Below are 144179 nucleotides of genomic sequence, written 5' to 3'. Positions count from 1 at the left end.
CTTTTCATAGATAGAACATCTGACAAACGATGTATTTATTTCAATTACTTGATAAACCTATTGTGTAATCATATCATATATAATAATAGTATGAAATATTAAAGACACATCATACCTCTAAAATCAATATATATTTTTTTTTAATTCTTTAGAAAATACAAACATGTGTTTAATAATGTTTTTATTGTTGATTTAGAGCATGTTAGATGTTTCACAACGGAAGAAAGCAAAAATATTTCTAAAAGGTAGCAAAATGTAAGTAAAGTATTAAAATTTTGACTTCCATACAAAAGACTAATTTACTATAATTATTAACAATTGCCAACGGACAAAAAGAAGCAAAAGGAAGTTTATCTATATGGCAAACGTTTTTTTATTTTAAACTTGTAACAAGATGCGAAAAAAATTAAAAGATTTTGAGAAATGAGAATGATAGCATTTCTGAGACATTATGGGCCTTTAAGAATTGAACTTAAATTATTGTATGTTATGTAAAAAACATATAAAAAAGAAGTATAACAATTCTTTCGTACAAAAATCATGGAAAGGGCTGTTGCTAATATTGTAATACCCTGTAGCCCAACCCATTTGCACAAGCTGGCGCGATAGCTCAGTTTGTAAGACCACTGACTGTCACTCCTGAGGTTTCGGGTTCGATCCTGGGTAACATCCTTGGGGTTTTTCAGAAACACTTTCAGTGTTTCCCACCTAATAGAGGTTTACTGATACGAGACCCAGGTATTCCTCACTTGTATCAGTGCTATACACTGGGCATGTAAAAGAACCAAGGAGACTATTTAATAAGAGTTATGGCCTGGTTCCCGCATTCCCTTGTATTTAATAGCTGTATCTACAGTCTGCTGAGGTAAGGACCCTACTGGAAATAAGTGCTTGCACTTTCGTAAGTTACCGTCTAAAGAAAATCAATCAATCAATCAATCAATCAACGATACTTATATATGTACATTTGTTTTTTGTGTGTGTGTTATTCATATCTGACATGAATTATATACTATTAGTTGAAATACAATATTATTAAACTAATGAAATCATAATGAAACAAATTCTATAAGTGTTAAATGTATATATAAAAAATGCAGCAATAATATCTAATACATCATTTTATTATTGTCAATATTTTAGAGTGAGAAAGAAAAATGTAAATTTGCAGAAAATGAATGAGCTTTTGACAAAGTTTTGCATCTTTGGTATCATATTTTTAAACGTTCAAACAGCCACATTTTATAAATTTTTCTATGTTTAAGTAATATAAAAATTGTTAAAAGTAGCATCGCAAAATAAAATATCATTATTTGAAATCTAATGAATTTGAATTTAAAATATCTGTAAGAACTATTTTAAAATTGTGTAATTTTAAACGGATGATACTGATTTGTAAGTTTTCATATTTATGAACATTATTACCTTGCCAAAATTATTTGCACAATAATTATTTCGGTGTAGTTTTAAAATCGTTTTTGACCTATTTAAAAAGAATGGCATTATGAGTTACAAAACTTCAACATTATTAGGATGTTTACATAAAATAAAATAAGAATTTATAAAATTTAACAACAGACTTTGTAGCTTTTTAAAATTATTCGTATCCTAAAGTAGAAACCTTTATGGGTAAATCAGAAGTTTTTTTATTTGCTTTCTTTCGGTCTGTTTGCTATGGTATTTTTAATTCACTTGAACTCTTGATATCAGCGACGGATCAACAAAGTTGTCAAACTGACATGTAACTTGCTTTCTTCTGGATTTATAAGCGGGCAGTAAATTAAGTTCAAATATAAAAATGTAAATAGTTTTTTAAGTATTCAGTTGAGTTCACACTTAAGGCTACACAAGGTGCAAATGGTGTACACTACATGTGTACCTCTAGTGCAATTCACTGTGCATATCAAGTGCGCTTCAAAAGTGCACTATGCTTTTTCTTGCAACATCCCTCACGCCCCTTGCATCAGCTTGAGCGGTAATCAATTTTCAACACATAATAGTGCTAACATCAATGATCCCGAAGGACCAGAAAAATGTAACACACGGCACTTGACACCTGCTGTTGTGAAGTATAGATATCTGAAAATAAAGTGATCCCTCGGAAGCGTAAATCACAATAAAATTAAATGAAAATTGCAAGTTGGCGACATACAAGCACCTAATCAGTTAATTTATTATATATACATTGACCAGCCAATAAACAACTTGACAATGATAAAATTCTTCCACGGCATTAGCACATAATTTTGAAACATAAGAAACAGCATTTAAGCGCATGCGAAAGATTTGATATATAAATTTCAGAGTATTTCTCATAAGCAATGAAAAACGAAATTACATTTTCTTGTAAATAATACAAATTTTAAAGCTGTTTAAAAGGGACATACATTTATCTTTAAAAACAAATGATATTCTAATTGAAGTTTTTTGACTCTGTGCCATGAAAGAACGTATTACATGTATCACATGTAAGGTATTATAATAGACGGTGAGGAATATAAAATTTCACAATTTGCAGATGATACATCTCTTTTATTAGATGGTTCATAAAAATCACTAAATGCTTCTTTAAACTTGATTAAAAATGAATTTTGACAAAACCTAAATTATCTGGATAAGTTCCTTAAAATATAGTACGCATATCAAAAAAAGTAATATAAGCAGTTTTGAAAAAAAAATCATTTTCAACATCTATAATAATACACAAGATAAAATGTTCTCCAGAATTATCCGCTCCCCTTCCCTCAAAATTACCATATATTTTGTTCAAATTCCAATATTTTCACATATTTTTTTTGTCCATCGACAAAGAAGATATTATTCTGTACGATGATGGTCAACTTTTATCTTCAACAACAAAAGACTCAATGCAACAGGCGAAATAAACATCAAAGTCATAACCGTATTACTCCATTTACAAAATCTTTCGACAAATTCAAAATTGGCTCCCATCTTTACGTATTCAAATGCGCCGCACTTTGAAAATAAGAACCAGTCTGGCTATAGCGGAGCCATTAGTTAATATAATGGTTACACTTTGCTCTAAAAACTAAAAGTTGGTTCTTTATTTTTTAAATTACATTATTTAACAATCTTTAATTCACCATCTGAGATTAACTATGACATATTAGATATAAGAAAATGGTAGGAAAATGATAATTTTTGTTTTGTTTCATGAAATCATTAAATAATTTTGATAAGCCGTATGCATAATAGAATATTTGGCTAGTATTTTCTGTGATTTATGACTTTCAAAGAACTCCATGTTGTAAGTTGCCAGTCAATAAACAACTTAAAAAACCCGTAAAAGTCAACATTTAAGTCACATTTTATACAAATGTATAATAAATTTCAGAGTTCTCCTTAACAGAAATAAATAATAATAATAAAAAACCTTTCCTTGTGAATTGAATGCAAATTTTAAAGTGGTTTGCCTCCAGTTAGAAAATTATTTAAAAAACACATGAAGAAACAACAAAAAGAAAACATATATACTTATCTTAAAGCTACATGCAAAATATTTCAATAAAAACAAACTTAATGCTAATGTACTAAGATGTAAGGAAAAGTAAAAAGTTTCATATTATGTGCGATTAATGACTGATTTTTCAGTATTAACAACTATATTTTTACTGCGTTAATAACGCAGTATAGGTTAATTATGCATAATTTAACCACTGTTTTGTAATTTGTCTGGTTCGTAAGTGCCATTGCTAATGTGTAAATTGTTTCCTTTTGGTTACTTCACAATATTACATATTCACATACATTTTCAAAATTTTCATGAAAATTGGTGTGAATCTGGAGTCGTGCTGCTTCAAAAATAAATGTTTTTTTTTGTACTTCCAGTAATTTTCTATTTTATTGACTTCTTGTCTTACTGCCATCACAGCACATGTCATTAGATACTGTGAAGCAGTTTATGAAAATACGGGCAAACATCTTTTTTGGTCTGTTAAGTATTCAAGTAAAATGATAGATAAGTTTAAAGTAAAGAAATCTCAAGATTCATCTGCTAGTACTTACGATTTCTCTACCCTATATAAAACACTGCTACATAACCTTATAAATGATAAATATTTTATCATTAATTAAAAAAAAATATTTGCAAGAGAAAAGGTTACTTTTCTTGCTTGTAGTTCAAAGAAGACTTTCTTTACCAATGGTATTATTAACTAATGTACACTGCGGACCTGTGTCGAAGTTTGTAGAGCACTCTCGATTTTATAAGATGACATTTATGTCAGGTTTGATAATACAGTTTTCGAATAAAGAAAAGGCATTCCAATGAGAACAAATTGCGCTCCCCTGATAGATTATTTATTTGTTTACTTCTGTAAAGTCTTTCCTCTTCTTCACGTCAGGAAATTAAACATGCATTTTATAACACTTCCCGCTACCCAGATGATATCCTAGTTTCGATCGAATGATTACTAAAATGGCTCCCAGTGAACTTAAATTGAGTAAGACTAACTCGTCAGACATTATTACATCTTTTTAAGGTTTAAACAGTTTTATCAAAACTATAGTAAATAAAACCTATGATAAAAGAGATGATTTTGATTTTAATATTGTTAACTATCCATATTCAGATTGAGAAGTACCTCATGCTACATCATATGAGGTACGAGGATTGATCAAAAAGTTCTTGGCCCGATGTACTTCCGGTGGTCAGAGAACCCAACTAATGGTCTTACCTTTCAATATAATCGCCCTCTACATCAATGCACTTTGTCAACCCGTGCTCCAACTTGTTTAACCCTTCAAAATAGAACAATTTTTGTCCTCAAATAACTGATTGACTGCATCCATGACACCTTCATTGCTTCCAAATCGTCTACCAAGAAGTTTGGTTTTCAGTTTCGGAAACAGGTAGAAGCAAGAGTCCGGGGAATATGGAAGATGGGGAAGCATTTCAAAGCCGCAGTCAGTTGCAGCAGCCATCGTAAATTAAGATGTGTGAGCTAGGGAGCATTGTCATGCAGGAGCAGAACGCCCTGAGTCAGTGTGTCCCTCCTTTTACGCGCGATTTCTTGACGCAGACGTCTAAATTCGTCTGAATAGTGCGTATTGGATATGGTACCGTGCTCAAGAAAGTCTATCATGGTTATCCCCTGACTATCCGAAGAAATTGATGCCATCATCTTCCCTGCTAATGGCACGCCAGGGTGTTTCCACTGCATCCTCTGTATTTTGGATTCAGGATCGAAGTGATTGACCTATGTTTCATCGTGGGTTACGATCCGATTGATAAAATCAGGTTCATCCTTGAAGCGGGACAAAAAATATCTTGTGATGTCAAGCCTTGTCCATTTCTGGTCGTAAGTCAGTGTCTCGGAAACCTTTGACATGCCATAAATATCAGTCAGAAATGCCTGAACCAAAGTTTATACCCACTTCCCTAGTTTTGTTTTGCAGGGCTCGCCTTCTGTCGCACATTACCAGATCGTGCACAGTTTCGGCAGTTTTTTCGTTGATGGCCTCTTTTGGCCGCCCAGGCCGCTCATCATCTTAAATGCTCTTCCTGCCCCTCTTAAATTTAGCAGCATTTGTAACAGTGCTATAGGAAGGGAATTCCTTCCCAAGTGTATACACAAAGTCTTCATGGCTTTCCATGGCAGAAATCCCTTTCTTACAGAGGTACTGAATAACGGCTCTAATTCAACTTTCTCCATTTAGTCTAAATGGCACACCCCTATACTTATCAAAGTGTGTTTTATGTTACTTAATCTGTTGGTCAGTAATCTTCAATAAGATATCGGTATCGACGTATTGTGTATAAATGTCAGTGTAGTGGCTAGAAGTATATCGGGACGGGAACCTTTATTATCATACCTCCTATATATTTCTCAATTAATGAGATTTTTTTGCTTGGGCGTGTAGTCGTGTTTATGATTTAAATGAACGCAATTTATTACTGGCAAACTTCTTAAACAAGGTCATCGCTATTATTAATTGCGTAAATATTTGACAAAGTTTTACCATCTTAATTCAAATTCAGTTTTAAAATTTAATTTCAATATAAAAACTTTTTTACGACTAGGTATTTGCAAGCCTGACTTTTATGGAGATGTGGTTTACAAATCTTGCAGGATCGTGGGTCATAATTTTTTTTCTTCTGTCTTCAATAGGTGGATTGAAATACTCACATTGACTTAGATTTGATACCTGTTTTTTATTTAAACTAAACATGAACATTTGCGTAGTAATTATAATTTATTAATTTAACTGGTATAAAGCTCTGCAAGAGAAGTCTGAAATGAATTATCTTCCACGTTCTAACATTTTACATATGATAATATTAGTTTTGAAATAAACGTCATTGAGTAGTTTGTGTTAAAATTACTTTACAAATTGTTATTTACCCTGGGGTTCCTACCACATCAGGATAAAGATACTTTGAAAACAGCGTTTCTAAGAAAACAGCAATTCACACCATGCATTTTGACAATTTAATCTTATATTAAAGTATTTCCCTGCAAAACATAATATATTCTTTAGTTAAAAAGATCTTTATGTAAACATGAACTTATAAACACAAGCAATTAAAATTACAAAAGAAAATCTGATTAAAATCTGATTAACACTTTAAAATTTAATAAAAAAATAATATCTTATTTCGTTTATATAAGTTAAAAGCATTAAAACAAAAATTATAGTGGATTTTTTTTATTCTTTTTTTTATGAATGACATGTTCTAAAATTTGACTTTTTATTACTTTTATAAAGGTTATCAAAAATACTGTTAAAACAGATAATTACAGAATCCCTAAAGAAAGCCCAACACTGTTAAGAAGAAATTATTCATATTGGTCATTTTATAATTATTTCACGATTGAGAACTGACTAAATCAAAGAAAGGTGGTTGACAGGCTTTAGAATGAATTCAATTGTATATGTGTTGAGAGTCATATTCGCCATGTACTGGGGGTATTCCGGATTATGCTTCTGGATATGAATGGGTTTAATTTGACTGCGCAGTTATAGGTTTAGATTCCCTGTCTAAGCTGGCTAATAATTTTGTGATTATATGTCTAACATTAGGACAGCTTAACTAATCAAATAAAACTTGGAAACTTGGAAACCTAATGATTTGTTTTCAAAATATATGTTTTTCCCTGAACTTTGTGACATATGGCAGGTAAAGACATATCTTACTTTGAGGTTGAAATAGTGTCCATTACCAGTACGTGATGACAGGGTTCATGGTGGAGTTGCACCGGGCGACTGCTCGTCAACTAAAAGACACACTCTGCCATCAGATATTATTATTGGTCTTAATACAATTATTTCACTATTGAGGAGTTTTTCTGTCATTTTTTATATAAAGGTGGTTGACAGGTTTTTTTATATGTAATGCAAATGAAATTCGCCTGCTTTATAAATAATAACGTACAATTGTAAAAAAAGCAACACTTTTTTCAAAGTTTATATTGCAAACATTAAATGGAAAAATTAATAAAGAGATTATCCATGAGAAAAATGTTTATATACAGCAAAAGGTACAGGAGGAGTTATTCTATTAAAGTATGAAAAATATAGTATGAGATATTTACATTCTTATAATAAACAGATTTCAAAAATTAATTTTTTAGAAATATCCAAACTGATGATTCAAAAACTGTTCTAATTATAATGAATGTTTGTATCTCAAAATTAAAAATGTTCTTACAATAGTTAAACAATATATGTCTGCATGCAAACCATTGTCATAACTCTTAAATAAATTGTCTATTTCATAATTTACTTTGACAATATTCTTAACACAATAAGATGTCATTCGGTAAAGAAGAGCCTCAAAGGGTGTTTCGTGATCGGTTATAAACTTTCAAAGATATTTCGAAAGTCTTTCTGTATCGAACATTAAAAGTCCTATCCAGTCGGAATGTTGTTTTACGTCCACTTTGTATCTAGTATTATGCGCAGATAAATGATGTTTTACCACCCATGTGTTTAATTTAGTTGACCGATTCGGTTGGTACACACGTGTTATCCAATCATCTGACCACCAATTATCAAAGTATGGAGGGTAGTAAAAATCAAAGATCTCCAAATGTGTTCGATGTACCATATCATGTGTTAGAATGGCGGTGTTACCCTGTCTACAAGTTGGTCCTACAACGCCTATGTTCGGTGGAGAAAAGTTCTGTAATACTTTTATTCCTTGGGAAGTCCAATTGTTTGTTTCAAACGTTGTATCATCATTTATACGAACTAAATAATCTATACCATCTGTATAAGCTTCTCTTGCTATTGCATTGACTGTTTTTGTAAATGACCCGCCACTTGTTACTACAACTTTTATTTTATCAAACATTGTCTCAAGTTTATGCTTAACTGTTTCCAGATAATCCCCTTTATCAATTCCTATGTATATAAGAACATCATATTTCTTTTCAATGAATTTAAAAATGGATGGTATACATTCATTGGTAAGACTCAATTTATTCAAAGACGGATTTGTAATATATCTTGTCGTGGAGGGGATTAGTATTCCAATTTTGTAAACCGACACATACATGTGTTTTACATTGGAATCGTTTCTGAAGTTTATTGCACTACCATTTAAATGCGTAGGCAACGTTTTTACCATTGGAAAGTTCAGTTGCAGTCGAATAAAACCAACTATAACAACACTAGAGCAAGTGATTAAAATCAGCATTGCTTTGACTTGATTTCGTGTCTTGCAGAAATTAATCATTTTGTTTCTTACCAAAACTATTTTTTATATTCCTTTTGAAATTACATCTAATAGGAAATACAATTTTTTTATTCTCGGCTTTGTTCTATACCGTTTATTTCATTTTGTAACTACTTGGCATCATAAAAAGAGAGACAATGATGAAACTTTATCTTTTAAAGAATTCCTCTCATGGACAGAAATGAAAATGGCACATTTTATACGCATCTTTTGCAAGGCATTCTGCATTTTGTTGATCATCAACTTATAGTCAGTTGTATCCTGAAATATTGAAATACAAATGGAATGGTACCATTCAAATTAAATTACAAGAAAACAAGAATATTATCAAGAAGATCAGATAAAATTCCCTTATTTACAGATCAGTGACTTTGAGTGTTTTGTTTGGTTCCTCGCTAAAAAATGTTAAACTGCATATCGAAATTGTTTTTATTTTGTCCGAATATATGTATCGCCAACGACAGTGCAATGACTAGATCTTATATATTTGCTTCTCAAATGTTTGGCCTCAAACTTTTCCATTTTATTGAAAGAAGAGAATGTAAGCAAAACAACTTTAATTAAAGGGGCTCCACTGAAGTTGTTTTGACATGACAGGGCTGGAAATATTTTTTTAAGAATATTATTCCCTTAGAAGAAGGTTTAGATCAATACTTTTTTGGTGTAAAATTCCAGATCACTCGCTCAATACCTTTTCCATTATAATTATTCAAAGTGAATAATGACGTAAAATTGGAAATCGTTGCAACGCTTTATATTTCATTCAAATCTAGCTAAGAATGCCATAAAATACGATTTTAAGATTATTTTTCTTTGTATAGTTTTTAATTATCTTTAGATATATTTCGGTTTAAAGTGAATCAGATTATCTATGTAAGATATTCAGATTTTTTATTTAGATTTTTATTCAGAGTGGAGTTCCTTTAAATTAAGAAAAAATTTAGAAAAAATTTAGAAATGAGTTGCAAGAGAAATGCAAACTTAAAGAAGAGGAATGGTTAAATGTGATTATCCGTTCTACATGTTATCTGGTAAATTATTATAGACCAGATGATTTACTTATTTAACTTTTAACCTGTATGAACCGAAAATGTTTTCCCAAGGCTCTAAACTTCTGATAACCACAATTTTAGCACTTGGTAAACATTAGATTGGGACCAGTTTGTTTTATTCAAGGACTTTAATAAATTTAGTATTGAGCATACACTTATTCAGTATCCTCTTATTATAAACACTTGTGAACGTCTAGTACGAAGGATGTTCAAAGATAACGTACGCTTTAAGTTTTTTATTATAAGGTCCAATCTGCCATTTTGTGTTAAAGTTCGTATGTTACCAGATCACGTGAGTTTTGTATTGATTCCGTTGGTAATGTGGGTAAAGGTTTATTTAACATAGCAACGGACACTCCAGCTGTATCATGTTATGGCAAGATTTGTCGTCATTTTCGTAGTCAATTCTGTTTATATCCGTATATTAAATATAATAGTTATTTGTATCTGTTTATTTTCAACGTTTTCTTTGCATTTCCCTTAAAGCTAGAAGCCTACAAAATTTAACAAGTTTTAAATATATTACAGAATTTACTGTTTTCTTTATATAACTCTTATAATTATATAATTGTGACCACAAGATAAACATTAATGCAAATGTCACCTCTATGCCACCGTCCAAACGTGTACATTTTATTTGTTTTTAACGTCACATCGACACAGTATAGGTCATATCTCGACGTTCCAGCTTTACTGGTGGAGGAAGACCCCAGGTGCCCTTCCGTGCATTATTTCAGGCACGAACGGGTACCTGAGTATAACCACCGACCAAACGTGTACATAAACATCTTTGAACGTTATAAAGAAAGTACATGTAAATTTTTCTTTTGAAGTATTCATCATCTTAACTTTTTAAACTTATTTTATTTTGTATACAACAAAATTATCTATAAATATAGATTACACGATGTATCTAAATATGTATGTGCCCTTGTTTTTACATTTTCATACTTACTATCAAAAGTGACTTTTTTTATACAAATTACATATGTAAACACCTCATGCGTACTACATATGTAATCTCCAGATACATATTATACATGTTATCTTTTCATATTCTGCATATCTATGTAGACTCTTCAATTATTATGATTTTACACATTAAAGCTTTTCATACTTATTACCGATATAAACTCCTGATAAAAACTATCATACAAACTCCAGATGTAAATTCCTTATACTTGTTAGATATATTAACTCCACATAGAAACTGCATTAACTAATCATACAAACTACATATTTAAATTTATCATACAAACAACATATGTAAACTCCTCGTACAAACTACATATGTTAACTCAACATAAACAAGTTATAATTCAACTAATTATACAAACTACATATAGATTGCGAATGTTAACTCTTCATACGAATCACATTTTTCAACTAATCAAACTCCAGATGTTAATTCCTAATACTTGTTATATATATAACTTCACATACAAACTGCATAAACTAATCATACGAATAACATTTTCAAACCAATCATAAAAACTACATACTATATGGAGACTCTTCATACAAAATTTATATTTCAACCAATCATATCAACTACATATAATTTGCGAATATAAACTCTTAATACGAATTACATTTTTGACTAATAAAACAAACTTAAGCTGTAAATTCCTTATACGTGTTAAATATAAAAAATTCAACACATAAACTGCATAAACTAATCATACGAACTACATATTTAAACCTATCATACAAACTACATATGTAAACTCCTCATTATTACCACATATGTAATCTCCTCATATTTTCTACATAAAAAACTCCTCGTATTAACTATACATTAAAACTTATCGTTTAAGCTACACAGTAAAGTCGATCGCCACAATAACTTCATTTGTAAAGTCCACATTTATGCATTGAGAATCAAATGAAGAAAATAATGAGGAGTTAATGATAACAAATTCTCTTTTAATTATCATGTTCGTGCGTGTTAGAATATAGGCCTTTGAAGAGTTTGTTTTTCACTCTTGACAGAATGTTATGTAGAAAATAGTTAAGGAAATAGAACCAGAAATTGTTATTTACGACACGTCGATTTCGAAAGAAAAAGCAAATAACGCATAGGCATAAAAAATATTCTTACCGGAAACGTCTGGCCCGTAAATACTGAAAAAATAGCGTGAAAGGAAACTCCGACGTTGTACTTGCGAAACAGTAACTTATAATTACCTTTACTCCACGATTTTAATTAGACGTATACATGTATATTTTGTATGTAAATTGAATGGCGTTTGTAATGTAAAATCGTAGTTATGCAATTAATTAAGTAAGATAAATATCAATAAACGTGAATTAATAAGTTGATTTTGAGTTATATATTTAGGTACAATACCCTTTCCTTGCATCTGTTTCTTACAAAACGCATCAAATTAATGAGACGTTGGATTATCCTTATAATTATGATGAATGTCCCTCTTCTTTCTGTAATTTCTTAAACATTGGCTTTCAGGGACTGAGAGATATTGGCCAATAGTACACAGCTAGCTTGCAGATCAAAGAAGTCTGACGACGATCTGAATTGCCCCCGCCTGCGGAAGCCTTGGAGTAACATTTATTAATTAAAACTTAGTATTTATTGATTATAATTTTTAAGTCATAACTTATTCATAAATATTTATAACATAGCATTTAGAATTGATGACAATAAACGTGGGAAGAAGAGGGACATAATAGAAGCAGACAACCTAGGTTTTTAGTATATTTATCGAGGACAAGGTAAATAAATTTTTTAAGTTATGTGATATTCTCATAGGTTTTGAGCAACGGATATAAACAACCCAACGAGCGAAACTTGAAATATTGTACTACTACGTCATGTATAATGGTGCTTTGAGACTTCCGTTTGTCATATTTATAATTGCATGTAACCTGAAAATATACAAAGTTGCTGCCCTTTATCCGGCATTTACTTGCAAATCTTATAAACCTTTTTACCATACATTCTGGACAGATTAAATTTGATTAGAAGACTATAGCGTGTGACCATGGCAACCAAAAGAACAATCTTTAAAAATCTTCCTCTCTGAAATCACAAGTTCAAGAGCCTAGATATAATGCATTTAGAATCGTCTTATTGTCCTTTATAAAGATTGTTCAAATTATGCCCCTAGTGTCAGAATAGGCCCAACGCCAGGATTGTCTAATTCTAAGTATAAAGATTGTATATAAAAAACTTAAAAATCTTCTAATCTAAAATCTAAAAGCCAAGGACTTTGATATTTTGTATAAAGGATCATGTAATGGTTGTCTACGATTTTTTTGTCAAATTATGTGCCTGGGGTAAACATTGGCCCCACCCAAGGGTTCTCATATTTTATATAGACATGTAAAGAAATGTTAATAAAAGTTCTTCACTGAAACCAAAAGGGCTAGAGCTTTGATAGTTTGCATGAAGAATAATCTTATGATGATGTATGGAAATTGTTTAAATTATACTACCATGTCTATTAAGGTGAGTGTATCAGGGCAATTATCGCCCTCTTGTTATAGTGATTAATAATTTCTATTTCTATTTTTTTTATAAATCTTGCTTTGTTACAGTTAAAGCTTAAATAATAATCTAGTAAGAAGCCTTTTTGTCACATATTATTGTAACATAAACAAAACTCCAACTCTAAAGCAGTGTGAAAAGTTTAGACCATATTAATGCTGAAATCATTGAAATATATATCATTATTTCATGATTTGTAAAAATATGGACGTTACAAAATAGTAACAGAAAGCATTTGTGTGAAAAGGGTTTATTAAGGATCTTTATTTTTCATGATTTCAGACAAGGCCTGTGGGTACAAAATAAATCGATTTGACCCATGCCATACAGTAAATAACCAAAGTTGAAATATCCATTAATAAAATCAACATATATTTTTATGGACGATAATGCTGGTGAAAAACAAATCTTAAAGGATTCAACTTCGTTGGAATATATATGAAATAGTTGTTGATGTACTTCCCCTGATTCGAAACCTTCCATTCTGAATAACATGTTCAGACCAAGAAAATTAGTGCTTTCACACTTGTACATAGTCGGTGAGAATTTTATTTGAATTAATCAAAAATGATTAACACATTTTAAGCATTAAGTAATAAAATAGAAATGTTGAAATAATGAATAATAAACTATAAAAATAAATTATAAATAATAAGCTAAAAATTATAAGTACATGTTATAAAAATAAGTTATAAATAACGGTTTATGTCAATAAACATATGTCTGATTATTATGTCTAAAATGTCTTGAAGATTATATGTGTATCAATTTTTCATGAGAAACATAGTTGACCTTTCTTTTCTTTTGAACTTGTCTCATCTTTAATACATCCAACTTCTGATTTCAGAAATGGTCGCAGGAGAGGTCGACAACCAGATTTCAAAGTTAAGTTGAGATTGCAGTATTGCAGACACAATGAATAAAAATTATCTAACCTTTACATTAATTTGTTTGCTTTTTATTAATATATATACCAAAAGATTTTAAATATTTGTATAGATCTACATTTTTTCTTTGATCTTGTTAAATCAGAAGGCCATACTGAAAATAAGTATACTTGTTACTGTGAATTTTGTATGTTACCTTCTATAAATAAAGATTTTATTTTTATTATTATTTTGCATATTGAGTATTTACAAATGAAATTGGTGGTGGAACTTGAACAATATTATGCAAACCTGACCAATACATAACTGTCAATGATATTGTTAAGAAAGAGATGTTTTCAAGGAAGATAACAGTTGCTTCGGCCACATAGCTAATATGTCAATTTGTTTGATAGATCCAAGTGGGGAAATAATCAATGAATTCACTGATTTGAATTGAGCCAAATGTTCTTATACAGAATATGTAAAAGAACAAGTGAGGTTACAATCCAAGTGTCATTTATATGTGAACAAAGTCATTCGAGCCCAACTTTGTACAGTCTGTATTGTGGTCGTCTGTTTTTTCCAATGTTTTGTAGTGTAAAAGAATGCTAATTTCTAAAGATTTACTAAGTCCAATATATCTAGTGAATGCTGTGATGTTAATCATATTTCGTAAAGTTATTTTAAATGGTACGGAACACGCTGTTATTTAAAAGGATACGGCACACAAAAAATTCTGTCGTTTTGAATAAAATCTGAAAAAAAAATGATATGAAATTTACTTTGATAATGTGCGTGTTTGTTTTTCTTCAAATTTTTATATATTTTAGTCATTTATACGAGAACCCTTGGGCCCACTTTTTCTCACGGTTTTATAGATAAATACATGTATATGCTTTTTTAAATGATTTACTCTTGCTGATGTTTATATTATTGCAGTGCTGTTTAAGCATTAGTTAATCAAGTTGAAATGCTACGGAACACAGTGCTTTTAAAAGGGATACGGAACACATACACTTTGGAGAGGAATACGGAGCACATTCTAACTAGTAAAACTGAAAAGACCCTTTTTGGCCATGACAGTTTTGGTAAGACGTAAAGTAAAAAATATTGATGTTTTAAAAGCATGTCGTTAAACAGTATTTCAATACCACGGTCATCTTAAATTAGAAATATAGTTTTTCAATAATATTTAATAAATCATTCTCCCAGGCATCCGTATTTCTGCCTCATTTTTTTAAATTTTGATATTGATTTTATTAAAAATGAACAATTCTAAGTTCTAAGCAAGGCAAAATAGCTACATAAATTATGCAGGTAAAGAGTTATTGTGATGAAGAAAATTTATTAGCGACTTGAATAGTCGTTGATTAATGTCCTCTGTGATTTAAGATAACAAAAAATCTAAGAAGAAGGAACACAGAATCTGTGACGTCGATGGCTGTAATTTTACAAGACCTTATGGCAGTTCACAGTCCTCATTGAAGATATATACTTCTACGAAACAGTTTTTAGTGTTTGAAATTCACAATACATCGAATATATAAAATTATAGATAAATTATAAAATAAATTAAATAATATAAATAAAAAGTTATTAAAAACAATACGTTAAGTTGTTTTATAGATGGTTTATCCTTTTATTTAATTTGTAAGTATCATTAGTACTTTTGCGAAAAGGAGTTTGACTAAATAGAAGAATTTTATGAGGGAAATATACTAGTTTTTTAAATAATTCATTTATTATATTATTTATTTATTATTAATTTATTTAATTTTCCCTGCTATATATCGTAAATGAGTTCGCCCTTCTTTCAATCTGGACAAAACAATTCATCACTTTTAGGGACATTTTCAAATTATGTAGTGATTGAATAGTGAACGAAGCCGACCATGATCAGCTAGCAAAGATGTGCTGAGTAGAATCTGTTACCGCCAGCTTGCAAAATGTTTAAATAATAAAGAAATACTATTTAGGTTCTCAATTATTTTCAGGTAATATAAAAGAACATCCGTTCTTTCTATTCATTTTTCGTCAGTTTCAAAGTCAGTCATCCTCTTTGTGTATTCAATCAAATATTTATAATACAAAAATACTTTTTAAAAACAAATTGATCATGAAATCGTTTGTATAATCTTAAAAGATGTGCCTTCATCGAGTTTTTAAAACTATAATAATTAGATTAATTGATAAATTAATTAATTAGCTATATCACTTACCAGATTTTCTGTCTTCTATGGTGCGTAGATCTCGATATTAAGCACAATCCTTTGTTTTCTACTTTCTACTGCATAGTCAGCGTAACCAGATATCTTTTTACACATAAAACATTCGTGAGTCAACAAATCGTTACATGTTTTAGGCCGAAACATTAAAACGAATGTTGTAAACTTTTTTGTCTCAATATCCTTTTTACGAGGGTTGTTCAAAAAGTAATAGGACTGCAGCTCTATCGTTCACTTTTTTTTAATTTACGTACACAATTTTACAAGAAACAGCTATCGGAACATGTTCTCTATATACAGTGTAATAATCAATACAAAATATTGTTTACAAAAAACAATTCTGTAAAATTCTATACGAAACCCTGGGCACGCTGACAATACAACCAATGACGTTCATGACGGCGTAAACTAAATAAAAAATGTAACAAACGTCATTTATCCTGAAAGTATTCACCCTAGTACTCTTCGTGTCTGAATCATGTAACCATGACCAGGCCTTATATAATTATATACTGTAAAATAACAATATTTATCAATCGAAAGAATCATTTATTAAAGCAAAATTGAGGAAAATACTACTTTTGATTACTGTTTATCATTTTTATATAAATTTATTGACAACACGGGTGAGTGTTACCATAGAAATTTAATATCACAGCACGTTCAGCAAATAAATTAATTAACTTATACTTATATTGTAGAAAAATATTTTTACGATCCATGTTCAAAGATATTTTAAATTGAATAAAATATGAATATGCAAGACCCTCAGTCCTATTACCCTCGTATATCTAATAATACTTTTTGTGTTAGTGTATCGTTCTGGTCGGGTGAATTTAGATAAATGTTTCGAAATGCACATCTAATGTCATCTATCCTATTTGTGTGCCCTGAATTATCTACATTCTTATGAAATAAATCTATTAATATTCAAACGGTTTTGCAATAAATGCACGGAGGGGCACATGAGGTCTTCCTCCATCACTACACACCACGATAGCTGTAAAGTCGCAATATGACCTCTGCTGTGTTGGTACGATAAGAGCCCAAAACCCTTAAAAATATAGCTTAATGCACATGCAGACCGACACAAGACTGACTTTGCACCAACCCAATGTACAGTCCATCGTTAAAATAACTTTAAAAATAATTTCAAACTGTCAACTGCAATTTTTTTCAGTATATTTCCATATGAACTTCACATTTTTACTTACAGTAAATGATCTTTTTTGTCAGCTGTCTGTCATAACTTGATTTACAGTGAAACCATACTGGTTTGTAAGCATCCTGTTCTATTGCCGGTTTACCCATTGGTTATAATATCGGGTGTTACTGTCATATCAAACTCTGATATTTCAAAGATTATAAAGAGCTGTCCTACTCATTAAGAAATCAGACTTCATGCCAAGATTTCTGATGAATGTTTCTACAGTAAAATATTTTCAGCATAACTTCTTTATTTATTGAGGGATTAATCTCAAATATATTTTCCTTAACATCAACACCATTTTAAATTGATAAGGTAATAACTATAGCAATGATTATTTCAAGAATAATCTTTCAAGGACTTTTAGAATTATCTATAGATGTGGAAGAGCTCATCAATGACAATAGTTGTGGAGGAGGAAAGAGATGTTGTATGGAAAACCAAATATTTAAATGTAAAATTAGCAAAACTTGTAAAGGAATGAAAGCTACGCGCTTTGTTTCTGTGTTCGGCGAAAAGAGTGAGTGAGTGCGCATGTGCGACTCTATCCAAATATAGACATGTGTTATACTGCTAGCTTACTGTAAATATTCTAATCCGTACATACTCTAACACAAAGAGTAAGGCGGCACTGTAAATACCCGAAACCGTCATTACTATAACATAAAAAGCAATGTGGCATCCGCCAAAATTTATATAACCCCTTCAGCCTTTAATCATTTTACGATATATTTATGGCTGGCAAGTGTTTTGGGTACATAGATTAAGGACTTTTCGTAGCTTGTAAAACAATAAACAACCCAAGATAAATTTGTGTTGTAAAACAGCTATTTTAAAGCCGTAAACAAAATATACTACGATACATTTTAACATGACTAGAATAACAGTAGAACTAATTGTTTTTATCTGGGGAAACTAATTCCGCCAATAGCCTAAAGGCCTGAATTCCCAGAATCAGGTTTTAATGCCCGCTAATACAAGCAAACTCTTGAAACTATTTAAGTAATTTTTTTTTCTTAAAAATATTTGAATGTCCCGATTTATAAATTGATAGATCAATAACGTAGATGAGGAAATCAATTATAACCATTGACTATTGGAAACAATTAAAGAATTGTCATAAATATCTAAATACCAAATTATTAAAATTGTTACATGCATGTTGCAAGTTTAAACTTCACCGAACAGCAATTTAAAATTTAGGCACCATTTTACATGCTTGATAACATACGTGTTTTCAGAATTTATAAAAAAACTGACCTTACGATATTTGTCTAAAACATGTACCCATGTAAAATATATTAAGGTAAAATAAACAGATGAAAATATCTATAACATCTCAGACTTGACATCATCAAATAAAAAACACTGATTAAAAACACAGAATGTATTGTAAGAATGATAATGATTCAAATAACTTTTGCCGCCTCATACAATTCATACACTTAAACTATTACAATATAAAATGAAATAAGAAGGTCGATACTTCTTCAGTCAAACAGTGTAACATATATCAATATCAATACATAAACTAGGACCTGAATGATGATTATTATAACTGTTTAAACATAAACAATGTAGCTGTAAACATATATGAAAGAAAGATAAACACTTTCTCAGGGGTTCGATGAACCGAACCAAAACTATTTATAGTACTTGTATCACAGTTTGGAGACCTTTCCGTTGAAAATGTGTCAGGGTTAAATCGTTTACAATACCAAATATTATTCGTCGCTTATGTGATGAATATGACAAATGAGTTGTATTGTTTTTTGATTTATCTACATTATTTACTTGTGAAGATATTATTATGTATTTAACATATATGTATATATCACCAGAAAGTTCAAGTTATTATGATGATAAAGAACAGAAAAATGGTATTTTCTCTATGCTGTCGGACATAGAATGTATATTTACAGATCACACAAATACGTCTTTATTTATTGCTGGAGATTTAAATAGTAGATGCAAGGACTTGATTGAACACCTACGGAGCCCCTAGGGTGACATTCTCGACACTTTCCCCCCGGCATTTAATTCGCTTATTACGAAAGATTAATTCGTTTTTACGAAATATTAATTCGTAATTACGAAATATTTATTCGTATTTACGAAATATTAATTCGTAAAAACGAAATGTTATTTCGTAAAAACGAAATATTATTTCGTAATTACGAAATATTATTTTGTAATTACAAATTATTAATTCGTAAAAACGAAATGTTATTTTGTAATTCCGAAATAATAATTCCTTTTTACGATATATTAATTCGTTTTTACGCCCCTTTGGTGACATTTTCCACACTTTTTTCCGGAATTTAATTCGTAATTACGAAATATTTATTCGTTTTTACGAAATACTAATTCGTTTTTAACAAATACTAATTCGTAATAACGAAATATTAGTTCGTACAAACGAAATATTATTACTTTCTTTATCATATACATAGTAAGATAATAATTCGTAAATACGATATAATATTTCGTAAAAACGAATTAATTTTTTTCTAGGGTTTCGAAGAGTTTTGGTAATATTTATAAAGAAGGATTTGAAACTAAGTTCCTGACTTAATATAAGGCATGTAAATGCAATATAAATAGTGATTTTTTTCTCCCAAAGTTTTACATGTATAACTTAACACTTTGTATATAAATTAAAATAATCCCTGTCAATAGCGTTGCCGCCGCAGCCATAATAGTACACTCGCTAGGAAAATTTTGTTAAAGGTACTCCACTGAGGTACGGCCGAATGTCACAAAAAAAAGTAAAATTTCACGAACCGATAATTTTTTGTTACCTGCGTGTTAGGGACATTCAAACAGAATCAGTGATACATTGATATGTGTTCTTTGGATTGGCAAATCGTTTGAAATGCATATTTTCTCCAATTTTGTGGGAAAAGCGTTTAAACACCTTTCAGTTTGCAAATCTGAATAAAAACAACGGTCACGTGATGATTCTCGGAATGACTAAAAAGCGAAACGGAGAATTTTTTGTGTATCGGCAGCAACGAAAGTGCGAAAGTGGAATATACCAACAATCCATTAATTTAAAAGCAAGTTATGGGTTTGTTTGTTAAATTTCTTGTTGTTCTTCTTGTGCGTAAATTCTTTCAAAAGCAATTTCAATATATTTAAAGCATTACATTGTTGTAATCATGTTTTTTTCTCCATTACAATGAAGAATTTAGCTAAACGTACGGAGTTGGAAACTGACATACACAAATTTTACAAATATTCTATGTTAATTTGAGAGCTTGCGTGTAATTATTAAATATTATGTATTAACTTTGTAATGGTTAAAATATCATTATATCTCGGCTAAGAAAATTTACTTTGTCAATCAGTGTAATGGGTCCTTTTTCAAAGGTCATTTTGGTTTATCTGACACCCGTTCAGGAAAAAAAACCTTCGTAATACCTTTTATACAACGAACATGAACTTGAGTATAGTAAGCATAAAAAATCACACGCACACACAAAATGTTATTCCAGAGATTTCTCTTAAACTCTGATCAAAGCACTGAAAGCACTGGCTAAATAGAGAATGAATCAGGCCTCATTATAGGAAATTTAGGCTTCAACTTTATTAGTTGATATTTCTTATGTATGTCTAAATCATATAATTAAAATTCTATAAGAAGAAATCGATCTCCTTTGCTAGATAGATCTTAAATTTAATATTTATCATTTTACATACATACTTGCATATTTATCCGCATTGGATGTAAACTTTGTTGATGAGAAGATTACTACGTTTTGATCTAGACATTCAAAACTATAGGTAATTGATACCTGTTCCATGCACATGGTAAACATTATCAAAAAGGTCGGAAAAGAGTAACAATCTGGCTCTATTAATATTATAATTATCATTATTGATTTAGCAGATATCCTGATAAATTTCTTTCTTGTTGGAAGGCCTCCGTACTAGTGATGGGTCAATTGAGCTGTCCTTTAATGTTACCAACATATTGAAGCTTCCGGTGGAAAAGAAATTGAAAGCGTTATAAGAGTAAAAAAGGAAAACTGAAATAAAGACAAACAAGGCGACGGCAACGTTCACAGGACGCAGCCCCCGACACAGTCAAGCTTCCACAGCAAGGTTATTGCCGTGACTAGTAAAATAAACTTAAAACTGATTATATAGTTGTTGTTTTTTAAACCCTATCTTTCTTTCAAATTAAACGAAACAAACAAAATCATGATACTTGCAAGACAAATGTGAAGGGCAGGTAAGTAAAAGTAACTTTAAGAATTCAGTAAGATATTATTAACCTCACCTCATACAACAACCATTGCTAAAACTATGTTTTATAATACTTCCAACTCTTAGACGGTATACAAACTTTGGAAAGGGCAATGCATATCTTAACCATTGTTTTTACTGCTTGTAGCCTGTTCATTATGGCATACTCATTGTTAATAGTTTTGTAAATATTTTGATAAAAAAGGTTAGGTTCATTTCCCGACTATTTTGAAAACACGAGTGACTGGTTTCAAAAACTGCAATGGCTAAATATTGATCGGGTGCCTTTCATTGCATAAATAAGTTAGGAAGAGAACCCTGCTTTTCTTGCTTTATAGCACTAAAACCTTTACTTTTCTCTACTTTTGTCTCTTCTTTCTTCCTGTTTTTCATATTTTTTGTTTAGTCTTTTTATTTACCACTTGAATGCCTGAAATTAAATTTTTCATTGATAATTTAGCTGTGGTCCTGTGTTGCTTGGTCGTGTGGGTGTTGCATTCATTGAATGTTACCATTCCTTTTTGTATTTCTGATCGATCGAAGATCAGGAAATACAAAGCTAACATTCAATCTCTGACACAGAGGTTTCACGACAAACCTAACAACAAGCAGTTCTTAAAACAGCTGAAAACTAGCGATTTTAAAGAAAGAAATATGTTCATTTTGTTATAAGTATCCAACAAATTACAACGCATTCAAAGTTTAAAAGTAGCTTTGGGTTATAGAAGTGTCAATGAATGCACATTCACAAATTACGCGGATGAATATCATTTTAATCAATGAAAATGCTATTTTAAGCGATGTCGAGCGCGTATTTCACAAATAAATCTTGACTGTCGAGTAGTGGAATATACATGTCGGACTGTTTTGGCGAGAAGATTTTTGTTAAATAATTTACATCAATGATAAACTACAGGTTTATCTTGAACAAAAAACCTCGAAATTAATAAGGATTACAAACCCGAAATGCAATGGAAAATCTAAATTTAGTATTACTTGATTTTATTCAGGCATTGTTCGTATATCTTCTCCGTGGTGCAAGGGTAACGCGCTCAATTAGTATAAGATTAGTGTGTCTGGGGTTCAAATCCAATTCAAGGCAATTATTTTTTTTATAAAGTTTCGTTGTTAAGGAAATAGCGACGATATGCAAGGATAAAGTGTGGCTGTCATAAAAATGAACATAAAGATTTTTTTGATGTAACTCTAGTCATGCAAAATTCAATATGTATCAAACTCTGGTACCAAGCAAGAAGAATTATAGTACATAAAATAAACTAATACAGGAAAATAATACAGTTATACAGTGCGATTTAGATTGCAAAGATCAGAAAATACCACAGAGCTTGCAGCCTTTTGATTTATCTTGTTTTTCGTATGTATGTTCTGGAGATTAGGTGGGTGGTTCTCGTAATACTTTAAAATTTATAAGATTGTGTATTAAAAGCCTTTGTAAATTGTTTCGGAAATACAGGATATCGTTTTGAAAATTTATAGAGCTACTTAAGTATTGTAAACACATGAACGAAAAATTTCACAGTAACAGGAATTAAAATTAATTCCTAAGTATTTCGGTTATAGTGATTATACCGTAATCAAACGTTAAAGGTCTCCTCAGAAATGTTCTTTGGAATTAAATACTAAGTGTAAGCACTAGAACATAAACCACCAGATTGCTTGCAAAATCTTTATCGGCAGGATAAATTGGTTCACAAAACATGATTTTTCACAGTCATGATCAAATGAACAGACTGTCATTTTCTTCCTGTTACCGAAAGATACGAACAGACTGTCATTTTCTTCCTGTTACCGAAAAATACACACCAGGAAGATTTCAAGTAGAAGACACGTCACTGACAGAATGTTCTTAATATTTGAATAGAAAAGAATTTGCTTAAGCCAATTTATGAAACAGAAATCGGGGATGCTTCTTATTAAATTATTTGCCCATAAAAGAATTTTCATTTAACTCGTTTAGATTATTTTCAAAATCAAAAGTCTCAAAAAGCAAAGTTTAGCTGATATTAAGTGCCCGTCTACACCTATCCAAGTCTTGAATGCAAGTATCATATTCTCTTGTATTGGATAGTGTAGACACCCTACTTGAATGAGTTTTAAAGAGAAATTATGTGACATCCAAAAAGATAATTCCTTGCAAGAAAGTTAGAACATGTTCTATTTTTCTACAAGTTTTTGGCTGTCAAGACACTGATAACACCGGTTTGACACAAAACATGTGCCCGAAGGTTTGATAGTGCTGTTATTTTTATTATTTTCTGTCTTTTTGTTGTGATTCAGTGTAAATGTCCTTTGAATTTCAGTTAATGATTACAATGTCTTGGTCAAAGGAACAAATCAATACGCTGATACACAGAAGAGCAAAAATAAATAAATAAATAAATAAATAAAAATAAATACGTTGTAAAAAAATAAACAAGAGCTATTTTTCAAGTAGAGTCAAAATGGATTTAAAATGATCTTGTTCATTTAGTGAATATAAAGTTTCATCAAATAAAATAAATTTTTGTCACATTTTTTCAATTTTAAAAAAGAATGAACGCATTTACTCCATTCTGTTTTAGCTAATTGCATCATTTTCCCGCTTCTTTTCACATATTTTACAGAAACATGATAGTCTTGGAAAGACAAAGGTATAAATCCTGGGCTATCTTAATGAATCATTTCAGTAAAAATTGTGCCTGAAAAAATGTTGAAAGGGCCATTTATTTAGCTTATCTAAATGTGACATTTAAGAAACTTGAATAGGTGAAGACACGGCCTAAGATGTAAACCGCAGCATATAAAATTAATTTACCTGTGAAACTGGAGTGAAAATGTGTTAGTTTATCCGGTTTTTTCTTCAGTGCCTTCAGCGCTTTGATCTTATCTGTAGTGCAGGTAAACTATATCGTTTTCACCGAAAAATCATTAAATTCTAAACAAGTTTCTAATAGAATCATAAACATTTATTGTATCATAGTTTGAAGACCTTTCTGTTGAAAACGTGTCAGAGTTAAATCGAATTCATATACATGCACAGTGCGTAACTGGAGTGCAGGTAATAGTTCCCAACACTCCAGAGCATGCCCATTGATGTACTCATTCTTTTTTTTTTCTTCTTCTTTTTTTTGGGGTGGGGGGGTGCTGTTTGTGGAATAACGATAGAAATGTCACATTCAGAAGCTAGTTCATTGGTTTTTTTCTGGGGTTTCATATTGTTACAACAGGGAACGTGCATTTAATTTTGCCTATGGTATGAATATGATGTAATTGTGTGTGGAACGTGTATGTACGATCCTATCAAGATAGTCTACGAAACGTCACTCATTACATACACAGATGCCCGTTTGTGCCAGAAACAATTTTGCAAAGGGGGCACCTGAGTTCTTACTCCACCAGTAAAACTGAAGAGTCGCCAAAATGACCTACACAGTTTTGTGTTACGTAACCCCCACTCCATCCCAAAAACAAACAATCAAATCAAATGAGACATGTCATTAACTGTATTTGATTTAAATACGTTATAGATAGCGTTGAATACATTTATTAGTGTGATTACATCTGTGCTCGTTTTAGTATAAATATCACCGATGCATTATGTTTGCCTTAGAATATTGAAATTGAAACTCAAATGTCAATGAAAATAATTGTACATGTATATAATATCTTTCCGTTTTGTCTAGAAAATGTCCGCTTCGCTGGCGTTTGATTTTTCAAGGCAACGAAATTGCTACCTTGTTTATCTTTTATACAGTTTTTCTTCGTTATACTCAAGTTATATAAACATGAAAGGTTAGAGTGTTGAGAAAAAATCAATAGACTTTTTTACCCCCGTTTACTCTGTTGTTCCAAAAATGTCGGTTGCGTATTTTAGTCATACCCGATGAATTGTGGGTAACTTCTGTACATGTCTGGGAAAACCAACTTTCATTTTTGCATCAAAAGCTAATGTGAAAATGCATTTTCTAGCATAATTGTTATTAGAGGGTTGGTTAAAGTGTAAGATATTGTTATTTTAGTTATAATATTGTGATTTGTGAGGAAATTTGTTTACATTTTTTTTGGACACCAAATTACCTGTCAGACCTCAGTGTAGCCCCTTTAAAATGGAAGTCCTGTGCTTCAAATCCAAACAAAGACATTTTTTCTGTTTCGTTTTGTCGATATTATTGAGTTTTGAAATAAAATATTATGTTTTTAAGATCGCACGTTGCCCATACATAAATTGTAAGGAAAAATACTTTTTTTAAATTGGTTAAATTAGATCTTTTTACAAGCAATGGCTCAAAAGTATTTATCTAAAAAAGTTTGGTCGTTTATTGTATCTACGTCATTTGACACAAAGCATTTGATAAAATTAATCATAATAGACTATTAATTTATTTAGAGAAGAAAGAAATCCACGGACAATTTATGCATACTCTCAAGTCCCTTTATACGGATTTAAAATCATGTGTAAAACTCAATAACAATGTCACTGTTTCATTCTCATGCAATATCGGCACACGCCAAGGGGACAAAACTAGTTCATCAATTTTTGATCTCTTTATAGATGAGTTGTCTGTCCTTTTACGTGAAAGTTGTAATCGTTGTATTTTGATCACTAATGATATTCCATATATTTTCTGTTTGAAGTTTGCAGATGATGTAGCAGGATGAGCCGAGGCTTCAATTAAGCTTCAACAGCAAATAACTATTATTGACAACTTTTGTTGTGATACTGGGATGGAAATAAATATTGATAACACTGAAATAACTGTTTTTTCGAAATGGCTGTCCTCTTTGTTGACATGAGCACTGGTTGTATCATGAAACGCAAATCAATATTACATCTGAGGATAAGTATATGGGTATCTTACTTACATCAAGTTTGTCATGGTCATCCGCTCATTCTAAGTTAGTATCTAAGGCGCAAAGAGTTCTCTTTACCTAAAAGTCTTAAAAGGCCTTTTGGTTATTTTTCTATTGTCGATTTATTTAAGAATTTTGATTCCATGGTCAAACCGATACTTTGTTATGCATCTCAAATTTGGGGCTATCATTATGTAGATACGATAGAATCTATTCATCATAAATTTTGTAAAGTATTCTTTATGTACGTAGAACTACTAATATATGTATGATTCCTGGTGAATGTGGTATATTGCTATGTTGTTCTACATATCATATACATTGTATTCGATAATGGTGTAATTTGGTAATCATGCCATCATATAGACACACACAGCAATGTTATAACATCTTAAAATCCCTAGATGATGCTTGTCAACCAAGATTAGAACATATGTAAAAATATGGATTCAGTTTATATATGGACAAGTCAAGATGTTGGCGATGTCAATGCTTTTATTAGAATGTTTAAACATTGTGTTGATAACTATTGCACAATAGACTGGCAGGTATAGCTCTTGAAACCTCTAGTAGATGTGATCATTATAATAATTATAAAAGCCTACTTACTGTTGAAGCATATTTGACTATGAATATTAAGTTAAAATATAGAATTGCTATGTCAAAGTTTCGGGCTGAATATTGAATTTAGTAGATATAATAATATTATAAGAGAAAATCGTATATGTAACGTTTGCCAACAGTTAAATAATGCAAATACAATTGAATACCATGCCTTTTTTGATTGTGCTGAAAATGATACTGTAAGACGAAATTGTATTTATTTAAGTGATATATACGTGGAACATAACTTCAATATTTCTATGCCCCTATGTCTTTCAAAACCCTGATATTTTTGAAAATGTTTTTATGTCAACATTTCAATTTGTTGTATCTTTGCCTGAAGAAGTTTTCTCTGTTTGATAATTTTCAAGAATAACAACTACACTTTGAAATTGAAATGGCCATTTAATAATAAATGACGGAAAAACATATAATACAATGTTGATATGAAAGTTATCAAACTAACGTAAAATTGTGAAATGGCCATTTAATAATAAATGACATTTCAGAAGAAGTACAATGCATAATTATATAATGATAAGATATTTCTTATTAATCATTTACCTTAACAACATGCAAAGCAAAGTTAAAACGTTATATATATTTTTGTAAAGTGGGACGAGTTGACCCGTGCCAATTTGACCCGTGCCGAGTTGGTATAGGGCCGAGTTGACTCTTTTCCCAACCTCCGCAATGTTGTATCGAACTTGAAATGTTGCGAAGATGTTGACTATTCGCAAAACAAGAAGTTGTAGTGATGCACTAGTGAATCAATATCGTTTCCACCTAATTGTATGATAAAGTTTTTTGGATGCAGTTCTGATACACTCAGTTCTCAACAGTTAACGTGGTGTTTATTGTAAATCTTTCCTGCACTTATACGTCGAAAATGTACATATGGGCTAGCATCGCCACCAACGTTAAAGACATTGTTATTGTTAACCTTTTGCCGAACAAATCGTTCCAACCAGTGTATATGAGATGTTCCTAATATTAGTATAGACATTTTACTAACATAGAATTGAAGCGTTAATCATCCACCGTGGTTTTTATACACATTATGCAGCAATCCAATCACAAAACGTAGTCCAATACACAGATTCCTTTGTTTACAAAAACGTGAAAACAAAGACAATCAAAAAACCAAACTGTGGCAAACATTCCTACAGTGTTAGCTATTGCCGGATAAGTTGTAACCTTCCTGGACGTGTATAAAAGCAATTTATTGAAAATTGGATTTTTTCTTCTTCTAAAATGGCTGACTGAATCAGCATAAATTATCACATTGTACTTACTCATAACGATAACCTTAGTGTACTTACTAGTACGGCTTTTCCGAACCAATTATATATCGACCTATGACTAAAGACCTAATGAAACCCACCATCAAGCTTGTAAGTGACCATAAAACATTTATTTTGCAATAAATTAAGTTTATTTATATGTATGACTATAATTCATGGCACTTAAACTTTTACAATATACAACTACTAGGTCCATTATACCTCAGACATGCTATCATCTTATTTCTCAAAAACTTAATTTTTTTATCTTCTTTCAGTTTTCAAAAAGTAACTCATTTGCCATATAGTTGAAAAATATTTGCCCCCTTTGCTATCTTTGAAATTGGCATAACTAAAGAAAATTACAATTTTGTTTGGAAGACAAAGTACTAGTTTGTTTTCATTTTGCTGCCTTTACAACACATAACTGCACATACGGCGCTACTTTCCTCAGCTGTTAAACATCTAACATTTTGAAACACATGCCTGAGATTTTAAAGAATTTGATCAATATGGATTTTGGAGGCATTATGTGCGTTTTACAATGGCATACAATACAGGTCTTACAGCGTCTTTGTAATATAATTACAAGTTGGCAATAATATTAAATGCTCTGCTCAGTAGTAGTCATAAGGTTTGAAGCTGAAAGCTACGTCTGTTCAAAAAATTGGGATGGACACCACAAAATTTCAGGTTGTTTTCTATTGCTTCCTGTGGTAAAATCTTAACGGAACACAAGCTCACAATGAAAGATCTCAAATGTATTAATCGTACACACCTTTCGCAATTTCATGATTTTGAAAGTAAATTATAACCAATATCATCCAAAGTTTACAAGGTCTTTCCTTCGTCCGTCCGTAATATATATTCAGAGGTTCTGGAATTCAAAAGAAATAAATACATAGAACATAAAAGGATAGATCTAGAAACCTCACCTGACTGGATTTCAGAAGTTTTAGAAGTTTAGGAATTCAAAAGTTAAGTTTATTTGTTGAATGTCTGAAACTCAACAATTTTACTCATATGTTTTAATCAATTGTATGTGAATCGTTTCAATATTGTTTTGTTTTACTTGACTCGGTTTATGTCAGAAGTATGTATATATATTTGCATTGTTAATATAAGAAATGAGGCCAAAAATTCAAAGGTATTCATTCACAATCAATATAAATGGTTTTGAATTAGGTAAAAAGTAGGGGTGTTAGCAAAAATGTTAAACGGCGACTTAATATCAATTGGAATACTACATTGAATAATAAATACATTTATTATTTGCACACTGGGTAGTATGTACGCATTTTAGATTTGTTGTAGAAATTATTAGCCAACGGTGTAATGATTTCAATTTGTTCCGTTGGATTTAAAATTACCATATTCAATCTTTTTTTAATATACGAAGATGCTTTATTTTTCTAGAGAAAAAAAAAACTTACTGCTAAAGTGTATCTTGTTAAATTGTTGCCTACGAGAACTTCTGTCTCCACTAATATTATTAATATTACTTTCATATAGCTTGAGTCTTTCTGTTTAATTAGATATTGTTTGAAAATATAATTGAAACGACCACAATAAGAACAAACTTTTTGATAATGTTGTTGCATTTATGTGACCTGATTGTAAATAAAAGTTGTTGTTGTTAACAAAATAACTAAGTTAAATGTTCAACCGGCCGTACTAAAAGAATTCTTCGATTTTAAAATTATTTTAGTGATAAAAACACAGTGTGTGTATTTCGTTGTACTCAACAACAATAACAAAACATTCTATTATGGATTGACTGTTATTCGAAAGGACCGTACCGTACAAGATAAGATAGCATGCAATCGAAAAAATAGATCATATCTTGACATAAAGAATAAAATATAATATTTATAATCAATCTGAAATTTCTAAGGTTTTCAACTAACTTCAGTTACCGGTTATTGTAATCTCTAATCGGTTTTAGGCAAACATATCGACCCAACACGTTTAAAATAAACGGATAAATGTAGACACAACTTCTGAAAAGGAACTTGGATACAAAAATTGATAAATAGGATCGAAGTTCTCATGCATTCAAGGGATGTATATATCGAGTATTCAAATGTAAAATATATCCTCAACGATAAGCCAATTTTACGTTAATCACAATCCTTTAGATATTGTGTTTGTGTGTGTAATTATTTTCCATTACATGTGTTTAGATTAAACAAAAGGAAGGGGAAAACGCAGTTCAAACATAATACCTTTTGTCGTTGATTCTTCGCTCAGTCTCAGCATGAATAGTGAGTGTCAATACTGTTACTTTTTTAGTTTTGTTTCAATTAAGAACTTTCAACATTCACAGTTACTTTTCTGTACGCGCCAGCTTTGGTAACATTTCATTTATTGGCAAATAAAATGATTATTATTGACAAAATGTCATGTTTCCGTGCTATTCATGGCAAAACATATAATTCTATCTCATCATGAATGATATTTATTGACACTAAAACATAGGTCCACATTTTGCATTGAAGAACTAACGGCAAGTTCCTCCCATATTCATAACCACATAAATAATAAATATGACACAGCAGGGAGTATTATATTATTGTCTACTGTTAATATTTGTTAAATATTTAGTTATGTTTATTCGTGTCTTGAAAGCATGTATGCTTAATAAAAAGGACAATTATATTTTATTTTTCAAAATATGACTTCTTTAAACCTTCTTAAACCTTTTAAGAGAAAGTCAATTGTTTAAAAAAAATTAAAAAAATAAAAGAAAGAAAGAAATCTTATTGGAAGTCTTTTGGGATACAATTTAAGTCTCCTAGATAAATTAGTTATTAACTTGCGACAAAACACTTAACGTCCACACTAAAATCGGAGAACTGTCTTTTATAAAAATATCATCTTTATCAAATTGGCGTCCTATAAGACTCTTGAATTTGATTTGAAACTGCAACAAAAGGCAAAGTGTAAAGCAAACGAGCTCAAGCAAGCTATAAAGCGCTTTTATGTGAAAAGCCCTTTTATGTGATGCTCTAACAAATTATTTTTCAATAACGAAAATTGAAGCAAATAATAATAAGGGGCGTCTCGTTTATCTGTTTAAACTTGTTCGGTCGGTTTTTAGCGTAAAACCGATTAGAAATTTCAATAACCCTTAACCGAGGCTGAATACCTTTTTAGATTGATTTTAAACATAACTTTTGCTTCTTTGTGTCAAGATACGACATTTCATTTTGTCTATAAATCTATTTTCTTCCCGATTGCATGCTACCTTATCGTGTTCGTTCCTGTCCTTACGGTCATAAAAGAATCTGTTTTATAATTGTTGTTGAGTACAACAAAAGACACACACAACCTTTATATCGATAAAAATAGTAAATGTTAAAATTCAAGGAATTATTTTAGTACGGTCGGTAAACACGGTTACTAAGTCACCGTTTTAACGGTTAACACTTTTGCTTACCTTCACATCCGTAGCAAAATCAAATCAGTTGTTATTCACGGGGGAGGAAGTGTTACACGAAGGATGGAGTTCTTATGATAACTTGTTCAGGAGTTCCTGTGATAACTGTCACGGAGTTCGTCGGAAAACATCTGTATATGCTACAAAAACACTCGTTTAAAATGGTTATTTTCATCTTTCCAAAATGAGTTTCTGGTGTTAAATTAAACTTTAATGATTAAGCTTGTCTTACATCTTGTTTTATGTGTCAAAAACTAATAAACAGGCTGTTTTTCATCGCCTCTTGCTTCAAATCTGGTAGTTTTGAGTAAAAATTCCAAATAACTTGCTAATTCACAAGTTTTGACTTGTTTATTTCTGGTCTTCATCCTTGCCATACATAATTACCTCATTATAATGAAAAAATGCAAGAAACACACTGGCAATAATAAAAGTTATCATAAGAACTCTGTGACATCTTCAGAGTTATCACAAGAACTCCGGGACATTTGAAAAAATCAAGTATAAATCTGTTAGCCGGTGCTTTATGTTTGCAATTTTGCATTATAATTAGGTAATTATGTATGGCAAGGATGAAGACCAGAAATAAACAGGTCAATACTTGTGAATTGGCAAATAATTTTGAAATTTTACTCAAAACTACCAGATTTGAAGCAAGAGGCGATGAAAAACAGCCGGTGAATTAGTTTTTGACATATAATACAAGATGTAAGGCACGCTTAATCATTAAAGTTTAATTTAACATCTAAAACTAATTTTGGAATGATGAAAATAACATTTTCTAACGAGTGTTTTTGTAGTATATACAGATGTTTTCCGACGAACTCATTGACAGTTATCACAAGAACTCCTGAACAAGTTATCATAAGAACACCATCCTTCGTGTAACACTTCCTCCCCCGTGTTATTTGAACCATCGCAAAAGGAAACAAAGATCAACAGGGAAGGGCGGCGTTCATTGAATGCATCATCTACAAAAATCGGCTACACAGAGCCCTAGGCAAATGGTCCGGTAGAGCACAAAACAGAATATATGATATAATCATTCATAAAATTTTCAAAAATCTTTATTTCAAAAATTATAAAATATTGTTTGGCCTTATATAGTTAGTATGTTAGACAGAAATCGGGAAATGAAAAAAACACATACTCCAGTTCTTTTATTAATTTCATTGGAAATAATTCTTTAATTTGTTAAATGATCAGATTTTTTTTCTGTAATAAAATGCGTTCTAACCTTTTTTAATTCCATTATTTCTTACTACGAACAGTATATTATCATATAATAAAAATTATAAACTTGAAGAACAAATTTGTCGAATATCATATAATTATGCGTTTAATCAATATAATTCATCTTCTTTTAAACCTCTCAGATATAAGTTTGTTTTGTTTATGTTTGTTCAATTTTAATTTGTAGAATTCTTCTTTTCAGAAATGAATTTAAGAATTTAACTTAAATGAAATGTTTGTTTGTCATGCATGAAAGAAACATAAAAAATAAATTAAAGAAGTTCGACAATTCTTTGGTACAGAAATCATGATGAACAAAAAAACTAATGTGGTAAATTGTTAAGAGCAATCGCTGCAAATAATATCAAAATATATAATTATCTTATTGTCAATATTTGTGAGGGAGAGAGAGAAATGGCAAATTAAGTGCTGAAAATAAATGATCTTTGGACAAGGTTTGAAAACCTTTGATATCATATTTTTTAACGTTATGACTGCTACATTATATGAAAATCTAGGTTATAGTATTATGGTTGCAGATGACATCGCAAAATAAACAGTCATTATTTGATATCTAATGAATTTGAATCTAAAATATTTTTGAAGAATAATGTATAAATTGTGCAAGTTTTAAATGTCAGATAATGATTTGTACTTATTTCAGATTTATGAACATACGAGTTTTTTACTTGACAAAGTAATTTGTACAAGAATTATTTTGACATAGTTGTATTTAAATCATTTGTTGGCCTTCGAATTGTAAGCTACGGATGATACTTCAGCATTATTGGGACATTTACCACAGATTAAATATAAATTTATAAAATCTATCAACAAGCTTTGCAGTTTTCAAAATATTCGTCTTCTAGAGTATGAATGTATTTAGGTCAATCTTGAGTTTCTTTATTTGTTTTCTTTCGCTCTGTTTGCTATGATACACTTTTTTACCCTCTTGATATCAGTGAATGATCAACAATTTAGTCAAATTCACGTCTCACTTGCTTTTGATCTCGAGTCATAAGCGGGCAGTAAATTAGGTTAAATAATAAAAATACAAATATGTTTTTATAAAGTATATCAAACCACTGTCATTGCCCTTAAATGCATTATCTATTTCATAATTGGCTTTTACAATATTCTTTATCTAAGAATTCGATGCCATTTAGTAAGAAGAACCCTCAAAGGGTGTGTCGTGATCGGTTATGACTTTCCAGATATTTCGAAAGTCTTTCTAGATCAAACATTAAAGTCTTATCAAGTCGGGAATGTTGTTTTAAGTCCACTTTGTATCTAGTGTTATGTGCAGATAAATGATGTTTTACCACCCATGTGTTTAATTTAGTTGAGCGATTCGGTTGGTACACCCTTGTTATCCAATCATCTGACCACCAATTATCAAAGTATGGAGGGTAGTAAAAATCAAAAATCTCCAAATGTGTCCGATGTACCATATCATGTGTTAAAATGGCGGTATTGCCCTGTCTACAAGTTGGCCCTACAACGCCTATATTCGGCGGAGAAAAGTTCTGTAATACTTTTATCCCTTGAGAAGTCCAGTTGTTTGTTTCAAACGTTGTATCATCATTTATACGAACTAAATAATCCATACCATCTGTATAAGCTTCTCTAGCTATTGCATTGGCAGTTTTTGTAAATGATCCGCCAATTGTCACCACAACTTTTATTTTATCAAACATTGTCTCAAGTTCATGCTTAACTGTTTCAAGGTAATCCCCTTTATCAACTCCAATGTAGATTAGAAAATTATATTTCTTTTCAATGAATTTAAATATGGATGGTATACATTTATTGATAAGACTCAATTTATTCAAAGACGGATTTTTTATATTTCTTGTCGTGGACGGAATTAGTATTCCAATTTTGTAAACCGACACATACATGTGTTTGACATTGGAATTGTTTCTGAAATTTATTGCACTATGATTTAAAAGCGATTCCTTTAACACGTCATTATTTGTTATTTTATCGCTTTTCAGTGCAAAAACAGTTGATGTGTTTTTGTTGCTCGTGTTAGACCTGTTTATAAATGACATACGGTTTACATTGTTTTCTGTAAGCAACGTTTTTACTAATGGAAAGTTCAGTCTTGTGAAGCCAACTATAACAACACTAGAGCAAGCAATCAAAACCAGCATTGTTTTGATTTGATTTGATCTGTTGTGGAAATTAAACATTTTGTTTCTTTCCAAAACCAAATTTTTGATATACAACTGTACTTCTTCTCAAATTACATATAATAGAACATACATTCGTGTGTGTATTACATAGAAATTTTTATTCTAGGCTGTGTTATAAATAGTGTTATTTCATTTTGTAATTTGCACTCGGCTTCATGAAAAGATTGCACAATGATGACACTGTATCTTTTGAAGAATCCCTTTCTCATAGACGGAAAGGAAAAGAACTTTTTATCCGCATCTTTTGCGAGGAATTTTACCTTTTGCTATCATCAACTCATAGTCATTTGAATTCTGAAATATTGAAATACAAATGTAATGGTACCATTCAATTAAAATTAGTATGAAAAGAATGAATGTAAAGGCCCTGTCACACTAGACTGCGCTTATACTGCGTTTGCACGGCGTTGTTAAATTTAACAAAGCGCAGCGAGATCGAAAGAAAAAACCTAATATTTTTGATGACATTGAAACTTCACGGCGTCCTCACGGTGATCATGGTGTTGCTACGGAGCTTCCACGGCGTTATAACGCGTTACGGTGTTTTAATTGGCGATTATCTGCGTTTAAACTGCGCTTCTACTGAGTTCTTTGCGCTTCCACTGCGCTTTCACGGCGCTTACACGGCGCTCTCGCGACGTTCACACTGCGCTTATATCGTGCTACATATACCAGCTATTACTGATTCTGAATAGTCGTGTACCTGCTGCAACTGCATGCGAGCAAGCAACATTCCAGCTTGCTGCCGTTCATGATCCATGGTTAAAAGGACATTTACTTTCAAACACATTTTATATATGTACAGTAGAAACCCTCTATTAAGGCCACCAAAAGGACTGGATTAAAGTCACAGTGATCGTAATTGCGGATGGTCTTAATTTTAGCTATTATTATCAAGACATATATGTTTCATGACCACTTTATTTGATTTTTTATGTGTAATCATGTTCAAACAATTATATTATAACCTTCACATATTACTATAAACTGATGTTATAATTTTTCAATCCTAACAAGAACTTAAGACTGAAGGTATTTAATATGAAAGATTGATTTTCATAGGTCTTATTTCATGTACATAATTCACTTATTAATTAGGAAATTAATTCCTTACAATATAAAGTTGCAGTAAATAACATAATACCACTCTGAAGTTCATTTTCTCACCTTTATACAATTTTTCAATCATAACAGTTGCATCACCTTGTTTCATCAAGTACCATGCTTTGAGAATTCAAGCAGATGAATAACAATAAACTCGTGATCTAAATATGTATTGACTGGAATATCATTGGTCTCAATAGTGGGGTTAAATAAATAAAACAATGAATTGGAACTGAAACTGGTGGTCTTAACAGTGGATAAGTGGTGTGGTCTTAACTGTAGACCATGCTACCATTCACATATATAACCGAAAATCTCGTTCTTTTAAGAATTGGTCTTAATACAGGGGTGATCTAAATTCCGGAGTGGTCTTAAGTAGGGATTCTACTGTTCTGCATTCTGCAATATCAGATGCACGCAGTAGAATCGCATTGAGAGCGCAAAGGTCACCGTGACAGTGCCATAAAGTCGCAGTGAGAGCGTTTGAGAAAAGTAAACACCGTACAAGCGCCGTACACACGCAGTATAGTCGCCGTAGAGACGACGCACACTCTCCGTACAAGCGCCGTGGCTAACCATGGCGTTCATTCGCCGGTCCTTATGCGCTTTCACGGCGCTCCTGTCGCGTTGTAGGAGATGCTACTGAGTTGCTACCGCGTCCTTACTGCGATCCCACTGCGCTCTTATCAGAACGCCGAGTGGTGCGTTTGTTTTGAGCAATGCTGGGGTGATGCTACGGCGATGTTTGCGGTCTTACTGCGCTCACCGTGGCGTTCTGAATTTTCTTTGGACGCCGTGACAACGCCGCTCTAGTGCAACAAGAGTTAAAGCTTGAAAAACTACCACAAGTAAACTTCTCATACAAATTACATATTTAAACCAGTCATACAAACTACATATGCAAACTCCTCATACATACTACCTTATTATGTAAACTTTTCATACTAACTACATATGTAAACTTTTCATACATAATGATTATACATATTTAAACTTTTCATGCTTACTACCGATGTAAACTCCTCATAAAAACTACATATGTATACACATCATACATAATAACCATGCTAACTTCTCATACTTGTTGCAGATATAAACTCCTAATAGGAAGAACATAGGAACACACCTTGTAATTATTACACATGTGAATTCCTTACAAGTAAAATGGCTTCCTGCGGTGAACATTTTAATGATATACAGATATTTCATTTCACTATTTTCAACATTATTTGGAGGGAATAAATAAACATTTGTATCAGGAATATAGTTGACAATTGAATAAACGATCAATATAGAAGAAGGTCTTTGGAAACTAGTGACCGTTGAAGACCGGAGAACGTCGAACATAAAACAATTAATTCTTTTTAAGAAAATGATTAAATAGGCCTACCATTTTATCAATAATTTCGAGCAAAAAATAAAGTAAACACACAAGTTTACGCGGAAAATATCTCTATTTATTATGGCAGATACCACTACGAATATTTTAATTTTGTAGATTTTCAGTGTAAACAATTTATTGTTTGTAAAATTAAAATAGATAATAAAGAAATATTGATAATAATCAAACACATCATTCAAGTTTTTCCACCTTAAACGGTCAAATAATTATAGAAAATTAGAAATATCCCGTAATAGTTTTTTGTTCTTAATGAGGTGTAATTCGAACTAATTCAATACATGTAAATCCGTAACGTACCGGCAAACGGTATTTAGCTAGGATTTCGAAAAGGTCTTTTAACCAATCATGTACGGTTAACAGATCACATGCTCCTCCATGTACCGAAAACAGGTCACGTGCCCCTCCATGCCTCAAAAGTTAAACGCGTACCAATACCCTGCGGTTTCCAGACCGCAGGGAATAAAATAGTCTTATGTAAAAAAATATAATACAAACTATATATGCTAACTTTAACACACTGCATATGATAACTCCTTATTTTTACTCCATGTGTAAACCACTTATACAAAGATCATAACTATGTAATCGCCTCATACTTACAACATGTAAACTTATTATGATAACCACACCATACAAACTGCATACACATGTATAAACTCCACATACAAACTTCATAAACATGTGAAAACTCAACATACAAAATGCATACACTAATCATATGAACTACAAATTGAAACCTATCATACAAAGTACATATGTAAACTCCTAATAAAATCTATATATATTTACTTGCATAATTGCATGTAAACTCGTAATACAAACTATATTTCATCTAGTAACACAAACTACATAATATATAAACTTTTAAATACGAAATTACATTTTTTCAATAAATAAAAAAGACAACAGCAAAAACATCCTCAAGAACAACAACAAACAACAAAAACAGAACTACATGAATTTACGTTAACTCCTAAAACGAACTGAATATTTCAACTATATTTCAAGTATATAACAACTACATACGTAAAGTCCTAATACTTGCTACATATATAACTCACTACAAATGTTCAAACTACATAGTTAGGAAATAAGGATGAGGTAATGATAAAAAGATGTCTGTAGTTTTATTCTTTTGGTGCTTGTTTTGATACCAAAGGCCTTTGAAACTTTTGTATGTAAGATCATAGAGTATTTTTTGAAGAAAATAGTAGAGGAAAGGAATATCAATTAGAAAGTTTGGTAAAGAAAAGCTAACAACACATTCGCTGTTTTGTGTGTGTGTTTTTACCCGATGCGTCTGGTCCATAATCATTATGTTATCCGCAGACTATTCTAGCGGCCGTAAATAAACTTCTGTCTTATTTTATGAATTAAAGCATTCATTTTAAAATGTTAGAAATTGGCATTCGTAATATTAACAATGTCGAACCCTATGAAATTGTCAATGTAAATATTGAAAACAGCGTTAACAGCTTTTTTTTTTGTTGCAAGGAAAACATCAATAAATTCAAAATAAAAGAATAAAAAACAATATTTAACTACATTTACAAACACAAAGGAAACGACGGTGTTGAACTGACAGAACAGATAATGTTACATTTAAAGTGGTCTTCAGCTTTTCTAAAGGTTAAATATGTTATTTCTTTGATAAATCTTTTCATATAATTGTCAAATTAAAATAATTAAGGCAGAAAATGAAATTTGCCTACGACAAAATACGTAAACAATTCGGAAACACCCCGATACCTCTTAAATACCTTTCCGCTCTATATACATTTTGTTTTTAAAGCTGCATGCCTCCAGATGAGCCAAAATATTTCAAGAAAGTTAAACTTGAGAAAAGTATAAAGCTTCTAGATTCATGAAATAATTTACATGCAATGACTGATTTTGCAGTATTTACCATCATATTTCTACTGCGTTACTAACGCAGTAAGGGCTATTTTGCTTATATTGACCTCTTTTGTGGTAATTCACGTGGACTGCAAGTGCTGTTTGCATTGTGTAAATTATTTGTTTTGTTAACTTCGCAATATTTTACTTTTAAATACAGTTTCAAAAATTTCATGAAAATTAGCAAGAATCTTGAGACATGCTGCTTTAAAAGCGGTTGATTTGTTTCCCGATCTGATCTTCTTTTGTTAGAAACGAGCACTTACTCGTAATAAATTGGTCTCCGGACGTTGTTTTAAAGAAGGCTTAACAATGATATGAGCTGCGCCACGACAAAACCAACATAATGGGTTTGCGACCAGTATGGATCCAGACCAGCCTGCGCATCCGCACAGTCTGATCAGGATCCATTTAGTTGGCTATCAGTTTCTCTACTTGTTAAAGGGTTTGTAAGTGAACAGCATGGATCCTTATCAGACTGCAAGGATGTGCAGGCTGGCCTGGATCCATGCTGGTCGCAAACGCATTATGTTGGTTTTGTCGTGACGCGGCTCATATCATGTACTTTTCCAAGTTAATATTACTGAAAGTCTTAGTTTGAAACAACATATTTTTCCTCCAACAGAAAATAAAAACTGGAGCTCGCTTTAATGTAAAAAAAAAGAAATGAATAGAAAGACAACAGTACAGGCATACACATTTAATACTGTAGTTGATTTTTGCTGTTTTTTTATAAGCTGGATATTCTAATAGGAAATTGAGCCCGGCATTATTATCAATATGTTTTTAAATTAGGCTGTAATACCAATGTGGAAAGAGATAGCAGAAGGTCATTAATTATTCGGGTAAAGTGATTTCTAATTTAAAATTAAAAAAGGCTGATTGTTTTTTATTTTGTTTTTTTTCTGACATAAGTTACCATTTCATAATAACTAACCTTTAATCCACGATTTTAACAACATGCATACATGTTTATTCTGTATGCTAATTGAATGGTAATATGTAAGATCGTGGTTATGCATCTTAATAAGTAGAATAAATATCAACAATCATGAATTTGAATTAGATACTTAAGTACAATACCCTTTTCTTGCATAAATTTCTTACAAAACGCATAAAAATGAGACGTTTATTATAATGAATGTTCCTCCTGCCATTCCTTAAACCTTGGCCTTCTGGGACCGAAAGAATTTGGCCTTTGTCAAAAGTAAAGAGACAGGCTAGCCTGTAGATCCATTAAGTCCGACCGCGATCTGAACTGTTTCTACCTCATTTTATTTAAATTTTGATTTTGATTTTTTTCTTAAAACTTAACTTAGTGCAAATATTAAGCAGGGCAACACAACCAAATTTTAAGCAGGGCAACACAACTACAAAAGTCCAGCAGGCATGTACGATAATGAAGGAGAAATAACACAACTACTGTAACGCCGACGATTATATCTTTTCAATACCTTATGGCCATTCCCAGTCCTCATTGTTGAAGATAAATATATACCTCTACGAAACAATTTATATTGCTTTAAAATCACAAAGTCATTAAACATAATATAAAATTAACACAATTACAATGTAAATAAAATTTGTCTAGTGTTTAAAATCCCTTTATTAACTTTATAAGTAACACTTTTGCGAAAAGGAGATTGACGAAAAAGAGTAATTTTTTAGGGAAAGTTTTTTAGTTTTTTATTCACGTATTTATCTATTTATCTGATTTAACCCTTTCCCGGCTATATATATTATATGAACTTGTCCCTCTTTCAATCAGGCCAAAACAATGCATCACTTTTAGGGAAATTTTCACTGTAGTGATTGAATAGGGAACAAAGCAGAACATGATCAGATCGTAAGGATGTGCTGGGTAGAATCTGATACCGCAAGCTTGCTTAGATTAAATGATAAAAAATACACTATTTAGGTTCTTACCCATTTTCAGGTAGAATAATTCCTGTGCTTTATCGACTGAAAATTTAAAAGAAATTCTTCGTAATATTCAATGTCAGCCAATGTCAATTTGTATTTAATCAAATATTTTAATGCAAGAAACTTTAATAATAATAATAATAATAATAAAACAAAATACCTGAAATCGTTTACATAATTTTATTGAGTTGTGCCTTTATCGTGTTATTTAAACTATGATAATTAAATTAATTAATTAATGAGCTATATTACATACCAGAATTTGTATTTCAATTTCTGCATTCTATGGTGCGCTCTGATATTAAGCATAATCCGTACGCGTTTTCGACTTCCTATTTCACGATTTGTTTTAACTTTTTATTTTCTATTTCACTTTATGTCTCTACATCATCAGCGTTATCAGATATTTTTTACCGTTTATGCTCGGACATAAAATATACGAGTATGATCAAGATGTAAACAAATCGTTAAAATATTCAATACATGCTTCAGGCCGAAACGTGAAAACTGATGTTTTAAACTTGTTTTTGTCTTCATATCATTTTATATCTATTAGTACTATTCGAGGGAGTGAATCGTTTTAGTCGGGTGAATTTAGTTAAACGTTTTCAAATGTACATCGAGTGTCATCTATTTAATTTGCCTGTCCTGAATGATCGGCATTCCCCGGAAATAAATCTATAAATTCTAATTGATGGATATTCTAACGTAAATTATTTACAATTGAAGGGCACATGAGGTCTTCCTCCACCATAACACATCAGTAAAGCTTGAAAGTCGCCATCAATGACCTTTACTGTGTTGGTGCGACCTGAACACTCACCCTTAAAAACGCCCCAAAACAGAACAAAAACCCCCAAAAATTCAAAACAAACAACAAAAACAACAACACAAAACAACAACAAATAACAATTAGTATAGTAAAAAACCCTAACAAGAAACAAAAACCACAACAAGCAAACAACAAACAAAACACAAAACAAACAAAAAACAAAACAAAACAAGAAAAAAAATTGACCTAGACCGTAAATATAACATAAATATTTTGTCAATTTTTCATTATATTTAAATTGAAAAATGCAAACGTGTTCCTTTTGCTTTTGTGCAGACAGTAAAATTGTTAATATCAGGTCATGCTCATTTACTATTGTTATTCGTTGAATAGTTTTAATACCTTAGCACGCTTCGCTTTATATTTTTTGTCCATTTTTTTAATAAGAACAAAACCATTCATCATACATAGGGAAAATTGACTAAATTACGAAGAATGCAGACCATGGTCAGGCGGCACGGTGGCATGGTATGAATCAAATGCCAGCTGGCTAAGGGTTAAATAGCAAATGCTTATATGGAAAATAGTTGTAAATCGGTTAATTGGCGGCCTCATATTACTTTAAAATTATCTTGATTTTACTTTATAGATATTAAAATAGTTATTTTGATTTATGACAAAGGACTCTGAACGAACGTGTCGCTTTCGTTTCAACAAAGTTGATGGGGTTTAATCTGATAATATTTTAGAACATATCGTCATCATTGAAGGTAACCCGAAAGTGAAAAAACAAAAGCACCGCAAAGGCGGTACAATATTTGGCCTGCTACAAATTTGCGTAACCAATCAAAAGTTATCGTCAAATAAGGGAGGAGACCTATTAATGAATCATGTCCGAATATTTAAATCTTTTCCCTATAAGTATACATTGAATTAGTGGCCCCGAGGCGGTGCTCATTTTAATCCCACGGTTATGATTAATAAATATTTTTCTAGAAGACAACAAGGGTGTCCTACTAAAATATCTATGCTTTGGAAATTACAGTTTTGCAGAAAAAAGGTTCTTAAGAAAGACATGTTTACTTTATTATCTTCAATGTTGTTATATTTTTCGGGTACTTCGGGATCATTGATACCAGCAACTATTAAGTGTTGAGAATTGAGTTATGCTCAAGCTGGTGCTAGGGGGTGTGACGAATGTTGCATTTATTCATTATCCCTGATGTACAGACTTAATCAAACCGAGTCTGCAATTTTCATATTATTATGTTGTGATAAATGCTTCCGAGGGATCACTTTGTTTCCAGATTTTTAGTAAACAAATTGTCCCATAGGGTCAAGTTTAAAAAAAGAGTCTTTAAAAGATACAGAGCGGACATTATACGAAAGGGGTATCAGTGGTCGAGTTGTTAAGGTCGTTGACTTCAAACCACTTGCCCCTCACTGCTGTGGATTCGAATCCTGACAATGACTTTGGATTCTTTTGTGTGATGAAGCTATCCAGCTAGCTTACGGAACGTCAGTGGTTCTACTCAGGTGCATGTTTGTGCACGGAAAGGCACCTGAGGTCTTTCTCAGCCAATAAAGCTGGAACCTCGTCATATGACATATGCTGTGTCGATGAGACGTAAAAACCAATAAAAACAAACTGACATTTATCCTGCTTTGGGAAAGCCAACTCCTGAACTGTCCACATCCTTTGTTAATGATAAACATTTCTGCCAAGTAGTAAACATTCCCTTCCCTCGATTCAAAAGATACAGAGCCGACACGCAATTGCTAACGGACTGTCGGCCGAAATAGTTTCGGACGTATTAAAACACACTTCAAATGTTTGTCGTGGTGAATTTGTTACCAATATGTTGGACAAGGTATCTCAGATTATGTTGTGTTTTCTAGTGTTATAATCTTATACGTTCGCCAGTAGTTTAAGCGGTAAAATGAAATTTACACAATTTCTAGTTCGGTAATACCGTTTATTCACGCGCCTGAACTGACCTCAGTTTAGGTTTTTTGTTTTCAGCACAATCACCAACCTGCGGGAAGATAATGAAAAAATATTCACGTACTCTTAACTAATACGATTATTTCATCGTTGTGACTACTTTCTTTTGTGTGCTGATATAAAACATACTTATGACCACCAGGATATCTAGAATTAAAACGTTTCATTTTTTTCTGTGCTTAGTATCTGATATCACGTGTGCACGCAAAAAATGTACATGCGCAGGTGATAATGTTACTTGGCTACGCGACCTATTTTACGTGCGCATGTATACCTAATACATCGCATGCCCGTGTTATTTATATCGCAATGCCACGTAACAGCGTACTATTGCATTTGAAATATTATCCTTTTTTCCCGATGCGTGTCCTATAATTGGATATAATTAACTTACAAAATATATCACAAACAGTTAATCGGCTAATGTACACATCAATTTATTTAATATAATAATAATTATGTTTCATAAAATGTTTAGAAATATGGAATAAGAAAGTTAAAGTAACATAATTATTTGTATTTGTGCTCCTGACGTAGTAGCTGTAACTATAGAAACACAAATTATAATTTTACAAAGATAACAATAAGGAATATTCACAGTTCATAAAATAGTTTTTTCAAATTGGTTCTGGTTAAGTGAACAACTGGGTCCTGGACAATAATGACAAAATTAATTCATAAAGAAAACTAGAATTTAAAACTTTCATAAAATAATCTTGCTTTTAAATGGTGTTTGACAGGTCGATACTTTGGCCAACATCATTCCTTATGATGATTAATAACGGAAACAACCGCACATAAGTGTTAAACAAGCATTTACCATGAATGTTGATGATATATATGCATAAGAATGAAACTAACAGAACAAAATAAAGATAATAAAGAAGATAGAGATAAAACTAGAAACGATGTGAATATAATAAATGATACATAGATGGACTTTTAATATACTCTGATTATATAAATTGATCAAAGGCAAAAAGTGTAAAATACATATATATGCATAAGAATGAAACTAACAGAACTAGATAAAGATAATAAAGAAGATAGAGATAAAACTAGAAACGATGTGAATATAATAAGTGATACATAGATGGACTTATAATGTACTCTGATTATATAAATTGATCAAAGGCAAAAAGTGTAAAATACATAAATATAATGTTTTCATTTCTTTTGAAAAAGGCAAGTGCACTATGCATGCCAAAAATTGTTGCGTGCGTAAATTTGAATTTTTCGCGGCATGTAGCAGGTCAGTATTCTGATCCGTTTTATAAAGATAAACATGAAAGAAACACCAGTAACACTAAATATACTTCAGCGTGAACCTTAGAAGAGGACGATACGGTTGTCCCTTGATTATTTTCTTCCGTAGATGTACTGGGTATTTCTGTAGTTGATGTGTTTTTTGGAAACTGAGAGTTTGTAGTGGATATATTTGACGCAGTTGATAAGGAGGTTTTTGTCACAAGATTTGACACAGAAGACAATGTTGTATTTGTCATTGGATTTGACGCAGTTGAAAAGGAAGTATTTGTTACGGAATTTGACGTAGCTGTCAAGGTTGTAGCTGTCACGGGATTCGACACAGTTGACAAGGTTGTGTTAGACATGGGAATATACGACGAAGATCGGCTTGAAAAGGTAGTAGAGTAAATGGTACTTGATCTTGACTCAATCGTTGACTGTGTGGTAGAAAAGCTTGATCGTCCTTTTGTTGCTTCAGTGACAGGTGTAGCTGACGTTGTGTCCGTGGTGTTCGAGTCTGTAACAGTTATAGTGACATTCACATAGGCATGTTTTGGTGGGATTCCGCTGTCCTTTGCAATTAATTCTAATACCGTCTTCCCAAGCTCAAATGGACTATATTTAACAGCTATAACTGCAGATGTTTTCGATTTCTTGATGGTGCTGAAATATTCTATATTATTGTTTCTGAAACTGAATTCAATTTCGTCTTTATCAATATCATATGCATGACAGAACCAACTGCTTGTGACTTTGATACCTTCACATTATACGTTGTCGAGTTAAACCGTGGCGGATACATATTACGAGGTCCATAAATAAACACATAATCTATCTCAACTTCTGAAACGATGTGAATATAATAAATGATACATAGATGGACTTATAATATACTCTGATTATATAAATTGATCAAAGGCAAACAGTGTAAAATACATCAATATAATGTTTTCATTTCTTTTGAAAAAGGCTAGTGCTCTATGCATGCCGGAAAAAATGTTGCGTGCGTAAATTTGAATTTTTCGCGGCATATAGCAGGTCAGTATGCTGATCCGTTTTATAAAGATAAACATGAAAGAAACACCAGAAACACTAAATATACTTCAGCGTGAACTTTAGAAGAGGACGATACGGTTGTCCCTTGATTATTTTCTTCCGTAGATGTACTGGGTATTTCTGTAGTTGATGTGTTTTTAGGAAATTGAGAGTTTGTAGTGGATATATTTGACGCAGTTGAGAAGGAGGTTTTTGTCACAGGATTTGACACAGAAGACAATGTTGTATTTGTCATTAGATTTGACGCAGTTGAAAAGGAAGTATTTGTTACGGAACTTGACGTAGCTGTCAAGGTTGTAGCTGTCACGGGATTCGACACAGTTGACAAGGTTGTGTTAGACACGGGAATATACGACGAAGATCGGCTTGAAAAGGTAGTAGAGTAAATGGTACTTGATCTTGACTCAATCGTTGACTCTGTGGTAGAAAAGCTTGATCGTCCTTTTGTGGCTTCAGGGACAGGTGTAGCTGACGTTGTGTCCGTGGTGTTCGAGTCTGTAACAGTTATAGTGACATTCACATAGGCATGTTTTGGTGGGATTCCGCTGTCCTTTGCAATTACTTCTAATACCGTCTTCCCAAGCTCCAATGGACTATATTTAACAGCTATAACTGCAGATGTTTTCGATTTCTGGATGATGCTGAAATATTCTATATTATTTCTTCTGAAACTGAGTTCAATTTCGTCTTTATCAATATCATATGCATGAATTGTAATAATTTCAGAACCAACTGCTTGTGACTTTGATACCTTCACATTATACGTTGTCGAGTTAAACCGTGGCGGATACATATTGCGAGGTCCATAAATTAACACATAATCTATCTCAACTTCAGAATCGTCTGTAGGAGTTTTGTCTGAAGAAATATCTTCAACATAATCTAAAAGGTGAAGGTAGAAAGTGTTACCGATATGTGTTGTCTGCCAAACATTTTTGTCAACAAGCAATTCTTTTCCGTTGCTATAAAGATGCGCATGTAGCAAAAACTCTTTCATTGCTGGGTCAGGACTGGTGAAAGTATTTTCAAGTCTGGTGTAGAACCAAACAGACAAATTTGTTTTTACAGTAAGTGTGACGATCTTATAGTTCTTACTTGAATTGAAAACAGACACATTTACATTAGTAACGTTTGCTGTATCAACTTTGAGAACATCGCTGCCATTTGCACTGTTGTATAACTTATCAGGCAAACCCTCGTTATCAACTTTGTCATTGACAAGGAAGTCATCAATTCCATCATCTTCTGTAGATATGCCAATTCTTACAAGGTGAACTAATTCATGATAACCAAGATCATCTAACAAGGAAAGCTGGGGGTCGCCTAAAGGATTAATATTTTCAAACGAGGCGCTGTAGTTGTAAAATGTTCCCATTAACGTTGATGTCATTAACCATCTTGCTGTTTTAGTTTCAAAAGATGATATATCCCCAAAATTAACTGCCAGTGATGGGGAGATCGGATGGTTGCCAATCTGTGCTCCAATTATTTTGAATGTTATAAGAAGACCTTTTTCGTTTTCTATTATTTCTGGTTGTCCTGATGTTATTTTTAAAGCTCTCGCTACGCCATACCCATTGTTCATCACCATTACAGCAAGACTAAATGGCAATATAGGTTCTTTTTCTGGCGTAAGTGGGTTGTCACCTTGCACGTATTTTTCGTGAAAGTAATGCACAACAAGACTTGGATTCGGTTTCACATTAATTGTATCAGGTAAGAGAGGTACAGAAAACTCTGAGCCTCCTACACTGTAAGATAACCGTCCACCTATATCATACTGAGTATCGTCTTCGGGGGCTGCATTACTGTATGGAATGATCAACCATTCTGCGGAGCCAGACATATCTTTTCCCAATGTGCCTGTACCATCTACTCCACTTATACCAATCAATGTTGGTTTACCTAGATTAATCAAGAGATTTGAAATTAATACAGTAATAGAAATTTCCATATATAAATTGGAACAGGGTTGTGTTTGTTTTTGTTTTATTCACTAGCGTGACAGTCAGCTGTCTGACGTTAGGCATTGTCATAAAATGAGAACACTTATAAGAGTTCCTCTTTTGTTTTACATTTGAAACCGGGTACTGAGGTCATCAAGCCATTTCAGAAGAACAGCTATTTTATCATTAACCTTTAATCTACGTGTTTTATATATAAATGACAGTACACATATCACATTTACTTTCGTTCTGTTCTGGTCGTTATTCTCGTGTTAAGTGAATACAAAACACTTTCTCTATACTGATTAAATAAATGATCTACAACAGACAGCCCCAACAAATAAAACCCCCACAAAAACCGTCCAAATGCAGAGGCTGGTTTTCCTAAGTATAGTGGCGACCAAAATAAATCATCTATAAATTATAATATAGGCGCAAATGTTTCTTGCACTCCCAATTAAATTTGGTATTGATATATCTATGACTGATTGAAATAGAACAACTGACTTATCGTTAGCTATATTGTATGTTATCATTTATTTATTAGTTTAAGTTATTGAATAACACAATAGTATCAGTTACAGTTTAGTGTATGACATTTTAACCTCTATAACACATATTATTTTGAATAATTTAAATAACATTTTTATTTTCAGTTTTACCTATTGAGAACTTGTCATTTAAAAGTTCCCCTGATCCGAAAGTCTCCTTGATTTGAATTTCAACATTTATAGATTCTAAGTCGGAATTTTCGCCATTTTCAATCTCTAATTTGGCATTGAACGCGTCTCTGGTAAGGACAAGTTCCTGTACTATTCGTACCCTGACACGTGCGCAAACACCGTCATCTTTCTGTGAGCCTCCGCCAGACGATATCTAATCATTAACAAATTTGACTTCATTTATTTCAGTTCCTGATATTATATGAAACATTTTATTTTGTATCATTTAAAAATTATTAAATGTAATTTCATGAATGCCAAAACAATGGATGTAAGCATGACTATTCTACTTATCTTAGCAGCTTGAATGTTTGAAGATTCTAGTTTTTAACGAGGACATGCATCAGTAAACTTAAATAAAGTTGAAAAGTATGAAGTGATACCTCATTCTGTTTTGCTGCTTTGTATGTGTTTGTTGCGTGGCTAAATTCATCGAAAATGGTGTCAAAGCCTTTAGCACTTGCACTCTCAATATCGTCAAGATATTGTTCGATTCTAGGTGTTAATCGGGTAAGGCTTATAACGCGACTTGTATCACTAAGCTCCTTCAATGTACCATTCTCCCATGCTGCCGCTGCAATTATATAATTTCATTTAGTTTAACCTTTTCATTCGTAATAAATTTACAACTTTCTTTGCCGAAATCCTATTTATTTATGCATGATTAGGTTTTATTTGTTTGTTTTAGATTACATGAATTATAATGATTAATTGAAACATGTAGGTATATATGCAACTGTAGTCTATGCAAGGATTGGATATGTTAATATGTTTCATTTTATCAATATATCATTTTTTTAAATACTGTCTTTGATGGCTAATTTGATTAATATATGTACCCGTATTATTCCAACGTTCAAGAAATAAGCTTATGTTTTTCTTGGCTGCCTCATCTGCTAGAGTGTTCAGCACATGCGTTGCCTCATCGATTGACAATAATGCCCCAATTTCACTGTCTTCACCAACAGATTTCTTGAATGTTTGATACCAGGTTGTGCTCTCGAAGTTGTACCTTTTTTAAACAGCAAAATAAGTCATTTCAGAAAAATATGAATGTTTGTCGGTTTTTTTTTGATACACTTCTATTTTAATTTTTCCTTAATTAATAGAAAAATTTCTAAGAAGAAAAGAAGCCATTTGTGCTTTTTCAAGAATCTTTTGCAAAAAAGGAAAATATTTGTATCTGGGTTTCATTTGTCTATAATTCTTAATGATACCGTAGTGATCGAACAACATTTAAGAATTGTAAGGGAATATGTTTTTAAAACATGGTGCTATAATCAACAAAATACATGTATTGTTAATGAAGTATCTGCTATGTTATGTTGTTAAATAAACCGACATAGTATAGAACCATAACAGTATGATCAACCCAATACCTTAATAGCCATTCACTTAAGTCAAATAATGTCTTTCTTCTTTAATGAACAATCCACCTAAATGATTTGATTGATATTTACCCCTAATTATTTTGTAATGTACCAGGAACTGCATTATGTTATTGTTTGTTATCAGATTACGTCAGATACAGCGCTAGTACAATAACTTAGAAAAAATATATTTTTCATCTTATGAATTATACATACATGTCTCTATCTCCCAGAATTTCAGTCAGCATTATCAAGAAGTTGTCAATTGGTTGAGCTGAGGAAATCATATTATCCACAACATCGGAGCTAATTTCTCGTCGTTTTCTATCATCTTTACAATTGAAGTATGCATCTACGAAGCATCTAAAGTGAAATGATTTTATCGTTGAAAGTAATTTTAGAAAAAATTGACGCTTTCTATATTTCTTCAAGAAAGAACATTAAAAACAGTTACAATGTATATCACCGCTTGAATTAACCTACAATTAACACAATGGCATGGGAAATCACAGATCCAATTAACCTACGTACGCTTAAAACAATAGCAAGAAATATACTGAGCGAATTAACCTACGCTTAACACAATAGCAAGAGATATTACCGAACGAATAAATCTACGCTTAATAAAATAGCAAGGAATATCACCCATCGAATTAACGTTTACTATTCAGTATAAATTAATCAAAAAGTACAAGGAATTGCTCAGAATTATGATAACTAATACAGTAAACTCCGCTTATAACGAACTCATTGGGACATTCAAAATCTGTTCCTTATATCCGGAGTTCCTTGTAAGCATATAGCGAATTAGTTCTTTGTATCAGGAGTTTTTATAGCGAACAGATTTACATATAACGAACTGATTGATAAACATCGTCCGCCATTTTGAAGAGCATTTGATTAAGAGTAATTAGTCATTTATTTCTTTTTAGACACAATACCCGACAGCGTACATTTTGGAATTTGAAAATCATTTGCTATTTCAGTTTTAGTTTTACTCCCTTTCTCAATTTCTTATAAAATATCATATTTTGTTTCTTAACTCATTGCTTTTCGATTTCTTTCTATGAATACGAATAAACAAGATTTTCCATTTTTCTTGAATATCTTCTTTTATATTTTAAGGATGTACTAATGGTTACTTAGTTTTAAGCGAACTCACCGTAAAACTTTATTCAATTATTACGGTATCTTATTTGATTAACACTATCAGTGAGGTGTATCAAATACAACTTTTATATAAACACCAAAAATGGAAAGTCTTTACTAGGAGTTCAAACATCACATTCACTCTAACGGAAATTTAATATAAAAGTGTAAAATATAAAACTTTGTCTTAACGACCATAGAGCTTGATAAACGGTTTATATCTCTGACAAAGTAAAAGGTAAAAACATATATCACTCACTGTTACTTACCATTTTGACATTGACAAATTATCTGTGAAATTAGATCTGGGAATTGACTAATGTCACATGTGTAACATGCATTTCAAGTCCTTCAAAGAGTGACAGATTTTAGACCTGACAAAACGGAGTCTCATCGTGTTGGTCTTTAATATCTATGTATAACCTTAACCTTTGACATGCCAATCATTTTTTGCTGTAAACATTTGTATGCAAGATCCATCCAGGTAAAATTAAGTAATGAAACTGGATACAAAGACGATAAAATTATTTTGAAAAGACGTAAATACAGTTAGCATTTAACATAAACTTTTGGAGATTACAGTCTTACCTTGCAGATGTATACATTAGCCCCCAAAACGTGTACTTTAAGCCAAAAACACAAGCAAACGCCGTATCTGCTATCCCTAAGATAAAATTCAGCGTCCCAAGAATAAGATCGCCATCACTTCTCTTAAAAAATGTAATAATCATTTAATACAAATAAAAATGAGGAAATAAAACTTCAACATAATTATTTTGCAGAGTGCCAGAAGAGCTTTTTTAAAAGAAAAAGAAAAAAGGTGAAAACGTTTTTATAGGGTCGGTCGTATATTACGAGTATATTCTATCAGCGGTTATGTAGTATTATGCATTTCAAATACCTTCATAATTGATCATTTTCTTTATCTTGTAAGGATCAAACACCGATTTTGTTTTTATCTCATTTTATAACTATACTTATGACAGACAATGAGCATATTTAATAAAATAAAGTAGTTACATTTAATAAAATAAAGTAGTTACAAACATTTGATAATACAATGTAGTATTCAATGCTTTACGAAACTAAAATCATTTGCTGCCAGACAACGGCAATTATTTATGATATTATACATACAATGTATATACAGTTAAGGTACAAAAGAAAAACATTTACGCTATAAGCTGTCCCTAAGTCAGTCACAGCATATGCACAGCCCGTTACAGGATGAAATGCTAATGCACAGCTTTTGATTAACGTTTTTGCACAGTCACATGACAATGGTGTAGTAGGGTTATATGTTATAGAAGATCCACGTCCAGTTCCGGTGCCACTTCCTCCATCTGTAAGTAGTAAGTAACAACGTTATTGCGATAAAAGATCAAAGCTTCAGTATATACAGCGACAAAAACTATTGTTGGAACAATTATAAGTAAATAATTATGAACATTAAAAAATTTCCAATAAAGGCGACCATTTAAGAAAAAAAGAAAGTTCCTTCTGGCTAAGCATTTTAAAACGCCATACCAAAAGATAGTCGACCAATATTCCTATAGAATACAATGAATTGTACAGTTATTAAAACTAAACTAACAATAAACTCCTCCACCGCCACCACCGCCGCCGCCTCCACCACCACCGCCGCCGCCTAAACCACAAGGCAGTGGTGGTCTTCCTGGATACTCTCGTGTTAATGTCACGTCAAGGTTACGCGTCTGTGTGCCACCACAGTCATAGTCATACAGTAAAGCGAGGCCACATATAGCAAGAGCGATTACATTACGTTTTACTCTGCTTTTCAGTGTTGCTTTGACTTGAACAATGATCGATGTATTTGCTTCTACACTTCCGATGAAATCTACAGTCTGCAAAATATATATATCATAATTATCATAAAAAAGAAATATGAATATTTGTAATTATTGAATTGATATAATCATTCAAATCTAGCATACTTTTTAATGTAATAAATCAGTGTTTAATTTATAGCCGTCTATTTATTCCATTTCCAGCCATATATTATAGCGATTGCAATTGTTTACAGTATTCCAAACTAGTACGGATTGATTCTAAAGTAATAGTATATTTGTATGTTAAGCCAGAACAATTTAAAGCTGTAGGGCATAGGACATAAGCAGAGAAGCAGCTGTAAAATGGGTGGACCATTTGAGTATTTTGATACGCCACATAGAATATGTTAATTTCTACTCCTCAAACATGAAAAACAGCTGCCGATGTTCTGGCTAATGTCGAAGGAAGTCGCCTAACAAGGTGGCAGTGACGACGAGAAAGGATATGTGTGCCCCTTGTACGAAGAGAAGTCTTGAATGACATAACATATGTTGTCATTACGGTCTTTATCAGTGCTTCCTAACCTTTTATTATTGTCACAAGCTACTTTACGGTCTAGGTCCCATTTGCCACTGCAAAGTTGCTAACTTGTTTGCTTCAAAATAAATTCATTAGGCTAATACTCTGTGAGAATTGAAGAAAGTTAAATAATCATAACATTATTGTTGACAATTTACTCTTAAAAAGCTTGGTGGTGACATTTCTGGGGTTCATACCCTTTGTGCCATATTATGTGCGGATGTACACTATTTAAGCTTAGAATACATATGTACATGATCACATGATCCAAAAGAACCCGTATTTTGTTTTTAATTCTGATAAATTTCTTGTTGTCTTCATGAAATTCATACCTACGTTAAGTTTGACGTTTCATATAATTAATTTCAAAATATTATTGATTTAATGACATCCAGGTCCTTCACAGGCACCCTTAAATAACCATAGAAATGCCACAGTGGCGCAGCTGAATAACAACATAACATTTGTTGAGGAAAAGACCCTGACACAATATAGGATCTCGTCCAAAATTTGTCGAAGCTTGTTGTTAAACGCGGAAAATGTCATGATAAAATTTCTTGTAATTTGAACATAGGAATCTTGTGAAATCACGTGTCAACGGTTTGTAGTTGCCACGCTTTTTTTATTCGAAAAAAACCTCTATTAAGCCGTCCGAAAACGGCATTTTCAAAAACATTGTCAACGGTTCCGAATGTCTCCATCATAAACATCTAATGTGACTAAAGAAACCCGACACAATTATCTCGTAAGTCAAACAAAAGATTTTGATAGATATGATATAGACGCTTTTTCAGAAAATTGAACTGATCTTAAACATAATACATTCGTGCCGTTGGTGGGGTAGAAAAATGCGCATGACGTTAACGTTCTCCGTCGTTATGACGCTTCGAAATACATATGTGCTGTCGCGTTCGTTGCCTTGCAGAAATTTTAACGCGTTTTATTTTCTTTTACAAAATTATAATTCATAAATTGCATACATTTAAGTCTTGTTTTAAGGATTTATTTTCTTTATCGAAAACTTTTTCTTATAATCACTGAAATTTGGTAAATCCAAGCGGATGAATTCATTTGCGGTCTTTTGAACGATTAAGTACGATATAACGGAAATTGTAACATTTATTTGCGTACTTTGTTTCTTTCTTTAGCATATTGTATTATCTTGCACATTTTCAATTCAATGCATACATACATACATACATACATACATACATACATACATACATAATCTGTTCAGATACTTCACTTTACTAAATAGTCATGAAAAGTCTACATACCATTTCAAATTTTAGGTAAGGATGACCGGTCGGTAGACTAAATCGGACATTATCTGCTCTGATCAGTCCGTGGTTGGTAATATTAAAGTCTATCGTGTCTTCTTCCTCTAATTCGTAAGGTATGGTGTTGACTTTAGCAGGCTCTATTGTAACGACAGGCATTGGGACCTGAAATTAAAATATTGAATGAATTCCCTATAATTTTGTTTGATGAATTGAAACATAAACATAATTATTTCATTTATCTCGCTGGTATGATAGATAAGTGAATAAGTGACTTGCAGATTCACATAACCACCTAGCATCATTTCTGTTTCTATGTTTCTATGAATATGATATTTTTACATAATTATTCAATATAGAAACATAGTTATGATTGATGCTTAATTATATTTATTCTAACAGCATGACTGTAAACATGACTTTTTCTGTTATAACTATCTAACACTTACGTGACTGTGCCAAGAAAAATACAAGAAATAAACTTTATGCAATTATAGTATTAACCCCCCACCCGAATAGCATTTCACCTTGGTTTAAACATATTTATTTAATCTCGATTACAAAACAAGTTCTTTTTTGCAACTTATATTAATCACTTACGAATCCGCTTCCTGGAGCCAACTAGTATTGGTGTCATATGGAGAAACATGATCGTGACTCGATAAGGGCTAAATCCATGTTCCATGGATTGAGAGGCAGACACGATAACCGCTATGCCACCACTCCCCTCAATTCCTCTTATAAGACCTTCTGGTCATTAAATTTCAATATTAACAATATGGACCCGCGTTAACGTGCGCACTCACGAGCGTTCGCATTCACTCTCGCATATGTGAGGCAAATCTTACTTGAGTTTCAAACGTAGATTCAAGCTGTATGACGTAAACGTCTTTGACTGTTGTAGGCTCAACACTCCATGTATATTTAACAGCCACTCGCTGTAAAAATATGTCCTGTTCAGTAGTATCAGAGCCCACCAAGACAACTCCGGCGTATGTTGAATGACCTTCAGCTTCAGCATATAAAGAGTACTGGTCCTCGTAAACATTCTCAAATGTTACGTAACCTTATCAAAAATAAACGCACAATGAATTTATATATGTTATTTACAATACGATTTTACAACTAAAATTTTATAATAAATTTTATGCATTATAGAAATATACATTTTGTTTTTAATTGCATTATGAACATCAACTAAACATTTATAAAACTCAATTGTACATAATGTAAGAAATTTGTCTTGATACTCATGAAAACTATGTTTAAATCAAAGAATTCGGGCAAACTATACTGCAAATGATGTCATATTATATCATATAATCTTTAAATCATAATGGATATGTACCTGTGCTATTGGTTGTATATCTTGTTTCAGAGTAGTCACGTCTTGGATTCACAAGCCTTACCATGGCATTACTAACCAATGGTGCGTCAGCAGCAAAATATGTATATTCATCTTTCACAGTGAATGTAACATTGTATGTTTGGAGAGATGTTATAAAAAATTTGTACGAAAACGGAGTTGAACTTAATGCCGAATTTATGTAAATTGTCCCACTCATTTCACCTAGCGCTTCCGTTTTCACTGTTGTTACCGCAATAGAAATTAGAGCGGCCCCTGAAGGTGACACTGTGGCGTTGGAAGTGAAGGTGGTATCATTTACAGATGAAGTGAACGACACTAGCGATAACCTCGGATCATTTGGCAAACTTATTACAACATCTTTAGCAGCAACTTCACCAGTATTGTTTAATCTTATGTCAAAAATACGAATACTCCCGCGTACAATATTTTCGCGGAGAAATGGCGGATCAAATATAAGTAATGGCTTCCGTATAGAAAGTTTTATATAAATGCTTAACCGAGTTGTTGTTCCTTCTTCTGTACCAAATATAATGTATATTTTTCCCGACAAAGGTTTAGCATTTCTGATAACTAAGTCAAAGTCAATTTTCTCATTTTCTCCGAGGGATGAAAGTTTAAATTCTGAACTTCCAGTGTGCCCAGATATCCTTGCATATGCTTCAGGTAAACCGTCGATCTAAATAAAGAAGTTATGCTATCTATTTAACTGGTAAAATCTAATTTATTTTTACAAATGGTCAAATCCGTTTTTGTGATATAAGCAATAAATATTAAAATATAAAATGCAGAAGACTAATTAAACAGTGAGGCAAAAACATTATTAACCATCTTAAAGGGTATGTTCTAACTTATGTCTATTCCTATATTCCTATAGTAACAGAGATATAAACAGTGTTTAATTATAATTAAAGAGATTATACATTTTTACAAATACGAATGTATCAAAACCTGTAATGGATGGACATAGACTTCTTACCTTGGCAGAAATTCCTTTAATGACACATTTGCCAATGTTATATAGCGATGAAATATTATAAACTGTCACTATCCTGTCATCAGAAATGATTTTTTCGTTTACATAAACTGTTAGCGGCGCACAGACCATGCCTCGAACCGACCATGTGACATTTGACTGTACATATGACCTCAATCCGGGATGGCGTGCTCCCTAAGAAGAAAATTAGTTTACCTTAAAGTATGCTTAAATAATGGCATATAAATTAAGATGTATGAATTATAGCCCTTACCATGGTTACTATCTGAATGGACTTTTCGATTTTAGGTCTGAGCGAAACCGTTTATCAATTTAAAGGAAATTGTCAAAATACGTACTGACTGAATAGCAGTCAGTGCAGACCAGCGCGTTTTGTGTGTCTTATTTTCAGAATTATGATTTCTTATTTGCAGAAAGATACTTAGATAATATTTAGCAGGGAAAATATCTATTAGTGATACAGGACTTAATTCAAATAAATAGAACAATTTTATATAGCAAAGACGATAAAAAACTGTTTGAGTACATACAACAGTAAATACACCAGCATCGCCCGGCCTTGGATAGTATGTCGTTTTGAAAGTAGTTGGAGCCAATGGATTTGACAATTCTTGAATATACGTTTCACGACCTGTTCTTTCACTGACTACGCTGGAAACAAAAAATAGAATTTGTCGAAAGTTCTCTTACATGCAATTTTAATCATTTAACATTGTAACAATAATAAATATCTGTGAAAATACCTTCTCTTTATGTCTCTTATTATTAAAAAAGTTCAAATTTATGTAATTTCTTTCTGATCCGAGAGAAACGGCATTCGATACTTTTATGTTGTGTTTTACAATGTGTTATTTCATCTGCATCACCCAAATATTGTTTCGTTGTTCGTAAATGTAACGAAAAATGCATTTTGTTGGCAAGACGTTCTAAATGCCAAAATAATATTTAAAGTTACAATAAAATGTTTTGAATCAGTCAAGCCAAATGATGAACAATAAGTTATACGGCGTTGTAAATAAATATTTAAACAAGTGAATCATGAGAGCAACAGTGACGTTGTTAGCTCCCTTCACACTCAAATATATTGCTACTATGACTCCATAGCATCACTATGGTGACACAAGATCTTTGAGTGTTTCGATCTCTACCTATTTTAAATGTTCAGATAGTCGAATAGAAAAGATCTGTTTTAATCATCGATAATAAATATTGCATGGAATTGTCGTTGTATGGACAGACATTTTAACCAAGTTTATTCCTTACAAACCATGTCAAACTAAAATTTATCACAGAAAAAATAAACCATCGAGAAAGAGAGTTTCAAGTTATAACTATTATAACTATAGACAGCTAAGAACTTAAATCAACAAGACATTCCCTATTACTAATGTTTATTTATGTAACGTATATTTCTTTCTACTTGATGGCTACCTTATGGTTTAGACAAAAGAAGAAAGAAACAGCAACAAAAAAACAACATACCATTATATTTCATTGACTGAATATAAATTGTTAACAAAAAACGATATTGCTTACGAAACATCAATTGGAACAACACGTGCCACATCTTCGTTCACGAAAGCTACTGTTCCATATATGGTAACTGGTTTAGGAACTGGAAGACTACCCTCAAGTTGATCAAGTTTATCAATAAAAACTGTATATGAAAGTGGAACGCTAATATTCCATGTGACACTATCTTTTCCTACCAGGTTTGCTGCCTTCGCTTCTACCGTATATACGCTAGATTTTGCACTCGCATGCTTCCATGTTATTAATCCCAAATTTTCATCTAAAACCATACCCGATGGACCTCTTATAAGAGACCATAAAATTGGTGGACTCCCCTAAACAGAAATGATTATATCTTATTTTCTATATAAATATGAACCAATAGACAAAAATAAGAATCCCTATGCCCATCATTTGAAAAAAAAATCCGGTTTCTACGTGTACTCACTTCTTTCCAGCTTTTGCTTGTATTATTTTGTCTAAGCTGTAGCTAACAATGTTCAGTTTCCTTTACATTTGAAGAAAAAAGTTCCACTGCTTGTTTTTTCTTGGTTCCGGCACCAAATACAAGGTAGTATAGAACTCTTAAATAAACATCCTGTAAGGCTACGACTGGGATAACGATATTTAAGATATATGATTTTGAATAAACTATTCAATTCAATGATGGTCCGAATTTCCTTTAATATTTCAAGCATATCCATCACGTAATCATGTATCTAAATTTCACAAAGCAGCCAAATTGCATATCAAAAGTATACGAAACTAACTCTGTTAGAAGTAACTGGGAGTAAACGTCTTCTGAAATACTTGCCCGACAAATACACCGTGATTTATAATGATTACATGAAAACAATGAAAAGTCGAAGTCAGTAAAGATGACGCATTTTGCTATGGATAACAATAAATTACAATGAAACGAAGAAATTAAATAAATTAACAAAATTGAAACTGAATATCCAGCAAATCATAATTAGACATCCGGTGTTTTTAAAACGGAGATACTTTTTCTGATCTTCGCTATTAATACCAGTCTATCAAATGAACAAAAATGAAATTATAATCATAAACACAGTCTGGATAGATGATAAGATAAGGACCAGACATCACTAGAGACATTTAGCTTGCTAAAAAAACGGGTTAAATGTTTAGAGAAGTAAGAAAAACTGAGATAAATGATATAAAAAATAACATGAAAAAGTCGGTTTTTAGCGCTAAATGACACGTCGAAGCATTCCCTGTGTTAATTACATGTCATTACATTTATATTCAATATGTGACATACCTGTGTAAGATTTAGTTGTAAAGAATAAGTATCTCCTTCAGCAAGTGTTTGGTTCAGTTTTGGTTTCTGTACTGCAGGAACAAGAAGCTCTTTATCACAATTATCTCCTGTCCAGGGAAGAAAACAGGAACAACCTCCATATAAACATTGACCATGTGGTGGATTGTTTCCGCGCCCGCAAGATCCAGGAGGACATGATGCATAAAAATAAAACATCAGCTGAGAAAAAAAGAATATATTAAAAGATTTTTTTTATCTTTTGATCTTTTTCATATAAACCACACGAGTAAATTGTATAAAGGCATTAAGTAAAAAACAAGACACCGCTTGTGTAATAACTATGGGAATGAGGCGACTGATCACTTTAATTAAGTATTCATACTGACCATGCTGACCGACCCTATTGTTTGTTTATTATGACGACACATTTATTTACGTAAGTATTTGATATCTTCTGGCTCATTTTTGTCCTTTACTTTTTACATGAAAAGATAGATAATACTCGTATCTTGAAGTTAGTGTCGAATAAATCAGAGCAAAGCATATACAAATGAAATCGGATAACTAACATTCAATTAGAATTATTCAAAGGGGTTGGTATGAATGTAAAGTAAATGTGGCATATTTTAAAGGCTTGTTCAGTTCACGTGTTCGTGTCTTCACATATTTAATTTATCAATCATGTTGAATAAATGTATTCCAAATTCTTGCATAAACATTCGTATTTATTTATTCGTATTTATTTCTTTAATCAAACCATTTTAATGAATTCAACATTAACATGTAAGATCACCTATTAAAAGTATTGAAAGAAATGAAGAATTCTGTTACATTAATAGCTATCAATGTATGATACTGTAAAGCAAATGTATAAGTGTATATTAATTAAAGCAAACTAAATTATACATAAAGTATTTTACAAATTGAAATTCATGATGAAGATCCATCACTATCTGTTAACAACAGAAACACAAATACCGTACAACACGCCTAAAACGGCAGAACAGGCTCGGGTTGATTGAACATGTTAATGGATGAACTTTTATAATTTTTCAAACATAGGTCCCCGACGTTTTAATTCACTAAGTATTTAAGCCATATATAACCTACACATTTAAATCATTTACAAATTAGGTGTACCTTGTCATTAGTGAATTCAATTCCATCAGTAGAAATTTCAAGAGAAACAACTCCCTCTGGCATTTTTGGTGCTTGACATTCAACATGATTCCATGCCAGCCATGTTCCGTTAGTCTCTGTTGTTCCAAATTTACAGGTATAAAATCCTCGAGAGGATTTGGGAAAGTTGTGGCCCCAAACATGTACAAGATAACCACCTTTATCTAAACCCAGATTTGGTACAATATCAAGTACTTTGATTAGAGGCAAGCATTGCGGACCATAAAAAGCTTCACTACATTTATCACATAAGTATCCAGACCAGTTTTCATTTTCACATTCACAAATACCTGCACAAATATAAAAAAATGCTAAAAAACATTTGCTTGTGTAAGTAATGATACAAGTTGAATACCAGGCCATAGAGACTAAACATTTGCTTGCTTTAATACAGTTTCATTATACGCAATTAAACACTTTATTTTCTCAACTACTAGACCTATATTTACTGAATGCATTTTCATTTCAATTTTATTTTTATATTATTTTAAATTTATATGATACATTTTTTTTTACTTGAGGCAGATTTTTTATGTATATATGTACAAGACAAATTGAATTTGAATATCCTACAAACCTTAAGTTAGCTTGTAAATTAAGATTTGACGTACTCATTCCACTTTCAGAAACGTTGGCAAATACAAAAACATCAAATAACATGCCCCTATCAATTCGTTAGTAAGATTTTAAAATGACATTATTCTTTCATTTGCTGTAAGGCTTCAAAAATAATAAAAACTAAAATGTTTGTCTTTGAAATTATGTTTTCCATTTCAAAGCATATTTATCCTATGGGTCTGAGACAAAATTTGTACATATGAAATAGCGTACCATTAGTAAGGTTACATATTCCGTGTTGGCAATCCGGACATGGTTCACATTGTCGTCCCCAGTGTTTTGGCACGCACGAACTACAATCATTTCCTGTAAATTGTGATGCGCATGTGCAAACGTTTGGTCGGAAACATATGCCATTTTCGCTACAGTTATTTACACGACTGTAAAATGAATGGTCAATTAACAAAATTAATTTTTATCAATTATGTGTTTCAAAAGTCAGTGTTACCTAGAATTGTTCACCAACAAAAATACGTGTAAATTGCAAGCTCAATTTGTGTCTGTTCATTGGGAGATAAGTGCAACATCCCTCACCTAATACCGGCTTTAGAGGGCTTTATTCAATCTTCAAAGGTTTAATTCAATTATTCATTTCTTAAAAGTCAGAAACGAAAGAAGCTAATCTTTCATTTCAATTAACCTCTTAACTTTTCAACACAAAATAATACGAATTTAAGAGACTATTATATGCACACATCTAAATTATTCAAACTACGAGTACAAAGATAAATCATAAAAACATGTGTGTGTTTTAAACGAGGAAACAATGAATTGTAGAAACTAAACAAAGTAGATTTTTTATGTAGATCAGATGTCATAACAATTCTGCATATCACCGACAGACGAGACGTCAAAAGTGACTTAAAGCAAGGGTGATTATACAGTGCTCAATAAGGAATACTGAAAAAAAAAGCAAATTTGGAAAACAAGAAAAAAGGAGTCTTTAAAGAAAGTCAAAATTAAAAAGACTACCGGCTCGAATTAACAAAAGTGTTCATATACGGCAGTGGAGGATGCAAGCTTCGTCCACACCCCAATAATCGGTTTAAGCAGAATTCATCAAATAAAACTGGTGCAGCTTTGAATTTAAAGAAACATCCGAAAATTTGTTAATTTTGTATCAAATAGACCCCCTTTTTGATTGCACTCGTTTTTTTGTTGTTTAAACAATAACTCACTGCAAACATTGAGCATCGCAATATATTTGTTATTTGGTCGTGTCTTGCCTCAAAGGACTACAAGCCAAGACACGATAATTGGCCAATTTATCGAGTCTTCGTGTCCTCGCCCTGAAAGTCGGAGACACGATAAATTGGCTTATTATAGTCTCTTCGTCTTTCGCAATTTTAGGTATAGACACGACGACATGACAAATGTAGCGCGCATACACGAAGATTTATAACTGCCGACAAGATAACTCTATAGAAGAAAATTCCTTGTCTCCACCTGTTTAAATTATTATTATAATTATTTCACATATACTGTACCGTGTCTTCGTGTCAGTGCCCTTAACAGACAAGGAGATGACACGAAACACGAAATTGCAGAAATCAGCCACTACATATTTCAAACATAGGATTTAGGTCACAGCATCCTGCTTTCCAATCTTTTCGGACAATTGTAGAGTGTTCAAGATACTTGTTTGAGTTGCAGACCCTGTGTGCACAAGCATAATTATGTATTAGAAGTGTCATCTGCATCGCCTGCATATGGTCGTACGATCAAAAAAAGATCAAATGTGGAATTAATTACCTTTCAGATATCTACAAACGTAAATTTTATGTGCTTACCCACATGACGCTACTATACAGAGTGCACCACTCCAACCCTCATTGCATTTGCACGTGTTCGGTGCAGTGCATTCGCCGTTTCCATAACAGTAATTAACCCCTCCACAGTCATAGTCCATGCAGGTTTCTCCGGACCAACCTGTTTTCATTCACATTATACATGTATTCAAAGATTACCAAAATGCAAAGGAAATGAAAAATATTCCATTACGAAATAAAAGTAAGATTGTATTTCAAATTTTTAATGAACATAAAAGTCCAACAGAAAAAATACCACTATATCCGTGTTTAATAATAAGTGATGTTTCAGTTTGCAATAATTCAAAAAGTAAGCATTTGCTACCTTTTGAAAAAAAGATAAACGATAGTAAAATCTTGTTCAAGGATCTCTCGATAAACGGAGCTCTAATCCAAAATTGTGTATATTACTTACACAAACTGCTTAATTTGATATTCTTCAAACCGTTGTTTTCTCAGAGAGCATTTCAGCAGAACTACATTTCAAAGATTTAAAGAAACTATGAATTAGGGCGTATTGGTCGTTAAAGGGTTTACCTGAGTTACATCGGCATCGATTCGGACTAACACATTCCCCGTGATTGCTGCAGTTGGAAACTTTAGTACAATCTATGACACGCTCTGTCATTACTGGTATAACGGAAAACAATACTAGAAATGTATCACGTCGTCTGTCATATATTCTGTTATATACCTGATTAGCATCAGAACTTCCCCACCAATTGTTTGTTGCATTAACGGATTCTTCTCCTACAAATATTATGCCGAGCAAAAATGTATACATCAAGGAAACTAGGCAAATATAAATACTTACTATAATCATTAGGCAACATATGTTGCCAGAATTAAAAGAAAATATCCCTCACCGACGTTTAGGCAAATAAAATTAAGAAAAGAATTAATAAAAACCTATTTTATTAATACCAGAGACCATATTATCAAATCATCAAATATTCCTTGCAAGGATAACCATGTAAACAGAAAACAAATGACTCGTGTTGATAAATAATCTTACAAGTATAATTTATTTAGATTTGTCACGACATTTATGCATCTTGTCAACATGACAATCGGTTATCGATAAAGCAGAAAGTGAAAGGAAAATACAACTTACCTCGCTTGTGTGCATATAAATCAAATGTTGAATATGGATTGTCAAAAATATTCCAAGACATATTAATGTTCAATGCATTACTGACAACAACTGTTTCTTTGGCAGTTATATCCAGTAGTTGATTATAAACAAATTCCCCTGTTGCATCGGCCTGATTCCCATCATTAAGCGTAACTAAGCATTTACATGTGATATTTTGAAACAAATTTCCGGAAATTTTAAATTGCCTTGTACGTTTATTAATGTTATTCCCTTGTGTTAAAACGTGCAAAAAACATGACTCGTCATTTGAACATAGAGAATCATGGAAAACATTATCCTTCATAGTCGTGTTAAAATTATTCCATGTCTCGAGTGAAACTCCGCATGAGTTTGTAAATGAATTTAAATTGATATTAATTGTTTTATTTGCATCATTATTCGAATAATAATAATGATCATAGGGTGAAATAAAAAGTGACTTTGCTTCAATGTTACTGAATTTGTTCCGCGAAATGTCGATATTAATTAAGTCAGTTCTATAATCATATGTTAGTACTTTTACCCCTTTAGCACAACTGGTAAACAAACAATTACTCAGAGACACGTTTTTTGACATATATCTATCTGAAAATGAAATTGTAAGAGCTTCTTCAATCGATTCTGAAATATTAGCTCCGTTAACTTCCACTGAACCATGTCCTGCATCTACTCCTATACCAACTCGTACCTTATGAATACCAATATTTTTCAGCGATATGTTTCCATTCCCGATTATATTAATACCATTTTTTGAACAGTTGTCCAGGGTTGACATTTCAAAGTCGTATGTACTCAACTGCATAAATTGATTGATGGTTAAACAGTGTGAAGAACAATTAAGGATTTGACTTTTCTTCATTTCTACATTTGGTGAACGTAGCATAACTCCATGGGTTGTATTTAGAAGTCGTGTGTTGTAGAGGATTGTTTTGCTTTGGACTATAAGAAATATAAAAAAGAAACTTGAAATTGGAAATGCAGAATACAAAATGGTCACTAAAACGAATAAAAGTATTTACTTCATTACAATTTGTTCGTTCCATGATAACAAAACTGTCTTATGATCACTTTTCAGTTGATTATCACAATAGCTAATTTCAAGTATATAATATTATCTTTTAATTGACGAGTCTCATACAATTGATATTTACATGCAAAAAGTAGGTTCGACAATTTTTATGCCCCAACGGGGGATTTAGATTTACCCTTGTCCGTCCTTCAATCCGTTTGTCCGTTCTCATTTTGTGTCGCACGTAGCTCAAAAAGTATTTAACCTAGAGCAGGAACGCTAACCAGCATTATGTAGTTGTGCACCTGGGTATTTTCGTGTGGAATTTATTAAGTACTTGCAGAGTTATTGCACTTGACTTAGAAAATATTTGTAATTTTCAACTTGTGTCGCACATAGCTCAAAAAGTATTTAACCTAGGAAAATGAAATTTTACAGGAAAGTTGATCAGCATGTAAGTTGTGCACTGGGGTTTCGTTTGTGAATTAATTTTGTTTTGTCAACTAACTAAAAATTTGCAATTTTCAACTTGTGTCACACATAGCTCAAAATGTATTTGACCTAGGGTAATGAAACAGGAATGTTGATCAGCATGTCAAGTTGTGCACCTGGCGTTTCGCTTTCGATTTTTTTCTGTTTTGTCAGAGCCAATGCCCCTGACTTAGTGATAATTTGCAATTTTCAATTTGTGTCTTGCGTAGCTCAAAAAGTATTAAACCTGGAGTCATGAAACTTAACAGGAATGTTGTCAGCATGTTCGTTGTGCCTCTGGGTTTCGCTTGTATTAGTTTTATCCAAGTAATTTCATAGAGTTAAATACCCGTATTTCCAGTAAAAAACTGTATCCATAATTCACCTGCGTTGTTTATTTTGTGTTCTTGAGTGTCTGAGTTAGAGTCAACCAACTTTACAGGAATAATGATCAACATCACTGTAAAGCTAGGCACCTGGTATTTTGCATGTGAATATTTTCAGTCTTTTAAGAGTTTTTGCCGTTGGCTTTGCAATTTTCAACTTGTTCATGCAAAGCTTAAAAAAGTATTTGACACGCAGACCTGAATCTTTACAAAAATGTTGGTCAGCACGTGCACTTATGCACCTTGGGGTTTGCTTGTGGATTAATTCAGTATTTGTAAAATTATTGCCCTTTACTTAGTTTTTAGTTTTCAACTTGTGGAACTGTGCCACATGTAGCACAAACAATTTTTGACCTAGAGTCATTTGACCTAGATATTGACAAAGTAGTGGACTATGTGGGCACCCGTGTCTTATGGACACATATCTTATTTATACTTACATTCATCAGAATCTATAACAAGACCATGCCAGGAAGCTGAATTTCGTACATTTTCTAAAATGATAGGTGAATCCCCGGCGAGAAGCTTTAAAGATCCTTAAATATAAAAAAATTATAACGAGTTGCTTGAATAATTTTAAATAAAACAAAGAATACAAATAACACATGTGTCTTTTCTTATCGGTTTAAAATAATATAAAGGTACGTATTTATTCAACGTTTAACAAAGTCTTGATATACTTTTATGGCATTTTGAAATTGCAATACAATTGATGCTTAGGAAAGAAACATGCATTAAACAGATTAACTTGATCAATGTCTGCAATTTCCAGTAATTCTTTGTGCTGCATTGAACACCACAGTAATTAAAATATATTACCTTGTACATAAATCCCTCTGTTCTTTTCAAACTGAAGAACAAGTCCTGATTCAATATAAAGCGATGCCCCTTTCCTGAAAGAAAAACCCATATAATTCAGGTAGAAAATAACAACACATCCATAAATTCTTTCCGTAAGATGTTTTACAGTAAATGATATTTTTGGTTTTGCAGGTTGACAAAAATACATTTTTTTCGAAAATAGGTTTTTCTTTGAATCGGCCACATTGATAAAGAATACTGAATCCAGATTATAAATTTCATTGCTTTTAAGTTTCTATGGAGTCAAAGAATCACAGCAAAGAATATTGTTAAAGTTTAGAAATAAACATGATTTAGATCATTCCACCTTAAAATGAATATACAGATAACAGCTCGCGGCTACTTCGATCATTATCTTACATCAGAATACAGAAATTTAAATGACGTAAAATATCAAGAAAACATGTAACAATTAACTTTATTTAATTGCATAAAGTAAATAATAGTAAACAGAGCATCAGAGTAAACCATAAAACCATACCTGATTAGTATTGAACGATCAACTCGAATAGAGGTGGGGGAATCTTTCTTGGAAATAGTGACATCACCGGTTATTTCTCCACCAAATGTTCCGGACATATTCAAGTCATTCTGCCCTGCAGATATTGTTTTAGCACGGTCTACATCTACAAAGAACGGAATATAGCGTACAAAGCTTCTATCCATATCTTTTTCAAAACCACATACACTTTTGACTACTTGTATGGCTGAATCGCTTCCCCAGTAGTTAAACGTTGCATTGATAAAGTAGGATATGTTGAGGGGTGGCACTTCAAGAATGCAGTCATATCCGTCCAATGGTACAAATATATTTCTGTACAGATGTACGTTCAATTGACTCTGTACATTTATTGTTGATATTGAAAAATTATTGTTGATAAAACTATTTTCAACAATATCAACATCGCCATTGGCCATCGTTCTTGATGCAGACAATTCTAACCCTGTGTTTGCATAATTATTTCTAAAGATATTACCATTGAAATTAATTTGATAGTAGTGTAATAAGATTTTTATAAGATTTCTATCAACAGGGTGGTTTTGGGAAAGCATGGTGTCCTCAATCACATTGTTAACAAAAGATATATTCATATGTGTCGTATAACCCCAATAAACAGCGTTATCGCTAAAAACTATGGTACGGTTTCCACCCGAAAATGTACAGTTTTCTATGTCAATATTCATATCACTGCGTCCATATCTGTTTCTTGAAATATATACACCATCAGCCACGTTATCTATAAAGTTGGTGTTACTGAATTTAATATACACGTTTTGAACAGTATTTGAGGTGTCAGTCAAATCGATATAGCTTTTAGTTGTCCAGTATCCCCACCAGTTTAATTTACCGTTGTTATGTCGGGTAATATTACTTGAGTTGATACTTATCCCACCTGAAATTATACCGGTTATTGCATTTTCTTTATTTCCCATAACGACCGAGTCATTGATGAGCACAAATCCATCACCGCTTTGCTGAAGACGTACACCACTCTTAATATTGTTCTCAATGATGCATTTTATAAAATTCACGGTGGTGTTTGTTTCAATATTGATCCCGTATCGTGAATTGTTTGCACTGGCACATTTTTCAATTGTAAGTTCTGTTACGTTTGCCGCAAACCCAGCTATGCTAATGCCGTCAATACCGTTGTTTTCAACAGCAACCTCGCTTATTTTGAAATACTTTTGCTTGTGCATCATGTTTACGTCAATTAAGACACCTGACTGACGAGAAAATGTTGAGGTAACATTATGTATGATAACGTTGGAGCTTTGTATACGTATCCCATCTTCTGTGTCATTTACATAGAGGTAAAATAGTGTCGAATCTTAAATATAAAAAATATGTTTAAAATAGCCAAGCATCTTGTTTTTAAATTTGCTACAACAATGTGCATTTAATATAGCACTCCGTTATAACTAAAGAAATTAAATTGTGTGTATTTTCATTTCTTCTCTCAAACATAAGAGTTATGTATTTATCAAGGAGTATAGCAACACTTGCATTTAAATCTACGCTACAGAGTTTCTGTCATAAAGTGCTTAAGGCAACTGGCATTATTTATGTACTTGCTCATACCTCTTCTTGATTCAATTTATGCTAATGGCATAGCAATGTTTCGTGTAAGAGTACTTATCAGCTAGTTTATACATGTACCATGGCTCTAAGTATTTACATGTGAGTCAATTTTGCATAAATACCAATTAAGTATTTACATGTGAGTCAATTTTGCATAAATACTAATTGACAATTAGAATCGTCTTCCATCAGTATAAATTTGATAATTGCTATGTAGCAATACCTATATAACAGGAGTTATTCTCTGACACTTGCCTTTTTGTAATTTTTGTAATAAAAGATAGCAAACAATAAATAATGTTGCAGATAAGACATACTTCTAGTGGTGTTCCGTATGTCAACCCCTCGCCAAGGTTTGCCTGCAATTTCTGATTTCATCAGTACAGAATTTTCTTTTGTCCCACGAATATTTATTTCACCTGAAAGTATAAACATAGTGATATCGCATAATACACCGCATTCACACTCATGAAATCATATCACATCATTATAAAGTTGAGTTAATTCTTTCGTGTTAGCTACAGTAACTTACAAATATATAAAAAATGGTGTTGAAAACTAAGTTATAAATAACTTTATAAAAAACGAAAGATTGCAAATGAGGTATTCAAAGGCATATTAAAGGACAAAATGTCACGAAATACTTAACAAAGGTAAAATAAACTTTGCAATAAAGAACATTTTCAACAAACCATGAACTTTTAATCCAACACCCGCTTTCATAATTAACACAACGCCTGGATCAATGTTGAGAACATCTGTTCTTTCAACATCCACGTTAGAGACAACAACATAGGGGCTTTTGTCAAGTTTTAAGGTGACTTCTCCACTGACGCTCCCTCCTATTTCCCCGTTTAAGGAAACAAATGTGATATTTTCGTTTTGAACATCCGTCTTGTTTTTTGAACCCAGGTAAGGTCTAAATTCCACATCAAATAAAGTTTCTACGTAATCTTTATCGTAAATCATTTTGGCTATTTCCTTGACATCATGTGTACCCCAATAATTTAACGAAGCATTCACAATCATGTCGGGGTAATCATCTTCTAGAACTTTCACGTTGTAAACATCTTTCATATTTTCAAAGAAATTGTATTTTACTGTTGTATTTGGAGAGGTGATTGCAATAGCGACATTTGAATTGTTGATAAAGGTGTTATCAATAATGTTGGTGTAATTGTTTAAGGACAGGTCCAGATAAATGACTCCTTGCTCATATGTATTATTAAGAAAAGTGTTCTTTATGATATTAACTACATTCAACGCCTTATCAATTTTCACATATACACACTGTGAGTTGTTTACAAACGTGTTGTTACTTATAATCAAACTATCGTGCATATTATTAACGTTTATAGCGACATCTGTTGAATTTGCAAACATATTTGAATCAACAACAAACGAATGCCTGTTGCTAGATGAGTAATAGGATCCATAAATATACATTCTTTTTCTCTGTACAAAATTGCTATATCCGAAAACGTTTTTCGTGACATAAATATTGTGTGTTTTTTCATTCGTATAATAATTCTTGCTGATCTGTAAATCTGTACCACTTCTAGAGCTATTGAAAATGTTGCTTGAAATATTAATAACCTTTGGATATGGGTTTGACAGTTCCTTAAGCTGACGACAAAATTGAAATCGTAAAATCATGTTGGCATCTCCAAATGTGTTTCCAGCTATTTCAATGTTCATGGATGGAAATTCAAAGTATGCAGTGTTTAAGTAATAATAGGGAGCTAATTCCGATCCTGTAATCGTTCCATTAAAGTGACTTGAGCGGCTTGATAAGTAAAATACATTGTTTCCACTTACAAACATATAACAATTCATGATATTGACAGTAAACAAACGCATATCTTCACGAGTTGTGACTTCTGATAATTGTATCACGTGTGATTTACTGGTAAAATTACTGTCAATCATTTCAATTAAAGTTGTCCTTGTGTCGTTTGCTCTTATATAAATCATTGAAGACCTGGATTTTACTGCTGTCTTATGTAAAGATACAGAAAGATTTCCATTGGCCATGTCAGCGTAAATAAGGTTTTGCAACACGCTATCATCACTGATGTTGCAATTTTTAAAGACAATGTACGAATGGTTTCCTCGAACATCTACAAGCCGTTGCGTTCCAGACAGTTCCGTATTGTAAATATGTAACTCTAAAAGTATTGAGATAATATTAACTTAAGTACCATATTTTTTAAATAACAAAACTCATGCGAACAAGAAGATTGTTATAAAATGTGCGTTTTTAATAAAATCTCGTAAAAAGACACCATGATGTGGGATACTTTACAGAAAGCTAAATACTTAAGAACATACTATAAGCTCAATCAATAATGACATTTATCAAGATTGTCCTGCTGCGGAAGGCACACTTTTACAATTTTAGATTATACCAACAGTCAAGTTTCTCTCAGAGATACCTAAAATTTCAATATACTACAATATTTCCCCATATTTTGAATTGTATTCATGTTACATTTCTTTTTCTAGTCATACATACCTTTTGCAAACAATTTAATTCCATTCCATGCTTTTGTAGAAAATGCGATGACAATTGCAGAACCTGAGTTATTTTCCTTGTCCCCTATTGTCAAATTACCTACAAGATAAATATTGTTATTTTTGTCATTGATTAAATGATAACTTACACTTTTTAAGCGTTTATTTGGAATCCATGAGAAGCCAGTATCAAATTAGGAAAGATTATTGCAGAAAGTACGGAAAGAATTTAGATATGGATAAAACTGAAAAGGGTTTCATACCTTTAAACATTATGCGAATAAAAATGATACTTAATACTGGTATTTTGATAGCATTTCGACATAATAATATCTATTTACGAAACGTTCAGTAGTTTTAATTGCAAGAGAAATGAATACGACATACCATATTGAGCTATCCCCCGGTGGCTTTCAAAATAGACTGTTACATTTTTGAAAGACACGGCTGCAGAATCTGTTATCAGAAGGCTTCTATTAACAATGAATCTGCCATCACCAAGCGTTGACAAGTCTAACTGTGCTTGAACAATTCCTCCAATAATTGTTGCATTTAAATCATCATCTCGTGTAAACCTAAAGTCATCAATGTCTTCAGTTGAAACCTTCATATCATATGCTTCAGTTGAAAAAATGTTAGTAATTTTTGCAACGGCTTTATCTGAATCGTGAAAAAAGTCGCATACTTTCGTTTTGATTTTAATAATTTCACCTGTTCCCCAATAGTTATTGTCCATTACAAAGGTATAGTTTGGATCATATTTCTGATCAACACTAACAAAGCACTCTGTTAGAGACGTGTTTACAAAGCGGTTAAATTCAAACGTATGACCGAAACCATCTTTAAACCGTACCAAGGTACGTATTGAGCTATTTGCAAAAGTTGTGTTTGATATTGTTGCCGTTACGCCTTCAACCTCTAAGACAGACTCATCATAAGTGGACGAATGCTCATTGAACACGTTCCCAAACATATAACAAACCTCTGTATCAGTCAAAATGTTTCCAGTCACCTTCATGGAAGTACGCGACTTAGCAAAGTAGTTGTTAAGGATGTAAGCAATGACATAATTTCCTAGATAGGCAACTATATCTCTATTACCATTGCGTTCAAACCTATTGTTACTTATTGATAAGCCACTGATACCGCCTGTCGACTGCACCCTAAGATTAAGTTCTATAGCATTGTCTACATTCTCACTGAAAACATTGTTATGAAAACTAAGTGCGCTAGGTTTGCATTGATAACAGGTAACATGAATACCATCATTCCTATTTTTCACAAAATACGAATCTGTTACAATCAATGTTTCTTTGGCAATCCTAGAATTGTATCTACTAATATAAACACCGGAATATTGGTTATTACTAAGTGTCGAATTCTTAATGTAAATGTTGCTAACAATCCTCTGAGTGCTTTGAATGCCATAATCGAAGTTGTTGCTGATACTGCAGTTAATGATATACAAATTTGTCCAAATAAGTGATTGATCGGAGATGTCCCAATTGCTAACAAGAATTCCATTGTCGTCATTGTAATCAAAATTGCAATATAAAAAGATTAGGACAGGTTTAGAAATATCTCCATGAGCAAGAACGCCATCTTTATTGTGGTGAACATTGACATTCAATAAGGACAGGTCATGTTCTTGTATAGTGTCACTATCGGAAACATTTTCTGCTATACCACCAGCAAGCCGTATACCAACTGTACATGAGTGAATTTCACTGTTAGCTATTTTCACGCTGCTACCGTTTCCTTGAAGACCAGTTACTGCTTGTCTAATCAGTGCATGTTTCATTTGTATGTGACCTTGCAATTTAAGAATAAATAGATATTCAAATATACATCATCTCAGGTAAAGGTATATGTACTATAAACTAGACCTATATGCTTTCTTCACATAAATTAGATACTCCACTCTTTATGAATATTGATATACACGTAACATTAAAAACCTGAAATGCACATAATTTCATAAGCTATTAAATTGATACAAAATATGTACATATGTACATATTAAACACAATTTACTATAATATAAGAATATATATGATAAATTAACATTAGTTATTTAAATTGATAGTATGCAAGATAAAGTTTATATAATATATCTAACTATATAAGATATATTGGATATCATATCTATAAGTATGTCTATAAGTATGTGAGATTACGTTGATTTGATATCTATAAGAATGTAAGATAATTTTTTATGATATCTAAAAGTTTGTTTACTAAGAAAAAAGGGGATATAATATCTATTAATATGTAAGATAAAGTAGATATGATATCTAAAAGTATGTGAGATAAAATGGATATGATATCTTCAAGTATGTAGATAAAGTGGATATGATATCTATAAGTATGTAAAATAAAGTTGATATGATATATATAAGTATGTAAAATAAAGTTGACACGATATCTATTATGGTTTTAAAGTTGACATGGTATTCAGATTAGCATTTCTTTTCACAGTTGATATGTTATATGCAAAATAAAACGAAATACTGTAAAAATAGTGCACCTTTACTTGAATATCATATTGTTTTTTAATAATTTAGTTTGCTAATGGAAATATCATCTAGATTTTAAAGACAAATCAACAGCAACAGTTACCTCCAGCGCCTTGTCTGATGCCCATCCATTTTGCCTTATTACTCAACAACGGATGATTGGAACTAAACAAAGTAGGTAAACCTTGAATACCTTCAACAGATAATGTACCTGAATAAATAAAAAATAAATTGTCAAATATTTTGGATACTTTAAAGCATAATTATCTCGTGCGCACGACTAAATAACTCGTCCACACCGCACGACATAGTGTCTCGCGCGCAAGAGATAAATTTAAACGCACACATGTCACCTCTGTACCATCGTATTTGTGTCTAACAAGACACTAAAAATATCGGCATCTAGGGCCCGTCTTATCAACGGTTCTATGTCCGTTTAAATAGTGCAATTGTTGAAAGGACGGGTACATGAGCCGTTCCTCGACTTGCACTAAGCTATTGCAAATGCCTCGGTGGTTGCTCACAACAAATAAAAGGTTAATGCACGCTTTCTTACGTTTAATATAATTATGAATAAACTATTGAGAAATTTTGATGAAATAAAATGAATATTTCCATTTTCCGTATATTCACTGTAGTGAAACATATTTTCGAAAAAATAGTTAAAAACTCGTATATTCTATATGTAATTAATAATACAAGCCACTGACCATAAACGTCAATAGCAGCCGTTTCAGATATGAATATGACCTTGACACCTGCTTGTATGTTGAGGACGGCAGAAGATCTCACTGCAATGCTACCAGAAATAAGGATCGGGCTCTGATTTGGAATCCATGTAGTATTGACCTGTATATGAAGGTTGAAGATACAAAATCCTGATAATACTCATACATCTTTTACATTTGACAAAACGAAAAATAAAAAAAAGAAAGAAAGAAGAAGATATTAATCTGGGTCTGGAATTTGTTCCAGGATTTGAATCGAATGGCTTTTACTATTCTTTGATCTTACGATGCCCCGAGGCGCCGAGTATGATTCATTCTAGTAAAGTCTATGAGAGCCATAGACATTAGACAGATCACGATACTCTTATTATAATACTTATTTCGAGGGCTGATTGCAAAATTGTTGTTAATCCTTTTATTTTTCATAAAAGGTACTACGGTTTTGCGGTCAACCCTCGATGTCTATCTTACGGAGCGTCGGTGTTTCTACTCAGGTGCCCGTTTGTCCCTGAAATAATGCATGAAAGGGCACCTCTAGTAAAGCTGGAACGTCGCAATATGACCAGTTTGACGTAAAACCCAATCAATCAATCAATCAAACAAACAAACAACAATACTTGTGTAATGTAAACTATATGTTCGATCGTAACACAATGCCAAATAAAGACCGAATGCAGAAAAGATTTTCTATATTCTTTGCGGGTGGTATTTATACATGTGGTGCATGCAGTAAATACGGCAGAATAATATGTACAATTAAAAAAACAACAACACTTATATGGTTACGTAAGATCAGAGGAATCTGTGTGTGTTTAACGTTAAAACAATACAGATGAGAAAATTAAATAATAACGAATCAGATTAAAAAGTGTTATACATCGTCGTTTTGTGTTATTCTGTTTGCTATATATTTTATCGATCTACAATTTGCATGCAACTTCTACATTTAATGGTATAGTTTCATGTATTCCCTGTTAAAATGGATTATTAACGTGTATTGTTGCGTCTAGCTTGCTTTGTTAGCGTAAATGCAACGATGCGAAAATGTAACAATGTGAAAATAGCAAAAATGCAGACAGACGACAAAGTTATATTTGTCATCTCTTTGTGTTTTTGCATTTTTTTTGTATTTTGAACGCGAAAGCGAAATACGACAGATGTTATGCGAATATACGACAGATTTACCGAGAACGGATATTCCAATCCGAAACGCATACATATTTCGGAAATTTATGTCATCACAACCGTAACTATTTCTTACAACAGCGTATTAAATTACAACTTCATTCATAACTGTAAAATTACGTCATCCTTACCGTGCCATTGTATAGCACGCCACTCATCTGGCACCCCCATGCCAGATGAAAATTCCGGCATGGAAACTAACGGAAACGCCAGTCTTATATGCAAGAATACACCCTCTGTTTTTGTGTACGGTTAAACTAAACTACTTAGTTGAACAAATTTCAATTTGATTTTATCATACTTTCTTTACGGTTGATGCACACAAAATATTAATCTTCGATAGATTTTTGGTAAGTTTTGTGAGATGTACGCAGTAAGTTGTGACTGAATTTCATTTGTGTCTCAAACAGTAATATTAAGCGTTATAGCGCAATTTCTAAATGGCCTATGTGCTTTAAGCTCGAGACCGCGTAGATCCATTTTTTTCTTTCTTATATTTTTCAACAATATTGAAGATTTGTTTTTAATACATTTTGCATTCATTTTGATAAAATCTATTCTCTTTTTATAATAAGGTTTATGAATTCATATGTAAAATTCATCCGGACTAAAATCAATAAATGTCATTTCAATGCCGTAAGACAAAACGGTGTTTCTATGTTGCTTCATATTATCGACAACTTTGCAAGCACTTGGTATATTCCATACGCACAGAACTGAAGTGGTATGAGTGCTATAACGTATTCATAATTGACAACTCAATAAAATCAGACTATAAGTACGATATTATTTTGAATAATAACCGAGACGTTCCGATTGAGTAATACAATGTACATGTCATACAAGCTAAGCACGAGTGAGAATGACTAACTTGTTGGTTAGATTTAATTTGTTCAACAGTGCGGATCTTGTAAGAGAAATATTGTTTACAAAACCACAAGCGTGTACATTTTCTTTGAAAGAAAGATTGCTTAAAAGATACGTTCATATTTTTTAACGAAACATAAAATGAGTCGCACCATGACAGAACCAACATAATGCGTTTGCGACCAGCATGGATCCAGACCAGTCTGCGCATTCGCACAGTCTGAATAGGATTCATGTTGTTCGCTTACAAGCCCTATAACAGTAGAGAAACTGATAGCGAGCAACATGGATCATGATAAGACAGTGCGGATGCGCAGGCTGGTCTGGATCCATGCTGGTCCAAAACGCATTATGTTGGTTTGTCATGGTGCGACTCAAATGTTTTGAAGCTTTTGTAAATTATTACCTCTATCCCACTTTGAATGTTTGTGAATACATTTGGCAGTGGATCCATACTTTGACAACCGTATAGTTCTATACGTAAGGCAGCATAGCCGTAATTTGTCACCGGATTTATTACAATGTACCGTGCCTGAAACAGAAGTTTAAAGTTCAAACAAAATATAAATATAAAACACTGAATATATAATCAACTTTACACGCTCAAAACAATTTTATCAAGATTCAACGAATCAAATTTTAAGTCAGGTCTTGTAAGTCGAACACATTTGGGGATGAAATGATATAGTTAAAATAGAATAATAATTGAAAATAATTAAACTATTACTAGAAGCAACATCTTTTGACCCTGTCGACATGTGACGTAAAAAAACAAAAGAAGCAAACAAACATCAATAACAACAAATATGTATTTGGATATAAAACCAGGGGGGGGGGGCATAAAACAAAGCGCTTAAAATATATGGTAAGGGAAAAGGTATGACAGAAACAGACACACGTATCGAATCACATTCAAAGAAAAAGAAAAGTAACAATACAGGAAAAAAAAACAGGAAAGGAACATCGGACATCTCCCCCCACACAAAAAAGTCCAGGTTACGCTACGAGACAAATAGGAAAGGACTAGAATGGGACTATGAGAAATGACTAGGAAGAGAAAATGGGAGATGACTAGGGCGGAACAATGGGAAAGACTAGGGTGGGACAATGGGAAAGGACTAGAACGGGAAATTGTAAAAAGACTAGAGCGAGACAATGCAAAAGGACAAGGACAGGACAATGGATAAAGACTAGGGCGGGACAACGGGAAAGGACTAGGACGGGACAATGGAAAAGATGTAGAGCGGCAGCAGGAGGGAGACACTGGGTGATTCAAGACGGTAGGAAAATAAAAGGACCAATCGGGTAACAATTTAATATATAAAAATATGTTCATGAAAACTATGACGAAAATCGTGCTTTGAAATGTTTTTGTGATAATCGTAATGTCATGCGGGCGGAGCAAAGGCTCTGCTTTCCATTAACGTCGATCTCCCTCGCTTATAATATATGCCCGATTTATATTTGCATAAGTATGGAAAAACTCGAGGGCCTCCATTTAGATCGATCATAATGTGCAAGTCAACTGTATTAAAGTCGTTTTGACTTTTTAACACAAAACGTTTTAACACCAATAATTTTATCATATTTTGTTTTAATTTTATTTATAATATTTATATTATTATATTTTTGTCCAGTCGAAAAGATATCTTTTCGTCTTTTGAAAACCATTTGTCTTTTTGACAAAATTCGCCTTGAAAAAATCTTCAAGCATTTTGAGAAAAGTGTCTAAAAATGACAAAAATGGTCTAGTCTTTATGTCAGTGAGTAAATAAATTGATTTGTGTTAACACATCTGATCAAATCGAACAAAATCAGTCGTCTTACACCTCATGATCGCACTAAATGGGGGCCTTATGCGGTTTCCGTATAAATAATAAAATCTTGCTTTAAAATGTGGAGGCTTGGTAGTATTGAAAATCAACTTTAATTACAGTTTAAACATTTATAAACCTAAAATAGATTTATAGAACGATCATACCTCATTTAACGATAATATGAAAAGAAAATTTCGTGAGGTGTATCGTATTTTTTTTTATTTATGTTTTCTCTTCTCTTTTTTCATTTCATCGAAATGCTGTTTAAAACTTCCCGAATCAGGCGCCAAATTAGGTATTTATTCATCCTCATCTCTGAATCATGCAAATTATCATAAAATGATGCAATTAAAATTATACTATGCCCATCCTTGCGTAAAATATTTTAATTACATAAATATATTGAAATCTATGAAATTATTACCGAATATGTTTAAATTGAATGAAACAATATATAAACTATGTATCTATTAGAAGTTACGTTCCCTATTACAGGTCAAATAAAGTTGGTTTTTTTCTTGAAAAAACTGCCAGTTCTTTTTTAAATAACACTTTATATTTATATTGTGAGTTTTGTGACCACCTATAGTGTGTTGCATTTTAAACATAACAAAAATATCTACTTTGTGTGAAGTCAAAACCCGCATATTCTAAATTTACAAAGAGACAGTGTAGAAATTATCAATATCTTCTAATATCAAATTTGAGAAGAGAACAGAACAGATACTTTATTAAGATTTGTACATAGTACATCATCTATAATACAATAATGTTTACAAGCATAACGTCAATATAATGGTAATTGCAATCATGACATTTTTTCAAAATTCTTAATCTTAATTTATCTAGTAACAAGAAAATTAAATGATAAATATGTTTACTACGAACTAAAAAAGTAAAGACATACGAAAAGGAGAATGAGCTATTTTGATGTTTAACGCTCAACATTTAACAGTGTATTTCTCAAAGCAAGTGCTTTTTTAACAAATTTGGAAAACTGAATTCATATTTATTATTTGAGTTCAGTAATTGTAAAAATTTATAAATTGACGGGTTTCTGATATATTTAATTTTCAAATATTTTTTTCTTAACTCTGAATAACAACGACATATACAAACAAAATGAAATTCATCTTCAATGTCTGAGGCATTACAGCATAAACAATACCTTTCTTCCTTAACAATTCAATTTCTAGAATATCTGCCAGTTTGTAATTTCTCAAAGACAAAGTACTCATTCTTAATCTACAGAAATAAAATCTAAAACAACTTGGCAAGATATCCAAATAAAGTTCCTACTCAAAACTACATTTAACATTTTTGTACATATACAATACAGAACTATTATCTAAAGTAGCATACCATTCCTGTTTAAAAGAATCAATAACACGACTTCTAAATTCAAATAAAAATATTTTTTGTCAATACTATTAACATTATCAAATACATATGATAATCCATAATCATTCAAAAGCTTTTTTACATTTGAAACCCAATTTTTATGACCATTGTTGCTATCATCTAGAGCTTGGTTATATACTGTCTTAAGGACTATGCAATCAGTTTCTACAATTTTTAACCAGTATTTTATTATCCTTACAAACCTATGAATATATAAGAGATATCTTCTCAGTTCGCCATATACACTAGGATTACAAGTGTTAGGTTGAACTCTTAATAACCTTTTACAAAATTTTAAATGTATTCTTTCTAGCCCTTTAGACTTAGTATATCCCCAGATTTAACATGAATGATTTAATATCGATGAAACAAATGAGTCAAAAAACTGACATAATGTTCTGGGAGAAAGGTAAAATTCTTTCAATTTACAAAGAAAGTACAATCATTGCCTTTAAAGATTTACCACTCAAATATTCCTGATTTAATGTAAAATTGCCCGTATAATTAATCAAAGCACTGAATGTACTGATGGGGAGGCTATGACAGAATGTTTCAGACTTATAGTTTCTTTTCTTTTTGCTTAAAATGTGCTGTTATTTCAATTATTACCAAAATAAGAAGATATGCACATTGTGTCATTTATCCTTACTGTTGTGTTCAACCATTCATATATATGGTTAATATGGTTGACTATTCATTTTGTTAATATTCCAGAACATTTCATTCGGACTGCTAATCCTGCAAATTTTGAAAAACCTAAACTGTCAATAATAAATGACATACCAGAAAGTATGACGACTGTTCATTATAAGATAACAATAACATTTTACAACTGACTGTTCCTTATCAAAATATTCTAGGACTGTTCATCATAAATACTTTATGTCATTTTATTATCATTGAATGATAATAACAACTGCAAGTTATGCAACATTTTTATTGAACATAAAAATTATACATATTTACATGTACCATAATTGAGATCAATAAGATACTGTCTTGTGATGAGTATTAATATTCATGCTCTACGGACAGAAAGTTGTCTTCTCCCGAAGCAAATCTCGAATAAAATCACGTTTCAGAAAATTATTCCCATTTCATTACTCGTCGCTGACTTTGACGGCTTCGGATATTTATTAAAACTAAATATTTCTTGAAAAAATACATATCTGCAAAGCTTATTCAAAATTGAATCAACCTAAGTGAAAATTGATCAGGAAGTTATATCTTCTTTTTTTACCGCCAACACTCAACCAACTTATGGTAGTTAATAGATAGATTCTACATGTATTTTTAAACCTCACTAGCTTGAAATATAACTGCGGAAAATCTATTGTTAACAGGGTGTGCGGTTATTACGTAGGGTTTTCCCTGTCGACCATTTCCCGCAAATAGATGAGAACATCGAAGCGTCAGTGCTATGAATGGTGTTATAAATAGCGTGTTTTGGAAGTTTTTGTTGAAACTTCTCCAAATCCCTCCAGAGGCGTGCACGTCGCGGAGAAGGCACACGGCAGGTCAAGGTCAGGTCATCTCAAGTACCAGAGGTGATTGGTTGACCTGTCGTGACTTACTCTGAAGGTTTGGCGCTAACGAATGCCGTTTTTGTTGTCGTCAGTCAGGAAGTTGATGCCTTGACAGTATTGTCGTCTCCTTTACCACCAACGAACGGAGAATGGGCTACCAGGAAGATTCGGCTTGAAAAAGACGTCCCCGATGCTATAATCTCGGACATATGGTTATTCCGGCCCCGAGTATAAATAAACTTAAAACACACACACACACTTTTGTTGAAAACAAAACAAAAAAAACAACAACACATTTTCTGTAGTATTTTTTCAAGTGTTGTAAAATGAATACGAAATTCCTATTATGCCGCCGATTATTTTTAGAACACAAACGTATAAGTTTTTTTATTTGATTTATTCAAATAAACATTAATCACTTCAGCGCGCGCATATATCGTTTTCAAATTAAAGTTTCGTAAGATATGTTGATGAATTCCCGATGCTCGACTGTAAGTCATTCGTATATATATGCGTTTTTTGTTGTTTTTTGTTGTTGTTTTTTAAGCTTCTTATTTTTTAATATTTTTTATGTATCTCATAATCTTTATTGAAAATTTGAATTTTATTACACATGTACTATCAAATTATGATGCGTTGCCCTAGAATTGAATAAACTTTCTAATTACACAATACGGGGTCATTCATTTGATTGAAGACTGATCTTTGCGTCTTTCTCTGAAAAAATTATTTCCTTGTTAAAACATATTTGACCACATATTTCTGTCATTTAACTGTTCACTTTACAGCTATATGATATAGCGGTTTATGAGCGTTTTCCGCGTACAGCCTCCTAGGGTGTACTAATAAGTTAGTTTTCCTTAGTTATCACGCAAGCACGATCCATGTCTCTGATGTAAGCGACAATTTACCATTATTTGTCTTTAAAAAATATTAAGGACTATTAAAATGGTTTATATCAACAAAAGAACATGCATGATGTTGAGACTACGGTGTTGCAACGTTCTAGTTAATGACCCGTCATAAACAGTTGGTCGCTGCGTAGTAATTGGAAAATTGTTATCAAAAATAATAAAGAATATTTGCCACCTAATTAAAGTATTTACTTATAAATTTTCATTTATGCTTTTTGTTAAAAAATTATTGATAAAGTTATTATGTAGAAGGGTTTTCATACCAGAACTATTTATTACAGACGTACGTATGCCTAAACCTGATTACCGCGGCAGTATGACGTCACGGAGTAGTGATTTTGAAAAAATAACAAACAAAAATCAAGAATTTTTCAGAGAATTATTATCTTTACAAATTGCAAATATGAAATAAAAGAATGAAAATATTTTCATATTGTAAATGTCTGTGATGAGTGATGAGTCAGCTTAGAAAAAATCAAGGTACTATTTTTTGACCTGATTACCGCGGCAGTAAGATTTGACGGACGGTTATTAACATTGGGGAGGCATAGCCTCCCCCAAAACTGTCCCAAGATAATTAAAATCATTAACTACTTCAATATTTTAGCCTTTATAGTTCCATTGCTCAGTTGGTAAAATACGACCTCTTTTTGTAAATACCATTATTTTAGCTTTTGTTGTATTTACTTTAAGGCCAAAGTTGTTACAATATGAATACAAAAGATCTAAAAGTTCCTGTATTTCCTCAGGGCTTTTGCCTATAATTGCCATATCATCTGCAAAAAGTAGAAGTATTAAAACAATATCATCTAATATTAAACCTGAGTCGGATTGTTTTGAAGATACAATTCAATGTCTTCTACAAAAATTGAAAATAGTAGAGGTGACATTACCTCCCCTTGACGGAGACCAACAGCATATTGGAAATATTCAGAATAAGTTGAACAAAGTTTAACACAAGACTTAATTTTCTGGTACATATCACGAACAATTCTTAATAATTTACCCTGTATTCCAAATTATACATTTTTAACCATAAACCATTTCCATCAATAGAATCAAAACACTTCATCATATCAACAAATATAATATAATTATAATCTTTCATTTTCATTCAAATATTTTTCAACTAATGACATAAGTACAAATATCGCATCTACAGTAGACCTTCCTATCAAATTGAGCATCCGAAATAGTGTTATGTTCGTTACAAAATTTCTCAATTTGATTATTTATAACAGTAGTAAACAATTTTGACATACAACTAACAAGAGTAATACCTCTGTAATTATTTACGTCATCGTGACAAATTTTTTTGTTTTAAGGGATTATAAGTTAAATGTACGTCTTTTATACGAAACAATACTAGCCAGCTCTAAACAACTTATGGTCAAACAAAACAATAAAATCACCACAAAATTGAACAACACAAAATGAATATTTCTACAACTCTAAGATACAGTATAAACCACAAACATTCATCCAACAATATTAATTTCACAAAATCTAATCAGCATCAGGAAACAACTTAAACTAAAGCTTCCAATATTAACAGAAATCCACAAAAACAAAGCGTCAACTAATATAATCTTGACAAGACAAAATCACTCCAAACATTCAACCAATATCAACCAAGTATATCTTACCAAACAGATATAACTCAACAACCAAATAAAAATACAACAACCAAAACAACTAATTACAACCAATGAACCCTGATCAATTAAGATCACCACAATTGATTGCAAACAACTTCAACAAATCAACAAACAAATTCTCCTCTCAACAAAACAATTAACGCTTCACACAATAAGTGTGCCTTCTTAACTGATCTAAAATCTCTCCCAAAACTCGCATATATGATACTTGACATTTACATGTAGATCAATTTTATACGCTTTATACTACATATGTAGAGAAAAATTAACTCGTTGTAAAGTGAAATTGTACGAGTATTCTGACAATCGCTGTAGGAAAACATTAACTCGTTGTAAAATAATATCTACGGTGAAACTATACGATTATTCTGACAATTTGTTTATTTAACAGCCAGTAAAAGTCACTTACTAACTTTAGAAAAAGAAAATTTTATTGAGTCATTCTATGTATATGTTAGTGTTCATCACACAGGCACGAGTATCGGACCTGGGAAGAAAAAATATGACCAGATTGATAAAAAAAAACCTGTGTTCATCTTAAAAGTGTCAAAAAATAAAAAAATGTTAATAATGACCCCCTTTAAAAATATACTATAAGTTAAGAGAAGGCCGGAAACTCCAGATTTGAGCCTACGAGCAAGGGATTCATTTCCCGGGCCGATGTGAAAACAATTGGTCAGACAATTAAAACAAACTTTAATCACTATTTCACGTTTGTATTAAGCTTCAAAATGAGACCGACCCCAAGTCTCTAGCCCTTCCCGTTCATGAAATATCTATCAGGAAACGAGCGAATTCGTGCTTAAAATCCTTGATAGACAGAATTGCGGCACAACAATTTAGTACGTAAACATAGACTAATGCATGTTTGTCAGTCAAATCACTTGAATTTACTAAATAATATTACTAAATACATTAAGTTGGACCACTCACAACTGTCAGTAGCATCTGATACACACAAGATTCGAGTTTCAACATTTACACGGTCTTTCAATCGCTTTCTACGCCATTAGGCATCCTTGTGTGAAACGTTGCGGTTTTCGTTGCTATTGGCCAATCAGAAGACTCGTTACAAAATATCGAACAGCTGTTTGACAATGGCGTAGAAAGGAATCTAAAGACCGTGGAATGGTTTGAAACTCGAATCTCGTGTGTATCAGATGCTACTGACAGTTGTGAGTGGTCCAACTTAATGTATTTAGTAATATTATTTGGTAAATTCAAGTGATTTTGACCCGTACTCAGCTGACATACATGTATTAGTCTATGTTTACGTACCGAATTGTTGTGCCGCAATTCTGTCTACCAAGGATTTTAAGCACGAATTCGCTCGTTTCCTGATAGATATTTCATGAACGGGAAGGGCTAGAGACTTGGGGTCGGTCTCATTTTGAAGCTTAATACAAACGTGAAATAGTGATTAAAGTTTGTTTTAATTGTCTGACCAATTGTTTTCACATCGGCCCGGGAAATGAATCCCTTGCTCGTAGGCTCAAATCTGGAGTTTCCGGCCTTCTCTTAACTTATAGTATATTTTTAAAGGGGGTCATTATTAACATTTTTTTTAAATTTTTTGACACTTTTAAGATGAACACAGGTTTTTTATCAATCTGGTCATATTTTTTCTTCCCAGGTCCGATACTCGTGCCTGTGGTTCATCAGTGCTGTTCTACAGAAATTAGAAACTTCGACGGGAGCGATAGCGACAGGGAATGTTTCTAATTTCTGTAGAACAGCTGCGGATGAATACTAACATACTTAGTGTCAAACTTTATTTGGCCTCATTATTATCCACTTAATTACGTCACTACGCGGTTCTATGAAGTACTACGAAAAATAGAAGTCGACTATGAACGAAATTCGATATAGTATCGACTTTTGTCAAAAAGTGTTTGACGGCATAGTTTAAGTTTCCAATACTATGGTAAGGTACTTATATTATGTTCCTTGTCCTATTTTCGCTCCGCGTGGCGCAAAGACGAAAACACGATAATATACACGATAAAGTCACCACTTTTTCGTGCTTTTGCTACGAGGGGTGCAATGCAAAAATCCGATAATACGACAAAGTGGTGTCGAAAATACGACATGGCACAAATCAGCCGCCATATACATGTAGTTTGACAGGTATAATGACAGGAAAATTATGTTGTAATTGGGGATAGCAGTAAATGATCAAAGTCGACACAAGTAGCAGACATTGTAATTGACCTAATTTTACTGCTGCTGCTGCTTCTACAGCTACTTCTAGTGCTAGTGCTTCTACCACCACCACCACCACTACTACTACTGATAAAATTGTGTTAAATTGATATTATTTTCGAATCTGAACCTCTGATTCAATTGTATCACACACAAATGACTAAAACATTCTCGTATTTTATTGCTCGTTTTATTGGGAAAATCAAAAAGTGCAAAATCTCTCACGCCCCCAGCAACCGGCTTGAGCGGTACTCATTTTATTCAACACTTAAAAGTGCTGGAATCAATGATCACGACAGGAAGTACGGGGCAAGAACTTTTTGCAAAAAACTAACAAAAAAAAACAACAAAAAAACCGGAACGAGACGAGAGTCGAGCAGTGAGAAAATATAAATAGAAGTAAATGTACAAGGAAGATGAAAGGAAAGGTAAAGTACAGTTTGTAGATCAAATGTAGATCAAATGAATGTGGAGAGAGGGCACACATAAACTTTTAGCTTTCAGCTCAATCTCAAAATGTATTTTGTAAATTTTGTTCTCATGTTAAATGTTATGTTGAATAAATATGTATCACCAAATGAATGTGGAAAATAGTACTAACATATAGATCGAAATCTCTTAAAACGTGATATACATTAAACATTACTTGTTTATAACATACCTTTATAATTGGATCAAATTGTATTGTTGTGACCGAATCCTTCCGAAAGAAGATCTCTCCCATGACGTCATTAGACAGGCGCGTGTTGTAGCCGGTCCAAACATATCCATCATTGCTGTAGCTTACCCTATAACATATTCATTTGGACTTCCATATCTTATATCGTTCAAAAATTAAGATTTTAAAGGCACATTATGTTCATACTTTTTAATCCTTAAGAAATGTCAAACATGTATTTAAAAATGTTTTAATAATGAATTTAGAGCAAGTAAGATTTTTTACGACTGGCAAAAGTAGCGCTGAAGTAATGGATAGTAAAAGTAGCAAAATGTTAACTTCCATACAAAGTACTAATTCTTTTTCATCATACCAAATTTTCAAAAGAGCAAAGTTCATCTATGTGACAAAAGAATAATTGAAACTGTAACAAGATACCAAAAATAAAAGAAAACGTTTTTGAAAAATAAAAAAGATAGCATTACTGAGGCATAATGGGCCTTTAAGTGATAAATAGGGTTTAAGGTCCAATAAAATGTGTTGCTGCTGTGGATCATATTGTATATTTGTCATTGTTAACAAGAAGAAGCTGTTAACAAATTTAAACTTGCGATGGGTGGCCAAGTTGCTAATCACAACATATCAGTTGCCCCTTAACGCTGTGGCTTCAAATCCAATTTCAATTTCAATTTATTTACAAAATGCATAAGTCCCACAATAGCGGGAAACATCAGCAGTATACATACATAAACATATGCAAATACATAATGGAAAACGGCTATATAACATTCTTAGGATAATAGTAATATATAGTTACAATTTGGTGAGAAGAAATATATATTAAGTTAGCATCTTTAGTATGATTAATCAATCAAATAGAATGTTTACACCTTTCTTTCATAATAACCTGAACCAAGCGGAATCGATCGAAAAGAGCATCAGATTTAACTAGCATGTATACGCCATTCTTCTTTATAGAATAGATCTGACTTTCTTAAATCATGCTAAAAGTACAATTCTAAAAGTCTTAGCATGAATTTCTGTATACATCCTATATTTTTTGAGCTTGAAACTTTATTATATCTTTATTTGCTGAACAAAATTAAGTCGCCGACAAATACTGTGGATATTGTTAGATTAATATAAGTCTTAGTCATTCATTCATAGTTCTCTATAACAACTATTCTAAAATCTAAATGCTTAAAGCTGACCCACGTGGGTCAAGTTGGAAAACCACCATTTCATTCTTTGTAAGGAGAAACGTTTTGATCACGTGTCTTCTGAATTAATGCATAATACTTTGATGATATTTAATAGAATATTGAAATGAAAAATGAGCCGCGTCACGACAAAACCAACGTAATTGGTTTGTGACTAGCATGACTCCAGACCAGCCTGCACATCCGCGCAGTCTGATCAGGATCCATGCTGTTCGCTATCAGTTTCTCTACTTGGTATGGAGTTTGTAAGCGAACAGCATGGATCCTGATCAGACTGAGCGGATGCGCAGGCTGGTCTGAGATTCATGCTGGACGCAAACCCATTATGTTGGTTTTGTCATGACGCGGCTCAAATATCTGCCTATGTCTCTCTTTAAGTAGCACAGTCTAAAATGCAATATCCTTTATAAATATAAATTGATCGATATGGATAAAATATTTACCTAAACGATCTAGGATACCAGCCTATGCTCGAACCTTGTACATCAAGTGATGATATTTCCCTGATCGACTCTAGATCCACTTTGAGATATTCATAGATCCCGCCGTGTGATGCGCTCCATCCCTCTTTGAAATACAACCCATATAATATTATAAAATATAACATGTGAGGTCAATAATGTCAGATTGATCCTTTGGTGACTGGCTTAATATTGGACTTACTACAGAGACACACATGTGTTAATACTTTACAGAATATACCATTACAAAGAAGAGTATATTTTATCGTAATGCCCAAATTTCAATGATAGATGTGGTCTGGTTACAACATTTAAACTCGATATATCGAGCCATATTTTATTTTCTTATGGTCAGAAAATAATTAGGTGTTCACTCGGAAGTGTACAAGCCATTCGGAACTGCCTCGGCTATTATCTATAATAACCTCGGAAGCAATACGGATTGAAAGTAGTTCTACCACGTGGTTTCAGATGTGAACAGAAACAGAGATAATGTAAAACGAATGTATATATTTGAAATCTAATGTCTGTTCCGGTACTCTTATGCTTGAAAATATGTCTGACAACAATTTGTTATTTAAATATGCCCACTCATGTTCAATTCTAAACAAATCCGGCCAAATGTCAACAGGTTGGGTTTTTGTACTTTCGGTTTCTACAACCATAATAATAAATATATAAATAATGTATTGTTTGCTTTTGCACCTATGAATTCACTTATTTTAGGTGGACTTTTACTACATATATTGGAAATAAACTTGTCAACAACTCCCAGCATTAAATTACTATTTGTTTACATGTTTAGTTTCTTAGCGTAGGATAGACCGAAATACCGCATCCGTTCTGTGTATTCATACTATTGTGTTCGAGGTCCTTATCCGAAGACTGACGGAAAGGGCCGAGTAGTTGCGATTGGTGTACAAGCGTGTACGATGTTGGTTCGGCCTATTTCGGAAGCGTGACGTAGTTCTCATGAATAGTTAATGAGAAAATGGCGGAGCTTTAAAATTGTCGAGCTGCACTGAGCAGAAAAAAAAGGAAAAAGAGAGCATGCTTGATTGACTACGAAAGAAATTGCTTTTATATCTGATTGACCCTTATGATATATTGATGTAAATATCTTATGGACCTTTATGATATATTGATGTAAATATCTTATTGACTCTTATGATATATTGATGTAAATATCTTATTGACCCTTATGATATATTGATGTAAATATCTTATGGACCCTTATGATATATTGATGTAAATATCTTATTGACCCTTATGATATATTGATGTAAATATCTAATTGACACTTATGGTATATTGATGTAGAATCTGATTGACCCTTATGATATTTTGGTGTTAATATCTTATTGACCCTTCTGATATATTGATGTAAATATCTTATTGACTCTTATGATATACTGATGTAAATATCTTATTGACCTTTATGATATATTGATGTAAATATCTTATTGACCCTTATTGTATATTGATGTAAATATCTGATTGACCCTTATGATATTTTGGTGTAAATATCTTTTTGACCCTTATGATATTTTGGTGTAAATATCTTATTGACTCTTATGATAAATTAATGTAAATATCTTACTGAACCTTATGATATATTGATGTAAATATCTCATTGACCCCTATGATAGTTTTGTGTAAATATCTGTTTGACCCTTATGATATTTTGGTGTAAATATCTTATTGACCCTTATGATAAATTTATGTAAATATCTTACTGACCCTTATGATATATTGATGTAAATATCTGATTGACCCCTATGATAGTTTGGTGTAAATATCTTTTTGACCTTTATGATAATTTGGTGTAATTATCTTTTTGACCCTTATGACATATTGATGTAAATATACCTTTGACCCCTATAATATATTGATGTAAATATCTTATTGACCCTTATGAAATACTGATGTAAATATCTTATTGACCCTTGTTATATATTGATGTAAATATCTGATTGAGCCTTATGATATATTGATGTAAATATCTTATTGACCCTTATGGTTATTGTGTAAATATCTGATTGATCCTTATGATATATTGATGTAATATCTGATTGACCCTTATGATATTTTCGTGTAAATATCTGATTGATCCTTAGGATATATTGATGTAATATCTGATTGACCCTTATGATATTTTCGTGTAAATATCTGATTGATCCTTAGGATATATTTATGTAAATATGTGATTGATCCTTATTATATTTTGGTGTAAATATCTGATTGATCCTAAGTTATTGAGGTGTAATATCTAATCCAACTTTCAGATATTCACCTATCAGACATAATAGCTGGATTAACGTCGTAAATCATCTGGACCGGGTTGTTCAAAACATTGGTTAAAATTAACCAATGGATAGCTTATCCACTGGCTAAACCCTTAACCAGCGGTCAGCTATCCAGTAGATAAAATTTCATTGTTCGACAGTTGGATAGAACACTGGCTACCTAACCAGTGGATAGAGTATTTATCCACTGGTTAAGTACCACAATGCAACAGGGTTGATTAGTGATTCTGGAACCAAATGCCGATTTTTTGATGAAGAATAAATTTATCATGATCAAAAAGCTCCCAAAAAATAATTTTGCATGTTTTGTGCTTTTTTGTTTTTGGAATTAAACAAAAAGTATATCAAAGGCCTTAAAGTATTGATAGATTTATTTTTCCCTCAGACACACATAAGAAAAAAATTCAAAAACAACTTTTTTTCAAATTTTGAATTGAAATTACTTCCATTAGATGAGTAATGTTTTAACTAAGAAAATGAGTACTGACACTTGTATGTTTTATTAAAGAATAAGAAAGTTATGACTATTTAACTGAATTTTCTGAACTACACAACAACAAATTTAGATTGAAAAAGGGTTCTAAAAGCACTTTTTCAAAAATGCTTCAATTTAATCCTATGCATTTTATATGAAATGGTCTAGTTAAGAAAAATAAACATATATTTGTAAGAAAAATCTGGTTTTAAACACGTTTTAATGATTTTTACTGTTTTAATGATGATGACTAACCACTGGTTAAGGGCATTATCCGGTGGTCATAGGACTGGTTAAAGTTAACCGCTGGATAACGCATTTTATCCGTTGGATTAGTTTTGAGCAACAGAATTTATCCAACAGACAAAATTTAACCAGCGGATAATGAAGTTAACCACTGGTTAACACTAACCAGTGTTTTGAACAACCGGATCCAGATTGCCTATCCAGACACATTGCTAACTACCTCACCACATTGTGTAACCATCTAATGGACCTTTCAATCACACATTATTAGCACTTCCTTTGAAAAATACCAACCACGAGGCAGCATTGCTGTCATTAATGAATTGCTTATGACTAGGCTATTGTTTAAATGGCACACATTTTTGACTGAACACTACTTGGCTGTTAGTATTTCTAAACTAATCACATTAATATTATTGTTAACTGATATTCGAGCAACAAACCAAACATGTAATTTACAATTTTAGCACGTACATTACTGTAACCAAAATGATCTTTAAATGAAACGTATTTAAACATCTTAAAAAGAAAATAAAAATAACAATCAAGTTTCGATTTCCTGAGTATATATGTAATTTCATGATTATATTTTTTACAAATTTTGCCTTTAAAAGTGTTCCAGATGGTCTTTGTATAAATTTTTGAATGAAGGCTTTTCGACCTAAGTTGCGTTCTTTTCACGTAAATAATCATGATTGTTGTTCAAATTATTATCTTCACGGAATAAGGAAATACCGAGAAAAGGCACACTCTGGGGTAACAAACGTATATATTACGCGGAAGCTGTATGAAAATTAATTCCTGTGTTGCATAGCACACGAAATATGGCGTTACGGATATTTATTGATATATTAAAATAACTATAATTCGCGACGCTTTCAATCGGGATATGCGGTGTAATTTTGTCACAGCAATTATTTTTACATCTTATCTAAATAATTTGTGCGGATTGGTAGTTAGGTGTCATAACGACCACTTTGAAACTGACAGGTTTGGCTTGCGAATCATGCCAACAAAATTGCTTATATCTTAGAGCAAGAAATTTACTTTCATTTTTCACTGTTGCAAGCATTTGCAGCTTTGATGGCAAAAATATTTTTTGACCGAGTACCCGCCGTAATTTTTTTATAAACTTTCTCTATAACACAAACAATTATCAAACAATAAAAATCTACCGGCAAAACGACATTTTTTTTTTTGAAAAAAAAAGAAAAAGAGATGTATCTACTGTTTATATCAATAACTAATACACAGTAGATTTATCTATATTAAAAAAAGTCGTTTTGTCGGTAGTTTTAATTTATTTGACGAGTGCTTGGGGTTTATAAAAATCACGGTGGGTAGTCGGTCACAATGAGTCGCGTCACGACAAAACCAACATAATGGGTTTGCGACTAGCATGGATCCAAACCAGCCTGCACATCCGCGCAGTCTGATCAGGATCCATGCTGTTCGCTGTCAGTTTCTCCACTTGTAATAGAGTTGATAAGCGAACAGCATGGATCTTGATCAGACTGCGCGGATGCGCAGACTGGTCTGGATCCATGCTGGTCGCAAACCCACTATGTTGGTTTTGTCGTGACGCGGCTCATATGAAGCTTTTACGAATTAATTTTAATTTGATCTATCGAACGCTATAAGCATACTGAAACACTTTCGGATACGTTCCTGGAACCAAACCAGTACAGTAACTTAAAAATTTGGATAAAGTTTCTTGTTCATGATGGGGTTCGAACCAACGCGGCCAACAATCCTGATATAGCCAGTCAGACGCATTATCCACTCGGCCACACCGCTACAAAAAGACTACTGTATGTAGATGAATATTTGCATGTGGCTTTTTGACAGAAAATGAAAACTTTTACCAGCATTGTACTTTGAAAAAGTCTAAAACTAATTATACATAATTGATAACTCACCACCATCCTTCCTAGCTGCACTTGCGTTATGTTTTGTGTTGTATTCAGATGACGCTGAGAACTGATCGTCACGTAGCAAAGGTGTCAATGCAGTGTTGCAACTCTGCTCTGTTAATGCAGAAATAACATTCATAAATAATAAAAAAGAAAAGGGACATATATTGCTGGAATTGTCATAATCATTTCATCTTATTTGAATCAAAGCACGCCTTAGAAATAACGAGAACTTTGATAATGATCATGCCAAATTATCCGCTATTTCTCGTTAAATTTGTAGTTTTTACATCCCGTTAAATTCCCCTCTCCCGGACAAGGCTGCTTCCAATATTTTTTTACTACTAGCAGTTGCCTTCCAATTGTATGTTTACTCCGGATAAATTCCGATTATTTTATCTTCATTTAAATTACCCCTCTAGATCTTGTCATCTCTCCCCCCCCCCCCCCGAGAACCACCCTCTCCCGTTTTTTTTTTACTCCAAAGACAACTTCCTCCGAACAGTTCCCATTCCCGTCATGTCCTCACCCCGGAAAATTCCCTATCCGTGATTTTCACACTCCGGACAATTCCATCATCCTTGACGATTCTTCTCCCATTATTTACTCATTTCGGACAAATCTTCTCGTGTAAAGACAATAACTCCACACTGGCGTTCACAGAAGGTACTGTTCTTAATAATATTGAAAATGTCGGATACCTTGATATTCTATTTGCACGCAATTTAATTTAACGAAAAATGGGGAAACTATAACCGAAAATAACTAAACTTACTAGCTACTTTTGACAGCAATCAACGTTATCATATAATTATGTATTTTAACTGCGCAAGGCAGTTGTGGATAAATATATTTTGTTGTCCATTGAGAGTTCAAAGAACACGAAAAACTTTTATGTAGTCATAGATCAATTTAAGACCAAAACTTTTGTTTTAAGATGTAAAATATGTAAGCTAAATTTCAAATGTAACTACTTTTAAATGTTTACTTATATAAATTTATGTATGGAAACCTTTCCACTGTGGAAATATAAATGTACATACACGAGATGGTATAATATATAAACAAAAGAAATGTCTACGGACAGGTAGTTGTCCAGGGAATCAACATAAGTCAAAATATATGACCTAGGAATTGCATGAAAAGGGAGTTGTTCGGATACCGGATACCGCATTTTAACCTAGGTTTTACAATTGAACAGAATAGTTTAAAGTCGACTTTCATAATTTCAATCCAAAGGTAAAAAATTAAACTGTACATTATTGTTTTGCAGGTTTGTTATGCTTTACAATAAAAAAATATGAATGAGACAGATTTCATGACTATTTCATTGCAAATAACATAACATATTAACATAACATAACATAACATAACATACCATAAAGTCACTAAACGTAATATAAATAACATAGCAAAATGCAGATAACATAACATAACATAACATTTCATAACATAACATAGTTCGATCACTATGAATAACTAACCGTAAAAAATATTTACACGGAATAATCTGTTCATAATTAAACCAGTTTCGTTTTTTGAAATATATATTGATCATATTGATAATATATTAACTTACCAGACTGTGCATAACTCCCACCACATAAAACAAAGCTCAATACCACAAATGAAAAGACATTCATAGTCATTCACCTCAACACCAGCCCATTTTAAACGAAACTGAAGAAATATGATATTTGATAAAACGGTCGTATTTTTGAAATACCTTTGTAAACAAGTATCAAATATTAAATGACCCAAAGTCAAATTGACGAGAAAATATACCCCAGTTCGTCGTAGCGTATAGAACATCCGCCTATTTAAATTAACTATTGGTCCGTTAAATCTACCGATAACGTTTAACAATGTGAGACACGAGTACCAAGCAAAGATATCTTTATATCGACTTTTAGGGAGTGATACAGGTTGAAATTATCGCAAAACAAAAGCTTTTTTAAATCAGCATGCCTCCAGAATCATGCTTATATTCTCAAAATTAGAATTGTAAAATATATTTAAAAGTACAAAAATGAAAATTGAACAAAGAAAGTAATGTAAACAATGTAATCGACACTTACAGCCCAAGTAAACTACCAAAATAGAGTTAAAATATTAAAAAATAGCCCATAGCGTTAGCCAAGCAGTAGATATATTGGGATAAATACTGCAAAATCACAATCAGTCTTAAAACCGCATTATTTTCATGAAAAATATAACTTGAATTTCGAACCTTTTTACTTTTCTAAAAACCTTATAAAAAAACATTTTTTTCAGGTTTGATTTTCTTGAAATATTTTGCCTCATCTAGACGCACGCAATTACTTTGTTACAAATATATAATAACAGTCATTAACGTAAAGAGATATTTCACAAGAAAATCAAAGATAAGAGGGAATATTAATTTTGACGCTGGACGACCCTTAAAATCGGTTCAGTATTCCAAGTGTCTAGTACGTGGAACATCACCAAATTCTTTAATGAAAAAATAGAAAGGCGATGCGTTTTAACTCTAAATTCTGGAATCCAGACTGTGAGGCAGTGGGTACGTATTCGGCATACTGGTCCGGTGAAAATAATTGGTTGGTTCACCAACTGAATTGAGCATGCAAAACAATATTACATCTGATTAATTGCCGTTGTTAGGCTAGATGGCAATCCGCTGCTTTTTGGCCTTTAGCCTTCGAAGATGCAAATCTGTCTGCTTACTAAAACTCTCTCTAGCCTATTTAAACTCCTTGTTTTGTTGTTTCTTTAACAATAGTAAAGTTACCTGGATTAGATAAAATGTTTGTTATATAGTTTACTTTTTAAACAAGGAAAACTTAAGCAATGTGTTCAAGACTGAATGCTGTTGTAGTAAAGAAATCTACATTTGTAAATTGTGAAATAATAGACATTTTAAAACTGTATTTACATACGAAAACTACTTTGATGTCGTTATTGATGATGCATATATAAAAGAACAATCTGCACGCAGTGATCTCCCCTTCAATCTTTGACTGATCAAGGGAAGTAACCGCTGCAAGGAGTTTGATAACGAGTTGTCATTCTCCCTTTCTCCTGAAATTGAAATTGGCAGATATAATGGTATAGATTGAAACTTAAAAACATATAATTTTTGTTATCATAATGGTAACTCTTAATACAACAGCTTGTTATGTTACTCCATGTATATTGATTTCAGACAAAAGAATGAAATTAAAAAAATGATTTGCATGTTTGAAAAAAATATTTTAGAACTTTTTCTTCTTGTAATTATACTACTATAAAATACGCAGCTAGAAATGATAAAATAATGCTAAGAAATGAAAATGTAAAACTATTCTTAAATATTTTTGGTTCGAAAGTCTGAATTTCTTCTCAGCTTCAAATATCAATGTAGTTTTTAATTTCTTATTTATTTATTTTTATTGCAATTGTTTATTAATAGAAACATTTTTATTACAGTCACGTCAACTAAAGTACTAACCTTTATATATGTGATATTTTCCATCCTTTTAAGTGAGTCCAGAACATTGAGTGTTGAACATTCAATATCGCTTAATTCGGTGCTAGGGGGCATGATGTATGTTGCTCTGCTCCATTTTATCTCCTGAACAGGCTATAAATCAAACCGAGTGTGTAATTTTTATATAATATTGCTGCAACAGTTATTCGAACAGTTCTTTACTATTTTTTATGCTCCCACTCCAAAAAGAGGGTTTTTTGATCAAAAACTTGACAAGCCCATAGCAACTGGCCCTCAAACTTTGTAGGTGCATTGGTCTTGGCCAGAAGATGACCCCTTTTGATTTTGGGGTCAAGGGGCCAGTGTCATATTGACCTTGTACTTAAAGACGGTTTCTGACCAATAACTCAACAACTCAAGTTGCCTTGGTTGATATTTATTATATTAAACTTAAAATGCTTCTCGTATACACATTTGAAGGTCTTATGTAATATAACAACTTGGCTGTCATTAATGAGGCCTACATGATTCATAAAACTTATGCATATATACTATTTGGTAAAATTTGTAATAATTTAAATTGCTGCACACAACCTATGCAGTCACAATTATTATTTCCTTGTGACTAGTCATTACCAGTAGATAACCCTTATTGATTTTTTGTCCACTAGGTCAAAAATTATGATACCTGATCACATGACTAATTGGCTGCCGATAGGGGGCATACATGTTTTACAAACATATCTTGTTTTATATTTGTATATGATCAAAATGTATTTCGTGTGCCGCTGAAATTGAAACATTAAGGAGCTCAACTTAGGTCTGAAGGCCTCAGACATAAAATTTTAAAAGCTTACATAGATCGACTTGGACAATTTTACTCAGTCGATTTTTTGTTTTCTATGTATTTGATTTAAGTCAAAATAAGGGAGGTAAATCTGCAGAGCATAAACAAGTCTGTATAATGTGATGTGCACTTATCCTTTCTATTTGCAAGTTAAACTGAAAAAAATTAAATTTAAAAATCTATAAATTGTTTTTTTATTGTCTTTGTAACTTTCACATGATCATAATTATATAGAAGACAAGTTTTTTTTTCCTATAAATACCGGATTTATTTTCATCGAGTAGATTGAAAATATATCTTTCATGATTGGTGGTAGCTACGAGTGAAATATGACAATTTTCAAACCACAAAATGAAAATAAATTCGGCATTTATAATAAAAACCCTAATTTTTCTGTTTATTATATCCATAGAGGATATTCAAGTTTTTTTTTCTACAAATACAGGATTTATTGCCATTGATTGAGGACGGCTGCGACGTAGTGTATGTTAAAAATGTATTTGTTATTCTGCTGTTTACAGTTTATTGTACGTGATAATAACCTTTGGTATGAATCAAAAGATAATATTCAAGTAGCCACGAGTGAAATATGATAATTTTCATACAACAAGATTAAAATAATCCTGAATTGATAGAGAAAACTTGGATTTTCTGTTTATTTTATACTTTTCTCTTTTTAACATTTTATGAATAGGAAGAATTCCCTTTTAATTTTGTGTATTGGCGGCATAAAGAAGAAAGTAGGATGGTGAGACACCAGTGTAAATACGGAATATATGTTTCACTGCAGTGAAAAATATTTTTTACAGTGAAAATACGGAGAATAAAATTACGCATTTTATTTTACCAATATTTCTCAATATTTCATTTATATATAATAAATCATTTTATCTTATGTAAATATATCAGCGTACAACTTAATTGATACTATCTTTCCTTTTCAGGAAGAAGAAGAAGGAGAAGAAGAAGAAGATGAAGAAGAAAACAAAAAGAACAACAACAACACAAGAAAAAATGTTAAAACCAACGGTTGCAAATAAAAAGTTTTAAAAATCAAACTGTACTTGTTCAATCGTTATTTTATGTTTTTGAGTGGGTAATTGTTTTACCCGTGAAAATTATATTCGATAATTTCACACTGAACATAATCAAAATAAAATTTCACACTTTTTAAAAGTGGAACTTCACTGATTTTAGCTTTCAATTTCTACATTATCAGGGCTATTTATAGCACAGCAAAGGTGTTAAACGTCATAAAAAAGATAAAACTTCATTTCAAATCAACAGTCTGAAAAATTCTTTCACATTCAAAACTACTCTTAATGACATCTTGGAATATCTAAATATCCTACGAGCAATTATTGTAATGAAATGTGTAAAAACAATGATAGTCACCAGCCCGAATAATAAGTAAACAAGCAAGAGTTCGTAAGACAGCCTTTAAAAAAGTTCCATGTTTTTCAAATTCCTAGTCGCATCTTGAATGTTTACATATCTGCCAACAATTATTTATTGTATGTAACAATCCTCACATTAGTTCTCTTTCAAATGAATAGATTTAGAATTATCAAATTCAATGAAATTATCCCATCGAATCAAACACATTTTATTTTTTCCTTGCATGAAATACACAACTTTTAAAAATGGCGGTCGCTTACATGACATCGGAAAGTCTAATATAAACTTCCGCTATTTCGCGAACACGATAACGTTTACATTAATCGGACGTACCATTATAGATATAATGGGTTGCTCAATTTCATCAATTAATACATATTGAATTTATATTGCAATATAGAAAAATAAACGTGGATATAGACAAGAAAATCCGGGTAACGGTTTGAGAGTTCAGATAATGAAGATCACGGGTTAGGAACATCTTTAACTGTCCTTGAACAGAGGGAATTGTATCATCAATTTTTTTCTGTGTGAAATTCTGAATATTTATTAATAAGTTTTGCTCATTTGTATTATATATGTTTTCTTCCATGGCTTATCTATCACCCTAATCACGATTGTGTTGTCTTATACTTAATACTTATTAAATCCACGGGGAACGTAAATTCAGTTTGTTGTAAAAATCCTAAAAACAAAGACAATGAAAAAAAGTAAAAATGCCTTTGTAAGGATTCGAACTAGGATCTCTACACTAACAGAGCGAACTCTCCACTACTACGCCATATTTTAAAGATAGAAGTGATTGATTAGGTGGTTCAAGATTTAGGCGAAATATAGTACGCTTTTATATAAGAATTATCGACACCATTATTTGTCAATATTGATGTTAACAGATAAAGAAAGGATTAGCGAATTCGAGATGGTGTAAATTTTCTTTTTCTAGACTTTTGTTTGTTTTGATTATTAAAAGAAGCGATTATTAATCATGTATTTACGTGAAATTCGTCTGAAAAAGAGGCTACATGTGGGCAAAACAGATTTTGATATTCAAGTTAAAATTTTTGAATTTTCATTTAAACTTGTATCTAAACATAAAATAAAAAGAAAATTTGTTTGTTTGTTGTGTAAAATTATATTTTATTTTATATCGTGAACTTCAAAAACCACGCCACTCGTGGGAAAGTTTATTTTAACCTGTCTTAAAACATAAAATAAAAAGAAAATTTGTTTGTTTGTTGAACTTTGAAAACACGCCACTCGTAATAATAATGTTTTTAAAGCTCACTCGATGACATAAATTTTCATCTTACACAAAAACAAACAAATATCCTCTAATTATTCTTAAGAGAAAACTTATATTGCTTCTGCGATAGTCATACATTTCGAATTATCCAGTTTATTGTTGTGGAATACGTCCTTCTTTCGGGAGGGAGACCATAATTCTGAACATTTTTGTAGTATTTTAATTGTATATCTTTACAGTTGACAGATTGTCACTTAACAATCCTGCATATTGGAAAATGTATGTTACCTAATTGATGACTTTTTTATGCCGTGGAAAATATTACTGAGAGCACAATTCGCCAAAATCTGAAAACATTATTGGTTCACAAAGTCGTATCTGTGATCCGCCGGGGAAAAGTACATGGAAAGGATTGATGTATAACAGTAAGTAATTGAACCCAACGATGCGAAAAAATATCCAAAAGGTATTGAACGTGGCGGCAGGTCTTTTTTCCCCTCAGATCTTTACAGTAATTGAATATACAATGATAAACATAATTAATATACCAGTACAAGTATGCAGAGTTGACCAGAAAGCAAACGATTCGCAAATAGGTCTTTTTCCCAAAACTCTTATACAATGATAAACATGATTAACAAGTAATATGTAGAGTAGCCAGAACTTTTCGCATAGTTTTCACATATTCACAAGGTGTAAAACAGAATAAAATTTCAGAGAAAACCATGTTTCCGCGTATTATGTACATGTTCAAAGTAACAGTTCTTGATTGTTCGATCCGACGAATCAAAAGAAAGACAGAAATAGCACAAGTTTATCTCCCTCTCTTACTTGTGTAGATTTGAATTATAGAACAAGCCTAATCAAATGGCTATGAACTTTACCTTGAACTAGGTGTCAAAAGCCTTTTTTTCGGCATAGACATCATACATAAAATAATAAGATAAAACAATAAATTTGCATTTAAATATGTGCCCTAAACGAGAAAACAATGTCGGGACAAACTAAAATGTATTTTGAAAGAGGATCGGAGGTTATGAAGTCTGAATGTCACAGATATGACGTCAAAAGACAAAGTTGAAAAGCAGGGTGATTCAACATTATTCAAGTAGGAATATTGGAACCACCCAAATAGAAAAATGCCAAAAACTCAAAGTACCACAAACTCAGCTATAATGCTGGACAATCTTTAAGGATCGGAAATTTAACGTCCCTGATTGAATGTACGGGGCAAACAGCCATTTTTTACAAAATGCTCATGCAGTAATGTGTTAATCAAATTCTTTAGAAATGTCAAACATGTGTTAAATAATGTTTTAATAGCTGATTTAGAAGATGTTAGGTGTTTTATAGCTGAATTATGTAGCGCTCAATGTGAAGTAATGTGCCGTTAAGGTAGCAAAATGTGAATAATAGTAGTATTTTGACTTCCTTTTTGTCGTGTTGGGCTTTCTTTAGAGATTCTTATTTTCTCTATTCCATAGAAAATACTATGCACTTTAATTACACCTATTGTGAAAAGATTAAAAGAAGCAAAGATAATGAATCTATATGGCAAATGAGTATCATAATTTCTTATAACAAAACATGCTGTGATGGTATTTTTTTTTCAATAATAAATGCACAAAATGTATTATTCAAGTATGTTTATATATTCAATGATTATGGTTCTATGTTTAATATATTTGTTTTCGATTGAAGATGTAAACTGGCTTTGTTTATATTTTGATATATTCTTGTCGGTCTCTGACTCATTTATTTAAATATGTATGCTATATAAAGTTCATTAAAAAACACAAAATATGCCTTTATCAATGATTTTCTATTATTTTCCCCCCAAGTAGAAAAAAATGTCGTACTCTGTTTTACCACGCAGTTAAATCATATTTAAATGCAAATTTATTGTTTTATCTTATTACGGCAACTTTTTACGGCTACCACACGGCACTTAACACCTGCTTTTGTGAAGTATAAAAATCTGGAAACATAGTGATCCCTCGGAAGCATTAATCACAACAAAATAACATGAAAGTTGCAGACTTGGATTGATTGAGTCTGTATATGAGGGATAATGAATAAGTGCAGCATCACTCACGCCCCCTAGCACCGGCTTGAGTGGTACTCAATTCTTAACATTTAATAGTGTGGCATATAACCTATAAAAATGCTTCTGTACTAACCAACAAACTGCTAGGAAACTGTGAAAAATGCTTTAATACTGATCAAACGTGGCACAAATGTTAACTCGACCATAGCCTCTGTACTTGCAAGCTCAGTCTTAAATTTTGTTACCATGGCAACGAGGGGACATTTTAAAATTGCCTTAATCACTATTTTGCCTTGTTTTGTTCCATCAAACTGATTTCAAAGTGCTGCAACTTCTCAATGGATGAGAGTCTACGATTTCTTCAATTAATACATATTGAATTTATATTGCAATATAGAAAAATAAACGTGGATATAGACAAGAAAATCCGGGTAACGGTTTGAGAGTTCAGATAATGAAGATCTCGGGTTAGGAACATCTTTAACTGTCCTTGAACAGAGGGAATTGTATCATCAATTTCTTTCTGTGTGAAATTCTGAATATTTATTAATAAGTTTTGCTCATTTGTATTATATATATGTTTTCTTCCATGGCTTATCTATCACCCTAATCACGATTGTGTTGTCTTATACATAATACTTATGAAATCCACGGGGAACGAAAATTCAGTTTGTTGTAAAAATCCTAAAAACAAAGAAAATGAAAAAAAGTAAAAATGCCTTTGTAAGGATTCGAACTAGGATCTCTACACTAACAGAGCGAACTCTCCACTACTACGCCATATTTAAAGATAGAAGTGATTGATTAGGTGGTTCAAGATTTAGGCGAAATATAGTACGCTTTTATATAAGAATTATCGACACCATTATTTGTCAATATTGATGTTAACAGATAAAGAAAGGATTAGCGAATTCGAGATGGTGTAAATTTTCTTTTTCTAGACTTTTGTTTGTTTTGATTATTAAAAGAAGCGATTATTAATCATGTATTTATGTGAAATTCGTCTGAAAAAGAGGCTACATGTGGGGAAAACAGATATTGAATATTCAAGTTAATATTGTTGAAATTTCATTTAAACTTGTATCTAAACATAAAATAAAAAGAAAATTTGTTTGATTGTTGTGTAAAATTTTATTTTATTTTATATCGTGAACTTCAAAAACCACGCCACTCGTGGGAAAGTTTATTTTAACTTGTCTTAAAACATAAAATAAAAAGAAAATTTGTTTGTTTGTTGAACTTCGAAAACACGCCACTCGTAAGAATAATGTTTTTAAAGCTCACTCGATGAAATAAAATTTCATCTTACACAAAAACAAACAAACATCCTCTAATTATTCTTAAGAGAAAACTTATATTGCTTCTGCGACAGTCATACATTTCGAATTATCCAGTTTATTGTTGTGGAATACGTCTTTCTTTCGGGAGGGAGACCATAATTCTGAACATTTCTGTAGTATCTTAATTGTATATCTTTACAGTTGACAGATTGTCACTTAACAATCCTGCATATTGGAAAATGTATGTTACCTAATTGATGACTTTTTTATGCCGTGGAAAATATTACTGAGAGCACAATTCGCCAAAATCTGAAAACATTATTGGTTCACAAACTCGTATCTGTGATCCGCCGGGGAAAAGTACATGGAAAGGATTGATATATAACAGTAAGTAATTTAACCCAACGATGCGAAAAAATATCCAAAAGGTATTGAACGTGGCGGCAGGTCTTTTTTCCCCTCAGATCTTTACAGTAATTGAATATACAATGATAAACATAATTAATATACCAGTACAAGTATGCAGAGTTGACCAGAAAGCAAACGATTCGCAAATAGGTCTTTTTCCCAAAACTCTTATACAATGATAAACATGATTAACAAGTAATATGTAGAGTAGCCCAGAACTTTTCGCATAGTTTTCACATATTCACAAGGTGTAAAACAGAATAAAATTTCAGAGAAAACCATGTTTCCGCGTATTATGTACATGTTCAAAGTAACAGTTCTTGATTGTTCGATCCGACGAATCAAAAGAAAGATAGAAATAGCACAAGTTTATCTCCCTCTCTTACTTGTGTAGATTTGAATTATAGAACAAGCCTAATCAAATGGCTATGAACTTTACCTTGAACTAGGTGTCAAAAGCCTTTTTTTCGGCATACACATCATACATAAAATAATAAGATAAAACAATAAATTTGCATTTAAATATGATTTAACTGCGTGGTAAAACAGAGTACGACATTTTTTTTCTACTTGGGGGGAAAAATAATAGAAAATCATTGATAAGGGCATATTTTGTGTTTTTTAATGAACTTTATATAGCATACATATTTAAATAAATGAGTCAGAGACCGACAAGAATATATCAAAATATAAACAAAGCCAGTTTACATCTTCAATCGAAAAAATTTATTACCCTTCCAGATTTTTTCCGCCTTTTTGATTGGATATTGATCACCCGAAAGAAATTGATATAACCGAGCCAGACGGGTAATATATACACACTAAATTTCCCGTTTGGTACCAACGTTGTAAACAACATGCGCGGAGATGATGCGCGTACGGTTCGATTTACGCGGTGTAAATTCCGATTTAAAAGCACTTTTTAACTGTCAAATGATAAATATTTACCAAAGTAGAGTGATGATACATATAACCTTCAAAATCGAAAAAAAATATGACCTTGTGAAAGCTATATTAATTACAAAAAAGTTTGTGTTTACTTTTGTAAGGACGGGAAAAATACGTCATGTATTTATGTGACGTCAAAAAGAGGTATCCTAAAGGGAATCTTATTTCGATTTGAAACAGCAATGATTTTTAAAAAATCGTCTAAACTCGGCAGGGAAGGGTAATGAAATTATTATGGTTTTGGAGTGATATATGTGGATATATTACCTGCCAAGATAAAATATCACCCTCGCCAACGGCTCGGTGATAGAAAATCTTAACAGGTAATATATCCACATATATCACTCCAAAACCAAAATAACATATAATATTAAACATAGAACCATAATCATTGAATAAACATACTTGAATAATACATTTTGTGCATTTATTATTGAAAAAATACCATCACAGCATGTTTTGTTATAAGAAATTATGATACTCATTTGCCATATAGATTCATTATCTTTGTTCTTTTAATCTTTTCACAATAGGTGTAATTAAAGTGCATAGTATTTTCTATGGAATAGAGAAAATAAGAATCTCTAAAGAAAGCCCAACACGACAAAAAGGAAGTCAAAATACTACTATTATTCACATTTTGCTACCTTAACGGCACATTACTTCACATTGAGCGCTACATAATTCAGCTATAAAACACCTAACATCTTCTAAATCAGCTATTAAAACATTATTTAACACATGTTTGACATTTCTAAAGAATTTGATTAACACATTACTGCATGAGCATTTCGTAAAAAATGGCTGTTTGCCCCGTACATTCAATCAGGGACGTTAAATTTCCGATCCTTAAAGATTGTCCAGCATTATAGCTGAGTTTGTGGTACTTTTAGTTTTTGGCATGTTTCTATTTGGGTGGTTCAAATATTCCTACTTGAATAATGTTGAATCACCCTGCTTTTCAACTTTGTCTTTTGACGTCATATCTGTGACATTCAGACTTCATAACCTCCGATCCTCTTTCAAAATACATTTTAGTTTGTCCCGACATTGTTTTCTCGTTTAGGGCACACACATTCTTTTACTTGGGGATCATACGATGCTTTTCATGGAATGGCACCACTCCATGAACACATCTGCGGATGTTTCTAAATTCAAAATTTCACCATTAGCATGATTAAATTTTCAATTCTACTTAAAGGGACTCCACTGAGGTTTAAAAGCCTAAAACTATATCATTTGAATTTCTTACATAATTAAGATGGGACACTTTAAACAGAATATGCAAAAATAGTTAAGAAATATACTTTGAAATAAATTGAAAATCGTATTTTTATGCTTTCCTTAGCCCGATTTGAAACGCTGTTCATTTTGGGTCATTCTTTTACAATTTGAATAATTATTCTGGAAAAACGAAGTGCGCGAATGATCTGAAATTTTGCAAAAAGATTATTGGTCTAGACCTACATCAAATAGTACATTTATCAGGAAAAATATTTTCAGTCCAGTCATGTCAAAAAACCTCAGTGGAGTCCCTTTAAGCCGGTGCTAGGGTCATGGACGGTAATTTGCAATTATGAACAGGCTCAATCAAACCGAGCCTGCACCATTTTCAATTTTGTCTTCATGGGCTTTCTTTATTTCACTCTATTTCACTGAAAAGCATGCTGTTACAAGCTCAAATTGCTTTGAAAAAAAATCTGGTTCGGAAGCATTTATTAAATCCAAATAACATGAAACTTGCAGACTCGGTTTGACCGAGTCTGTACATGAGGGATAATGAATAAGTGCAACATCGCTCATGTCCCCCAGCACCGGCTTAAGCGGTACTCAGTTCTCAACACTTTATAGTGCTGGTATCAATAATCCCGAAGGCCAGAAAGATATAACAACACTCAATTCAAAGTGAAGTACGGGGCAACTTTTTACGGCTACCACACGGCACTTAACACCTGCTTTTGTGAAGTATAAAAATCTGGAAACATATTGATCCCTCGGAAGCATTAATCACAACAAAATAACATGAAAGTTGCAGACTCGGATTGATTGAGTCTGTATATGAGGGATAATGAATAAGTGCAGCATCACTCACGCCCCCCTAGCACCGGCTTGAGTGGTACTCAATTCGTAACACTTAATAGTGTGGCATATAACCTATAAAAATGCTTCTGTACTAACCAACAAACTGCTAGGAAACTGTGAAAAATGCTTTAATACTGATCAAACGTGGCACAAATGTTAACTCGACCATAGCCTCTGTACTTGCAAGCTCAGTCTTAAATTTCCTGTTACCATGGCAACGAGGGGACATTTTAAAATTGCCTTAATCACTATTTTGCCTTGTTTTGTTCCATCAAACTGATTTCAAAGTGCTGCAACTTCTCAATGGATGAGAGTCTACGGCTTTTCAGCGTTGGTCACACTTTACCTTGTGATCGACCTAAGGCCATTTTAGCCTCCCACAAGGGGACAGTAGAAAACTTCTTCAAACAACCAATAAGAAGAGGGCACATACCCCCTCTGGCTACCCCCTGATATGACTTTTTGATAAGGGCGGCACCGAAAAAGTGGTCACTTTTTAACAACATTTATCAAACGAAAACAAGTGTTTGAGGCCTAAATATGGCAGTATTTTTACTATTTCAGGCCTGAAAGGAGGGGGATGAAAAGGCGTGAAAACACGTCTTTATGACGTAATGGGTTAATATGTATTTCAGAGGCATAATGTGCCTTTAACAATTAGAAACAACAAGATTTACGACGGTTGACAACGACGACAACGAAATCCACAAAACACAACAGACATAAGGGTGAAAGGAGTGGTACATGTAATGTGAAATAATATCAACTAAAAACAACAATATATGAACGATAAATATCACATTACCTAGCGTTCTAAGCGAACTATAATTTCATACAAAACAATTATGATCAGTGTGCGTCAGGGATTATTCATAATTGACAAACACTGTCGAACTATAAAGGAAAGGAACACAAGTTCAAAATAAGGTCACATTTTCTACCCAGAAAGGCATGGTGGCGTGCACTTCTATAATTAACACTGTCAACACTACGATTCGGTAAAATATGATGAACAAGATCAACATGGAAAGGCGGCGTTCAATGAACGCAACCCCCCGCACGAACTAGCAACAAGAACCAGTGGCAAGGTGCCCAGGCAAAGACCCCAGACAAAAACAGGACAGGGCATGAAATTTACTAAAAAACAATATATTGTATGACCCAGTGTAAATGGTTTTAATTGACGGGCATATAGTCTGTTATAACGAATAACAAATTGATAATTCTGCACAATTCCATTATTTTAGAAAAAATGGAAATTAAAACTAAATATTTAAAGCATCCGTCTTTATATATGTCATGATCATCAAGTCTCTCTGACCTATAATGATAAGACAAGACCCTGTTTTGGCCTCACATAATTTCATTCACACAAAATGTTAAAAGCATACCAGTCAAATGGGAGATGAGAATGATGTCAAAATCAGTAGTTATTTACTTTCCAGAGAAAACGGTTAAATTAGTGAAGTTTAAGTCATGATCTGATTTTCTTAAAAATGAAGGTAGGCAACAGGTTAGGCTACCTCTGCTTCAACATATCTGTCCATAGGCTCTGATGCCAGCTATGTCTATGAGGGCAGGTTGCTTGGGTAAAATCTTGGACTACATCATCAGACGTAATGGCATCATCAACCTCTGTGATGAGAATGTAGATCAGTGGGATTCTTTGGACTTCAAGAAAATCTGCACAAATTATGATAACTGATTGTTGTACTGACACGTTTTATTTCTTAAAAAAATATAGCATTACATTTTATGAGTGATGTACAATGTAGATATTTTACCTGCAGGTGTGACTCCTCCTGGGCTCCTTGCCACTGACTCTTGTTACTGGATCGGGTAGGGCCGCCATTCCGTGATGATCTTGTTTATCAAATTTTTCACATGGGGGGGGGGGGCGTGGACGGTAGTTTGCAATCGATAGTACTGTCCATAAACAGGCTCAGTCAAACCGAGTCTGCGACAATTTCAAATTTGCCGTTTTAGACTTTCCTTAGGGATTCTCATTTTCTCTGTTATTTCAGCTGCATGAGCTCTGTTTCTTCTGGCAAGCACAGTCCTCTCATCAATAATGAAGAACATGTCTTGACATTTGCTGTAATAATAAAACGTGTTTTACCAGTTTTCATTGTATTAATAAAGATTGTATATTAGCATAAAGCAGGAAGTAAATTAGTTATTTGGCAATTACTTGAACCGATTAAATGAATTCGGCAGTCATTGCTTTACCTATATTCTAGCCCTTCGTAGTTGTTTTGTCAGTATTGCTAGATGATGGCTACAATGTTATCTCTGATTGATTTACACGTGTAGGCAGCCCGGAAAAAACAACACAATCTTCCTGCTGATAAGGAAAGGTAGTTGATGGGCTTATGCACATCTGTCAGCACAAGAGTTAGGACCTCGTTTTGCTTTCTGGTCATGCTACTCCTGTTGCCACGCATTTCTGGTTCATGTGTGCTTTCTATCAGATTGTCCATTGTATCAAGAAAGGTTTCATAACAAGCTATAAATTTGATGCAAACATGCAGGTGTGACAGCCACAAGCAAAACAGGTAGAAGAACGATCATGCAAAGATTCCGTCAGGTGGTTCATTTAATTATAGTAAATAAGAATTTAAAAACAATTTTTTATTCATAATTTACCTTGTTGTTCCTGCTATGACCAAAAACAGCAGCTTTCGTGGGCCAGAAGTGGAATGTCTGTAAAAAGTTGCCCCGTACTTCACTTCAGTGTTGTTATATTTTTCTGGTCCTTCGGGATCATTGATGCCAGCACTATTAAGTGTTGAGAATTGAGTACCGCTCAAGCCGGTGCTAGGGGGCGTGAGGGATGTTGCACGTATTCATTATCCCTCATGTACAGACTCAATCAAACCGAGTCTACAGTTCTAATGTAATTTTGTTGTGATTAATGATTCCGAGGGATCACTTTGTTTCCAGATTTTTATACTTCACAACAGCAGGTGTCAAGTGCTGTGTGGCAGCTGTAAAAAGTTGCCACGTACTTCACTTCAGTGTTGTTATATTTTTCTAGTCTTTCGGGATCATTGATGCCAGCACTATTAAGTGTTGAGTATTGAGTACCGCTCAAGCCGGTGCTAGGGGGCGTGAGGGATGTTGCACGTATTCATTATCCCTCATGTACAGACTCAATCAAACCGAGTCTGCAATTCTCTTGTAATTTTGTTGTGATTAATGCTTCCGAGGGATCACTTTGTTTCCAGATTTTTTCCATATTGCAAAAAGCAATGTATCTTTATCTGTCAAGATGTCATTTCTCTTCAGGAGGTGCACAAAACAAAGCGCATATCTATGATTTCGATAGTTGATATAGATGCTCAGTGGGATGACATTCCGAATCGTTCGCTGAAGTCCAATCAAATTACTTAAGAACATGCCTTTAAACTATGTCACTAAATACGTTTTCTAAACACTAATGACATTTAATTAAATTTATATACTGGTGAAAATAAAACTGATTTAAAATCTAAACATTATTCCATATGGTTAGTTACCTTTGTTACACCAACTCATAGTGTTGCATCCATCTAGCCCCACGAACCAGACATTTTGGAATGGGATCATTTTGCCCATCGGGAACCTTATAATTGCCTCTATTAGAGCTTCACTTGTTGCCCGTTCTACGTGGATGAGGCCTAAGTAATCTTCTCTTGGTCCTTATGGGGCTAACTGTCCTGCAAAGACTGACAGGTGGTTTCTGTTGCTTTAGTCTGTAGCTTTATCTGCTAATAAGGTCAATTTTCCTCCAGTTACAGCTCAAAGTAATTACTCAGAACTTTAAAAATGTTTGAAGCAGAAGTACTGGACAGCCTTGTCCTGTTTTTGTTTGGGGTCTTGCTGGGCTCCTTGCCAGTGGTCCTTTGTAACTGGGTCATGTAGGGGTTGCGTTCATTGAACGCTGTTCTGCCTTGTTGATCTTGTTTTTTATATTATAGCTTCAACTGACTTAATGTCAGTATCACAAGTACTACTAATAAACTAAACCAAATAGAGAAAAAAAACAGAATCCCTAAAAAACCAAACACGACAAAATTGAAAATGTTGCAGGCTCGGTTTGATTGAGCCTGTTCATTGACGGTACTGGAATGCGCAAGTTACTGTCCATGCACCCTAGCACCGAATTATGCAGAATTTTAAAAAAAGAAAATGGTGAAATTGGTTAATTCAAAACATCTGCAGATGTGTTCATTGGGCAGTTATCATGGAACCTTCTATGTATGCCATGTTAGTTTGAACCCATTTTTTCCTGAAAAAAAGGCCGGTTTGGAATAGTTTTTTTTAATGTAGCGCCTGTTTCTTTCAAACATTTCTTTAACAAATGACTTGAGTTTCTGTGACAGAAATTCAGGAATTATTTTAATTGTTCATTTTGAGTACTTTGCATCAGCTGTTTTGCGTCTTTTTGAATAATCTTTTTGGCGGATGTCTACCCAATATTGCTCTAAAGCTGACATATTGGGCGGATTTATCATCACACAAAGAAAACAGTTCACAAGAGTTTACACATATACCCACGTTTTGCTTGACTGTAATACACCCAAGCAAATCATAACGGACAGAGTGAAAGAGACGACTGTCGTAGTAACTTCTTCTTGATTTCTTGTTAGGCGGGATGAAGGACTAACAAACTTCATCTAAACAGTGGATACTGATGGTCCATCTCTACTGTCAACAAAAAAAGGTTTATCAAGACTTACTGGCTTGTTAACACTCTCTGGTTTGTCAACTTATTCCATTGAATAGATAAATACAAAATACTCTAAAATTATGTCAAAACAAACACAATTATGTATGTTGTAATAAAGGATATAACAACAGTTAACTGAAATTTTATGTAACAGTACCTATCATGTTACATTCAACACAATTTCAAAATAGATAAATACAGAATCCCTAAAGAAAGCCCAACACGACAAAATTGAAAATGTTGCAGGCTCGGTTTGATTGAGCCTGTTCATGGACGGTACTGGAAAGTGCAAGATACCGTCCACGCCCCCTAGCACCGGCTTAAGCAGAATTCAACATTTAAACATGAAATAGTAAAATTTTGAATTTAGAAACATCCGCAGATGTGTTCATACGGCGGTTATCATGGAACCTTCAATGTGACACTTCCGTGCCATTCCATGAAAAGCGGCGTATGGTCCCCAAGTAATAAAAAGCGTGTGCCCTAAACGAGAAAACAATGGGCGGAACTAAAAAAAAATGGAATTTTGAGAGGGGATCAGAGGTTATGAAGCCTGCGTATCACAGATAAGACGTCAAAAGACAAATTTAAAAAGCAGGCAACATATCCTAAGGGTGATTCAACATTATTCAAGTAGGAATATTGGAACCACCCAACTAGAAATGCCGAAAAGTTGAAACTAAAAATACCACAAGCACAACAATTATGTCGTGCTGGACGATCTTCAAGGATCGAAAATATAACATCATTGATTAAATGTACGGGGAGACTTTTTACAGCCGCCACACGGCACAAATAACACGGATGTGATCGTAAAATAGATAAATACAGAATCCCTAAAGAAAGCCCAACACGACAAAATTGAAAATGTTGCAGGCTCGGTTTGATTGAGCCTGTTCAAACAACGAAGAACTTGTTACATTTGTGCAACAAATTCGTATTAACACTATAAATGAGTTATAAGAATATAATGCATACATCTTAAAAACATGGCCAACATGTTATCAACAATATATATCTATTAACATCCCTCTACTTACATGAACTGAAAAATTCGGTCTTTTGGTACATAATGTTTTTTTAACTTATGATATTGATCTTCATTTGAGCAATAAACTAAAATAATTGATGGATTTCAGCATCAGCGTTATCATTTTGTATCGTCGTGGATGGGATTCTCACTTTCTGTAGGTGTTTGTGGGGATCACGTGAAATCAGGCTCAAGAATGGCTCTACTTGACTTTAAAAAAATTATAATATACTTTTTGTATCGCCAGAATCTTCTTCTATAAAAAATATTTCTTTTGACGTAACATCTTTTATTATGCGACATAGTGAATACTGTTTCATAAAAGATATTTCCGTATGTTGGCGGTCAGCATTTACATCCCGTGATCTATCTATCAAATCATTGATTGTGACATCGTTATTTAGTTTTTTAAATATCGTCTAATAAAATGCAGGTTTGTATGGAGTTCGAGAAAAAAAAGAAACAACAAACAAACATTTAATACAATTTACAAACTAGAAATGTGTCAATAGGACACGGGTGTCCCCACACTCCACTGTTCTGACGCTAGGTAAAATATTTTTTGGACTACATATGCCACAAGTTGAAAACTAAAAATCTTTTACTAAGTAAAGGGCAAGAACTTTATAAAATACTGAATAAATCCACAAGCAGACCCAAGGTGCATAAGTACACATGCTGACCAACATTTATGTAATTTTTCAGTCCAACAAGTCAAATACTTTTTGAGCTATGCATGAACAAGTTGAAAATTGCAAATCTATACAACTGTAAGCCAAGGGCAATAACTCTAACAAAACTGAAATAATTCACATGCAAAGTCCCAGGTGCATAGCTTCACAGTGATGTTGATCATTATTCCTGTAAAGTTGGCTGATTCTAACTCAAGCACTTAAAGAACAAATAACGCAACATAATAAAACGGTTTTTACTAAGTTAAGGGAAATAACTCTACAAATAATAAATAAATCCACAAGCGCAACCCAAAGTGCACAACTACACATGCTAATAAACATTCCTGAAAAGTTTAATGACCCTATGTTAAATACCTTTTGAACTACATGCTACACAAGTTGAAAATTGCACATTTTTAATAAGTCAAGAGCAATTACTCTTTATAAAAAGAATAAATCCACAAACGAAACCCCAGGTGCACAAATACACATGCTGATCAACATTCCTGTAAAGTTTCATGTCTCTAGGTCAAATCCTTTTTGAGTTACATGCGACACAAGTTTAAAATTGCAAATGTAAACTAAGTAAAGGGCTGTAACTCTAAAATACTAAATAAATCCACACGAAAATACCCAGGTGCACAACTACACATGCTAATCAACATTCCAGTAAAGTTTCATGACTCTAGGTCACACTCTTTTTGAGTTACATGCGACATGGTTGAAAATTGCAAATTTTTACTAAGTCAAGGGCAATTACTCTAAAAATACTTAATAAATCCACATCACGAAAATACGAAGGTGCACAACTGCACATGCTATCAACATTCCAGTAAAGTTTCATGACTCTAGGTCAAACTCTTTTTGAGTTACGATGCGACACAAGTGAAATAAACATAATTTTTGACTAAGCTCAATGTGCAATTCTACTCTAAAATATTCTAATAATCCAACACAAAATACCAAAGGTGCACACATGCACATCGATCAAACATTCTATAAAGTTCATTACTAGGTAATACCTTTGCTTACGTGCGACACATAAAGATGAAGCGGAAGGACGGACGGATGGACGGACGGACGGACAAGGGTAAATCTAAATGCCCCCCGTTTTTTACACACTCCGGAAACGAAAATGGTCCTGCATGTATGTTCTAATTGTAAACAACGGCGATTTGAACAAAAATGCGATTTTTAAGGCAAACAAGCCATAAATGATGATTTTTTTAGATCCAGGGGAATTTTTCAGCTCGAGAAGACCTTTTTTCAGGTAGTAAAGTAGCTGGCTACAATTATAGAGTTAAAAAACCTCCAATTTATAACTAATGTTGTAAACAGGAGTCGCTCCCTCTAACTATTGTTGTAAACAGGAGTCGCTCACTTTAACAACACAACGTTATTAGCTTTGACTTTGAAACAGGCTATGTCTGACGGGACAATCAAACATTGATATAGACCGCAATACAAGTGATACAAAAACTATGTTTGTAGTCAACCGATTTAGAAATTTATGACATGGATACAGTAAGCGTTTTTCTTTAAATGTGTCTTCTTACAGAGGTAAGAAGACAGTTCGTTAGGATAAACAACAAATTGTCCGCGGCATGAAACAGTCTCTGAAAGGGTCAATGTATAGGTTAATGTTTATATTGATACCGTTTTGGACCTGAGATTTGGTTAGTTTCCTTAGTCGCATGCTAAACGTAAAGTATAAGGTACTTATTCAAGGGATATAACTATACAAATACTGGATTAATCCACAACCGAAACCCCTGGTGCAAAACTACACATGCTGACCAACATTCCTAAAAGAAAGTTTCATGACTCAATTTCTTTTTGATCTACATGCGATACAAATTGAAAATTTGAAATTTTTACTAAGCCAAGAGCAATAACTCTACAAATACTAAATAAATCCATACAGAAATACCCAGGTGCACAACTGCAATGATGATCAACATTCCTGTAAAGTTGTATGAATATAGGGCAAATACGTTTTGAGCTACTGTGACACAAGTTGAACATTATAAATTTACTAAGTCAAAGGCCGTAACTGAACAGAATAAATCCACATCCAAAACCCCTGGTGCACAACTGCACATGCTGAGCAACAGTCCGGTAAAGTTTCATGACTCTAGGTCAAAATGTTTTTGAGCTACATGTGACACAAAAGGGAACGGACGAACGGACGGACAAGGGTTAATCTAAATGCCACCCTTTATAGTGAGGGCACAAAATAATAAAAAAATAAAAACTTCAATAAAGTTCGTCCTTCGTGTGGTATGAAAGACCCTTATTTTCTGCATGACAAAGCTCTTGCACACAAAGGAGCTACTCTAATTGAAATTTGCGAGAAAAAAACAAGAGCCTTGTGACGTTTTCATCTTTCCTAGAGTGAAAAACAAGTTCTCACTAAAAGTGTAGAAATTGATTTGGGACGGCCTTTTTCAGTAATTGAATATATACCAAAGGAGGGCTATGATGAAGCATTAAAAATTAGATTAAACATCTTAAACTTTGTATTTTTCTATAGGAGGAGATTATTTCAAAGGGTTGAAATAGATAACTGTAAACTATTTTAATCTTTTGTTGATTTATTGACCATATTGCATTACATATTTTTCCCCCCTCGTAATTCAAAATGAGACAGTTTAGTTCTGACGAGGCTCTTACGATTGTTCGGACAAAAATACATATTTCTTTTGCAACAAAGCTGAAACTTGTATATAATTAAATAGCAAATATTCCAGTCCAACGTGACAAGTGTTTTGTTTATATCATTGAAAACCTAAACATGCTTATCACAGAGGGCACGATAATATTTCTTAATATCAGAAGATTTGCCAGAGGAAACGAACGGTATGATATTGTGGATATGTTCATGATATATCTAGTCTGAGCTGTAGGTCACTTACATCTGCGATTGCGAACACAGTGCGAGAACGCTTAACAAAATTCTATGTTTTTCTAGTCGATATGTTATGAATCAGAATTGAGTGTAGAATTTTCTTTTTTACTAACTTGATTATTCGTTTTAAAGCATCATGCCTCCAAATTAATGCTTATTTTAATGAAAATTTTAAAAATGAAATTAAATGTATACTATTGTATAATAAACTAAAGAAAGCAATTTACATATTATCAATGGCACTTACAACCAATCTTTATTACAAAAAGACGTCAAAATATGCAAAATATGTCCTTACTGCGTAAGTAACACAGTAGAAATATAGTTACACATAATGAAAAAATTCACCAGTAATCACTCATAACATGTTCAATCTTGGATCGTTCTACTTTCCCTAAAATCTAGGTACAGTTTCAAAAGTTTGATTTATTGAAATATTTTCGCTCATCTGGAGGCATGCTGCTTTAAATGTATGTTGAACCAAAAACAAATTTATGTGTTAATTTGTTTTTTAAATAAATCTTAAATATCTTCATTGTTTTTCTCTGATCCAACAGTTTTCACATACTGTTAATTATGTTATAGATGACCTTATAACTTAATGTTTTATATTTTAATATATTATGTCGATTAGCAAAATATGAATTTGATACTCGTATGAAATTAGTTTTAGACGACAAAGTTTATCAGTATTACCTTTATATCAACCGGAGAAATGCATATCTAATTATCTGAGCACATATGGCAAAGTATCAGGTTGGGAACCCGAGATTTATGCTTGAACTTCACATATTAGATGTTTTGCCACGATTTTAAAAGAGAGTTATTTCAAGAGATTATCATTGAAAAAGAATTGTTTTGTTAAGCATTTCGAGAATCAGTTGTTTAGACACAATGTCTTAGAATGACATTTTTTTCATGAATTATAGCAATGTTCTATGTGTGCACGATTTGTAACAAGAACACTCTTTAGAAAAAAAAACTGACGGATATACATTTGCCCAATTATTGACTGACGAGTTGCGACAAAACACTACAAATGTGTAATAGAAATATTTATTCAGGCAACACTCTTTCTATCTAAATTTTAGTTGTATCGATATGTTTACGGCGTTTTTTAAAAGTTGTTAAATATCGGTTGGGGGCAATAATATCACGGTAATAACTAATGAAAATTGCACAAACAATCTATATCAAAAGAATTCAATTGTTTCTGGTCATGTAAAATACCACTGTTCTTGCTGAAATTAACTAAAAGTGAGAAGTCCACAACAATTTAAAGTATATCAAGTAGGTGGATAAACAAAGCAATGCAATTATTCAATACATCCGTTTGAGTTTTCGCACTGCATACAGCTTTTGGACCGTTGAAATACACAAAATCTGAATCCCTTATTTTATCCTCTGCCTAACTTAAATCGTCACGAGTTGCGTTACTTGCACGTTGCGCTATCTTGCTGAACCTTGCTCTCGTATTTTTGGCTTTTTGAAATCGATAGCGCAGCACGATTTAACTATATTTGTTACGACGATCTTGGCTTTGAAATATCTTAAATATTTGGCTAACTTTCAGAAAGAAGGGCGAGCATAACTATTTAATAAAGCGTATACGTGGCTATGTAAACATCCTGGAAATAATGCAAACGGGTATTATTCAAAATGTTTTCAGGTGTTTATATGAAGAAGAGATCTATGCATATCAGTTATTAACAAAACCTTTGCATGAACCCTACATACTTATCGATATAAGAACGTCGTTATTTTCAGTAAATGTTTTATTCTTGTTCATGTTGTAGCATATTGATGCATAATTCATCGATCTGTCAAATTATATGACAGTTTGAATACAGTACGATGGTCCTTGGTTCTGTTTTGAATGACTAGTAACTTTTAAAGATTTAAAATATTATTATCAATAATAATGATATCAATAAATTTAATTAAACCAAGGAAACAGGAAAGATGGACGACAAAATTGAAAATGTTGCTGACACTTTGATTGAGCTTATTTATGGGCGAAAATTATAATTGCAAGCTACCGTCCACGCCTCATATCATCGGCCTAAAAAGAATCTAACATTATAAAAAAATATAATATAAAAAACTGTGTCTCCAAGTAGAGAATCCTTTTTGTAAAACGTACATAAAATAGAATTTACTTTGTAATGAATTTTAAACTAGAAGTTGGCATTTTAACACGTCTGTTTTCTCTTAAATGTTTCCTTCGTTCAAAGATTATTTCACCACAAGCTGGACGTTTATCCTTCTGCAAAACATAAAATTTGCACGGTTATAGTTCTCAACTGCGATAATCAAATAAAAAATATTGTTATTTTAGTGAGCCTGCCACTGCACGTTTGGAAAATATTTCTGAATCTTATATTACAGCTCTCCTCAAACTTCACAGAAGAAAAGGTACTCAAATAGCCTTGATTTGGACGAAGTCCGTCTGTGAACGGTTTAACTTTCTGTATGATTTACAGGAATGAAATGAATTTAAGTAGAATTTTCATTCATCATTTACAAATAACACACTGAAATAAGAGCATCTTATTGGCTATTCTAAAATTAGAATAAGGATATAAAAGATATTTCTGAAATGTGTATGCGTCCAAATCATTAAATGATCTAAAGAATATCGGAAACAATAACTATAGGTTATATTCCTTGGATATTTAGGATTTGTAAACCGTGCTACACGTACATTTTACACTGCTTATGAAATGTCATTAATATCCTAGTATATAGTTTGTTTAACATAAGAGATTACCTGAGTTATGCAATCTAAAAGTATTGTCAAATATAAAGAGACAACAAATAACGCCCATGATCCCAAAAACTGTGCAGACCGAAAGAAACCAAATACACATCCCGAACTTTTCCCTGTTTCTCAGTTGATTATGATAAGTTTTCATGATATAATATGATTTTTGATGTGTTCAATTGATATAAATTTCAACATTCCTTTATATTTTTACATATTTATAAAGCATACATTAATGTGAATACGTATGTGTGAGATACACTTACTGAAACACTGCACTCTTATTGGAAACGTATCTTGCAGTGTCCTAGATCTTAACATTAAATGCAATGACAAAACTCCGAAATAACCCATTCAAGTAAAAGGAGTTTAATTTTGTCCGAGTATTTTTTAAAAGAGTTGTGTTGTCCCCCCCCCCCTCTCCGATTTAATGGACCCACACCAAACTTACCGCTTTATGTCTATACCAGTTATTGCAACAGAATGGATTGAAAAGCAAATAGAGAGCATCATTTTTGGTGGGATTCGACCAAACGATCTCCGGGTGTTCTACACCTACACACTCTTCCTCAAATGAACATATTACTCGTTAATCTTTGTAGATTTTATATGGGACGAAAATTGAGAACCCGACAATACGTTAATTTTTATGATATTACCAAGCGGGTTATCAGATATTGTTTCTAACTATTCCAGGCAAGGTTTATCATACATGGAATTCTTCAGCGTTTACAAAAGATCAAGTTCTCCTTCCGATAGTGTTTTGTTTTCATCGAAAAACAAACATCATAACATTTTATCATCTTTCTTCGATTCATAAACGTTTGCATTTTATAAAACAGATAAAACGTTAGGAATATTTTCATGAGAGTAATTGTACTTAATAGAGGTCTGTTCTACATTATATACGGTGATATTATTGAATAAAAGGTGTTGTACAATATGGAGATTTTACATAATATCAAAATATTATTTTTACTCTATTCGCTTACTGTTGTGTACAGTAGTGACGTCCTGGAAAGTAACGGTACAGTTGCGTCAGACTTAAGTGCCGAGATGTTGGTCGCGCTAGGAAGAAAACTTAAAAAACCGTTAATTACCGTTATTGGAAAAGTGATGGAAAATTATCATTTATGTACTGACTGGTCAGAATGGACAAATTGTGGCGCGGTGAATGTCAATGTCTTTGCAACCAGATCACGGACGAGGCACTGCGCTTTGATACAATCACAAACTGGTGAAAATATCCCGGAAAAAGAAACTGATGTTTGTGAAGGTGTATGTCCTGCAAACTATAACAGGACAGCAAATGGATTTTGTTTGAAATTGTACAGCACTCCTGCAAACCGCGACGATGCAGAAGCAATGTGTAAAACAAGCGGAGGATCGCTGATTCACATCGAAAAGGACGCAAAATACGATGACGTCAAAGCTCTATTAACAGCCTACGATGAGAAACAGAATCTGCACATCGACGGTAGACGCAAAAATACAACATCTCCGTGGGAATATTCTTACGTATCTGAAAGTGATTATTTCTATTGGTATCCCGGCCATCCAAACAGAGGCACAACAAGCTTATGTCTGATGTTAACTGGCCATAGAACAGTGGTAAATCAGCAATTCCTCTGGTTCAATACAGCTTGTTCATCTAAGAACGCTTTTATATGTGAAGGTTAAATACCAATGTACAGTTAAAAGACTTTAAAAAAGTACAACTCAATAACTGATTTAATATTCTATGTGACAAAAGCTTCCATTGTGAATAATAGAAATTAATGGTATCAAACGTTACATATAATCATTTCGTAATCAGTATGGATGTGTTTTGTACAAAGTTTACCATATTTTGAATACTTTTTAAGCAAAAATATATTGACAATTTACATATATATTAATATAGATCAATCATTTGGCAGTTTAACATACGTGTATTATACATTATTAATCAATACGCAAGAACATATCAAGATAACTTTTATTTGACTCCAGGATGATGAAAACTAAATTCTGATTTTATGTTTAATACCTTTAGTACCATATTTTTTATTATTTGAATCGAATTATAGAACATAATACATATATTTTATTGGGCATATAAATAATTCAGAGTAGTTGTTTTAATATGAAAATAATCTTAAATAATACGGACATGGTTATTTTGTTCATTTTATACCGCCCATATCTTAATCACTGATAAGGTATATTATTATAGGTACCTTATGTTACATATCATTCAGTTCAAAGTAACATCGCTTTTGAAATTCTGTGTGTATGAATAGTTTACTATATTTTTGTAGAGACAAAGCAAATTATTTGCTGCTGTTGTCATTCTTTTAATATAGAGGTTGTTCGACAATTTATACTAGAAAATGTTTATATCTTCTTTAGTTTTGTTGTGGACAGTTATTTCCAAAATATATGCATGATTTGTCATAGATACATTTTGTATATCTTATATAATTCGACTTTTCTATTGTATGCTTTTTGAATACATTTTATGTCATTTTGTGTTGTGTTAGTCCCATAGTTTACTTAATAAAATATTATGATACTGCGAGTTTGTGGTGTCGATTTTCATTGGGTAATAGTAACATTTATATAATTTGATATTGAATAAATATGTACTATTTAAATCTGTATTTAGATCATACATAAAATCTCAAAACCTTTATACTTTGTTATATAATCTGTCAGAAATCTTAAAACCTATAATATAACAGCTTCTTCAATCTTGTCTCTTATGAACCAATAAAAAGTAACTTTACAAAATCTCAAAAATTAACGAACATTTAAGAAGTGCATTTATAGTAAAGGATATTTCTATCACAATTTGAGAAATTCCAGATTGTCTCCTAAAATCATTTGGCATTCATTACTAGAAACATAAAAAAGATTGCAATGGCATGATCCCCACGAGATGTTCATAATTGTTTGAACTAAAAAGACATTATTTTTTTGAGACAAAGTTGAAACTTGATATATTTTTCACAGCAAAGATTTCAGTCCCACATGACCAGTGTCTTGTTTATATTCATGGAAATCCTCAAGTTGATTATCACAGACGGCAGGATTGTATTTCTTAGTTTCAGATTAGTTACATATAAATATCAAGAAATAAGATGATGTCGATATTTAAAGATAAAAAAGTGGCAAGAGGTGCAGTCTATGATTTCGACTTTGTGTTGGTCGTCAGTCCTTAATTTTAAATGATCACTTCATCTTGATTGTTGTGTTTGTTTTTGCAATACATTGCCAGAAAGTTACTTTTTAAAGTATGATTGATTTCGTTTATGAACATACTTTAAAACCCGTATAAATCCTTAATAATATCTTGATAGTTATTTTTGTTATACTTGTATTGAATCCTATATTAATTTTTCGGACCTGTCTGTTATACATATGTGAAGCCAATATATCATTAAAAGATAACATGAGATGATTATGCAAAATACAAGAGAAACAAGGCTTAAACTCGAATCCTAAATTTTTTGTTTGGCAAAGAAGGACGGCCTACACGAAAATAATGAAAACCTTATTCACCTTACCTTGCTGTTTCAAAGCTTTTTTCTAAAGAGTCAACATGGCTGTATATCGTACAGTACAGCGAATTGCTCTCTTGTGCACACATGCACGCACGAAAACACACACATCCGCATACAATAAAAACAAAACAAATAAAAAACAAACACACAAAAACAAACAAACAAACGAACGGACAAACAAAACAAACACTATTATAATACTATTTATTACAAGAAAAGTTATATCAATATTTTTACGTTCAAGCAGTGTTTACGTTTAAAAGAAACCAGGTTAAACTATACGTCATTTATTGTATTATTGTAGATTCTGAGTGTTCATTGATTTCAGTAAGTTAACATTTGTCATTTGATTAAATCGGACGATTCCATATTGGCCATGTTATTTCGCTTCGCCCTGTCGTATTGGCCAAATAACAGGTTGATATTTAACACAGCTGTTTAGAAGTTATGAAACATTTCATTTTCCTCATGAGACATATGACGTGACCAAATCTGTAAAACTTATATTCTATGTCTATGATTTCAGGTATGGTACAGCTGAAACATTTTAGAAAGAAAACGACTTTTTCTTTTAACGTCAGATAAAATGCAGTTAACGACAAGAGTATCCCGGTAATATCTATACAATCGGCATTAGCGGCCGGCTGATATCTGAGAAGTATTGAAATAGGACGGACATGACTGGTTGTGTTATAAAAGTTAGAATTTTCTGTGCAAAAGATATGTAAAAATAGTGTATACATATATTTTAAGTAAACATGATAAAAGTTATGAAAGAAATTTACTAAATGATAGCATCCATTAACGATGTAAACAATGCTCATTTTGTTTTTAATCTTATGATTTTATAAGATAACGTATCTTCGAACTGATCTGAATCCACGCGCAGTCCGGCAGTTTATTATTGTATCCAAGTTGGTCACGCTTCTGTTGTCTAGTAAAACAAATAAATTGTTCAGTGTTATTTGTAAGCATATCATCTTTGCATGTTGATGTTTTTATTATTCAGTTGTGAACATAATAATGTATGAAGCAAATATTTTATGGAGAGTTTCTTATGAAATATTTTATGGCATAATATACTTTAAATCAATAAGATGAACGAATCAAATATTCTTTGAAATTATAAATAAACCTGTGACGAAATTTTAAAACACATGACATCATCGACCCAGTTATTAAGGTTGGTTTGTCACTGGGTACTCTTAAAATGATATCTTCACAGCAAACAAACAAACAGTATTACAATTAAACAATTACCCACTTTTTATTTATTATTAATCGCTTATGGAGTAGTTTGATTTTTGTATTTTTTTATAAAGTAAAAGTCAAAACCCTAGTTTATAGAAGAGGAATTTGAGAGCTAAATTGTTAAAATAAATCCTTAGGACATAACCTATATTGCTTCTGCGACAGATATACATTGCGTATTCTCCCTTTGAACGTGTATTATTGTTGTGGAGTATGTTTCTTTCAGTTCTTGTAGTATTTAAATTGTATATATATGTAAAGTTTACAGCTTGTCACTTTACAACCCTGCGTATTGGAAAAATGTCTGTCAGCTTATTAATAGCATTATACAAGTTTAGAGTTAGAATAATCTATTTTTGGAGCAATTCATCAAATCAAAAGAAATCTAATTGCTCACAAAATCGTATCTTTGGTCTACTGGGGGAAAAGTGCGCGTGAAGGTTTTATATAAGAATAAGTAATTGAACCCAACGATGTGAAATAGAGTCGAAGAGGTATTTAAACTAGCAACAGAACATTTTCTTAATCAAACCTTATCTTAATTGAACGAACAACGAGAAACATTGTTGATATACACAAACAACTATCTATAGTTGACCAGAAGACAAACGATTTATAGTTTTAATAGATTTACAGATTCTAAATTAAAACGTGAGCCAATATCATATATGTGCATAATTTAAATTGTACATATAAATAATTATAATTTTCGAATTTTTAACGAAATTACACAATCAAAAGAGTTATAAAAATAGCACCCATCTATCCGCTTCTACTCGTTTAGCTATGAACGATTTTACTGAACTGCCGTTTGAAAACAACGTTCATTGAAATCTTAATCAAAATGTTGATGTTTATTGGCATGAATTAATGGTTAATTGATCACTGGTATGTATTTTATTTGTTATTTCCCCTTCACGGATTTATAAATAGTAATTAGTTAATAGATATAAAATATAAGTATCCAGATTTGATAAATTATAAATCAATTACGAATATTTCTGATTTATTTTTTGTAAATTAAGAGGCTCTTATCAATGAAAAAGATTATCTGGTCCTGATATTAACTTTCATTTAAAAAGGGGACAAATCACTAATACAATAATGACAACAAATATATATCTATTATTGTTTAAAATGCTCCTAATCACTATTGGTGTTAATTTCGTACAAAACAATAATAATCTCTATGCTTCAGAGACTGGTGACAACACTATCAAAAGAAATAAATTCAAAATAAGGTCTCTTTTGTTCGTCATGCAAGCATATAAATCAACATATAGTCCTACTTTCATAGAAACTCCAAATGATTAGCTCTTGGTTGCGTGTTAAATCACTTGTAATAGTTTTAACAGATTATACATGTATGTATCAAAATGATTATATCAAGTATATAAGGTTGAATAACAGACATAATTTAGCATGCAATTGCAACATTGCACAATTTCTTTATATGAGGATAAATGTAAGTTTCTACATGTATGTAAATTTACAGCAGTTTATTTAAAAGTTTTCTTTATAAAAAGTTTTGATCGTGTATAAACGGTTGATTGCAATGGATCTGCGTAGTGACTCAGATTAGTGACATTATTTAGGTCACATCTTTCAAACGAATATATAATCTTTCAATAATCTTTTAAACTTATGTTATAACGTCTACAATATTGTCTCGAAAAACACATTTAAGAAACTCAAGTCCCTTTGCACACTCTCTGAAATAGCGGAAATATAAGAAGGCAATGTCTAGTCTACAATTTGAGAAGACAGTTCTCTCAAATCATTTGCCATTCACTATTTAGAAACATAGAATAAATAGGTATCGTTCCAACGTGTGTTCACGATATGACATAATTTCATTCCGACAGAGCTAAAACTTGATATATTTTACAGCAAATATTTTAATCCAATGTGACCAGTGTCTTCTTTATAGTCATTGAAAGCATAATCATAATTTTCACAGACGGCACAAAAGTATTTCTTAGTTTTAGAATATTTGAAACATTAATTACAAGAGATAAGACAATGTTGGAATTTAGGGGTATGAAAAATGGCAAAAAATGCAATCTATGATTTCGAATATGTATTTATTTTGATGTTTATTTTCGGCAATACAATAATAGAAAGTTATTTTTATAAATATGATTTAATTTTTCAAGAACAGACTATAAAACCTCGAAATTAATTATATGGAGACAGTATCAATATTTGTTTAATATTCATCAAGAGACTTCTTCGGTGTAAGTAAATCGTACTTATTTTTTTGTAAATTTCTCTTCATGATTTACATGTATTTAGTTTTCTTTTGAAAACACAACTGTGACATGTCTAAAGTAGTTAAAACAATATAAGTTATTGCAAGTTAAATTTAAATTCGAGGAGTCAAAACTTGTGCAATGTTGCAAATGCATGCTAAATTATGTCTGTTATTTAACTAACTTTGTATACTTGATATAATCATTTTGATACATATAATCTGTTAAAACTATTACAAGTGATTAACAAGCAACTAAGAGCTAATCATTTGCAGGTTTTATGAAATTAGGACTATATGTTGATTTATATGCTTGCATGTCGAACTAAAGCGCCGTTTTTTAGGGATATTGCGACCTTATTTTGAACTTATTTCTTTTGATAGTGTTGTCACCAGTCTCTGAAGCATATGGGTTATTATTGTTTTGTACGAAATTAACACCAATAGTGATTAGGGGCATTTTAAACAATAATAAATATATATTTTTTTTTCATTTTAATTGTATTAGTGATTTTCCCCTGCTCAAATGAAAGTTAATATCAGGACCAGATGATCATTTTCATTGATTAGAGCCTCTTTATTTACAAATAAAAAATCAGAAATATTCGTAATTGATTTATAATTTATCAAATCTGGATAGTTTTTTTTACTTATATTTTATATCTATTAACTAATTACTATAAATAAAATTTGTGAAGGGGAAATAAAAAATAAAATACATACCAGTGATCAATTAACCATTAATTCATGCCAATTAACATCAACATTTTGATTAAAATTTCAAACGGTAGTTCAGTAATATCGTTCATAGCTAAACGAGTAGAAGCGGATAGATGGGTGCTATTTTTATAACTCTTTTGATTGTGTCAATTCGTTAAAAATTCGAAAATTATAATTATTACATGTACCTTTTAAATTATGCAAATGGACACAAATATGATATTGTCTCACGTTTTAGTAATAAAAAGAGCATCGAAACACGAGGCTATCTGATTTGTACGAGGGGGCGTAGCCCCCGAGTATTAATAAGATTGCCGAGTGTTTTGATGTTCTTTCTCTTTTGTATCATAGTCAAACATAAAAACACATTCCCTGTTGTCACAATGCTTTCCCTTTCTCTTCCGTCTCAATAAGTAAACCCCAGCAAAAATAAGCCAATCAATTGGCATGCTCTGGAGTGCGGGTAACTAATACCTGATAGTTGTTTGTGTATATCAACAATGTTTCTCATTGTTCTTTCTATTAAGATAAGGTTTGATTAAGATCCGTTCTGTTGCTATCGACTCTATTTCGTGTCGTTTAGTTCATTTACTTATTTTTGTATAAAATCTTCGTAAGCACCTTGTCCCAAGTAGACCAAAGATACGATTTTGTGAGCGAAAAAACTTTTTTGGATTTGATGAATTGCTCCCAAAATAAAATTATTCTAATTCTAAACATGTATAATGCTATCAATAAGTTGACAGCCATTTTTCCTAGCTGTCAACTTTACATCATTTATATTATATACAATTAAAATACTACAGAACTGCAAGAAACATATTCCACAACAATAATACACGTTCCAAGGGAGAAAACGCAATGTATGACTGTCGTAGAAGCAATATAGGTTATGTCCTAAAGATATTACATAACAATTTCGCTCGTAAAACCACTCTTCTATAAATTTGGGTTTTAACTTTCACATTTTTAAAAAAATAACAAAATCGAAAAATCAAATTACTCGATAAATTAATAATAGTTAATTAAAAGTAGGTGATTGTTTAATTGTAATGTTTGTTTGTTCACAACTGAACAATACAAAGATCAACATGCAAAAATTATATGGTTACAAATAACAGTGAACTATTTATTTATTTGTTTTACTAGACAACGTAAGCGATACCAATTTGGATGCAATAATAAACTGCCGGACTGCGCGTGGATGCAGATAAACTTGAAGATACGTTATCTTATCAAATCATAAGATTAAAAACAAAATGAGCATTGTTTACATCGTTAAGGGATGCTATCATTTGGTAAATTTCTTTAGTACCTTTTATCATGTTTACTTAAAAATATATATACACTATTTTAACTATTTTTTTGCACAGAAATTCCTAACTTTTATAACACAACCAGTCCTATTTCTCAGATATCAGCCGGGCGCAAATGCCGTATGTATAAATATCACCGGGATACTCTTGTCGTTAACTGCGTTTTACCTGACGTTAAAAGAAAGAGTCGTTTTTTTTTCTTTAATGTTACAGCTGTACAATTACCGAAATCATGGAAATAGAATATAAGTCATACAGATTTGTTAAGTAATATGTCCCATAAGGAAAACGACGAAATGCTTCATAACTTCTCAACACCTGTGTTATCAACCTGTTACTTGGCCAATATGACAGAGCGTGGCCAAAAAACAGGGCCAATGTGCAATCGTCCGATTTAATCAAATGACAAATGTTAAATTATTGAAATCAATGAACTGTGGGAATCTATGACTTTCTGTACAGCGGATTGATCTCATGTGCAATTTTTAATGATTACAAATTACACATCCATTCCGTAATTGGAAACTGCCAAACCAACTTACTTTAAATCACATTACTTCGCTATAAGAAACGTGAATTACAATTAATGACGTATACGGCTTAAACGTTTAATATTGATATATCTTTTCTTGTAATAAACAGTAAAATAGTGTTTGTTTTGTTTGTCCGTTTCTTTGGGGTTTTTCTGTGTTTTTTGTGTGTTTTTTTATTGTATGCGGATGTGTGTGTGTTTTGTCGTGCGTGCATGTGTGCACGTGCGAGTGATATTTGTGTTGTCCTTATAGTCAACATCTTCAGTCTGATGTTGAGAATGAAAAATATTATTCCATATCTCTCTATTTGATTTGTTATATTTTTTAATTAGCTGGATCCATGTGATAACTGTTCTAAATTTAGATTGTCTTATGCTAAACCTTTAATGCCATGATTTTTGCTGTGATTCATATTTTCACGTTTCTTATAGCGAAGTTATGTGATTTAAAGTAAGTTGGTTTGGCAGTTTCCAATTACGGAATGGATGTGTAATTTGTAATCATTAAAAATTGCACATGAGATCAATCCGCTGTACAGAAAGTCATGTTGACTCTTTCGAAGATAATAACTTTATTTTGACCAAAAGAAGAAATGAAATAGCGGCTTGTTTCTAAGCTTATTGTTTTCTTTTTGTAAAGTCTGTCCTTTGTCTAACAACATTTCAGGTTTCGAGTTTAAGCCTTGTTTCTCTTGTACTTTGCATAATCATCTCCTATTAGCTTGAAATGATATATTGGCTTCACATATGTATAACAGACAGGTCCAAAAAAACAATACAGGATCTAATACTAGTATAACAAAGATAATTATAAAAATATTATATCATAAAAATATTATACACAATATAAAAATACAGCATTGTGACACAAAGGTATTTACAGACATAAGATAGAAAAGCTGAATCTTGGTTTATTTTTTAGTTTTAAAGATATCTGACAGGTTATATGGCCCTATAGAAACGGTTGTTTGCATATATAACCCGAGCTGTTATCATTTTGCATTTCAGGATCTTTTTTTCTCTCCCAGACAAATGAGTCTCCTCTTTATGAGAACAGTCCAATGCATTTCTATGAAGAAGCCAATCAAACTTTAATTTTGAATTTCCTACTTCTCTGAACGTTCTCTTGAAATGTTTTTGGCAGTTATGTTTTACGAAATGATATATATACTAGATTGAAAATCAAATTAAAGATTAATATATATATTATATTATTAAATGCGCAATTGTATTGTTATAATAGAAGTTAAAAACAGTATGAAAAACAACTATGTCTTAAATGTCTGTCAAATTATTACTCCTCTTGCATATCTACGGAGGAAGAATGGATAATTTTCGTCTTTGTTGACATTCACTTTTTTTTCAAGAAGACAAAAACGTAATTTTTTATCATAAGGTTTATGCAAATTTCAATGATATTTAGATAAGGTTATTATTATAAACATATGAGCCTCAGCGGTAAATAAGCGTTTTTTTTAAATAGTCAGCAACATCATTCGTCTGTCAAATTGGAACTGAATAACTCCGTCTTCTTTTATGACTGTCCATGAAATTTCACCTTTGTTTTCTAGGCACCAGCATTGACCATTTTCAGGATGAACAATCCCATTCTGATAATTCAAAATTTTGTTCGTGGTATTTAAATTGTAGATCTCTTGCTGAGATATATGAATGATAGATCCGTTAATGTATTGGTAAAGTCCGCCAATTTGATGGCCCTTCCTGGCAACCACGGAAAAATGTGAACGGTAACTGAACAAGACATGGCAAAGAACGTGCGCTCGCATTGACTTCCGTTGTATTGAAATAATGCAAACGTCCGTAGGTGCTATGTATATATGTAATGTATGACAAATTTTGATCCACTCCTTTCAAAAAGGTAGCTCGTTTCACATACAGTGTGTGTCTGGTATAATATAAAAGGGATTCAAAACTTTTAGTTTGTACATTTATATTCAAGCTTCGCAAATAAACGCGAATTTAGATGCACAAGAATAGTTGAACCAGAGGAATTGCTGATTGACCTCTGATCTATGGCCTGTTAAAATCAGACATAAGTATGTTCCTTCTGTCTTTGGATATCCGTGATACCAATAGAAATAATCACTTTTAGATCCGTAAAAATATTCCCACGGAGATGATGTATTTTTGCGTCTACCGTCGATGTGCAGATTTTGTTTCTCATCGTAAGCTGTTAATAGAGCTTTGACGTCATCGTATTTTCCGTCTTTGTTGATGTTGATCAGAGTTCCTCCGCTTGTTTTACACATTGCTTCTGCATCGTCGCGGTTTGCAGGAGTGCTGACCAGTTTCAAACAAAACCCATTTGCTGTCCTGTTATAGTTCGGAGGGCATACACCTTCACAAACATCAGTTTCTTTTTCCGGAATATTTTCACCAGTTTGTGATTGTATCAAAGCGCAGTGTCTCGTCCGTGATCTGGTTGCAAAGTAATTGACAGCCATTGCCCCACAATTTGTCCATTTTGACCAGTCAGTACATAAATGATAATTCTCCATTACTTTTCCAATAACGGTAATAAACGGTTTTTTAAGTTTTCTTCCGAGCGCGACTAACATTTCTGCATTTAGGTCTGACGCAGCTGTACCGTTACTTTCCAAGACGTTGCTGCTGTACACAACGGCAAATAAACCAAGGAAAAATAAAGTTTTGATATTATGTATAATATCCATATTTTATAACACTTCTTATTTAATGTGATCCATTTATCTAGATGATAAAATAAGCTGTCGAAAATAAAATTGCTCCTCGAAAAACACTTCTAGTGTTATATCTGTTCCAAAATGAAAATGTTTTATCTATAAGTTGCAAAGGTTTCAGAACACAAAATTAAAATGTTTATATAACATACCGATAAGCTTTTAATGAATTTACTTGTTTTTTAACGCGCAAAATATCACGATTTAATAAAAACACCTGAATTACTTAAAATATGTGAAATTGTCAGCCAAATGAAAGAAAACGTGATATTTTGTTAACGCAGTAGATGTATGAGAGTAAAATAAACCTTGCCTGAAACATTTGATAACCGTGTCTGATAAACTGCCAAGTCATACTTTTTGATCTGACATATTGTCGGATTGTCATTTTCCGTAACATGCAATATCTGCAAAAATTAATGAGCAAACTGTCCACTGCGGAGAAAATGAGGTGAAGGGGTAGATTATTGAGGTCAGAACATTGAATTTAGTTCAAAGATAATGCTCCCTTCTCGGCGTCAACAATCAATATCTTGGCGTTCACTCGTAATTAAGACAATTCATACAAAGAAGCAGTTACTTTGTCGTGAATTACAAGTGGTATGCATTTCCCCTTACTATAAGTATCTTTCGTTCTTTTAAATTTCAAGACCGTTATTAACATTTTCCATTCCGTGCAACATCAGATGCACTTAAATGACAGAACATTGTAATATGCAAGAATGATTTTCGGTCTTGTTTTTCATTTCAACGTTGCAACTTTAGACATGGCTCTGTTTTGTAACCTTATTTTTACAAATACACGTGATAAAATATAATATTGAATACTGAGCAATTTTACAAAAAGGCGTATTTTACTTGTTGTCACCATCTATATATTACAATTTTGAAGTCTCCTTTAGATGGTGCAGTGATGCGCGCCCGATAAGTTACATTTACCACGTCATGGACAAGGTTTGTTAATATTGCCGAAATTTTAATTTCATATTGTCTAAATTAGTCTTTTTCAATGTAAGTCAGATACTTTTAAGTTATTTCAGAACTTCGATCTTAGAAGCAAAAATAAACAAATGTTCTGCTCATTTCAACAACACGTTGGTTCGGACTAACAACAGAGAGCACCGTTCAAGGAAGGCAACTCGTTGCGACTTTAATTAGATACTAGAATACTTTACAGAAAATCTAGTTTGCAGGGTGCAAACCATTTCCTCATGTTTCGTGTAAGAGATGTATTGATTTTTACCTGCCTTTCCTAATTTATTATTCTAGACATTGCTTACTTGTGTTCAAAGAAAAGAAACAATTAATCAAGATTATGCAAAAAAAAAAAAAAAATACAAAAAAACGTTTACTTAGTAAGATCTTATAACAAATTAGTATTTTGATCAATATTGCACAAATAAATGATATTGTCAATACATGAATAAATTAATTAAAAAACAAACAACAAAAAAAACAACACTTTCTGGCATTGTATTGCCAAAAACAAAACATCAAGATTTAGTGTTTATGTGAACGTAAGGACTGATTACCGACACAGGGTATAAATCATAGATTGCACCTCTTGCCACTTTTTATCCCTAAACATCGACAATATCTTATCTCTTAATATTTGTATGACAACTATTCAGAAACTAAGAAATACTATCGTGCCGGCAGTGATAATCAAGTTGAAGATTTCCATGAATATAAACAAGAAACTGGTCATGTGGGACTGAAATCTTTGCTGTAAAAGATATCAGGTTTCAGCTTTGTCCCTATAAAAAAATGTCTTTTTAGTTCAAACAATTATAGACACCTCGTGGGATTCGTACCATTGCAATATTTTGATGTTTCTAGATGATCAATGCAACGGATTGAAGAGAGACATGTTTTCAAATTATGGTAAAAATATCCTTCGCTACAAATTTAATTCTTATGTTTCAGAGACTGATCAAAGAAATAAGATTTTTTAAAGTGTGTTTAAAAAGACAAGATTGTAGAAGCTTTAAAATTAATGATATAATAATGAATAGTATAACGTTTGTGGGCTTATAGATCTAATAACCTTAGTCACTAAGTAAAGGACAATTAGCAACTAAACGTTCATTCACGAGTATCTAATCTAATAAATTCTTGAATTGTTTGCTTCCTGGTCAGTTTTATATGCATGTAAATCTACTTGTACATATATATCAACTATGTTTATCATTGTATAATAAGCTATTATAAAGGTTGGGTACGAAAAAAGATCTGTTGTTAGTTAGAATAGTCTGACGACTTTTCGGTCGCAACATTGGCTTCAATTACTTATTTTTATACTTAGCCTTTCAATGACGTTTTCGCAAGTGTATCAAACATACGATTTTTTTTAATACCAATAATATTTTGGGAAATGGATGAAATGTTCCTTAATTAAATTTCTCCCTCTTGTTAAAAAAAATCCATCTTCAATAAGCTGCCAGACATTTTTCAATACTAAGGTTTGCAAATTGACAATTTGTAAATTGTACAGATATACTATAATACTATAACATACTGCAGAATTGTTCTGAATTATTGTCACCCCATGGGAACCGCGTATTTATACTTGAATGTTATTCAAATAAAATAAAACATTAAAACCAAGCTTGTAAACATGTTTCAAATTATTTTGTTTAAGTTGCCCTCTGATTTCTATTTATCAGTATTTTTTATGTAAATATTTGGTGTTCAATGTTTCAATGTACATGTATGTACAAAAATAAGTTCGTTAGATGGAGCAGGTGTATTTCAATGTTAACATCTTAATACTGTACTAATTCGATATTTTTGAAACCTCACTTTGGTGTTTGTCTCATGACCTACAGGTACAGGTTGCTGATTTCGAGCCACTTGCAGTTTACCGCTGTTGGTTCGAATCCCGCCAGCACTGTTATTTCTTAAATTTGATGAAAGATCGTTGGTTGCCCACTCGTGCTTGATGTAATGCGTGGAATCACAGAGAAACTATCAATAAATCTGGAAAGTCGCTATAACACTTAATCCACAATAAAATCATGACTTTCAAAACTTTAATAAGACATGAATTGTGGCTGTTGATGGTTATTCAACAAAAAGTTGTCAGTGTACTATAAAGTAAAAACTAATTGAAGGGGGTAGACGTTAAACCAGTTTCAAGAGTGATATATTTCCCATATAACAATTAAACGAGAATTCTGAATAATAAACATATTTGAGTCCACTTTCCTCCTGCTTGTCTTTTGGCCATTTTCATCGGCAGAGAACTCAAAACCTAAGCAAGCAACACCTGACTTTAATTTCAAATTCGTATTTAATTCGTCATTTCCTGTCACCTCACTGTTCATTTTGTTCTGAAATTCGATGCAACGTACCTCATTCTACAGTTGCTTATACAAAATGATAAGACAATTTCTTTCAGCTGTGCCCAATTTTGAACAAAATTATATATGTTAACTCATTGCAGCAGATATTATTGCAACAGTTGTATGTATGATAGCGTTTTGATATAAAGCAGCATACATCCGGTTTTCATGAAAAATGTTCAAAAAAAAATATTTAAAGAACAATATTGTGAAGTGAACAAGGAAGTAATTTACATGTTGCAAACGGCATTTCTAATCAACTTAGATAATCAAACAGATATCTAAATTGACAAAAATAGCCCTTACGGCGTTAGTCAAGCAGTCATGGTGATATATACTGCAAAATTAATAATTAATCGCAAATATTAAGTAAATTATTACTTGAAACCTTGAATACTTTACTTCTATTACATTTTTCTCAAATTTCGTTTTCTTGAAATATTATGACTTATCCGGAGGTATGCAGCTTTAATATAATAATAATAATAATAATTTGAAATAAAATACGATATCAGTATGGTAAATATTAAGTTATTCTGCTCTTGAAAACGACCTGAAAGACAAAAACGAACCCTCATTTTCGTTGGCAGATTAGTAAAAAAAGGAGGATCGTGATCCCTTGATTTTTTTGTTTTTTTTTTTTACATAAATTTGTTGAAGATATGGTTTTTTTTTTAATCGTGAAAAGTTTTGGCTTTTTATTACAAACCGGGGCCTTCCTCATTTAATTATTCTCATTACTTATCATAACAAAAAAAAAGGATATAATATTATTTATTATTATGTTACTCAACATATTTACAAATATTATATCTTAATCAAAATGTATACTTACTATTTTTACCGACCGGCGTGCAAATCAAGTATATAGTCTGAAATAACTTTTAATTAATATCTGGCTTACATTTAAACAGAAGGGCGTGCGTAAGCCTGATAATGTCTGAATATACATCCTGGTATGAAAAAATGTAAACAGAATGATTGCCGAGTGATAGAATCAAGTTCAGATTATCTATCCTAAAATGTTGCCAGTTATAAACAAACCAATGAAAACCTACACGTCGTTCGGTAGATATAGTAAGTATATCTTTTGACTAAGATATCATATTTGTAAATATGTTGAGTAACATATATCCTTATTTTAGTGTTTTATTTTTATTATTGAATACAATACAATGGTAAAAGGTTTGCGTTTGATTATTTAGTAACTTTTATATGTAATTTTAAAGTAATGGGAATAATTAAATAAGGAAGGTCCTGGTTCGGAATAAAAAAGCCAAAACTTTTCATAACTGAAACAACTTGATGTAAAAAAACAACAAACAAAAACAGGGGATCACGGTCCTCCTTTTTTACTAATCTGCCTACGAGAATGAGGGTTTCTTGTGTGTCTTTAAGGTCGTTTTCATGCGAAGATAACTCAAAAGTTACCATACTGATATCTTATTTTATTTCAAATTATTATGTGCTGTTTTACTTTGGTCATTATGCAACGTTTAAAGCTGCAAGCCTCCGGGTGACTCATAATATTTCAAAAAAAGCAAAAAATTTAATAGAAGTAAAACATTTAAGATTCAAGTAATAATTTACTTAGTATTGCTATTAATTATTAATTTTGCAGTATTTATCACCATATTTCAACTGCTTGACTAACGCCGTAAGGACTGTTTTTGCCAATTTGACATCATTTTGATGATCTAAGTTGATTATAAATGCCGTTTAAAGCGTATAAATTACTTCCTTGTTCACTTCACATATTGTACTTTAAATATTTTTTTTCAAAACATTATTCATGAAATCCGGATTTATGCTGCTTTATAACAAAACTCTATCATACATACAACTGTTGCAATACTATTTGTTGCAATGAGTTAACATACAGCAATTTTCTTTAAAATTGGGCACAGCTGAAAGAAAATGTCTAATTATTGTGTATAAGCAACTAGAGAATGAGGTACGTTGCACTGAAAAATGAACCACGTCAGGGGATGAAGAATTAAATACGAATTTGAAATTAAAGTCGTTGTTTAAATTTTGTGTTGCTTGCTTAAAGTTTGACTTCTCTGCTAATGAAAATGGCCAAAAACAAGCAGGAGGAATGTGGCCTCAAATTTGTTTATTATTTAGAATTCTCGATTAATTATTATAGGGGAAATGTAACGTTTGAAGATGGTTTTAAGTCTACCTCCTTTAACCTGCCTTAACGCTACAGAACAAAGACGAATATTTGTTGAATAATCATCAATAGTCACAGTTCGTGTCTTATTAATGTTTTAGAAGTCATGATTTTATTGCATATGAAGTGATATGGCGACTTTTAAGATTTATTGATAAGTTCTCTGTCCTTCCATTTATAACATCAAGCACGAGTGGGCAAACAACAATCTTTTCATCAAATTAAAGAAGTAACAGTGCTGGAGGGATTCGAACCAACAGCGGTAAGGTGCAAATGGCTCGATATCAGCAATATATACCAGTAGGTCATGAGACAAACACTAAATTGAGGTTTCAAAAATATTGAATTAGTACAATAAGATGTAAACATTAAAATTCTCCTGCTCCACCTAACTCTCTTATTTTTGTTCGTACATTGAAGCATTGAACACCAAATCTTTATATAAAAGAATATTGATAATTAGAAATCAGAGGGCAACTTAAACAAAATAATTTGAAACATGTTTACAAGCTTGGTTGTAATGTTTTATTTTATTTGAATACCATTCAAGTATAAATACGCGGTTTCCATTTGTGTGTGTGTGTGTGGGGGGGGGGGTGACAAATTGTCAAAGTGCAAGCCTGTGTATTGAAAAATGTCTGGCAGCTTATTGATGGCTTTTTCGTCAAGCTGGAAAAATTAAATTAAGGAACAGTTCATCCAATTCCGAAAATATTATTGGTATTGAGCCAAATCGTATGTTTGATACACATGGGAAAACGTCATTGAAAGGCTTCGTATAACAATAAGTAATTGAAGCCAATGTTGCGAATGAAAAGACGTCAAACTATTCTAACAAACAACAGATCTTTTTTCGTACCAAAACCTTATTATAGTTTATTATACAAATGAATGATAAACATAGTTGATATATATATATGTACAAGTACATACATATAAAACTGACCAAGAAGCAACGATTCAATTTGTTTCAGATCAGATTCTCGTGAATGAACGTTTGGTTGCTAATTGTCCTTTACTTAGTGACTAAGGTCATAAGATCTATAAGCCCACAAACGTTATACTATTCATCTTGTATGTCATGACTTTTAAAGCGTCTACAATCTTGTCTTTTTGAATCACATTTAAAAAAATCTATTTTTTTTATCAATCTCTGAAATATAAGAAGTAAATTTGTAGCGAATGATATTTTTACCATAATTTGAAAACATGTTTCCCTTCAATCCTTTGGCACTGATCACCTAGAAACATTTAAAGATCGAAATGGTACGAATCCCACGAGTTGTACATTATTGTTTGAACTAAAAAGAAATTATTTTATGGCGACAAAGATGAAACCTGATATCTTTTACAGCAAAGATTTCAGTCCCACATGGACAGTTTCTTATTAATATTCATGGAAATGCTCAACTTGATTATCACTGCAGGTCCGATAATATATCTTAGTTTCAGAATAGTTGTTATATAAGATATTGTCGAAGTTTAGGGATAAAAAGTGTCAAGATGTGCAATCTATGATTTATACTTTGTGTCGGTGATCAGTCCTCTTTACGTTCACATGCTCACTTAATCTTGTTGTTTGATTTTGGCAATACAATGTCAGAAATGTTTCGTAACAATTTCATTATGTAGAGACAATATCATTTATTTGTGCAATATTAATTCGTGTACAGACTATATCATTTATTTGTGCAATATTGAGTAATTCGTGTAGAGACAATATAATTTATTTGTGCAATATTGATTAATTCGTGTATAGACAATATCATTCATTTGTGCAATATTTATCAAAATACTAATTTGTTATAAGATCTTACTAACGTTTTTTGTTTTGTTTGTGCATAATCATATTAATTTAATGTTTCTTTCTTTGAACACATGTGTGCCATGTCTGAAATAATAAATAAGGTAATGCAAGTAAAAATCAATACATCTGTTACATGAAACATGAAACATGAGAAAATTGTTTGCACCCGACAATCTAGATTTTCTGCATAGTCTTCTTGTATCTAATGAAAGTAGTCACGAAATACCTTCCTTGAACGTTGCTCTCCCTGTTAATCCCCCCAATGTTGGAATGTGTGGGACATTTTTTTTTTTTTTGCTTTTGATAAAAATTTTTAAATAATTAAAACTACTATTACAGAAAAGGTTTTAGACAATATGGAATTAAAATTGGCGACCATAGAAACAAATCTTTTCCATGAAGTGGTAAATGTAACTTATCGGTCGCGCATTACTGCACCATCTTAAGGAGAGCTTCAAAACGTAAATATATAGATTGTGACAACAAGTAAAATACGTCTTTTTTGTAAAATTGTTCAGTATTTAATATTATATTTTATCAAATGTATTTGTTAAAATAAGATTACAAAACAGAGCCAATTCTGAAGTTGCAACGTTGAAATGGAAAACAAGGCCGAAAATCATTCTTGCATATTACAATGTTCTGTCATTTAAGTGAATTTGATGTTGCACGGAATGAAAAATGTTAATAATGGTCTTGAAATTTAATAGAACGAAAGATACTTATAGTATGCTCATCCTTTTTAGGGGAAGTACGTAACTCACGACGAAATAACTGTTTTTTTTATGAATTGTCTTAATTACGAGTAAACGCCAAGATATTGATTGTGGACGCCGGAAAGGGAGCATTATCTTTGAACTTAATTCAATGTTTTGATCTCCGGATAATCTACTCCTTCATCACTCTTTCTCCGCAGTGAACATTTTGCTCATTAATTTTTGCAGATATTAATTGTTACGGAAAGTGACAATCCGACAATATGTCAGATTAAAAATATTACTAGGCGGTTTATCAGACACGGTTATCAAATGTTTCGGGCAAGGTTTATCATACACTCATACATATTCTGCGTTAACAAAATATCACGTTTTCTTTCATTCGTCTGACAATTTCACGTATCGTTAGTAATTCATGTGTTATATTAAATCATGATATTTTGAAATTTGTGAAGAAACAAGTAAATTCATTAAAAGCTTATCGGTACATTATATAAACATTTTAATTTTGTGTTCGGAAACTTTTGCAACTTATAGATAAAACATATTCATTTTGTAACAGATATAACACTAGAAGTGTTTTCCGAGGAGCAATATTATTTTCGACATCTTTTTTCATCATTTAGTTACAGTGATCACATTGAGAAAGAAGTGTTATACAATATGGAGATTATACATAATATCAAAACATTATTTTTACTCTGTTTATTTGCCGTTGCGTACAGCAGCGACATCTTGGAAAGTAACGGTACATCTGCGTCAGACTTAAATGCAGAAATGTTAGTCGCGCTCGGAAGAAAACTTAAAAAACCGTTAATTTCCGTTATTGGAAAAGTGATAGAGAATTATCATTTATGTACTGACTGGTCAGAATGGACAGATTGTGGGGCAATTACTGTCAATTACTTTGCAACCAGATCACGGACGAGACACTGCGCTTTGATACAATCACAAACTGGTGAAAATATTCCGGAAAAAGAAACTGATGTATGTGAAGGTGTATGTCCTCCGAACTATAACAGGACAGCAAATGGATTTTGTTTGAAATTTTACAGCACTCCTGCAAACCGCGACGATGCAGAATCAATGTGTAAAACAAGCGGAGGATCACTGATTCACATCGACAAGGACGCAAAATACTATGACGTCAAAGCTCTATTAACAGCTTACGATCAGAAACAAAATCTGCACATTGACGGTAGACGCAAAAATACATCATCTCCGCGGAAATATTCTTACGGATCTAAAAGTGATTATTTACATTGGTATCCTGGATATCCGATGACAGGCGAAACACGATTATGTCTGATTTTGACTGGCCACAGAACAATAGTTAGTCAGCAATTTCTTTGGTTCAATAGTGGATGTACTACTACGCGCGCTTTTTTATGCGAAGCTCAAATATAAATGCACAGAAAAAGAGCTTTTAAATAGAACATAATCTTAAATGTTTTAAAAGAAAATTAGGAACTAATTTCATTGATTATTTGTATATTGTATTTTTTCTAGGAAAACATGTTCATCATCGATACACATTCTATGTGGATGATGTGAACTCATTTGTTACAAACATTCTTTATACCAAACATATTGTGCTTTGTATATATGTAATGATTAAAAAAGTTATACACTGTCGTTGTCACTTATATATTACAACACAGCTGCGCAATATTCTCTATACAGTGTAAAATCATTAGCAATTCAACCTATTCGAAGCAAAGGTAATGTGACCGAATCCCGAGGACATCTTATACATGTATAATTCGTCGCCAGGGAATTATAATTTTTTGTCTTAGCAATGCTTTTGTTTCAATATAATGATTGATATTTCAGATTGTTGCTTTGGACTTTTAATTACTATGTGTCTTTTTTTAAATGAGATATTTCATATTTACCTTCCAATATCTTAACCACTGATAAAGTATAGAAACGGAGATATACATGGTTCTTTAATATTGATGACGTTCAATGTTTAGACGTACTTAATACTAAACATAATGCAACCAATTTAAAATGTATCACCATTTTCCCTCAAAACCAGGAATCATGAAGTTTTATAGTTTTTTATCAAAATACTTGAGAGGTTATATGGTCGTGTTTTCGCAATATATCACTCGGTCAATATAAACTTACATCACTTTATATCGGGTCGTATATCCTGTAAAGAATTATGCATAATATTTCTTTCATGAAGATATCGTTGCTGTTACTGGGCAAACTTTATCTCATTAAACTCACAATATTTTAAATGAAATCAGTTTTTTCCCCAATATTTTAAGGCATAGTTTATGTTTAATATAGTATGTTGATATATTTATATATAATGTAGCATTCAAGTGGATACAATATATGTTTTCTTGAAACATAAATTGTCGAGTGCCATTTACAAACATCAAAATGTTTTATTTTGTAATTTTTATTTGTCTTTTAGGCATAAAAACTGAATTAACCATGATGCTTATGATATAACTATACTTTTTTGTTACTAATATTTAATTGAAATAACAAAACTTCTTAGTAAGGTATCAATTAAACCAGAATAAACTTTACTTTATAAACAGGTTCATTATACCGATCTTGTTTTTAACTTTGCCGTTTTTGGGGGGTTCTTTAGGGATTCCTTTTTTGACCATTAGGATTATGATTATAATTTAGAATTACTTTATTGTTTTAATCTGTCATACATTGAAATTGCACATTTGTGAGATATATAAGAGTTATTTAACCGGCATATCCTCTCTTGAAGAGTGTTTTTTTTTGTGTGTATGTGAGAAAATATCCGTATTTCAGATTTAATCTAACAACACATAATTTTATAAACGAAATACTCGAAATCAAAGGGTACCATTGCTCCAATCAGTCCTAAAGCATTCATCCAAACTTCACATTGTGCTTTCTTATATTGAAAATGAAGTTTATTAATCCCGCAAACATGACAGATTGATAAATTTATTGAAGAACATTTCATATTTTGTTGATACTTTTTGCCTGAATAACTCGTGGGGACGATATAGTTATGTCACTGGAACGAGT

At 32.2% G+C, this 144179-nt stretch overlaps 2 protein-coding genes across 3 annotated transcripts; both read right to left on the bottom strand.

Annotated features, from left to right (window-relative positions):
- Nucleotides 1–34282: 34282 nt before the first annotated feature.
- LOC132756770 (uncharacterized) lies at nt 34283–42312 on the bottom strand. Of its 2 annotated transcripts, XM_060747907.1 has the most exons (3): nt 42002–42312; nt 41749–41784; nt 34283–35714 (listed from the first exon to the last, which is right to left on the bottom strand). In XM_060747907.1, the coding sequence occupies exon 3, from the start codon at nt 35415–35417 to the stop codon at nt 34401–34403; it is 1017 nt and encodes a 338-aa protein (XP_060603890.1). In that variant the 5' UTR covers nt 35418–35714; nt 41749–41784; nt 42002–42312; the 3' UTR covers nt 34283–34400. The 2 variants fall into 2 exon arrangements, with proteins under 2 accessions (XP_060603890.1, XP_060603891.1); XM_060747908.1 differs by lacking the exon at nt 41749–41784.
- A 2626-nt stretch (nt 42313–44938) lies between these two features.
- Nucleotides 44939–96718, bottom strand: LOC132756769 (uncharacterized). The gene is made up of 34 exons (XM_060747905.1): nt 96560–96718; nt 94987–95094; nt 90023–90146; nt 88363–88489; nt 78590–78715; nt 76114–76252; nt 75507–75614; nt 73275–74699; nt 72889–72987; nt 71066–72541; nt 70691–70792; nt 68772–70122; nt 68249–68322; nt 67870–67965; nt 65543–66502; nt 64966–65178; nt 64411–64549; nt 62834–63000; nt 61964–62292; nt 60824–61042; nt 59563–59873; nt 58557–58677; nt 58009–58200; nt 57012–57708; nt 56512–56729; nt 55661–55828; nt 53608–53878; nt 53190–53356; nt 52602–52723; nt 51081–51227; nt 50334–50506; nt 49878–50068; nt 49435–49648; nt 44939–48731 (listed from the first exon to the last, which is right to left on the bottom strand). Exons 1-34 carry the CDS (start codon nt 96627–96629, stop codon nt 46828–46830), a joined length of 12348 nt encoding a protein of 4115 aa, XP_060603888.1. The 5' UTR covers nt 96630–96718; the 3' UTR covers nt 44939–46827.
- Between the last annotated feature and the right edge of the window lie 47461 nt (nt 96719–144179).

The sequence above is a fragment of the Ruditapes philippinarum genome, unplaced genomic scaffold, assembly GCF_026571515.1.
Source record: "Ruditapes philippinarum isolate M1 unplaced genomic scaffold, ASM2657151v2 ctg1056_1_1_1_1, whole genome shotgun sequence".
Lineage (NCBI taxonomy): Eukaryota > Metazoa > Mollusca > Bivalvia > Venerida > Veneridae > Ruditapes > Ruditapes philippinarum.
Note: the sequence above shows the minus strand (reverse complement) of the source record. Positions and strands in the feature narration are given on the sequence as shown.

Coding starts and splice junctions, on each gene's coding strand:
- LOC132756770 (XM_060747907.1), bottom strand. CDS start 35,417: ATGTTTAATTTCCACAACAGATCAAATCAAATCAAAACAATGCTGGTT.
- LOC132756769 (XM_060747905.1), bottom strand. CDS start 96,629: ATGACTATGAATGTCTTTTCATTTGTGGTATTGAGCTTTGTTTTATGT. Junction 72,542..72,888: donor AATTAAATTGTTTGCAAAAG/GTATGTATGACT, acceptor CAATACTTTTAG/AGTTACATATTTACAATACG. Junction 56,730..57,011: donor ATATACAACCAATAGCACAG/GTACATATCCAT, acceptor ATTTTTGATAAG/GTTACGTAACATTTGAGAAT.